Source organism: Pinus tabuliformis, chromosome J, assembly GCF_031772625.1.
Source record: "Pinus tabuliformis cultivar Carrire ecotype Pingquan chromosome J, CPIR1, whole genome shotgun sequence".
Lineage (NCBI taxonomy): Eukaryota > Viridiplantae > Streptophyta > Pinopsida > Pinales > Pinaceae > Pinus > Pinus tabuliformis.
In genome coordinates, this window is record NC_142295.1 from 759,963,525 (window position 1) to 760,107,703 (window position 144,179).

General features: G+C 39.5%; 1 protein-coding gene across 3 annotated transcripts; it reads right to left on the bottom strand.

Moving 5' to 3' along the window:
* Positions 1 to 17,597: 17,597 nt before the first annotated feature.
* On the bottom strand, positions 17,598 to 114,525 carry LOC149228946 (uncharacterized). 3 transcript variants are annotated; one of them, XM_089378426.1, is made up of 7 exons: positions 114,343 to 114,525; positions 113,726 to 113,906; positions 80,146 to 80,381; positions 79,776 to 80,034; positions 18,570 to 18,749; positions 18,255 to 18,410; positions 17,598 to 18,052 (listed from the first exon to the last, which is right to left on the bottom strand). In XM_089378426.1, exons 2-7 carry the CDS (start codon positions 113,849 to 113,851, stop codon positions 17,876 to 17,878), a joined length of 1,134 nt encoding a protein of 377 aa, XP_089234552.1. In that variant the 5' UTR covers positions 113,852 to 113,906; positions 114,343 to 114,525; the 3' UTR covers positions 17,598 to 17,875. The 3 variants fall into 3 exon arrangements, with proteins under 3 accessions (XP_089234552.1, XP_089234551.1, XP_089234553.1); XM_089378425.1 differs by having other exon boundaries at positions 113,989 to 114,525; XM_089378427.1 differs by lacking the exon at positions 114,343 to 114,525 and adding an exon at positions 88,945 to 89,013 and having other exon boundaries at positions 113,726 to 113,861.
* Positions 114,526 to 144,179: the final 29,654 nt, after the last annotated feature.

Consider the following 144,179-nt stretch of genomic DNA (forward strand, 5'->3'; position numbering starts at 1 on the left):
CTTATCTTATCCTACCTTGGAGTTTTCATCCCTTATCCCTTGAGCTCATCCTCCCATCAAGAGTGGATCTCAATCTCTAATAGGTAAAAGGATAATAATTCATGAACTACCTCCTTCACCTATATATTTATTGCCATCCATGGGCAAGGGGTTGGCTTTTGGAGATTGATACTACCCTTATGTTGTTGATGTGAAAAATATCTTTCCATGCATTAGGGTGATTAGGGTGCAATTTGTGACAAAGAAAGGACAAGTCAACTTGGATGAGCTCTTTTACAAGATCAACACCTATTTTTGGTTGTAACTCACTCCATTTTTATTAATGCAAAGAGTTATTTGTGTTCCTATATATGATGCTATGGTTCTATTTATTTCAATACCATGTTGATCTATTGAATAAAGTGATTAGATGATGCTACATAGATTTCGTGGATCGTTGGCTTATGTTATCTGACTGTGCAGGTTCTAATAATAGTGATCAGAGCTAGGATTGGAGCATTCAAGCCAAGGAAGGAGTGAAGCATACGACAAATTCCAAGTAGGCTTCATCCCGTTATCTATTTACTTTAAGGAAAAAATTAGTCCCTTTGTCTTGTTGTTGTTCTAGGTCAGTTCACTGGTCCTAGGAAGATACTTTTGTCCACAGTCATAGATTCCACATAACATCAAGAACAAAAAAATTGTTGCACCCATCACTAAGAGTGCTTCCCAATAGCTTCTATAGAGTTCCAATCCAAACTCCACTCAACAATACCATTTCTCCTCGAACCATCCTCTAGGTATCATTTTCAAACATTGTTCTTACACCTACATCATTCATCTTTCTTACAGAAATCATCTTTTTCCTAATCCTAGGATGTGTATAACACCAGGGGGTGTTATAATCCTTCCACCCATGAGATTCAATTTTACTTTTCGTCATCCTATGATTCTGGTTGTCGAGACATCTCTTAAGAAAACATCAACACCATTTCATACTCACAAAACCACTCCCTATGAGGATTCATATGAAAGGATGAACCTGAGTCAACCAATCAAGCCTCATGATCTACATGTGTATTTAAAGAAGTCAAATACACATCCCCTCCTTCATATGAGGAATTTTTTGCTTATATAGGAGTATCATTAGATCCCTTCCCTTTCTTAGCAATTTTGGATTTACAATCTTTCTTGTAAGGCCTTTCTTTTCTGCATCTCCAACATATCTTTACGCATTTTCTTAGAGATTTAGTCTCCCATTTGAGGAGTTACTTTTATTTCTATTTTGGAAGCATCCTCTTATAGAAAAAACATTTGTGTTCTAACTTTCCATATTTTTTCATATCATCTTCTCTAATAACAAGGATGAGACTATATCATCAAAACATAAATAGTTGCATTACTACCTATGGAAACAACCAAATTATTCCACGGGTCTAGTAAAGAACACAATGAATCGATACACTTATCTTCATCTAAAATATTAATATCAACAAATAATAGATGACTTACCACAGTAGTGAAGGAGTTTAGATGCTCTGTCAACAAGTCTCAATCTTTCATCTTCGGGTTATACAACTTTTCCATAGGAACAATTAGTTCACTAGGGACTTATACTGGTACAAAGTCCCTAACTTGTTCCACAATTTCTTCATTGTAGCTTCTCCTGAAACATTCAATAGTACTGAATATGAGAGACACAATCGCCTTGTGCTCTTTGCCTTTGATCCAACTCAGTCTAGTCTTTTGTCGACATCCATGTTGGTGCAGTACCAAGATCCATAATGATCCATTGTTATTTGTCCACCAACAAATCTTCCATTTTGAGTTTCCACATCTCGAAATTATGTCCATTGAAATTCTCAATCTCTATCTTTGAACTAATTTCCATTTCCTTTCACCACAAGAATCAATTTTGCAGATCTCCCAGTATATCAAGTCCTACCACAAGTGCGAGCAAAACCCCTTAACCACAAAAGCATCCCCTTGAAGCCAAAACTTCTATAATATCAAATGTAGGTTTTAACCCTATACAACTACTTGATGCAAACATATTCTTAATAGAAATAAAAGGATGCAATGACAAACACACATTAAAACAAAGATTTACCCTATACACTCGAGCTGAGAAACTAGAAATATTTGTTATTATATATATTCTTCTTTACAGTATTAAAATACAATATATATATATGGTATCATCCATGAACTGCCAATTCATTTACCCTAGATTACAATACAAGTGTAGCTCCTTAACCTAAAGTACAAAACCATGGGCTAAACCAATATGTGCCACAAAATCACTACAAGCGAGAACTGTGTGCTAAAAAAGGATGCAAAAACATTGCTTCAAAAAAAACTAGGGGGTGTTTTCCACAACCACCACTACGCCCAAAGAAAAGTGCATCATATGGGGATATCCATATAAATACTACAACACATACCCAACAACAAAGACCATAAAATCAACAAGCACAATCATCCAACGAAGGACAAGTGAGATTCCCCCATTTAAAAAACTCCATCAATTGATCCAATTCTATGAAGAGCAAGGGCTATATGAAGATGAACCCCCCCCAAATGAATCCAATTCTCTAAGGTGTCATCTACAAATCTCCACAAATGTGATGAAATTACAAAGTGGAGTCTCAGACAATATGAGGTGTAACAATAGGCTCCAACTTGGAAACATACACTTTTCTTGGAAATGTATGAGAACCTTGGAAATGTCTAATCAAAACTAACAAGAAGAAAAAGAGGCAAGACCATGTGGAAGGTTGGATACACATCAATATCCACAAACATCACATACTTCTTTTCTATTACATCAACAAATTTTCAATTTTTGGCTTCAACAACGTCAAAAAGATACATTAAAAGAAACTAATTCTCATGTGTGTTGAATTTATTCATCCTACACTACTCTAAGCTAGGATGAAACAAGAGGATAAGTGAAATAAAATAGTCATTGCAACCATCCAATTATTTCCTCAAGAAAATGAAACCTACCCATGTATTTAGTAGTAACCCAAAACAAGGTTGCATCAAAAGTCACATGAATATACACTATAATCTCTAGTACAATAGGGCTAAAAAATAACATTACATTAAAAACAACGCAACCAATTCAAAAGTCTAAATGGATAACATGTTCCAACACATGTTAACTTCATCTAATGGAGAAGAGGGTTCAAATATGCACATGAAAACCCATCATCAACCTCCAAATTGACAGATATGGGCCTCCTTAAAGAGATCTCCAGGAAAAACACTAATCACACCCTCAAGAAAAGAGGATATGCTATGCTCTAACAAGAAAATGTCTTCAACCAACAATAATGTGAAGTGGAAAATGAAATTTAAAATCTGGAAATAATGTTATGAACGATATTTGACAGTTGGAAATAATTGTCATAAAATTTGCACTCAATATCTTGCTACCCCAAATAATTTCCAAACTGAAAAATACATATTCTAGCTGAAAATTTACAAGTAAATTCACAAAAGATGAAGAAATTGATGATTGGAAAGTTCCAACACCTTCATTATCAAGTTTATAAGAAAAATTCTAAACTATATATGGCAGAAAATAGATGATAAACTTATGCATAATCATGATCATAAACATGGTGCAAATGCTAAAATAAATTTAAGTATGCATGTGAAAAAAAGGCTACGAAATTTTTAATTTTACCTCCTCATTTTCATCCAATTCAATTGCAACATAAGGCTATCCAAAGGCCCCAAAATCTGCATTATAATCTTCAAATTTTTCACTACAAATATCATAGATGAAACTCTTGGAAAATTGATGAAATTGTAGGTTAATGTTGATTCTCCTTACTTGATAATTACTTGTGATATTTGTTGGATTTTTATTATTTAGTTTTACTTATTAATCAACCAATTACCAAAACATGAAGATCAAAAAGACACAAAAAAAACAAGATATAGGCTCCACCTCAAGGAAAAACCCCACAATTGGGGAAAACCTGAACAATCATCTTCTTATAGAATCAAATCAAAATGAGACCTCCAAGACCCAAATACCAAAGTCAAGATTGCTTCCAAGCACCAAGTCATCCCTTCAATAAGATCTCTTCCAAACAACAAACTCTGTCAAAGTCAACGAAGGCCAAAATCTCCAAAATCTACTTCTTTCAAAAACTTTGGTCCTACAACTTTAGGTCTACAATTCATACTTGCAACTCTCGGCCCTGCAACTCTCACAAAAACCCTCATTCTCTCACACATGTGGGCATAAAAGATCATATTTGTTAGGTTTTCTTCCTTTGCTTGACTTTTACTTTCTTTCTTGACTTTTCACTCTAGATTGCCTTCACTTATTGCTTCAAATTGAACTTAAGGTGTATTTAAATGAGTCAAACTCCCTTCCTATATATACACATCTTAAGAGGTCGAATAGGCCTCTCCTAGGTCGACTTATCCTTGGCATGGATACTTGGTCTTGGAGGACAAAATGACTTTCTAGACTCAAAAATAATGATTTTCTTTTGTTACAACAAGTCCAAATAGGACTATAATACATGAAAAAATCTTCTTTGACTCAACAAGACCTAGAAGCATGAAGAACATGCTTTGACCTAGACTTTGAGCATGAAACTCATGCTTGAATAAATAAAAAAATATTTTTATCTTTTATATAAAATAGACAATGTCATGATTACAAAAGTCATTATGAAGATTGAATCTAGTTATATTTCCAACGCTTCCCCTTAACTAGGGAGGTATTCATAATGAATCAATAGGTTTATCTCAAGTTGAAATATTCTCATAAGAAGGGATCCAGATTGATCAGCATAAATGATAATAATATCATTATAGTCAACATTGTCATGTTACCAAGGTCGTGACAGGTACACTCTATCTCTCACAATATTAGAGCACAGTGTTGGGAGGCATTCCATAGGACACCACACCGTCTCATTGAGGTACATACTCCACCTAGGATACCTAGAGTATGTCCTTCACTAGACCTTTTCACTCAAGGAAATTTTTGTCCATCGGACCTTTCTTTATCCAAGTCCATATACTTGACTTAGGATCTCCATCCTAATCCATCACAGTACATGACTCGAGAATGTTTGTCCAAGATGCTTATCCAATCCACCATTCTCCTTATCCATGTCCATGTACTTGACTTAGGATATCAATCCTAATCTGTCACAATAACTAACACAAGGAGAATTGTGCTTATTCAATCCATCATTTTCCCTATATGTGATGTGTGCACTAGACTTGCGGCAGTTAGTCCTGGCCTAGTACATGACACAGGGAAAACTAGTGTCCAACCTTACTCCCTCTTAACCTAAGAGGAGAAATCCATGCTCACTCCCTCTCAAACAGGGAGATTTCATCAACAAGCCTTAGCTTGTGTCAGAAGTAGTCATACTTCCCTTATATCAACAACTTGCAATGTAGTAGATTCCTCAACCAGCCCTCTTATCACTAATTTTGCTCATCTTGCAACTTCTTGAACTAGGGCTCCAAATATACCTCCAAATATATCACTATCATGTACTTGAGGTCTTCACCTATTGCATCATGTATTGTGTCTAACACTACTTCCTGCACTACACTACTTTCTGCACTGCTTCCTGCCTTGAAGATAGTCCATCACATAGTTCCTTCAACTAATTGATTATCACAGTACAAGGTTAGCCAATCTACTATTCATTTATCCTTGAACACAACTTGGCCGATCTTTCCAATTAGTGTCTATCAGTCAACGGAGTTTCATAGACTCAAATAATTATTTCCTCTAGTTGTTATTCTCATCTTTCCAAAATAGCCAACTCGCAAGGTCTTCAAATAAACCTTCTTGTTAGTCCTCTATCTACCTCTTAAATGACTTACCTTAGCGCTCTAACTGTCCTATTGTTGCTTCAAATTGGCAGTCCTTAGGGAACCAATCAAACTGCCTTTGAATAGTAGCTTAGTTGCTCTAAGATTACTATCATAAGGTCTTCCAAGCACAACCCACTTGATAGTGAATGTCCACTGCTTCATTGTCCTTATGGTTTTCACAAGTTTGTCCTCACAATGGTGAACCAGCTCTTGCGCTTACTATAAAAAGAGCTTCTTCAAGTATTCCCTCTAAAAATCACAGATCTGAGCTTGCACCATTTGGCCTTGTCTAGGAATTTATTGTACCTACAAAACACAACAGAAAAACCTCACCAAAGAACCTTCTTCCAGCGTAGCTACCACAAAGAGATGTCACCTTGTTTTGGAAGGCATACTAGGAAACTCGGACTTCAAAACAGGTCCTTCTTTCAACTTGCAATTACACAGAAGTTTTGTTCCTTCTTGACTGTGAGAATCCTCCTCCTTTTTCTCAAAAACATCCCTCTAGACTTTATCCAAATGTCCTTCTCAGATATATACTTAGAGAACACAAGGAACAACTAGTCGCTTCCCTCCAACAACCACAAGATGCTCCAACAATCTGTCCAATATTGGACCTTCTATTCACTAGCTAACCGTCGCCAGAAGAAAACTAACATACCTTGATATTTACTCCTCTTGCAACTTAGTTTTGTGTCCTTATCTCAAATTTCAGACCTCTAGTTAGGGAATGTTATAACCACTGCTACACCCTTTCCAACTCAGTCTATGTTGCTACAAAGGACTGAGGCTTTCCTTATTCTAACAAGTCCCTTCCTCCATTGGCCCTTAAGACACCTTTCAGCCCACTATTTCACCTTTTTGTCCCTCAAAAATACACCTACAAGAGCTCAGACTCTTACTGAAGTTTTCGACCTATTCACAAAGATAATCTACCACGGAAAATAACACAGAACTTCTCCTCTTTGTTAGGTGGTTCTGCTTCTAATGCAGCCCAAACAGACTTGAGAAATTGATCAAAACAGACTACCTCCTTAACTTGTATCATTGGATACCTGGGAGATGTACTTCTGATCATGTCATCATATCACTGTTGTGAATTTTTAACATATTATACTTGTATATTGTAGCAATTCAGATGGATGTCTCATAGAGAGTAATTCAAATTGCCAATGCAACATAGTTAGAGTAGCATCGTATCATAATTATAACTTGGACATGTCATGTCCCCATTTCTATTCTTCTTCATAGTACAGCCAGGGTGGATTTTCAGGGCAGGGGATGGCCAGGTCAGTGGAGCAGGTTTATGTCATCAGGGGTCCCGATGGAGTTTTGAGGAGTTTTTATGGGCTTTGATGGAATTCGCTTCGCATACTCCATCATCCGCATAGTTTTCCTTTCGTTCTATCACATTCCGACAACTTTCAAAAATCAGCATTATTATTGGGCATAACTTAATTAATTATGCTTGAGGTGGCATTCCATGGAGTTTAACTGATGGAACACCTCAGTGTAATAGCTCGTTGAAACCGGAACAAGCAAAACTATAGGATGGGACGTTGAGAAGAGACTTCCAATGGTCGAAGAGAGTATGGTGGGAAATTTGTCATTTTCCTTAGTCAAAAAATGACTTTAATTAGTCATTTAATTAAGGAAAAATAATTAATTGGATAAAAAGGGCCAACAGTGACTTAAGTGAAATAAAATAAAATTAAAAGGTCACCTGATAAAGTCAATGGAGGAGCTTCTAGAATAATAATAAAATTATAAAATAAGATGCTTCTAGAGGCTTGGATATCTATCCATGAGATCTATAAAAGAGGAGGACAAGGTCATTTGGAGACATCTTGGTTTTGATATTGTTTCTTGTATGAGAGGTTGAGAACCCGGTTCTCTAATCCAGCAGTAGCTCCAGGATGAAAACCCTCGGGTGATTCAGTGAGAGTTGATGAGCACCCATCTCTTTCCTTGGTGAATCCATTTAGGGTTCACAAGTTGCAGTATTGACTTTTTAGTTTGTTTTGGAGGCCGATTTGCGGCAATATTATAGATTTATTTGAGGCCAGCTTTTCATCTCAACTACATGGGTTGTATGTGCATGTAAAACCCCAGCTTATCTAATATAATAAAGCTGAAAATTTTCTTGTTCAGTGTGTTATGGATTGTAGTGCTCTGTTGGTCTTTAATTTTACATGCCAATCTTTTATTAAATGCATGATTAGTTTTATGTGAAGTGCTTGTTCCAAATTTTCTTCATTTGGGACATTACAGATCATGCCTTTGGAATTAGTTCGCTTCACTAACCCTTGGAGAAACTTGGATCAAAAACTCGCATGCCAAGAACAAGAACCCGCGTCATTGTTTGCCAACTATACTTCAGATATTTTTTCAAATAGGAGATAACCATGATGACTTCGGATCACTATCAATCTTTCAAATATATCAATGTCCAAGAGTATATAGCATTATCATGGTCTTAACCCGGATCATGGATAGAGAAGGGAAATCAGATCATATTGTCATGCCTTCGTGTCATCATGAAAGAGTGTATTACAAAAGTTGTATCTCGTCCTATAGTCAACAACTTGGATCATTGTTTTTACTTACACAAAACTTTGTATTAAGACTAGAGAGCCTCCATAATAACTTGAATTAATAGGTTACTTGCATCCACTTAGAAGCTTGCATCATTTATATTGTAACATAACTATAGTAAGTTCGCAGACCTTACATATCTTATAACAGTTCTTCATGCTTCAGGATTTTTACCTTACTCGAAATGCTTGTATCACCAAAATTTGGATCTTGTTTTGTGCCCAATATCATAGATACCATTCCACAGAAAAAGTTGCCTCCTTACCATAGAATTTTGTGTTAAATTGGAATTCAAAACAAAGAGCCTTTGATGAAGGAACTTCTTGTAAAGGTATCAACTATGCCAACAAGAGTGATCTTCTATCCGCCTTTCTACCAACCTTTGTTTTGATTCCATGTTAGAAAATCGATGAAATTGTAGATTAATGTTGATTCTCCTTACTTGATAATTACTTGTGATATTTGTTGGTTTTTTATTATTTAGTTTTAATTATTCATCAAGCAATTACCAAAACATGAAGATCACAAAGACACAAAGAACACAAGATATAGGCTCCATACCAGGGAAAAACCCCACAATTGGGAAAACCTAAACGATCCTCTTCTTATAGAATCAAATCAAAATGAGACCTCCAAGACTCAAACACCAAAGTAAATATTCCTTCCAAGCACCAAGTCAGCGCTTCAATAAGATCTCTTCCAAACAAGTCAAAGTCTATCAAAGTCAATGAAGGTCAAACTCTACAAAATTTGCTTCTATCAAAAACTTTTTTCTTGCAATTTTAGGTCTGCAATTAGTACCCGCAACTCTTGGCCCTGCAACTCTCACAGAACCCTAATTCTCTCGCATCTGTGGGAAGGAAATATCAGATTTGTTAGGTTTTCCTCCTTCGCTCGACTTTTCTTTTCTTTCTTGACTTTTCACTATAGATTGCCTTCACTTCTTACTTCAAATTGAACTTAAGGTGTATCCAAATGAGTCGAATTCCCTTCCAATATATATGCATCTCAATAGGTTGAATAGGCATCTCCTAGGCCAACTTATCTTTGGCAGGGCCGACATGGTCTTGGAAGACAAAATGACTTTCTAGGCTAAAAAATAATGATTTTATTTTGTTACTAGTCCAAATAGGACTATAATACATGACAAAAAATATTCTTTGACTCAACAAGCCCTAGAAGCATGAAGAACATGCTTTGACCTAGACTTTATGCATAAAACCCATGCTTGAATAAATAAATAAATATTTTTCTCTTTTATATAAAATATACAATGTCATGAGTACAAAAGTCATTATGAAGGTTGACTCTAGTTACATTCCCAACAAAAATTGCCATAAACAAACTCCAAAAATCCACATCCCCAAAATGATTAATAATAGAAACAAAATCCATATCACTTCCCTCAAACATACCTAAATAACATTCTTCTTCCAAGAGTTTGTCCTCTAATTTAATTTGCTCAAAATCATAAGAAAATACTCCATCAAAATCATAATTTTGAGAAGTATCGAAACTTACCAAACCCTCAACTTCTTGAGTAGATAAAATGAATGCCCCATCACTAACAATTCCCTCTTGTATATGGTCAATAGAAGCATGAGGTTCTTCTTCGTGTACTTGATCTTCTCCTTCACTTGTGACTATTTGAAGATCCTAAAAAACCTTCTCATATTAGTTTTCATCATAATAAGGATTCCATTGCTTGAGAAATACTTAAACAAAATATACGAGTGGAGATATTTCTTTCCTACCATTATAATGCCTCATCATCAAAGGTACATAAAAAAATTCATTGTAATTCTCCCCCCCACCCCCTTAAGTGCTTTGGGCTATGGGAGGTGTTACTTATTGCTCTGACCTAACCTCCAAGGTCTATTATGAAGATGGGATTACAAAAGCCCTATTTTGTTTATCTTCATCAAAACTCAAAACAAATACTACCATCGTGTTTAACTCTTCGACAGTGTTCCAGGGATATAAATTCTATCTCAATCTGACTCTCCATGTGGCTCTTCCATGTGGCTGTGGCTCTTCCATGTCATCTCGAGTGGTTCCACATCACTCATGGACCATACATGACATCCACATGGCCATTACCAAGTCTCCATGGTGCTTGACACATCAACCCAAACACGTGGGTCCCCCCAGGGTTTTCCTTGTCATGTTACGCACTCATTTCACATTATATCTAGTTCTAGCGCAATTTGAGGTTTCATGCAATCGCCCATTGTTGACACACCTTGGACTCCCAGACCTCCAGAGTACCTAAATTACCTCAAGTGAGATTCGACTTCGCGGATATTTGAGGATTCACAAGGGTGTGCACTACTTGCCAACCCCAAATCCCAGATCCCTCAGATCCTCAATGGCAAGTTTGTCACTTCCGTCAACAGGTTTACATCAATGGCCTTCGACCGAAAGATTTTGCGTGGTGTTCGACGCCAAGTCCTTTATTCACACCACGTGAATTGTGCTGCAGTACCTTGAGGGTCATTATCATTATCGGTGATTCCTCTCGCGCTTGTTAACAGCTTACATCATTGGCTGGTAATCAGGCGATGTCTTTCCATGTTCGATTCCAGAACATCTCTCACATGGATCGACTTGTACTTTGAGTGAAGATCGAACGAGATTGAAGACCCTGGATCTAGTTTCATCCATCCGGGCTGCGATATATATTCAGGGAAATAAAGACATCAAATGTACATCATTGCTGCATAGATAATCATCCAATCAAAGGGATGATGGCTCTACCAGAATCATCAGTCTACACTCAGACGATTGTCTGTCCTATGTACATGAAAACGAATTTATAAAGCTGAGCATGGGAATGCCCGCCTCAGCTAGATCATGAAAATATTATGAAGATAATGTATTGTATTGTATCTTATTACAGGTCTCCTCTCAGCTTGAAAGAACTTCGGATCCTCATGATAAAGCATTTCACCCGACATCAAAAAAGATTAACGACCTCATGCTTTAGGGGGCAACTGTTATAGACATTTTTTGGCACTGCAACCCCAAGCATAAAATGTCCATAAACCAAGGGCTCCTAAGTCCCTAAAAGTGTTGTTCTAACCCCTAAAGGAACAAGGTCAACTGATTACAGCGTCTCCCAGAAGTTCTCCATGAAAAACTGCTCAGAACTGGTCAAAACAGGATCATTTCACCTGCTCCATAGGCAAAGTGTGTTGCATCTCACCTAAGTACACTCTGTAGGTGCGTTGCATTTCAAAAAGCCCTTCTATGGGGTGCGATGGGTGAGAAGTGACAAATGGCAGTGTCAAATCTACGAGGTGGAGAGGCATGGAATCTTCCAAAAACTTCTCCTGTGACACTTGCCTCTCTGAATTCGACCAAGGATGAGTAAGAGATCATCAATCTCCAAGTGGAAGCAAGAACTATCAGAGGGAAAACACTAATCAAATCACAAGCTGACTCATCTCCCTTACAGATATCTATATATGGATCCCTCATCCCAGAGATCTAGAGGCTGAAATTTTGCATATTGTAAGGAATTGTTGTTGGTTTCTTGAGGCAACATCATAGTGTTGGGTGATCTAAGCTTTGCATGAGGTGAAGAAGGGCTTACTTGCTGAGAGGATGATGCTGGGTCAGAACAACTGGTTGTAACTCTCTTGGCTCTTTCTTGATTATCAATAAAGCTATTCAAGTTTTCCTCTATACTCGTGTCATTTATGTTTCATGCATTTGTATGGTCAATTTACATCTGATCCTAGATTGTTTATGATAATAGATCCATGTTCTTGTATAGTGTTATGCTGCTTTGATTCTACAGGTACTCTGTGAAGCTGTGTGTACAAGGAAGCAAGTAGCAAAGGACTATCAGAAGAGAGAGGAATCGAGCAAGGAACCAAGCGCAAGACAGAGGTTGGTCTCCTTTATTCTTCTCTCATCTATCTTTCATAAAGGAAAACGAAAGTAGTTTTACTTTATTTGTTTCTAAGGTAGCTACCACACCTTAGTGGGATTAGCAGTTCTGCATAGACACTTTTCCCTGTAACAATACCCCTACCCATTGTGTTCCAATCTTCATTTAATGACAAGGATGTTGAGAAATCTAGGGTCACCTTAATTAGGTGATTTCTCTTACTTTGATAACTGCTTGTGTTGTTCTTTTCCTTAACTTGATTTACTTGTAATGAACCTCTTCTTATCTTGATTATTATAGTGTTCTTTAATCATCAAACAACTATTAAACAATGAAGATCAATGAGATAAGAGGACACAAAATGTAGGCTCCTAGCCAGGGCCAAAACCTCTCCTCTCGAGAGGAAAGCCCACAAGAATTATTCTCTTTTTATAGAATTTTCAAATGAGGAATTCCAAGACCAAGACCCCTCCAAGACCATGTCAAACCTCTTCTTGATGAACTTGCTTCTCACAAAGTCAACCCAAGTCAAACTTGCTTCCCAACAGCTGCAATCTCTACTTTGACCACAATTTCAAACCTGCAATTTCTGACTGTGATTCTCATCCTTCCTGCAAAAGCCCTAGCTCGCACGTGTGGTAGGAATATGGTGGAATAGGTCTCTTTTCTCCTTCGCTTGGTGAGCTTCCTCTCCCTGGACAATTCAGCCTATAAACTTTATCTTTTCACACCTAATTTCAACCTCGAAGATGACTACAATTTTCAATCTTGTTGTTGCAATAGTTTCCCTAGTTATCTCGCATGTGTGGAGGATTTATAGCCCAAAAACCCATATTTCGATGTCTCCTTGATTCTCCTTTTTCGCTCCTAGGTCTCTTTTTCTTCCTTGATCGAAGTTGTTGCTACTTGAATCGAATGCCTTGGATGCTACTTGGTGAGGCCGAGTTGTTCTCTATATATAGGCTTCTCATGTAGGTTGAATAACATTTATGAGACCGACTTGTTATCCCATGAAGGGCGACTTGTTTGACTACTAGGTCGACTTGTCTTGGAGGGGTTTTACGACACTTTTTGACTTACAATAATTTTCTTGACATTACACAATATGCCTAGTGGGGTCTTACATATATGATAATGACTCAATTGACTTCTTGACTCAATGACAAAACCTAGAATCACTCAATGGGTGCTTGTTAAAATTGAATACTAGGGCTAAATTCCACTTTGGACAGGTCATTTGATTGAGATAATCATTGCATTAAATTCCTACTCAAAAGGATCAAAATCGACCTAAAGACCACCAAATTTGGTTAAGGAAAAATGTATTTTTGAATTAAAACTCTCTCATGTGCAAAAGTTCAAGGTCAACCTCACCCTAATGTAGGCTCATGAGAGCCCAAATGACATGACCCTTGACCTCAACGATTTGTATATAAAGGAGTGGTCTCCAATCTAATTTACACATTCTTGCGCAATCATTCTTACGATAATATATCTCTGAGCTAGCGAAGTTGAATGAGGACTAGGCATGGAAGAATCTGGACATATCCCTCTTATTGCAGGTCTTGAGTTTTTCCCTAAGGTTGACCGCAAGAAAAAGTGATGGACTAGTGTGTTTGGGTATGTACTATGATGTGTAAAATCTCCTCCAAGAAGGTCGTAGCTACAAACCTTACCTTGTTGGACAGTGGGCCAAGTTTCTTCAGCAAATAAGGCCGTATATGTTAAGGGCTAATCTGGGCTAATTGAAGAATTGTTTTGCCATCATCCTCTACAAGTCGAGATCCCTCAGGAAAGTAGTAGGCCTCAAGATTGTTTGGGAGATGTTTCAAGCCTGTTGAATATAGGGTTTCACTCATTCAAGTAGGTTGTAGCAATGTAAGAACAATTTAGGCAGGTCACAGACTTTAGGTATTTAATCAAGGGTCAAATAGGAGTATAAGATTGCTTAGGGTTGGTCACAGTCATTACATTGACAACTGGAAAGCCTTGTGGAAATATTGAGGGTTGAATCTAACCCAAATCAACCTGAGAATATGATCAACATTACTAGTAGAAGAGTCGCAACCTTGAAAGGAGGTCTAGAGGCATGTAAACTAGTTATAGCAATCATCGAAAAAACCTTTATCAGGATTCAGTTTTTTTCTGAAGAAGTTCTAGCGCAGTAAAGATCACTTTGTTGATGCCATAACCATCATTGACCATTGGACAAGGCTGAACTTTGTTGTTAACTGAGTACTTGATTTGCAGTATTGGTTGGGTCATCTTCTTGTCTAAAGGCTGTGATATTGGATCTTCAAATATGGATGTTGAATTATTGTACTTTCTCTCTCTCTCTGAATATTTGATATTGATAATAATAAGAATTGATCAAGGGTTTTCCCCTTCTTGGGGTTTTTCCCTGGCTGGTGCCATATCCTTGTGTTCTTGTCTTGTCTTCTGCATTTAGCATTTATGTTCTTTCTTCAGTGATTGTCAGTGTGATTAATGTGATTGCTAATTGGAATAAGATTAATTAATAAATGGGCTAATATGGAACTCTAAAGTAACTGTCCTAAGCAAAGAACATGTTAATCAAACTTGACCTACAAATAAAATGACCTTAAGCATGAAACCCATGCTACAAAAATGATAATAATATTTTTTTCTCTTTACAATATATAAGAATCAAGAGTACATTTCATATTTATGAAAACCGAACCTAGTTACACATTTCAATAGAGGAAGTTGAAAGGTTTGCCCATTATTCAGATCCAAGTAGTCATCTTCTTCATTCTTACTCTTCATAGGACTAGTCTTTTTCTTTCTGTGAATTACCAATTTAGTGACATCATCCCTAGCTATTCAATGCCCAATTTGAAGTTTGCATCATTGTTTAGTAGAATATCATCTACTCTTCAATTAAGTATTGGCTCTAGTTTTTTATCTTATCTAATGTCCTTGTTTCCACCGCCATATTAAAATCTCTATTTCAGCAACCTAGGTAAATTAATTCCTTACGATTTCCTCACTGAAAATTAATTTATAATGAATTATTTAACTCATAGAATAGAATAGGCTTGCTAAAAATTGAATTGGAAATAAAAAATTAGTGAAAACTAAAGGAAACCAATCTCCAAAATACACAAAGAAAGTTATGTCCTTTGAATATCAACTTTTGTTTAAAATTATTCCAAGAATACAAGGGCTCCCAAACAGGGAAAATAGCCCACAGAAAAAGCATGAAAAAATTACAACAAAATCTAGTTGTTTCTAGTTGTTTCGGTGAACCATACAACCTATATGGCCCTACCAAAACCTGCTCTAAAAACCCTCCTACTACTGCTGAAATCTATCTTAGATATTTGTACGGCCACACTTATCTTTTTTTGGGTTGTACAACCTCTTTAAGTTGCCTCTAAATCTACTATGTATAGCCCCTTCAATTTCTAAGTGTTGGGTTAATCTCCTTTTGTTGCTCACACTCGTTCCTCTTTTTCTCCTTCCCTTCAATTTCTAAGTATTGGGTTAATCTCCTTTTGTTGCTCACACTCATTCCTCTTTTTCTCCTTTCGACTTACACAGTGGGTGAAAATCCTTTATTACTTTCTCACTTATGTCTTTCTAACGCTGTCTATGTGTCAAGCTCTCTATAGCATTTCCTTCCTGAGTTGATGACCAAGTGTCCATAACCCTAATCTCAATAAATTGACAATTGAGATTAAATCACAATCGACAGTGGAGATCACTAATGTAAACTTTACATTTTCTTAGACATTAATCAATTCACTAATAAAAGACCTTTCACTTTATTAATTAATTTATAATTAAAATGAATTACAAAATAGAAAGGACCTTTTTGGACAACTTCCACACATCCAACAGTAGCAGAAGTTCCTATCAAATGCTACAAAAATCAGCACGCCCCTTATCCAAATTGTTTTACTTTGTTTGATATGAAACAATGTTTTTTGTTTGACCCAAATCTCATTCCATGACAAGTTCAATCTTTTGTTAGTAATCTATCCAAACTTTTCTCCCACTCAACTCTCTAGCCTAACGTGTGTTTGTACATCCTCTTGTACTCAACAATTCTCATCCTTATTGTACTCATAGAGTCCAACCCCAAAACAATGCTCTAACGTGGGACTCAATCACTAGCCACCGAGTTTGTATATAGATTCTTAACTAAAGAACAATTGCAGTGCATTGTCTATCATTATAACTATTCAAGCATTATCTAAATTTTGATTAATGCCCTAGTAAAAAAAAAAACAAAATCCATCACAATATCAGCATACCTAAGTGTTGCATCAACATAAAGCTAATAGTGGGAAACCCAGAATGAGGAAGAAACCCACTCGGAAAATGGGCCTCTATTAGCATAAACAGTGAATTACATTATCAGGGCTTGTCTCTCAATCGCACTCAAAACAAACATCCATGTTCAGACCACTCATTCACTGTCTATATTTAGTCCCAATGGAAGAGCTACATTTCCAAACTCAATTGCATCTTTTAAATACTACTCAAAACCATAGCCTTGAGACTAATGGAGGTCAGCTGCAATAAACGTCCACGATGCCTAAATCACTCCCCGAGAAAATTGTTTATACACCTTTGACAAGTGCTCAACGCTCACAACCAAGAGTTAAATGTAATGAATTAGGACCTGATATTTGCACTTAGGACAAAAAGGCCCTACAACAAAAACAATGTATTATGTAATAGCAAGCTATATGAAAATACAATGGCAAAAAACTGTAGTATATAGTTGCAAACTATCTGCTATCAGTTTTTAGATTATCATCTTTTACTGTACTGGTTTATAAACTGCTTACTTTTTCATTTGCCTATGTAGATGAGCTTATTTCTATTTTCTTGCCTAAAGAAAGTGTTTGTCATGGCATGGAATTCTCCCTTTCTCCATGTTTTATATGTTTTTAGTCTGCGGAGCTTTTTCAAGCGGCAAGTTGACTCTTAGATTTGGCTTGTCAAGTTTGAGATGTGTAACTTTGAAAATAAGAGTACGTACAAGCACACATTGCCCACATAAACATGACCTTATAGAGAAGCCAAAATATACACAGCATTTGCTGAACGTTTCAGTTCTGCCGTTATTTTCTGAATCTTTCCATAGACTAAAAACCTTGCCAAACCGCATGTGTCAAAAATAAAAAAAATAACCAAACTGTAACAGGCAATCGACACCACCTATTCTGAAAATGGATGACTTATCTTTCTCTGGAGGTTTCTCTAGAGAACTCAGAAGTTAGAACAATGAATGAAATGAAATTTTATTCCACTGATTCTCAAAGAAAAATCCACTGGAACACCTTACAATTTCAAATGAGAGACCACACACGTAGGCTCCTATAAATGATTGGCCTAGAATATCTGCAGAAAATAAGCTGGAACAGACATCCCAGCTTGCCTGTTATAAATGGAACGACTTCAGATAGCCTTGACTAGAAAAAATGAATGAATATAATTGCTTTACACAAGAAGCTAATTACAATCAGTTTTAACATACAATCCACCTTCTTGCGGATTCACATATCATGATTCATAATCAGTCTCCTTCAAAAAGATCTCATACTCTGTACCCTTTAGCTTTTTGTGTACCTCATCCTTGTTCAGAATCTGCTCCGAAAGTGGCCGTGTGTGAATTTTCACTTGCCTGCTCTCTAGTTTACGTGGAGGCACTTTGAGAAATTCCTGAACATCTATCATTTTCTGATGCATAACAACAAATGAAGTGAGATTTCTTTCATTTTACTCTTTCAGCTAAATAAAGACAATAAACAAAACTATCCTTGTAACTAGGGTTCATTCAAATAGCACGAGAATTGAAATAGCAGTTATCTGGAAATATAGAGAGAATATAAACTGATATTAACTCAAATATAAATTATTCAAAGCAATGCTGTCAAAATACCCTTTGATCCTTGATCAAGTCCTCGTAGTATAGTAATATATGATGAGTACTTCTAAATAACTTCACAGCATCATGTGTCAATTCCTCTACACGATGCAGGTTATTTTGTAAGAAGGTCACATTGATTAGTGGCTTATATGCAGCCAACAACTCTGCCTACAAAACATGACAATTGAAACTTTTTTTATCACTACTATGTCAAAGAAAATCCTGAATATATACGTAGCTTCAAAGATGTAATGCCTTTATTGTGCCCAAAACATGTAGAATATTCTACGAAAACAAATGTTGGTTTCTTAATCCTTTCCCACAAACCTCTTGCTTTGAGTGGACATGGGACTTGTGTGTGCCATTCAGTTGCTTTGCACTGCGATCATAGGCATTCGCTAAGACAGAGATCAACCGTCGTAAAAGATTACGCCTAAACAACAAAATCACAGAAATGCCCCTTTTCTTAAAATAGTCTACTATTTCTCTGTTGTACTCCAGTGCACCCTGCCATATCAAATGATAAAGAACTTTGAGACTTTGTAAAAATAGGAGCAAGCAGACTTGTTTGATATTACTTAACATTAAGAATACAAAAGCTTCTCATGAAAGATACAAAATATAAGCATACTTGTTTGATATTACTTAACATTAAGAATACAAAAGCTTCTCATGAAAGATACAAAATATAAACATAATGCTAACATTTCAGCAAACAAACACTCAATAACCAGAAGGATATGATATATTATGCAAACAAAGAGGCATTCAAGACTGAACAGTTCTCATTTAAATTAGTCATCTTACAAACAGACACTAAGAAAACAGTTTTAAAGAGTGAAGAAATACAGTCTAAAGTCTGTAGTGTAAGTTGTAATGAAAGAAGCAGAAAATATTAACCGAGAAGGGTCTGGAACTTTTGGAAAACAACCAGAAACAATCACTTATGCCTATTTGTCAAATTTTAGTAATCTGATAAAACAGACACAATAATTTCTAAAACATCTGCCAAATGGGTTTTGCCAGGTCAGATAAATTGGGGCACTATTATTGCCACCACCAGGGCTCAAGTCTCACCAATGGCATGTTCACCACTTATGGTCCACATGTGTGTTTAGGTTCAAGTCTCACCAATGGTGTGTTCACCACTTCTTGTCCACGTGTGTTTGTCTACATGCAGTTGCAGTGGGGGGTGTTGCCCCTTCAGGGTAACTACCTTAGAGACACACTCTATCGAATGTAATGTTGGTGTATGTATGAGGTACCTGTTCTAGCTACATACACCTCTGTTTTTAGATTAATCCTGCAATGATATCAGCTCTTGTCCCCTATACTCTTCACCTCATATGTGTTAGCAGATATGACTCCATCATATCTTCTTCAATTGGTAATGATTCTATGTGAAATTTCCTAGGTTCAAAAAAGTGCAGATGGTTTCTTACTTGTGAAAATACTAAGTGTTAGATTTGAACTTTTACCACTCTTAACTCAGTAAAGATGTTACCATTTTACCATACCTTGTCTACCATGGGGAGCCATGATTATCCTTGGACAGTGTGTCTTGAATTAGGCCAAAAGGTACTGCTAAGAATCAAAGTGAATGGCATATCCATATCAGGGTCACACATAACATTTTTTTTATCTTCATACCATCATCTCTTCCACATACAAAATACAGTTCCCACTTATGAACAACCTATCAAGTGTCATCCAGCAAGGTCTCGTGAAGAAATAAAAGATAAAATAAAGGAAAGCCTAACTCAAATGAAACATAAAAAAAGGTTGAGACACGTAAATAAATTATTAAAAATATATATATAAATATACTACTACAACAGAAGGCCCACCCCTTAAAGGTCTTGTTACAGCTCAAACTATCAGGAATCCTAGGAGGGGATCTTATAGAGCAACTACTAGGTCAAGGGGCAACAATGGAGCAATATCCCATTGTCACCTCAGCTAAGGCTCCCTTCTCTTTACAGAATTTCACCGATGGGAGTAGTCCCAATATGAGAGGAATCACAGGAATAAATGGGTCAATGATAAGATACGGGGTGATTCCTAAAGCCTATTCACAAGAGAGACTGAATTAAAAAGTTTACTTGCTTGAGAAGCGAGATAATAGGCTCTCTAGGAAGGGCTAAGAGTACACTTGAGCCTAGGTTTTGAGGATATGCCTTGACAAGGGACTTCCTAGACCTAACAATCCTTGAGGAGAAATGGATTCTATGTAATCCTTGTGGAATTTGAGTTGTAGAGTTGCGGGACCACAAAGAACCCAAGTAGACCCACGCTAGGTCAAGGGTATGGAGTTGATCAACCAAGGAGGGGCTTGACCTAGTTAGGGGAGAGAATAGGATCAAAGGGCTAATCTTCTTTTGAAATTTGAATGCAATGATCCAAATGAGGACACTAACCCAAATCAGCCTAGTGAGAGAAATGGTTATCAAGCTAAGGCTTGTGATATCTCGGGATTCCACTGTCGGATTGTGCTCAAATTTGTAGAACCCCTTGAGAAGAACCCAACACAGTTGTGGACCATTTTTCAAGGTGTTTGGATGGCTACAAAAACTTTCGCTTGATGCCCTAGGTGACCCTCTAGGGTTAGGCGTAGAATTTGGAAAAGTGAAGAAAAGAGAGGAAAATTTGACCACCAAAGGGATACAAGGATCAGTGCCTTATTTCTTGGTCTTAATGGAGTCAAGATACAAGTAGGTCAAGATTTCGCGTGAGCTAAGGAGCCCTAATTGATCTTTTCTAGCCTCTCCAAGGGCAGCAGCTGGGTCAATAGGGATTTATACTTCAAATTTTCCAAAGAGATGAAGTTCTGAAGCTTAAAACCTATTAGGTACCTCTAGGAACATTCACCCACTCTTTTCACGTACCACACATGCATTAAATCACTTATTCAAGGTTCCTAGAAGATTTTCGCATTTACTTTAACCCATAAATGAATAATGATAACAATAACATGCAGTAAACCAATAAAATAATAAAAATAGCATGAAAATTCGACTTACATGAGAGAGAGAGAGTATATACATTCATCAACTTTGCATTAGAAAGAAGCTCCAAAGACAATAGTGAAATTCCAAACATCATAGTGCATCAAGAAAGCTCCAAAATGTTCACCCAGCAAAAAGTGTGAATATCTCTCAGGAGATACTAATCCAATCCAAGTGATGATGATGAAAATGAATCATCTCACTTCTATTTATACAATCCTCTAAGGGATTCGAATGGCCTAATTTGGACTAATAATGCCCCTAAAATAAAATAGTGTGCATAATAACAATACTTTCAAGAGCGCAGAGGGAAATATAGTGAGTTGTTGAGCCTTTGAGGATGCCTAATGAAGTCCAAGGGGTACCATGATGTAACGCTGGACTCCAAACATAATGGACAAGTGGTTAGCCCCTTGTTTTCCAAGCAAGAACCCGTGGTGCTCCCAAGTGAGTGTGAGGGCACAAGGACATCTTCATGGGTCACCAAGTGGATCGAAAATCCCTGTAGACCATCTGTAAGGGTTAAGATGATGACATAAGCCCTCTCTCTACAGCGGGAGACATCATTTGTACCCTGGAAGTTTGGAACATCTGCCAAGTGTATGGTGCATGTGTGGAGCCAACTTGGCATGGTGAACCAGGTGCATCATCCTCATCCAAAAGGTAGAACACAAGCAATCAACAAGTAGTGTTGGGGATCCATGAAGTACTCTCTGTTATGGTGGAGGCCCATGGCTCTCAATGCTCACCCTACAAGTGCCAATGTGGCCCTCTAGAGAGCTAGGACCTCGTATAGGGTGACCAAGTCCAAAATGGAGACCCACCTGCAATCCTGCATAAGATCCAATGTGTCCCCTTGCCCTCCAATACAACAAATCATTAGAATAATCAAGTAAAAGAGCTTACAAGTCATGGAATCAATGGGGCACTTCATGGTGGCATGCCCTTCCATAGTAGGCTTTGGCATGTACAAGTGTCTCCAAGCTCAATAAGGGGTTAATCAAGGACCCTATTAGGTGGTTTCAACCTTTAAAGGGGGTGACATGTCCATGGTACATTCCTCAAGTGGTAGGTGGCAAATGATATACTAATGGAATGGAGTGGGGATTAAGGGGTTCATCCAGACCACATGGTACAAGGGTAGCTATAATAAGAGAACCCACATTTGGGTATATGAGTGTAGGAGGGAGCAAATCGTGGTACATGAGTTACCTCGGCCTTTGTTTTTCCACCCTTTTTCTTATACCTTTTGCCTTTGATTGTTTTTTCTTCATATCTACTCAGGTTTCTAGGGAATGAGAGCATGTTGTGTGATATATAATAGTGGATACCCCCTTCAGGTGGGGCAATTCATCACCCACCGGGGGTTGGGACAATCATGGGTTCTTTAATGATGGAGGGGGCTCATCTAGGGCCCATAGGAACCACGGTGATGGCCATGGATAAGGGGTAGAGCTCATGTTTGGTTTTTTCCCAAGTGTTAAATTTGTATGTCCCAGCCAACTTTTGCATTTTGTGGTACATTTCTTGTTGAGAGTAGCCAAATTATGCATTTTCTTTTCTTTTTAGTTGCATCAACCTTCAGGCATCGTTCCAGGCCCGACCCAAGGTGTGGACAAGGGGAGGGGGAAGCCAACCCTATGTAGACCCAGTGGACACATGTGGACCCGAATGGGAAAAGAGATGAGCGGGCTAAAATGAGTCGAAGGGGGTTGATATATATGGTGTCGGGAAGCGGCACCACACAACCAAAATCAAGATTTCCACGTAGTGTCAACCCTAAAGCTAATAGCCAATAAAGCAAATCCCACAAGACTAGGATACAAGGCTAACCACGAAATCAGGCAGTGGAGACAAAAGTACATACCTAGTCCACTCTTTCTGTCGAATCCCCCAACCAATCCATGCCCAAAACTGCCATGACAAGTAAGGAAAATTACTCATCTATACCAATGAAAAGCCATACCTTTAGGGTTGGGAGGCCAACCTTCAAACATACATTCATAACAAGTGGGCGAGGGACCACGTGGCTAGCTCAGGTAGCAGAAATAATGGCACATCGACATATCTAGTGGCTACAAAGGGTTGGTGGCTGTCGATTGAGGACCATATAAGAGAAAAAAAAATCTCCCATATACACTACACACAGGTGGTGGGTAACATTTGGCTCCAACTGGGACATGAGCTCTTGGAACAGTGTGAACGACTACTCGAACGGGAGGTCATGAGAAAACCAACAATCTCTTGGTACCGTAGACCTGTTACCTGCACAATATCAAAGACCAACCACATAGGGCAACATGTTTTTGTGGTGTCTTACGATCCCACAGGACTAGGATACAAGGCTAACCATGAAATCAGGCAGTGGAAACAAGAGTACATACCTAGTCCACTCTTTCCGCCGAATTCCCCAACCAATCCATGCCCAAAAGTGCCCATGACAAGTAAGGAAAATTACTCATCTATACCAATGAAAAGCCATACCTTTAGGGTCGGGAGGCGCACCTTCAAACATACATTCATAACAAGTGGGCGAGTGACCACGTGGTTGGCTCAGGCGGCTGAGATAATGGCACATCGACCTATCTAGTGGCTGCAAAGGGTTGTTGGTTGTCGGTTGTCGGTTGAGGACCATCTAAGAGAAAATAATTTTCCTATATACACTACACACAGGTGGTGGGTAACATTTGGCTCCAACTGGGACATGAGCTCTTGGAACAGTGTGAAAAACTACTCGAACGAGAGGTCATGAGAACACCAACAATCTCTTGGTACCGCAAACTTGTTACCTGCACAATATCAAAGACAAACCACACGGGGCAACATGTTCTTGTGGTGTCTTATGATCACCCATGCTTAATATTAGACCATAAAATCAACAAGAAAATAAAATTATTTTTATGCAACTTAAATCTAAACGCAGCTAATCTATCATGATAATGTCATATGATGTTAGTTCTAATGAGAAAATCATCATGAAATGCATCCTACCCTAACATGCATGTTACATCACTAAAATGCTAAGTATAATCATAGATCAATGCAACCAACATATCATCCAGTGAATACGAAAACAACCCTTTTGCTTACTCATGCAACAGATCCATAGGCAAGGGAAGGAAAGAAAAAATGGAAGGTCACAAGGGCAAGAGGCAGGAAAATGAACTAACCACACATGGAGTATCATGGGGGAAGAGAGAGGATAGGGATGTAATCTATTATAAAGGATCCTTTCTTCCAACCAAAAGAGAGAGAGATCAACAATCAAGCTCATAAAACTTTGATGGATGGAAACCTCAGGTATATCATCCCCATCATGGTCCCTTATCACTAATATCATGCTTTATGGCCGCCATAAGGTCATGATTGGGAGGAAAGGGAGACTGATGACATGGGATGACACAAGTGGTAAGTTGCTCATGACGATCATATTCACAATCCTGAAAACATGAGGGGGAAGGAAAGGTGCATCTAATGGATAGCTCCTCCTCGGCATCTTGCCTAGGAGAGGGAAAGGGATCATCAATAGTTGTGCCAATGTGAGAATGGCCAAGGTGAGAGTTCGTTGATAATGTAGCTATGTAGTCAGGATCTTGGAGAAGGTATGGGAAAACAAGGCCTTTGCCAGTGTCATCATCGGTGTCATGAATGGGGCCTCCCCATTTCTAGTAGACCATCTTCACGTGAAGGAAAACCACAATCCTCCCTTTCGATGGTGTGAGTAGGGATATCATAATGAGTAATGTCCTAGAGAAAAGGAGAATGAATTTCAACCTCATTTTTTTGTGTCAATGTCACAAATAGGGTCACTAAAGCATAAAAATCGATAGCTTGTAGGCTAGAATGTAAAAATACACGAGGTATTTTGTAATAATAATTTATTATATATAAAATTGTACAAGTGATGAATGTTACAATGAGAACCCACATATATATACCTAAGCAAGTGTCCTTTCGTCACTGGGCATGTCTTTTAAACATGCTTTTTCACTTAACTTAATGACTACTTAACCTAATCAATATTTGATTATTTAATATTTACATTTATTTTATTTCTATACTTGTTATGAATGATATTCATAACATGGCCCCTTCCTTCAGAAGCTTTGTCCTCAAAGCTTATTGTCGGCAGTTTCCTTCAGTTAGCATTTGTCATCTCAACATATGTAACTCGACGCCATTGGCACCTCTACCTGTATAATTCGCTTGATAACACTGTCTTGAATCCAGGGTTATCGATTTTTATTTTTTTTTATAGCTCTGATTTTATTTTCGTTTAATAGTTGTCTTAAAGCTAGGGTTTTCTCTATCTCCACTTTAATTTTATTTTTTCACTGATTTTTTTAAATACTGTTTTTTTTAATACTGAATTTTTTTAACATATATATATATATATATATATATATATATATATATATATAGTTAATAAATTAGATTAATCAGATTACATAAATTAATTAATTTAATTAATCAATTTATATAAATTTAATTATGTATATAGTTTAAATGTGTGTGTGTGTATATATATATATATCAATGTTTAATTAGTGATCCGTCTTTTTGGAGGGTGTGACGTATCACAACACCCGACCGACAATGTTTTCTTTCCCGCAAGAGAATGGTCAATGGGTCGAACGGTAGACTTGGTTGGGAGTCACGTACGGAGATGGTGGCCCAAAGGACCGAATTCCCTGTTAGGCCATGGTCAGTCTTTGGTTCAATGCCCATGCGGTCACGATGATTTGGGAGTCAAGGCGGACAGGGGTAGTGGTGAACGAAGGGGTCGTAACAGTGGGGGCAACTCGATGGCAATGGCAGTGGAAGCGATGGGCTGACAGGGATGCAGTTGTCAGACGGAGGTCGTGACAGTGGGGATGGATTTTCATGATGATTCGGGAGTCAAGGCGGACAGGGGTAGTGGCGAACGAAGGGGTCGTAACAGTGGGGGAAACTCCATGGCAACGGCAGTGGAAGCGATGGGCTGACAGGGATGCAGTTGTTAGATGGAGGTCGTGACAGTGGGGACGGATTTTCATGTTGGTGCGATAACAATGTGGCCACACAACGAACGCCGCCTCCATCGTCCAACATGCACGGGTTGGTGTCGAGCATGTCCTGGACTCACGGAAGAGGTCCTCATTGAGTTGTTGTGCCATAAAGATCGATTCCGCCACGAGGTCCTGTTGGTTGGAGATAAATTGGAAGGGAGGATTGAGATCATAATGAGAGATCCATTCTTCAATAATAGTTCTCATTCTCAGATCGGGAACCACATCTTGTGGCTTGTGCAGATGTTTTACCGACTTCCGATCGTAGGTGAAGTTAGAGTTGGGGATTCTAACATGATCCAAGATGAATTTATTTGAAATTGAGCAGAAAAACTCTTCTAGTATTTCTTCATACTTCTCAGTGTGATCTACATCCGTTGGGCTTAGGCTTCTCTCCCGCTTTCTGTAACTCTTGGACATATTTTTTACAAGTTGTATCGATCCTGTAGTAATAAAGTAGCAACTATGGTTTCCAGAAGCGATCAAGATACAGATATTATCCCTTAACCAACAAATATCAAAGATGGCATTGTTATGAGCCCTCCATAGCTCAGTTCTAGCATCCTCTGTGTCAATTTGACAGGAAAAATAAGAAGGCACCCGACATTGTGTATTAAAAAGGTTAAAAACCCCTTCTTCATCTGAAACCACAAGCACGTGACTGCCACCATGTGTCGGGGAAAATGATACTGCAAGTGCAGATTTAACACCAAATGGAGGATTCAACCCCATAATCAATTTGGTACCGGTTGGTAATTCATCAGTCAGCCAATCCCGCTTTTCAAACTCGAAATCATTCTTTGGCTGAATTATGTCAAAATTTCTAAAAAATTATCGCTTCTTAGACCGTTCAAGCTTTGCTTTCATCAACCTTGAAAAATCATTTGCTCCACATTTAATATTCTTATTGTATGAGTTTTTGCTACTTAATGGTAGACTGGAAACAACAACAGCTGAGGGTCCAACTGGCCCAACTAAATATGACAGTTGACACAAAGACTCGATGAATGGCATTGATTTAATATCCCCAACTGTTCCATCCAATTCAATGACACAGACATCTGTTGGACCTTCTTTCCCATCAATAGGAATTCCTACATTTTCTTCTTTCTCTTCCCCATAATCCACTTTTTCTTTTTCAAATATGTCGTCTTCATAATTATCTTCAAAAATATCTTCTTTTGCTTCTTCCATGTCTTCCTGTTTATCATAATCAATGTCTTCTTCCTCATTGTTATGATATTGTTCTTCCTGTCTCTCAAGATAGTCCTCATCCACATCATCTTCATTTGGATCATCATCTTGATCTTTTTTCGTTTCTTCATTGTCGCTATTATCTTCCTTATCATCAATTTCTTTTCGACATCCTTTAGCTTCTGCAAATGATTTTTCTAAACCTTGAAATGCTTCTTTAATTTTACTAAACTGCTCAACACATTCAAGACGTGAACGTAATGGCACATTGTGTCGCGAACAACGTTCAAAGACCCGCATGATTATATTGTGCACCATGGCTCTGATACTACTGAAGCATAAAAACTGATAGCTTATAGGCTAAAATGTAAAAATACACGAGGTATTTTGTAATAATAATTTATTATATATAAAATTGTACAAGTGATGAATGTTACAATGAGGACCCGCATATATATACCTAAGCAAGTGCCATTTCATGATTGGGCATGTCTTTTGAACATGCATTTTCACTTAACTTAATGACTATTTAACCTAATCAAAATTTGATTATTTAATATTTACATTTATTTTATTTATTTACTTGTTATGAATTATATTCATAACAGTCACTATCAAAGTAATGGATGCCCACATCCCATTTTCCCTCATTAATGCACAAGAAATGAGAAATGTCATCTTCTACACTACTCATATCTTCAAACCCCTTTTCTTGAATGTAAGCCTCCATTTCATCGTGTTCATCCTTATGATCTTCAATGGGGCTCTCACTCATGTCATGCACATTCTCAATCCTTAGGTGTGCATCTTGAAGGTCCTTTGTGGCATTATGGCTATCATGATCTTCTTTAGGTGGATCCCATTCTTCCGTATATTCCTTACTTTCATGATGGTCCTTCACACTTGAACCTTCTTCAATATCACCTTGATCATCTAATAGATTACATCGTGTGGGGATTTGCGACTGATTATAATATTTTTCATTAATTAGGTCAGTCAGAATATTAAAAGCACAAGTTAGGCATGCAAAGTCAAAGAGACGGCTAGGATCCTTCTCATAGGCACACATCATTACGTAGAGTTGTTTTTGTGTTGACCCATGAAACCTAAGCATGAATTCCTTATCCATGCTCTCCAATAAATCTTCATAAAACTCATCATATTTCTCCACATTCTTTTGTAGTTCTTGAAGGTCTTGATCACTGAGTTTTGCAAATGTAGGACCAAGATTAATCTCTTTTTTACAATAGTCCATTTCTCATGATTTTGCATATTAGGATTAGAATGGAGTCGTCGGGGTGAATTAAAATGCCTCGATAGATGCTTGCTTCACCCTACAAGCATTAACTTTGAAGTTCAATGAAGAACTAAGGCTTCGTTCTTCCATTGGAGTCGCCAATAATGATATGTCAATATGTCGTATGGGAAACAAAACACACGTGTCGTGTCCCCGGCAACGACGCCAAAAATATTACCGCTCAAACTAGCAAGGGTCCTAAGAGGAGATCCTATAGAGCAACTACTAGGTCAAGAGGCAACAATGGAGCGATATCCCAATGTCACCTCAGCTAAGGCTCCCTGCTCTTTACAGATTTTTACCGATGGGAGGAATCCCAATATGAGAGGAATCACAGGAATAGATGAGTCAATGATAAGATATAGAGTCATTCCTAAAGCCTATTCACAGGAGAGATTGAATTAAATAGCTTGCTTGCTTGAGAAGCAAGGCGATAGGCTCTCTAGGAAGGGCTAAGAGTACACTTGAGCCTAGGTTTGGAGAATACGCCTTGACAAGGGGCTTCTTAGACATAAGGATCCTTGAAGAGGTATGGATTCTATGTAATCCTTGTGGAATTTGAGTTGTAGAGTTACGGGACCACAAAGAACCCAAGTGGACCCAAACTAGGTCAAGCGTATGGAGTTGATCAACCAAGGAGAGGCTTGACCTAGTTAGGGGAGAGAATAGGATCAAAGGGCTAATCTTCCTTTGAAATTTGAATGCAATGATCCAAATGAGGACACTAACCCAAATCAGCGTAGGGAGAGAAACGGTCCTTGAGCTAGGGCTTGCGATATCTCGGGATTCCACCGTCGAAATGTGCTCAAATTTGGAGGATGACTTGAGAAGACCCCAACACAATTGTGGACCAATTTTCAAGGTGTTTGGATGGATACAAAAAATTTTGCTTGATGACCTAGGTGACCATCTAGGGTTAGGCCTAGAATTTGAAAAGTGTAGAAAAGAGAGGAAAATTTGACCACCAAGGGGATACTAATGAACGCTAGTATTACAACAAGAATGTTGCAACTCCTGGGGCTACAAACTTTACTTTATCAACCTGGGATTCGTACAAACTTGGAGGTGACAGTGTTGTATACACAAGTAGATGTGATGGGTCCACTCTTTGTCAATGTTGAGTTGGCAATAGACCACTATGGTTTTCTCAAACCAACGTCCTATTGATTCAGAAGGAATTTGATTACCAATGAGGAAAAGGGAATTTTGCACTAATTGGGAGAATTGAAATATTGTCTACTGCAGTAAGGAAAGACTAAAATCAATGCTTTAAACACACCACTCATCTAACTAATTGCTAAGAGATCTTGCTTCAGAAGAATTCTAAGCTAACATGTGTGTAATCCTAATTGTCCTAGGCATGCAATCTGAAATAACCAAACATTCTATTGTTGTGCATATGAATGAACACAATAACTCTTTTTTCCCTTTTTGTCCTTTTTTGTGAAAATGTGAATGCTAAATCTTCTTGGTGATGTGGTAGGTGGGTTAGAGATGGTGATGGAAGGTCAGATGGCTTGGGAGGCAAGTAGGGGTCTTCTCCTATCTTCTTGGATGCTTTTTCCACAAATCGGCCTCAAAACAAGCCACTACAAGTCGTCCTATAGGATGTCCTAATGCTTCCTACAGGATGTCCTAATGCTCCTATAGAATCCAGCCAAAAGCAATAGGAGTGACTTGGAAGGTGGTATAGGGCTTAGGGAAGGTGAATGATAGAAGAAACAAGGTAAGGGGGTGGCTAGGACTTCCTCAGAGCTCAAACCAAAGTTTGTAAGATGGCTGGATTTGCTCAACAAACCTAGAAAGTTGTTCTTATGGAATGATGAATTGGTTGAGGGACTTGGTGGCTTTTGGTGATCATGGATGGATGAGGTTAGGCTGGGGTTGCTAGCATGAGATCTTCTTGCACTATTGAAACTCCTGCAATACATGCATTACTGGCATTTATCCATGAATCATATTAAACAAAGAAGATTTCTAATCAACTTAAGGAAACAGAATTTCATTATTTAATTGCCTAATTCATGCATTGAAATACTTGCAGAATATTGTGAAGCACCATGAGATCTACTACAAAGCTGAAGATATCAGAAATGACAATTGAAACCTATTCTTGAAAACTGAAAAGATGTTGGCCTAAGTAGCAAAAAACCCTAAATTCCATAAGAAATTGGAATTCGGTCTTTTTGGTGCTTGAATAGGAGATTTTCCTCAAACCATGGTCCCTGAAGGGAGGAGAGAAGCCAAATCCACCTGCTATCAGCCTTTTTGGTATTCCTTTATCTCTCTAAAGCTACTGCTAAAACAATGCACAAATGGAAGCAAGCTGATCAAATTCACCACTACTTGCAATGAAATAATGCTAAAACCAATTCAACACTTACTCTATGAAATAACCTACACATACAAGTATAAGAAGAGGAGCCTTTGCTCCTAGGGTTGGGTCATAACCCAAGAGCTTCAACCCTCTGAGTCAACTCAGTGTTGGATCAAGGAAATGCTCATTTTCATTATCATATCAAAAAAATTACATAACAATGTTTTGCCACAAAGCTTGAACTAGAAAATACTTAGTGCTCTTACATCAAAAATCTGAATCCTAATGAGGCTCTAGGCCTCCTTATTTATACAACTAAAGTCTCCAACAACTTCCTTAAATTTAGGGAGGCTTGGCTCCCAAACTCAAGATGAATTGGCTCTTAACTGTCACTGGCTCGACTGCCCATGATCTCCATGACTCGGCTGCTTGCAACTCCGAGCTAGTGTGATTTGATTGAGGAATATTCAAATGAGTGAGGATTTTACGAGGATCTATCTCATATAATCTCTCCTCCTTGTATCATTCGAGTTTCTTCCCTTAATTAGCCAAAATTGTCATGATTTTCTCTCAAAAACCTGCAATTAATGCACATTAGACCACTAGACATACATCATACTTTTACTCATCTCATTAAGCAAATTTAATTAAAACATGTAAGGAATTATGAAAAGAGTTGATTTTAATAAGCTTGGAGGTGTATTAAGGTCAATATAGTTACCCAATGATGAGGCTCGTCATCACCCCCTACTGAAAGTGTTGCTCATCCTCTGGTGACCTCCCTGACATCCCATGCTTCTACTATAGTTTCTTCTTCTTGTGAATAAAATCCTGCCTTGCTCTCTATCTCTTCCCATTGCTTTCTTTCTTCTTCTTCTTTCCTTCCTTCCAACATTCCTAAAAGCAGTGGTGGACTGAGTCTCAAGCCAATCCAATTGACTTTGAGTCTTTGTAGAGCTTGCTTGTACATGGGTGTTTTGTTTAGTGCCTCTCATTCTCTGAGGAGAATGGTATTCTTTGATTTTCAGGCTGTAAGGCAAGGTGTTCCATCTCCTTTGGCAAGCTTGCATGTTGTCATCTCCTAGCAACCTGAACATGTCTTCAAAGTGTGTGACTGCTTGCTCTTGTGCAGCAAGGTACCTAGGTGCAAGCTTAGGATCATTTGCAATCAAGTTGTGGGTGTTGATGACAGCCATTGGATTGGATTGTTCAGCTCTGATCATAAGTGGTTTTGTCTCTTCTCTTGCCATTACCTTTTTCATCTCTGTAGCTCTCGCCTCCTCATGATTCATCCATGATGCTAAGGCCATCAATTGCAAGTCTCCTAGCTTTGAATTTGGGTCCCACACATTCAAATCTGTCAAGGCCAAGTTGTGTAGGTAAAACTCATACATCTTTGCTCTATCTTCCAAGGTGCTTTGATCACAGAGATCAATGAATTGTCTATAGTCTTGGAAGGGCATAGTGCCTCTCTGTGCTAAAGTCTTAATTTGGAATTGTAGCCATTATTCCTTGAGATACAAGGCATAAGACTTGGTTGGCATCCTGCACTGGATTGCCTCTAAGGATAAATTGGCCATAGCTTCCAACTGGCTTTCCCTTTCTTGTAACTGTCCCCTTAGCCATGCATTCTCTACTTATAACTGAGCTTTCATCATTGCCTCTCTATCCCTTGTGTTGCTCAGTTCTATGCCCATCTCTTTCAATTTTTCCTCCCTGTGGCCTACATCCTCCACTCCTTTTGATTTGGCAATTTGCATCCACCTATGTGTCCTTGCCCTTTCTTTCTCAAGTTCAAAGAATAAGGGGATGGCAAACTTCTGTGGGATAACCCTACCCCCTTCAATGAACCCATAGCAAGAATTGAGGTTGGGTTGTGGACTAGGCTCTCTAAGTTTTGGGTTTTCCTTCTTTGTTGCTTGCTGAGTGATACCTTCTTGGTCCATTTTCTGACTTTCCTGTATGTTTAACATAATTTCCTATAGGATGGCCTCTGCTCCCTATAGGTCTTTTTGTGTCTCCTGTAGGAGACCTTTTCCCTTTGATGAGGAAGACCTTGTGACAAGCCTCCTAACATATGTGATGGGAGATTTGGGAGAGGCTTGTCCTGATGATCCTTCTCCTTGATTTTTCTCAAGATGAGTTATCTGTTGTCGCTGCTTTGGTGAGTCTTCAATAACAATAGGAGTTTTGGTGGGTGTTTGAGGTCTTCCTTGCCTAATCCTTGTGCTCTTTCTTGTCCTAAAGTACAGTGGGGTTTGTCTTTGTCTTTTTCCTTTTGACTTTATAGGTGTGCTTAGGGCAGTAAGAGCAGTTGGTGCCTCCTTCTATGTGGGTTTTGGAGATACCCTTGATGATTCTTCCCCTTCTTTGTCTTAAATTGTAAACCTTTGTTCTTCTTTTTGTTCTGTCTCCTCTTTTCAATTCTCCTCCTCATCCTTGTCTCTCTTTCTCTTCTTCCTCTAGTTCCTCACTCTGCTCATTTGTCTCTTCTTTTGTTTATTCTTTTTGTCTCTTCTTCATTTTCCTCTTTCTTTTCTTCATCTTTTTCCTCCTCTGTTTCCTTTTCATTTTCTCCCTTTGCTTCTTCATCCATCTCACTAGCAGTGGGGCTTTTGTCATATTCAAGAGCTTAAATCGCTCCCTCTGCTTGCATGTCTCTAAAAGTTGTCCATGTAATAGGGAGTCTTAGGTTTTGTAGAGCATCTTATAGGATAAGTTTGATCAACCCATGATGGGCTAGTTGTTGTTGTTTTCCCTTCTGCATTTTGATGCTCATATCGATCAGTGATTGAAGAAGAAAGTAGGGTATACTTAACCTATTTTGAGGAGGTGTGTTTGCTCCAAATCTCAGTTCTTGCAGGAGTCTGAAATGGTATCCATACACCACATTGTATCTCCCTTCACCTGATATATATTTAATGAGGTGTTAACTAACTTCATTCCACGGTTATGGAAGGCTTTCTCTTCTGACCCCATTTTTGTCCTCCATTGCCTCCTCCCCTTCCAAAAAGAATTTCTTCTTTACAAGGGTGTTGTTACCCTTATCTTCTTTTCTCTAAGGCAACCCTAAAGGGAGTGTGGTGATTTTGCTTATAACCTAAGGGGTGATTTCTACTAATAAGCCTTTCACCACAACAGTGGCATGGGTCCTACTGAGGGATATGAGTGATAGATCAAAGTCTCTGGCCACCTCGTCATCGTATCCTCTTATTCTTTCAAAGAAACCCATCCAATTGTGTTTTGTGCAATTTCTACTACAGGAGGGTGTTGATAAATTCTTACTTTGTTTGTGGGTTCCCTCTTGTTAAAACCCCTGTCATATTTCGCTGGTAATTGTGGAGGCTTGTATGGATATAATTCAAGAATTCTAGTGGGTGAGAGATTTAAATGATAACTCTGCAATATAATTCTCCTAGACTGCAACTTCCTTAACCAAATGGAGGATTTTTCTTCTTTTTTTAACTGGAAAATATGGGAAGGTATAGCTCCTACCTCACTGGTTACTGTCTGATGAGGACAACCTTTGATCTCTCCTCCCTTAATGCCCATTGATAATCCTGTAGATGACTGCTCTGTATCTTGTAGGTCTTCCTATAGGATCTTGTAGGTTTTCCGTAGGATCCTGTAGGTGCCTCTGCGCTGCAAAATGCTCACTGTCTCCTGTAGGTGCTACTTCAAGAAGGTTGAGGCAATCCTCTTTTCGATGAATTCTCGAGATTGTTAATGCTCTTTTAGTGTGGGAATCAGTGTTTTATTTCCTTATATGGATGATCATGTGGGATGGTGTGCTGACTATCTAAGTACAAGCACCTCTTTTTGGACCGTTGGTCCCACTATCAGTCTATCATTTCACTCACCTCATAATCATCTCCCACTTCGTTCCTCCATAACTTGACCATTTTTGGCATTATCTCCTTTTCTTCTTATTTCACTGCTGCCACATGTAGAGTGGTCTAATTGTTTTCTCCTCGTCGACTAGCCGAAGGTGGCAAGTTAACTGGCCACCTTTTCTTATAAAACCAACTCTTACATAATCCTACATTTTTTATCATATCGTGCTAACAAGAGAGCATGAGTAAGATGACATATTTGTGGGTAAGATGCCTTGATGATGATGCTCGTTGGAGAATGATGTCCCTGTGTTGTGTATTTGCTGCATATTTTTACTAGAGAGTGATGTTGATAATCTTGCTGCTACTGCTAAGCTCTGGAGGAGCTTCCTTAACCTTGGAATCTTTATGCTGAAGATGGTTGCAACCCTGTGAAATTTCCTTTGTGGGATAGGCTGCTACAGGATTTCCTACAAGAAACCTACAGGATGTCCTGTAGCTGCCTCTCCCCTAAACTTTCATACCTTTTTTCAGTTCTGGAGCATGAGGATTGTTGACAAGAGTAGAGAAGGGTTCCTGTGAATGGTAGGTGAGAGGTATAGCCCTCAAGTATTGTCCCTCTATCCTCTGTTCTCACCCTCTTCTATTTGTTTTTTTCTTCTTTGAAAACTGTATATTTATTTTTTTTGAATTGACTTATTGGATGGATGCAGGGTAACAAGGTGATGAAAGGCATGGTGATGATGTGGTGGAGTGATTATTTTATTTATTTTTTTGACACAAGCTGGTCATCCCCTTGCTCTAGGGTCACTTTTCTTGGGATTCCAAAGCCATTGTAATTCCTACAGGAAACTCCTATAGGTTTTTAGGGAATCTTGTAGGATTACAGGGAATCCTGTAGAAAACACAGAACCTGTGTAAACTGAGCTGGACGAGTTCATAAATGGAAGGATTGATGAAATAATGAAGAATATGAGATGGAGGAATGAAAATATGGATTGTGTAGGTCCGTTTGTTCCTCTCAAGTTGTGTTGATCCTCCTCCTACGGACCTGCAAACAACATTTTCAAACTTTTTCTTTTCTCTCCTTTTTTATTTTTTCTCTCATTTGAAAACAACTAGTTTGCCTCCAAGAGGTTTTCATCCTAGCTGCTTGCGCTAGGTGCCTCAAAAGAAGTTTTCACCCAGAGATCTTTTTATTTTATCTTTTCTTTTCAACACCAATGGGCCGCCTCAAGAGGTTTTCAACCCAACAGTGGGACTCAGGGGCCTCATGGAAGTTTTCATCCGAGTCTCTTTATTTTTTCTTTTTTATTTCTTTTCCTTTTTCAAGGACTTGATGGGGTAGAAGTTGAGACTTTCTCCTCTACCATCACTATCTTGCTGATGCCATAGATGAATTCTTGCTTTGACAAGGGCTTCTTATAGATCTTCAATCTATACCCATTGACAAGTAAAGGGATGGTCTTTGCATCAATGGTTCTTATCTGTATTGAACCATTATCATGACATTTTTCTATGACATAAGGCCCTAACCATCTAGTCCTTAATTTGCCTTTAAAATCCTTGTATCTGGAATCATAAAACAAAGCCCAATCACTTTCTCGAAACTGTTTGTCCTTTATGTTCTTGTCATGCCAAATCTTCCTTTGAACTTAAGTCACCTCTGTGTGCAAGAGGGCTTGCATCCTAAATTCATCTAACCAATTCAGCTAGAGCAATCTTTCTTGTTGTGCCCTCGTAAGATCTAATCAATGGGCAGCAGAGCCTTCTTCCCATAGACAAGCTCATAAGGAGTGAATCCAGTGGTGGTCTTCCAGGTGGTATTGTAGGCCAAAGTGGCCTCAACTAATCTATCTGCCCAATCCTTTATGCTACTACTAATCACTTTGGTCAAAATGCCTTCCAGCGCTCTGTTGGTTACCTCCACTTGCCCATTAGCTTGTGGGTGGTAAGGAGTGGATGTTCTATGCTTGATCTTGTGCTAGCTCAACAAATTTTCAATCATGTGAGATGTAAATTGACTGCCTTGATCAGTGACCAGTTCTCTAGGGTACCCAAACTTATAAAATACATTTTCCCTTAAGAACTCAACCACTTTCTCTTTTGTTGCTGCTTTGATGGCCTTGGCTTCAGCCCACTTGGTTAAATAGTCAGTGCACACAATGATGTACTGCTTTTGCCTAGATGGAGGGTCAATGGGCCCAATGAAATCCATGCCCCACTTGTCAAATGGCTCGAAATTCACTTGAGGTTGCAGAGGCATTTCATTGCTTGGGGTAGGTTTCCCCATCCTTTGGCACCGATCACACTGACTAGTATATGTCCTCACATCCTGGTGAAGAGTGGGCCAGTAATAACCAGCTTGTAGCACCTTGAATGTTGTCCTTTTGGCTACAAAGTGACCCCCACAAGGCCCATCATGACAGGTTAGAAGGATGTCAAATACTTCCTCCTTCCTGACACATCTTCTCAAAATTTGATCCAGGCCTAGTTTGAAGAGGTTGCAATCCAAGTGAATGGGGCGCTCTTCCTCACAATCTTGCTCTTTTCCTTGGAGGACAAATTTGATGGAAACTGTGCAGACACCAAGTAATTTGCTATGTCAACAAACCATGGAGAAAGAACTGAAATGGCGAATAAGTGTTTATTCGGTAACTGGCCATCAACCATTCCTTCCTCCCCTGCAGGGAAAATCAATCTAAATAAAAAATCTGCAACAACATTCTCTTTGCCAGGCTTATCAATAAAGTTAAATCAAATTTGTTGCACTAAAAGTAACCATCTAATAATCCGGGCATTTACATCAGGTTTATTCATCAAGTATTTAATTGCAGCATGGTTAGTATGTACAAATGTTTGGTAACCTATAATGTAATGCCTAAATTTGTTCAATGAATGCACAACAGCGAGGAGCTCCTTTTCAATCACTGTGTAGTTTAGTTCGGCGTTTGACAGATTCTTACTGATGAAGTAAATGGCATAAGGTAGATTGTCATATATCTGGCCTAGAGCTGCTCTTATGGCTTTGTGAGAGGCATCAACATGTGTGTGGAAAGCAAGAGCCCAATTTGGGCCTCGGAGAATAGGTGCAGTAGTCAACTTGTCCTTTAGGGTGTCCAAGGCCTCTTGACAGCTTTCTGACCATAAAAATTCAAAGTCTTTGGCCAATAACCCAAATAAAGGAGAAGCTAACTTGCTGAAGTCTTTTATAAATCTCCTATAGTATCTAGCTAAGCCTAGAAAACTTCTGACATCCCTTTGTTTTTGCAAAGGTGGGACCCTTTGGATGATGGCTATCTTATTCGGGTCCACCTACAGTCCTTTCTGGGATATTGAATGACCTAGAACAGTCCCTGCAGTCATCAAAAACTCACATTTTTCAGGGCTAAGGGACAAGTTCATTTCAATGCATTTGTTCAGCACCTTACCCAAGTTAGAGAGAGCCTTCTGGAAATCACACCCATAGGGTGTAAAATCATCCATATAAATTTCCACTGCATCATGGACTAGCTCGGCAAAGATGCTCAGTACTGCCCTCTAGAAAGTGGCAGGGACATTGCATAGGCCAAAAGGAAGGACCCTATAAGCGAAAGTACCCCCAGGACAAGTGAAGGTGGTTTTATCCTGGTCCTCTGGGCTAATCTAGATTTGATTGTACCCAATGAACCCATCTAAGAAAGAAAAACTTTTTCCCTACCAGGCCATCTAACACTTGGTCAATGAAGAGTAGAGGGAAATGGTCCTTCTTTGTTGCTTTGTTTAACTCTGTAATCGACACAAATCCTCCACTCCCCATTTTTCTTTGGAACCAACACCAAAGGAGAAACCCACTCACTGTCTGAGATAAGGTAAATGAATCCTGCATCCAGCAGCTTTTGCAGTTCTTCTTTGACTATATCCTTGAGAGTTGGATTCACTCTCCTTCGGGGTTGTCAGACTGGTTTGCAACCTTCTTTGATATAAATTTGTTGGGTGCACTCCCTTCATTTCAAGGCCGAATTCTATTGTCTTGACATGAGTAGGGTTTGAATCAACTAAGCATAGATCAATCTGATGGTTTCTCTTGGTTCCCTTTACTACTTCCTCTAAGGACAAGGTGCTAGGAATTGGATTTTGGAGTATCTATTCAATCAAATCATCTTCATTCGGATGTCCTCGTCCCATGGCAACTTCTAGCATATAGAGTTGGGTTAACTAAACTTCATCCTCCTCCTCCTCTTCTAGCCATAAAGGTAAATCATGCTCTAGAGATGGCTGAGCAAGAGGGGTACAAGACCAACTGCTTGGACATATGCCCATTTTTTATAGTCATATTTCCATCCCTACAGCTGATGTAGACATCGACAGTGACTAACCAAGGCCTCCCAAGTATGAGAGAATAACCATTAAGCTTGGCCTTAGGCTGGAGAGCTAGGAAGTCTACAGGGTACTCCCAGTAGTCAAACGAGACCATGACATCCTCAACAATCCCCTCTTGGGCTACTGTGGAATGGTCTGCAAGTTGCAAGACTGTTGTGGTGTTTCTTAATGAACCCTGAAAATTTAGCTTGAGCATGGTGTCCTTATTCATCACATTAATGGCTGCCCCAAGATCAATCAAGGTGTGTGAGACAATGGTACCATTGATGTGCACATCTAGTACAAGGCTTCCAAGGTCTAAATACTTTGGGCAAATTACCTGCCCCAGCGTTAAGTTAGACAGTTGTCCAATGACATTAATGGTAGGGGTGTCTCTTTTCCGCCTCCCTGGATGTTTAAAACACTTCTCTTTAATCAGTATGTTGTAAATAGGTACATCCTTAATGGCTTGGAGAAGTGGAATTTTGACACAGATTTTTCAATTCACCCAGAAGTTCATTCTCTTCTAGGGTATGCTGGACTGGAAGAGTTAATCTTTCAGGAAATGGTGGTGCATTCACTCTAGGCACACTCTCCTCTCTTTCCTCCTCACTCTCCCTAGGTGGAGATGGAGGTTGGTTGTCGGGGAATACTCTCCCAGACCTTAGGTTGATTTCCTGAATTTCCACAGCATAAGCAAGGTAGGATGTCTCTCCACTATATACCTGTTGTGCCTGTCTGTTGTTCGGGTTCGGATTTGGCTAGGCAAGCATCTGAGGTTGTTTAGGTGGAGCAGGGTGTAAAAGCTATGGTTGAGTAGGAGGTGAAGGCAATAAAGCTAGAGCATTTGTATGGGGGCCTCCACCCCTAGGGTGGTGCATTCCACTGAGGTTACGGAGGAGTGTATGGCTGAAATGACTGGTTGGTCGACTAGGAATGGTACTGAGGTGCAAAAGACCAAGGAGAAGGTGTAGACTAGGAGGGATGAGCAGGGGGCCCCCAAGAGGGAATGGATGTGTTTTGGTTAGGGTTGTAATATGCATAGGATGACCCTTGCATGCCCTGTTGGTATGGTCGAGGCCCATGAGGCCTCCTTTGATTTATGTAGCAGAGTTGTTCAATCACCCCTTCAATTCCCTGATACACAACTTTTAGTCCAGGTAGAGAAGGGCACTTGTCTATGGAGTGGTTTTCTTCACAGACCGAGCAAATTTCTATAAGGTTTAATGGACATTCATTCCTAGGGTGCCTCCTTGTGCATCTAGGGCAGAAGATGGCTAATGCTCTCTCTGCTTCCTCCTGCTTTCTCTTGATGTGCATAGTGTCCATCTGTAGGGAAAGAGTTTGCAGCATTTCACTCTTGAAATCTTCCAACATATTTCCAATTTCACCTTTTATGGATGTGTTGGAAGAGAATGAGCTGGCCATTGGTTGACTACCCCTACCCTTTTTCCTAGTTGCCCTAGAATGGTTCTTAAAGACAATCTTGATATCATCATAGGGTAGCTGGTAGATGTCCCTCCTACTAGCAGGTTTAAGGTATCTAGAAGATCTTCCCTTACCCCCTAAGCAGGACTAGCTTCAATGACTCAGGATTAAGTGTGCACCTTGCCCTTTTGTAGCTAAGCTAGAATCTTTCCTCATAATCCTCCAAGGATTCATTATGCCCCAAGGTCATTCTAAAACTTTCCTCTTTAATGTCTTTGGACCTGCAGTAGTCCTGATACTTATTGTTGAAGGCTTGCTAATCTGAGCCCAGGTTGTGATGTTATCCCCAAGTAAACCCATGAACCAGCGCAACACTGCATCCTTGGGAGTGGATGGGAATAATTTCAACTTCTGATCATTAGTGGTGTAATCATCAGTTTTGCATATGACAGCGAACTCAAATAAGAAAGTATCTGGATCTTCTAAGGTCAGGCCATGGAAGTGAGGAAGAGTAGAGGGGCTTATGTTTTTCATCTTGGCATCCCCATTGGTTTCTCTGATGGGAAAAACACCCTCAATTCTTTCTCTCTCCTCTGTCATTTCTATTTTCAGCGATTAAGTCAGTTGGAATGGGTTCTCCTTCTTCTGCTCCCCCTGTAGGTTCTTCAAAAATCTCTGGTTGTTCGCCCTCTGGTTGTTCGCCTAAGGGGTCCTCCAATTCACAGCCACCGAAGAAGAGGGAAGGTTGGCTGTTTGAAGTGGTGGGGGTAATTGGCATAAATTTTCCTAAGTTATCCCTATTCCTATGAGGCATGAAAGAAGTGTTTTTGTTTTGTTTTGTGTTTTTTTCAAGCTTTGAAAATAATGGCAGAATTGAAATAACAAACTAAATGGATACTAACTGTTGAATGAAATCTCACTTGCAGAATGGAAAAGAAAGCAAACCAACTTAAAATTACTCTTGCGGAAATGAAGCTAATAGCAGAATGAACGAGATAAGAAATGGAAGAAAGAAAGCAAAAATCACCTCTTACTCAGACACCTCCCCGACAACGACGCCAAAAAGTGATGAGCACTAGTATTGCAGCAATAATGTTGCAACTCCTAAGGCTACCAACATTGCTTTATCAACTAGGGGTTCGTACAAATTTGGATGTGACAGTGTTGTATACACAAGTAGATGTGATGGGTCCACTCTTTGTCAATGTTACGCTGGCGATAGACCACTACGGTTTTCTCAAACCAACCTCCTATTGATTCAAAAGGAATTTGATCACCAATGAAGAAAAGGGAATTTTGCACTAATTGGGAGAATTGAAATATTGTCTACTACAGTAAGGAAAGACTGAAATTAATGCTTTAAACACACCACTCATCTAACTAATTGCTAAGAGAGCTTGCTTCAGAAGAATTCTAAGCTAACATGTGTGTAATCCTAACTGTCCTAGGCATGCAATCTAAAATAACCAAACATTCTACTGTTGTGCATATGAATGAACACAATAACTCTTTTTCCCTTTTTGTCCTTTTTTGTGAAAATGTGAATGCTAAATCTTCTTGGTGATGTGGCAGGTGGGTTAGAGATGGTGATAGAAGGTCAGATGGCTTGGGAGGCAAGTAGGGGTCTTCTCCTATCTTCCTGGATGCTTTTTCCACAAATCAGCCTCAAAACAGGCCACTATAGGTCGTCCTACAAGATGTCCTAATGCTTCCTACAAGATGTCCTAATGCTCCTACAGGATCCCCTGTATTCCTACAGGATCCAGCCGAGAGCAATAGGGGTGACTTGGAAGGTGGTATAGGGCTTAGGGAAGGTGAATGATGGAAGAAACAAGGTAAGGGGGTGGCTAGGACTTCCTTAGAGATCAAACCAAAGTTTGTAAGATGGCTGGATTTGCTCAACAAACCTGGAAAGTTGTCCTTATGGAATGATGAATTGGCTGAGGGACTTAGTGGCTTTTGGTGATCATGGATGGATGGCATTAGGCTGGGGTTGCTGGCATGAGATCTTCCTGCACTATTGAAACTTCTACAATACATACATTATTGTTATTTATCAATGAATCATTTCAAACAAGGAAGATTTCTAATCAACTTAAGAAAAACAGAATTTCATTATTTAGTTACCTAATTCATGCATGGAAATACTTGCAAAATATTGTGAAGCACCACGAGATCTAATACAAAGCTGAAGATATCAGAAATGACAATTGAAACCTATTCTTGAAAACTAAAAAGATGCTGGCCCAAGTAGCAGAAAACCCTAAATTCCATAAGAAATCATAATTCTGTCTTTTTGGGGCTGAATAGGAGTTTTTCCTCAAACCATGGTCCTTGAAGGGAGGAGTGAGGCCAAATCCACCTGCAATCAACCTTTTTGGTATTCATTTATCTCTCTAAAGCAACTGCTAAAGCAATGCACAAATGGAAGCAAACTAATCAAATTCACCACTACTTGTAATGAAACAATGCTAAAACCAATTCAACACTTAATCTATGAAATAACCTACACATACAAGTAGAAGAAGAGGAGCCTTTGCTCCTAGGGTTGGGCCATAACCCAAGAGCTTTAGCCCTCTAAGTCAACTTAGTGCTGGATCAAAGAAATGTTCATTCTCATTATGATATCAGAAAAATTACATAACAATGTTTTGCCACAAAGCTTGAACTCGAAAATGCTTAGTGCTCTTATATAAAAAATCTGAATCCTAATGAGACTCTAGGCCTCTTTATTTATACGACTGAAGTCTCCAACAACTTCCTTAAATTTAGGGAGGCTTGGCTCCCAAACTCGAGATGAACTGGCTCTTAACTATCACTGGCTCGGCTGCTTATGATCTCCATGACTCAGCTGCTTGCAACTCCGAGCTAGTGTGATTTGATTGAAGAATATTCGAATGAGGGAGGATTTAATGAGGATTTATCTCCTATAATCTCTCCTCCTTGTCTCATTCGAGTTTCTGCCCTTAATTAGCCAAAATTGCTATGATTTTCTCTCAAAAACCTGCAACCAATGCACATTAGACCACTAGACATACATCTTACTTTTACTCATCTCATTAAGCAAAATATAATTAAAACATGTAAGGAATTATGAGAAGAGTTGATTTTCATAAGCTTGGAGGCGTATTAAGGTCCATATAGTTACCCAATGATGACGCTCATCAAATACGAGGATCAATTCCTTATTGCTTGGGCTTAATGGAGTTAAGAACACATAAATCGAAATTTTTCGTGAGCTAAGGAGCCCTAATTAATCTTTGCTAGCCTCTCCAAGGGCAGTGACTAGGTCAATAGGCATTTATACTTCAAATTTGCCAAAGCGATGAAGTTTTGAGGCTTAAAAGCTATTAGTTGCCTCTAGGAATATTCACCCACTCTCTTCAAGTACTGCGCATGCATTAAATCACTTATTCAATGTCCCTAGAGGAATTTCGCATTTACTTTAACCCATACATGAATAATGATAACAATGTTACATTGTTATGTAATTAATTAATATGTAATTGGGGCACGAACAAAGATCATGCCCCTTCTCGAAAAGGTGCCCAAGAGCTTATTTAAGCCAGGGTCTTGCTTGTAAAAAAACCATCATTCAATCATTAATATATATAGTTATAATTGTTACATAGTTTTAATGCTTCAGGTGGTATCAGAGCCAGCCATTGTTGTAGCGCCTATGCATTGTTCAACCATCATTCATTGCTCATACAATTTTGCATCATTCGGTCTTCGCCATCTTCCCCGACACCCTTAGCCACACGATCGTTCCGCTACTACGCTCTATGTTCATTCATCTGTCCCTTCATCTCCGTTGTCGACCCCTCCCAATCATTCGCGTGTTTTTCCCTATGTTATCCATCGTGTTATGCATTTAAGCCGCATCCGATCAAACAGTTATCCCGACCACTCGTTCTGTCCGACCGCTGACTGATTCCATCCACATGCTCCCCTGTCCTTTCGTCCATCGACCCTTCCGCTTGCCTTTGTAATTTTCATCGACATCTCCTTCATATAAATTATTGAGACATATATATATATATATATATATAAACATTATCGACTATATAATAAGGTTAATTAATTAAATAATTTTTATTGTATAATTAATTAATATTTAAATTAATTGTATAGTAAATAATACAATTTAATTATATATCCATATATAATATTATATATATATATATATAGAAAAAGAAAAATTAGGGTCAAGTTAAGAAAACAGGTTAAGCTGGATAAATATACACCACCACATACCCAATCAATGTCTGCGTCAATGTCGATGGTCGATTTTAGTAAAAAAATGATTGATCTTGAGAATAAGGTTACTGGGCATTCCAATGAAATCAAGGAGCTCCAAGATACAACAAAGAGAATAGAAAGTCAGCTCGAGCAGAACCATAATAAATTTAAAAATGATCATGCAATCCTTTCAAATACGGTGAATCTAAATCATAGTCAAGCAATGGTGATGTTGACCTGTATTTTTGACAAGTTGAAGATTACACCTGATTAAATACCCCAGAATAATGAAACTACTCAACATCTCAATTCTTCGGATTCGTCAAACTCATTGGAATCACATGAGAAACCCGAATCACCAAAAGGATCATCCATACCCCATCAACAAAATAGTAACACGAATTTTCAAAATATGCAACACTAGAATCAATTCTCAAATATGCAGCTTGTGAATCAATATCCTCTCTTTACTCCAACAGTTGTGACATATCAACGAAGAGAAAAACTTGAGCTCTCCAAATTTGACGACAATGAGAAGTGCAATGTTGCATGGTTCAATAAAGCAGAAGAATATTTCAAGATTTACGGTATTGATAATGATGATGAAAAGGTTGGGCATGCGTCCATGCACATGGAAGGCGAAGCATATAATTGGTATATGTGGTGGAAAAAAACGACACTTGCTATAAGTTGGAGGAAATTCAAAAATGCATTCTTTAAAAGGTTCCAAGGTGTCAAGGAAGAAGAATTATTCTCGACACTCACCAAACTGCAACAAAATGGAGATGTGGACGAATACACCTGAGAATGGGAAACTTTAGCTGCACGACTACCTGGATTATTAGAAACTCGTCTCATTCAGTCATACATTACGGGGCTCAAACCCCATATCCAGGTTGAGCTTGAGTTTCGTGACATCACTTTTACAGAAGTAGCAAGACAAAAGGCAAAAGCTGCTGAAAAGAAGCACGAAAAGATGCAGTGGCCGAAAGTTGAAAGAGTATATTCAACATATGGGACACTCTCTTCATATAGCACTGACTTTGGGTCAGTAGAGAATGGTATGAGACGTTCTCGATCAATTCTTCTTCTTCATGGTTCAGCAGAGCAATGCAGGGCACTGATGGCAGAGATAGTACAGTCTGGCAAATGGGTTAGTAGATGGAGTTCTCCCTAGTTGAGAGAGAGTGTTAAAATTGGCAACTAGGGCCAAACTCCATGTGGGTCATCTTATTTATGGCAGTTGATATTTTTCTTGGATTCCTCTCATCAAGAGGTGTAGCATTGATCTAAAGATCCTCCGATTCTGACAAGTATTCATGGAGATATGAATTTATTTGTGTTATGTGACAATTCATCAAGGTCGGCCAGTAACCAAATAACCCCCACTTGTGCTGAACGTTTTAGTATAAAAGGAGGTGGCTTGATAGTCATTTAGACACACACTGCACTCTTGATCTCTCTCCACTTTTTTTGGGTTTTGGTGGCAAGAGAGATCTAGATGATGAAGCCCTAGATGCAGGAGGAAAGGAGATAGTTTGGCCGCAGACAAGAAGGGGTACATATGTTGTCCTAAAAGGAGATATGATGCCCTAACCGCAGTCCAGACTAGGAGTTGAAGCCGCTGTCTAAGTTATGCACTAATCCGCAATCAAGGAAGTGCTAACGATGCCCTTAATGCAGTCTTAAAGGAAGGGTTATAGCTGCAGCTTTGGAGGAGCCATAGCTACTGTAAAACGTGCCCTAGCCGAAGGTCTTATCACAGTAAAAAGAGACTCTTTCTCTGTCCCAAAAAAATCTCTTCAACGCAACAAGGAGGCTCGCATATGTTGTCAAAGGAAGCCTCAAAAGAGCCCTAGGCGCATTCTTCTATACACAGTTGAAAGCTGACAAGATGGAGACCTAAACGCAGTCACCTTAACGTTGTTATAGGCCGCGGTTTGAGGAGGGTTTCATGTGCCCTAAACTGTTGTGAGAAGGGATATGAATGATTCCTAATATGTAGTCTCATGTATGCCCTAGCTGCAGGCAAAGAGAAGGTTACAGGTGCCCTTGACGCAGTCCATTAGGAGGACTGTTTAGAAGGACTATTTAGGAGGTCTATTATATTATGGAGGACTGTTATGATGCAATGTGGAAGGGTTGATAAGCAGTACTATAAAAGGGACCCTAACGCAGTTTGGAAGGACTTATATTTGTTGTCCCTAGCCGTAACAAAGTAGCCTAAGTTAAGGGTTTGTTCCTTCCTAAGAGGCCGAGCATTGGATCAACTTACTAGGGTATCATTGTGCTTCAAGAAAACTGTGTTTTAGGTCGCAGGCCATAACACCACAGTTATATACCTCTAATGGGCATTTGAGGGCTCAGATGATCATGATCTAAGGATTTGTCAATAGACAGACAAAAATGATAGATGCAGCATGCTGAATATAGCACAAAAATGGCAGCAGCAACATGAGTGCATCTAGTAGGATGATAAATTTTGGAGCATGATGGATGCAACATGATGGGCATTGTGATTAAGTGTAGCATAAGCATGATGGGCACAGTGAGGTACAGCATGATGATGCAGTACAGTGAGGTGCAGCATGATGATAAGGTGCAGCATGATGATGTGTGCAGCATAGTAATGAGGTCCAGCATGATGATTGGGTGCAGCACAGTGAGGTGCAACATGGTGATGGAATCACCTTGGATCAGTGGAAGTTGTATGCCTTCACCTGAGCTCAGATTAGCTACGTCATATGCCATCCTCTTAGAGAAGATCTATGCTCTTATTTCGATAAGTCAAAAGGTTGACTTTTGATGTATATGTATTATCTTTCTCTCTGTTGAACTATTGAAGAACATATAAGAAGAATTGATCAATGGTTTCCCCACATTAAGGTTTGTCCCTAGTTGGCACCACATCTTGTGTCCTCTTCTCTTGGCTTGTCTTCTGTGATTTATGTTTATGTTCTATCTGCAATTTACTATCATGCTAAATGTGATTGCTAATCTGGAATTGATATTGAGCTAATATGAAAAATTGAAGTAAATTTGCTATCAACATAGAAGATACCTAAATTAACATGGTATCAGCGTTGAGGTGAAGACAAAGCCCAAGCAAGAGTGAAAAAGCAATCACCAAAGACAGTTGGACAAGGTCAAAAGCTCAATGGGTTCCTCATCCCTCTTCCTGATTGAAGACAAGCTCCGGTCATGAATGGAAGATGTCTCTGAACCTGACATTGGAAGAGCAAGAAGTGTTGGATTACGTGAAGGGTAAAATCCTGGAGCCTTCATAAAATGCACCAGCTACAAAGAACAACTTACTGACAGGTGCAGACCCTCTCATTTGCAAAAGTACCATGTTGCTTGGGAGCGGGAGCGGGAGCGGGGAGCGGGAGCGAAAACGGGAGTGGGAGCGACCATTTTCAGAAGCTCCCGGTTTGGGAGCGAATCCGGGAGCGATTTTTTAAAAATATATATATTTTTTATATTTTTTAATTTTTGATACATATATGTCAACAAAAACATGTAGAATGATGAATTAGACATATGAATTAGACATTAAGAACATAAAAGAACATAGATTGATCATTGAACCATATCACATCAATCATCTAGAAATTATAATCGTCATCAACCATGTCCACAAGTTAGTAAAATACATATTACAACTGCAACATATTGAGTCTCATGAATCATGATTCATCAAGTTCAATCTTAAAGTTTCAACTTCAAGCTTTTAAAATTGAAAGTTCAATAACATTTATCATCATTGATCACCAAAGTTGTACTTGTAAGCTAAGTTTAACCATTACAAGAAGTAATATCTAAGATATTTCTAAATCCTAACTTCTAACTGTTAACATGATATGAAATGTTATAAATTTATAAAATGAAACATGAATAATGAAATGAAATGAAACAACTTTAGTCTTTCACGAAGCATCATATTCATACTTCACATCATTACCAATGAGTTATAATTGCCAAGGCCCGACTTCAAACTTCAAATTTTCATTGTCACAGTGATATATTGTTTACAAAAAATATCATTATGATATGAAAGAGTCAAGAGTCAAGGACTCAAAACTCAATAGTTATGAAAACTAAAGTCTAATAGAAACTAAAAAAGACAAGTAAACTGTAAATCAGAATCTACATGTGGCCCTTGCCACGAGAGTCTCGAGGAGTATAAGCAGGTCGTGGTGGTCTTCTAGGAGTCTCCCGCACAGACCGACGACTAGAACTAGAACCTCCACGTGAGGGTGTAGATGGAGGTGGCGACAGCAAAGGAACAAGACTCGGACCTTGAGCACTGCTACTGGATGGTGGAGGTGGAGGTGGAGGTGGCATGGCTGCTGCAGCTGCTTCATCTTCATCCCTTACAAGTTCCTTTTCCAGTTCTTCAATATGTACAATGCCATCCTCCAAATTGTCATCCTCTGGGTGATTGTCCCAAATTTTATATGTGGGATCCTCATAAGCCCGATCACAGTAATGACTCAACAACCTCAAGTTGTAGTGCACATAAACCAGGGTTTCTGCTCGGTTTTCATTGAGTCTGTTTCTTTTCACATTATGTATGTAGTTGTAGGTGCTCCAACACCTCTCTGCAGAAGAAGTATTTACAACCTGTGAAAGAACTTTTTTTGCCAATTTTGGCAAAAGTCCATGCCCGCCATATGTTTCCCACCATGTGAGAGTATCAAATCTATCTTTGTCGTCCATTGCATGGAAGTTACCATACAAACCAGTGCCACTGAAGTATCTGCCTATTTCAAGGCGCACAGCTGCACATTCCTCCCTGTCAGGTACCAACTTTTCTAATGCTTCCAAATATCCTTTAGTTACCTCTGGATCTAAATGGGGTTTGGTCCTAACCCCACCCCCTGCTGCAGGTTGGCCCAACCAAGATGTAGAGTAGTATTTTGGCGTAGTAGTGGAAGATTAAGCCTATTCCACCGTTCACACACACAATCATGAATCAGTTTGTACAAGTTGGGATCTCTATTATGAACAATGTCTTTTATTTCCCCCAACATGGTATACATTTGCTCATACACCTCGCCAATCACTGGTTTGTCTGTATCTGCAAACCGAATCATGTGATAAATTGGCTTGGTGAAATCCAATACCTACCTCACAGTTGTCCAAAACTGCCCATCAAGAGCGGCCTCCTCCACCATTTCAAAACCTGCCATGTCAGCTACATTTGTAGCCCTTTCCTTTAATACCTGCCAATGTGGACTTGATACCATGCTAGCTAATGCCTCTCTTACCTTCAAAAGGCGCCTGAAGGTGAGGTAATAGCTACCAAATCTGGTCTTCGCAATCTTCAACAACTCCAATCTCGAGTGATTGCGGAAAAGGCCATGGGTATTGCTATGATTTGTAATAAATTTTATCATTTGTTTGCCTTTCTTGTACAAATCACCAATCCATTGGTATTGTTCATTTTTGTTCTTGACAATATCATGCAACAGAAGGTTCAATGTGTGAACCAAACATCCAGACCAAAATATGTTGGGGTATTTATCCTCAATAATTGCTCCCGTTGCCTTACAATTAGGAGCATTATCAGTGATGACTTGGATGACATTGTATGGGCCAATACGCTCAATTGTTTCAAGTAATGCTTCTGCAATGTTGATGGCGGTCTTGAACTTGTCTGAGTAATCATGTGCAGCTAGAAAGATGGGACCACTAATAGACACAGCAAGAACACTTATCAATGGCTTGCCTTTTACATTTTTCCATCCATCAGATACAATGGACACCCCATGGTCAGTCCAAGAACTTGTCATTCTATTCAAAGAATGTGATATTTTTGCTTTTTCGTGATCAAGGCCAACGGTTCTTGCCTTGTCATACCCAGGGCTCTTGTATCCTTTAGGGGCATCATTTATGGCAGAAACCATTTCGTGCCAATAAGGTGAGCCAAAACATTGAATGGTATCCCACATGCATAGAGAAACCTGTAAACCTTTGAATCCACATCATTCCTACACCCCTCATCAAGGAAATCTGATATGGTTCTACGCCTTAAAGATGATGACCCTATGCCTCCATATCCACTGCCTTGGGAGGATGCTGAAGGAGTTCTTTGTGATTGTGAGCTTGGTTCAAAGAAACCCCTTGATTTTTTTGATCTGTGTTGGGCTTCCTCCTCTTCCCTTATGTATTTGGCTCTATCCGCTGCTGACACCGCTGTACAAGTTTTGATTCCTATTTGTTTGTCTCCATCCCATGGCCTTTTCCCGCAGAGGTATCTTCTAGCACGGGTGTATGAACCTGTGTAATCAGTGTTGCAATGGGGGCAATGAAATTTAGTGGTTCCACCCCCTCTCCCTGTTTCAGCCCTGTTAACATATTTCCACAATGGAGTTTGGTCTTGTTTAGTTTTTTGAGGGTCATGTTCACCCTCCTCCAGCTCCTCCTCACCGGGGTTTTCACCAATTTGACTTTCTCCAGCTTCTTCATCCCCCTCTTCAGTTTGGCCCCTCCGTTTCCTACTCTCCAGCACCATAATAACCATAAAAGGGACCAAGAAGAGGAAAATGCCAAGAAATATAACCAGGTCCATGGTGTTTGATGTTTGTAGGGTTTTGATTCTTGAATCTGCAAATTAATTTAATTTATTGGGATTAATTAATTTAATTTATTAATTTAATTTAAATTTATGATTTTTAAACTCAATAAACTAAATTAAATTAACTAAATCACTACCTAACTAACTAAAGTAACTAAATTACTAAGTTACTTACCTCTGCAGGCTTGCTCCTCGCTCCTTGGCACTTGCTCCTCGCTCCTCAGCACTTGCTCCTCGCTCCTTTGCTCTTGCTCTTGCTCCAAACTCTTGCTCAATGAAGTCACAATGAAATTTTTTTAGGCCCATTGGGCTTTTAAAACCAAAAAAAAAAAATTAAAATTTGATTTTTTTTGGCGTCCGCGGAAATTTTTTCCGCCGGATCGCTCCCGGCGCCCGTCGAAACGCTCCCGGAGCGATTTTTTACGCCCGGGAGCGACGGAGCGATCGCTCCCCGAAACGCTCCCGAACAGGGCAGGGAGCGTAAATTTTTCTTAGGGAGCGCGCTCCAGAGCCGCTCCAGCCCGGAGCGCGATTTGGGAGCGGGTTCGAGGGGGGGGGGGCGCTCCCCCGCAACTATGCAAAAGTAAGAGGGAGTTGGATTCCGGATTTGGAAAGGTGAACTAGAAGCCCGTGACTACCTCGATGAAGCCTAACTTTAAGAAGTTATGTGGTAGTGATGTCGGCCCTGATTTGAGAAATGCCTCTGAGTTTCATAAACTCATTCTAGCATTGATGTTCTTGGTGAACTCTCATCCGGATATATGTTTTGCGGTTAGCATGTTGAGCTCATATATGGTTGAGCCTCATTGGATTAGTGCCAAGAATCTTTTGAGATATCTTCAGGGCACAATCTCTCATGGATTGAGATAGACTGCCGAAAATGTGAAGCTGCATGATTATTCTGATGCTGACTAGGCAAGCAATATGGAGGATCGCAAGAGCACTTACGAGTGTTCGTTCTCTTTGGGTTCTGCTTTGATATCCTGGAGGAGCAGGAAGCAGAAGACGGTCGTTTTGAGCACCACTGAGGCCAAATACATAACTGAGAGTATGGCCTACTATGAAGTTGTATTGTTGTGGAAGCTCTTCAGTGAGTTGTTTGGACAAGTGATGGATACCATCGTGATCTTTTGTGACAAACAGAGGGGGATTCGATTGTTGAGGAATCCCATGTTCTATGATCACTCCCAGCATATGGACATCAAGTACCATTTTATCTGAGATATGGTACAACAAGGAGCATGGAGGTTCCTTCGTATTGGAATTAATGTGTAGGTCGTCGATATTCAGATGAAGCCCCTAGGAAAGGTCAAATTTGTCACTTTCCGAGAACGACTAGGAGTCGTGGAGAGACTCTTTCCTGAAGGTCCTGTATGAGATGGATATTGAGCTCTAGGAACTCCTGGGGGCTCGGGGGTACATCGTGGAGTGATGAGCAACCATAGGGTGAGTGGTCCAGCCTTCCCCTAGTGGTCTGCTATGTAGGCAAGATGAGTGGTTCATCCTTCTCCTGCTGAGTCACAGTCATAGGGTGAGCCTTCCCCTAGTGATTTGTTGTGTACAAGGTGAGTGGTTCAGCCTTCCCCTGGGATACCCCTGGCGACATGTAGGCAAGATGAGTGGTTCAGCCTTCCCCTGGGATACCCCTGGCGACATGTAGGCAAGATGAGTGGTTCGTCCTTCTCCTGCTGAGACATCCTACCCATGCAGTCTGGGACTCATGGGAAGTAACTCTCATCTGGCCAATGAGTAGGGAAATGACGATAGGGACCATAGTAGTACCGATGGACGCATCATGTATCTACCGTACTCCCTATGCTAGGATGATATTGACCTGGGATAAATGAAACTGACTTCGGGTCAGTAAGAGTGATATAACTCACTCTCTTTAGGAACTGATTTCGAATCAGTGAGAGTGGTATGATACACTCTTTATTTGGAACTGATTTTGATCAGTAAGAGTGGTATGAGACACTCTTCATATGGGACTGACTTCGGGTTAGTAGAGAATGGTATGAGACATTCTCGATCAATTCTTCTTCTTCATGGTTCAGCAAAGCAGTGCAGGGCACTGATGGCAGAGATAGTACAGTCTGGCAGATGGGTTAGCAGATGGAGTTCTCCCTAGTTGAGGGGGAGTGTTAAAATTGGCAACTAGGGCCAAAATCCCTGTGGGTCAGCTTATTTATGGCAGCTGATATTTTTCTTGGATTCCTCTCGTAAAGAGGTGTAGGATTGATCTAAAGATCATCCGATCCTGACAAGCATTCATGGAGATATGAATTTATTTGTGTTATGTGACAATTCGTCAAGGTCGGCCAGTAACCAAATAACCCCCACTTGTGCTCAGCGTTTTAGTATAAAAGGAGGTGGCTTGATAGTCATTTAAACACACACTTCACTCTTGATCTCTCTCCACTTGTCTTGGGTTTCGGTGGCAAGAGAGATCTAGATGATGAAACCCTAGAGGCAGGAGGAAAGGAGATAGTTTGGTCGTAGACAACGCTGTCCTAAATGGAGATATTGTGCCCTAACCGCAGTCCAAACTAGGAGTTGAAGTCGATGTCTAAGTTATGCACTAATCCGCAATTAAGGAAGGGCTAACGCTGCCCTAAACGCACTCTTAAAGGAAGGGTTATAGCCGCAGCTTTGGAGGAGCCATAGTTGTTGTAAAACGTGCCCTAGCCTCAGGTCTTATCATAGTAAAAAGAGACTCTTTCTCTGTCCCAAAAGAAGGTTCTTCAACGCAGCAAGGAGGCTTCCATACGTTGTCAAAGGAAGCCTCAAAAGAGCCCTAGCCACAATCTTCTATACACAGTTGAACGCTGACAAGATAGAGACCTAAACACAGTCACCTTAACGTTGTTATAGGCCGCAGTTTGAGGAGGGTTTCATGTGCCCTAAACTGCTATGAGAAGGGATCTTAATAGTTCCTAATATGTAGTCACAAGTCTACCCTAGCCGCAAGCAAAGAGAAGGTTACAGGTGCCCTTGACGTAGTCCATTAGGAGGACCTTTTAGGAGGTCTATTATATTTAGGAGGATTGTTATGATGCAGTGTGGAAGGGTTGATAAGCAGTACTATAAAAGGGACCCTAACGCAGTTTGAAAGGCCTTATATTTGTTGTCCCTAGCCACAGCAAAGTAGCCTAAGTTAAGGGTTTGCTCCTTCTTAGGAGGCCGAGCATTGGATCAACCTGCTAGGGTATCATTGTGCTTCAAGAAAACTGTGTTAGGCCACAAGCCATAACACCACAGTTATATATCTCTTATGGGCAATTGAGGGCTCAAATGATCATGATCTAAGGAGTTGTCAATACACGGACAGAAATGACAGATGTAGCATGTTGAATATAGCACAGAAATAGTAGCAGCATTATATTGCAACAACGTGAGTGCAACTAGTAGGATGCAGTAGTATGATGATAAATGTTGATGGGCATTGTGATGAAGTGTAGCATAAGCATGATGGGCACAGTGAGGTACAGCATGATGATGCAGTACAGGGAGGTGCAGCATGATGATAAGGTGTAGCAGTATGATGTGTAACATAGTAATGAGGTCCAGCATGATGATTGGGTGCAGCACAGTGAGGTGCAACATGATGATGGAGTCACCTTGGATCAGTGGAAGTTGTATGCATTCACGTGAGCTCAGATAAGCGACCTCATATGCCATCCCCTTAGAGAAGATCTCTGCTCGTATTTAGATAAGTCAAAAGGTTGACTTCTGATGTATATGTACTATCACTCTCTCTGCTGAACTATTGAAGAACATTTAAGTAGAATTGATCAAGGGTTTCCCCACATTGGGGTTTGTCCCTGGCTAGCACCACATCTTGTGTCCTCTTGTCTTGGCTTGTCGTGGCTTGTCTTCTGCAATTTATGTTTATGTTCTATCTGCATTTTACTATCATGCTAAATGTGATTGCTAATCTGGAATTGATATTGAACTAATATGAAAAATTGAAGTAAATTAGCTATCAGCATAGAACATACCTAAAATTAACATAAAGTCATTGTATTAGCAACTCTAGACTTCTCAAAACCATTTGTAATTGAGTATGATGCTTCAAGTTTTGGCATAGGAGCAATATTAATGCAAGATGGCCACCCAATCGCGTTTGAAAGCAGGAATTTCAATAAGCAAGAACGTCTCAAGTCTACATACAAGGGAATGCTTACTATTATGCATGCATTAGCCAAATGGAGACAATATCTCTTGGAAAGTAAGTTCTTAATATGAATAGATCATAATAGTCTTCAGCATCTCCTCCAACAGAAAACGCTATCTACAGAACAACAAAAATGGATCGAAAAAAAGTGTTGCCTTCGACATGGATATATTACATAAGAAAGGGAAAGATAACCTAGTCGTTGATGCTCTATCTAGGAAAGACGAAGAACCATCATTACTAGCAGTTTTAGTTGTTGTGCCCAAATGGCTTAATGAGATTCGAAATGAATATGCAAAAAAATCCAAAAAAAAGTGTTATAATCAATAACCTTCCTCAGAATTCAAAATTTGAATGGAAAAATGATATTCTATGGTACAAGGGAAGAAATTCCAAATTTGAAGCCAAGATTCTCAAAGAGTCGCATGATTCACTATCAGCCAAACACATAAGATTCTTTAAAACCTACTATAATGCACGTCAATCATTCTTCTAGAAGGGTATGAATAATGATATTCAAAAATATGTAGCAAAATGTGATCAATGTCAGCAAAATAAAAGTGAGAACATTATGACCCCAAGGTTGCTCCACCCCTTAAATATCCCAAACCAAAAATGGGAAGAAATATCAATGGATTTTATTGAAGAATTACCCATGTCAGACGAGAAAGATAAAATTCTTGTAGTAGTAGACAAACTCACAAAGTATGCACACTTCATAGGAATGAAGAAATCAGATTCAGCAAAAGAGATCACCGAGATATTTTGCAAGAATGTCTACAAATTACATGGATTTCCTAAAGTCATTGTTAGTGATAGAGATCCTAAGTTTAAAGGGAATTTTTGGAATGAGCTTTTCAAACATTATTGGAACATACCTCAACGAGAGTTCAGCATATCATCCTCAAACAGACGGTCAAACAGAAACTATCAATACATACTTAGAAGCTTACCTTCGTTGTTATGCAGCAGACAAACAAAATAAGTGGGCTCAGTGGTTACATCTCGCTGAATGGTGGTACAATTCAACTTATCACACTTCTGCAAAGATGACCCCATTTCAAGCTCTGTACGGATATGAACCTCCCAAATGGAAGGATTTGGCCATTTCCAAGACAAAAGTTTCGGCAATAAAGGAAAAATTAGAAGAAACACGAAAAGTTTTCAAACATCAAAAGAAAATCTAAGTATTGCAAGAAATTGCATGAAGCAGCAAGCCGACCGACACAGATCAAAGAGAGAATTTGAAGTTGGAGAATGGGTATTTGTTAAACTTCAACCTTACAAGCAATTATCCCTAAAACAAAAATGGAAAAACAAATTGGCACCAAAGTTTTATGGACCATATCAGATTAACAAAAAGATCAACCAAGTAGCGTACAGCGTAAGCCTTCTAGACAAAAGTCAAGTTCACAACGTTTTCCATCTATCTTGTCTTAAAAAGGCATTGGCCAGACACCAATCAGCACAGACAACGCTTCTAATATTAGATGATGAAGGCAAGTTCATCTTAGAACCAAAAGGAATTATTACCATTGGGGAAAGGAAGTTGTGATCTCGAGTAATTAAAGAATACCTCATCAAGTGGAACAATCCGCCACAAGAAGAGGCTTCCTGCGAGACGAGCTTTTTGCCAAAAACACTCATCGTTACATATCCTTTGAGGACAAAGAATCTTTTCAAGAGGGAGGCAATGTTATGTAATTAATTAATATGTAATTGGGGCAAGATGAAAGATCATGCCCCTTCTCAAAAAGGTGCCCAAGGGCTTATTTAAGCCAGGGTCCTGCTTGTAAAAAATCATCATTCAATCATTAAAAATATATACTTATAATTGTTTCAAAGTTTTAATGCTCCAAACAATAACATGCAATAAACAAGTAAAATAATAAGAATAGCATCAAAATTTGACTTACATGAGAGAGAGAGTATATCCATTCATCAACTTTGCATTAGAAAGAAGCTCCAAAGACAATAGCGGAAGTCCAAACATCATAGTGCATTAAGAAAGCTCCAAAAAGTTCACCCAGCAAAACGTGCAAAAATTTCTCAAGAGATACTAATCCAATCCAAGTGATGATGATGAAAATGAATCATCTCACTTCTATTTATACAATCCTCTAAGGGATTCGAATGGCCTAATTTGGACTAATAATGCCACTGAAATAAAATAGTGTGCATAATAACAATACTTTTTGACGACAAGCCCACCAAAATAGCTCAATAAAACAAGAATAAGCCTCTCAAGAGAGCGGAATGATCAATATAGTGAGTCGTTGGGCCTTTGAGGCCTAATGAAGCCCAAGAGGTGCCATGATGTAAAACTGGACTCCAAACATGGTGGACAAGGGGTTGGCTCCTTGTTTTCCAAGCAAGAACCTATGGTGCTCCCAAGTGGGTGTGCGGGTATAAGGACATTCTCATAGGTCACCAAGTGGACAGAAAATACTTGTAGACCATCTATAAGGGCTAAGATGATGACATAAGCCCTCCCTCTGTAGCGGGAGACATCCTCTGGACCCTAGAAACTCTGTCAAGTGTATGGTGCATGTGTTGAGTCGATTGGGCATGGTGAACCAAGTGCATCATCCTTATCCAAACGGCGGAACACGAGCAATCAATGAGTGGTGTTGGGGATCCATGAAGTACTCTTTGCTAGGTGGAGGGAAATGGCTCTCAACACTCACCCTACAAGTGCCAATGTGGCCCTATGGAGGGCTAGGACCTCATATAGGATGACCAAGCCCAAAATGGAGGCCCACCTACAATCTCGCATAAAATCCAATGCGTCCCCTTGCCCTCGAATACAACAAATCATTAGAATAATCAAGTAAAAGAGCTTACAAGTCATGGAATCAATGGGGCACTTCATGGTGGCATGCTTCCTTAGTGGGCTTTGGCATGTACAAGTGTCTCCAAGCTCAATAAGGGGTTAATCAAGGACCCTATTAGGTGGTTTCAACCTTTAAAGGTCGTGACATGTCCATGGTACGTCCCTCAAGTGGTAGTAGGCAGATGATATAGTAATGGAACAAAGTGGGGATCAGGGGGTTCATCCAGACCACATGTCATGGTAGAAGGGTAGTTATAATAAGGGAAGCCCACACCTGGGTATATGAGTGTAGGAGGGAGAAAATTGTGGTACATGAGTTACCCCGACCTTTGTTTTTCTACCCCCTCTTCAAATGTCTTTTTGCCTTTGATTTTTCTTCATAGTTGCTCGGGGCTCCAGGGAATGAGAGCATGTTGTGTGATATATAACAATGGATACCCCTTCAGGTGGGGCAATTCATCGCCCACCAGGGGTTGGGACAATCATGGGTTCCTTAATGCTAGAGGGTGCTCATCTAGGGCCCATAGGAACTAGGGTGATAGCCATGGATAAGGGGTAGAGCTCATGTTAGGTGTTTGCCCACGTGCTAAATTTGTATGTCTCAGCCATGTTTTGCATTTTGTGGTACATTTCCTATTGAGAGTGGCCAAATTATACTTTTTCTTTTCCTTTTAGTTGCATCAACATCCGGGCATCATTCCAAACCTGACCCAAAGTGTGGACAAGGGGAGGAGGAGGCCAACCCTATATGGACCCAGTGGACACATGTGGGCCCGAATGGGAAAAGAGATGAGCGGGGCTAAAATGAGTGGAAGTGGGTGATGTATATGGTGTCGGGAAGCGGGACCACACAACCAAAATCAGGATTTCCTATGTAGTGTCAACCCTAAAGCTAATGGCCAGTAAAGGAGATCCCACGGGACTAGAATACAAGGCTAACCATGAAATCAAGCAGTGGAGACAAGAATATGGACCTAGTCCACTCTTTCCGCCAAATCCCCCACCAATCCATGCCCAAAAGTGCCCATGACAAGTAAAGAAAATTACTAAATTATACCAATGAAAAGCCATACCTTTGGGGTCAGGAGGCCCACCTTCACACATACATTCATAACAAGTGGGAGAGGGACAACATGGCTAGCTCAGGTGGTGGATATAATGGAACATCGAGCTATCTGGTGGCTGTAAGGGATTGTTGGCCATCGGCTGAGGATCATCTAGGAGAAAAAAGTTCTCCTATATACGCTACCCACAAGTGGTGGGTAACAAGTCCTATGCAGAATGTCTATCTAAATAAAAAATGACTAGTAAATAATAGAAAATAATATAAAGGGGCAAGAAATAAGGTGCCAAAGAAAAAAAGCACCTTCTCAAAGGTTTGCATATAATTAATCAAAGATTCCTAACCAAAAAAGGGCTAGTTGGACTAATTATAGATCTTAAACTTCATTATTCTGACTTTGAAGGTCATTTCATATGTTTTCCCTAGTCCCCTTCCACAAATTACATCACCCTTACCTATTCCTGACCAAGAAATTTAGGAATTACGTTATGTTCTATTCTGGAGATATGTAATAGGGATAAGTTGTACCAATATGGTTTACTTAGGTAATTTCATAAGATTAGCTTATGCTCTCTTTGTCAAACCTGATTATCTATGTTTTGGTGTTTAATAACCTATTAGAGCTTTGATTTGTCATGACAGGTTGGAGTGCTACACATTGGAATTTGTGCATTGTACCTCGAGATTTGTACACACTGCCTTGGGATATGTGACAGCATGGGCACCACATCATCAAGGTCTCCACAACAATTTATGACACTACATGCAGTATTTGACATTTGTTACACTGTACCATTGTTATCTAGCATATGTGAGGGGTGTCCAATTTTCCTTGAGCCCATTTCACACGTGAGGGATTTGATCAATGTATTAGTGAGCTAGTGTATCACATACACATTTGTGAGCACAACTAAACTCCACCTACCTATTTTGTCACATGTTTCTAGAGGCTTTGAGATGGATTTTTATGACTTCTTTGACTAAGTCAATACCATTTGATCTAGACCCTTATAGAAGGGGGTGAACTTATCTCTCTCATTTCCCACACATGTGCACAAATTTGATGTATTTGCCAGGGTCTTGATGGTTTGACGTCCTTTTGATCCTCATCTATGTGATTCATTGACTAGTAAGTGGAGCACTCCATTTGTTTAACCAAATCAAACTACCTATAGAACTCACATGTATGGATGACAAGGAAGTTAGGAGTTGGTTGGATAACTACTTGCTTTAGTACTTGGTTTTGTAAAAGAACATGGTATTATATGGTTGTATTTGGACACCTTCTCTCGTATAAAAGGAGGTTGTCTAGCTCATTTTTAACTATTGGAGAATAATGAGAAGCTTGTCTATTGTTCACGTTGGGTTTTTTCTATCTCTATTATGCAAATTTTTCATGCTTTATAAAGCAGATCAAATGGCTTTGGCATCTTGAAGCCAAAAAGGGTTGAGGTTGAGGTAAAAAAATGCCCAAAGGGCATGACCTTTCTATCTAGATATATTTGACAAAGTATTTGAGAGAAATATCATTTTAGGATTTTGTCGTATTACTTTATAAAGTCTAGAGAACACCTTTCTTGACTCAGCTTATTTTCTTAAATTAGATCTAACACTCTTTAGGAGCTGTTAGTTGTTCTTAATCTCAAGTTGATGCTTCTCTATGAACTCTAAGTGGAAGAGAACTTCTTCACATCAGCAAGGAATCCTTTGCAGTGGAGCAAAGAGACTCCATGGCCCAATGGTAGGCCAGTCCCAATTCTCTTCAACCAGCTTTGTTCTTTTATTTTCATTTAATTTTCTAGGCAGGTTTGAATTTGCAGATTTAATTTCTTAAAGAACTTGCTCCACCTGAAGTTTAGATCTTAATAAATCTTTGATTTAACTTTAGTTTTAAAAGGGAATCAATCTAGCGTTTTAGTTCCAGTTTTGAAGACGATTGGATCTTAAATAAGTGCTTTAGGCTGGCTTTTTATGTTTTAATTCTACCTACCTATTGGCACTTAATTTTCTTTTAATATTGAATTCATAGTAAAGGAATCTGAATAAACTACAAGTCTGCTAAATACACTCTTCTGAGGCATGTTTTAGTATGACAAGATTATGGTTGTTACAGAGTTTCATTTCACTTATATTCCTCAGTTTAGTTTAAATGAATTAAATCTGTTTAATCGTGGAACGATTCGGCCTTTTACTTGAGCAAGATGTCATGGTTATTGGGCATGGCACTGGTCTGATTTTTACAATCTAAAGGCACATATTTCCTCCGCCTAAAACTAACTCTGAATGCATTGTTTTAAATTCCCTTGTGAGAATTTGTGTTGGTACTTAGCTTCAAAGGCAACAAGTAAACTTTTTAGCACATATTCACAACTCGATGAACGGTTTCAATGGTTGAATGGCTCTGTTAAGTCTCTGGAATCAATTTCAAAACATCATTATTATATACAGAGTCCCAAGATTATTTTACATTTTTTTTGTCTAGTTATTTTGTATGGATGGCTTTTCTCTGAATTTCACAATGGATATGCATACCTAACAGTTTCACAACAATAAGTGAACGTCTTCTTGAGTAATATGGACAACAGTCATCATGTCATGGTTTAAAATGCTTACATACAGCAAATTCAAATTGTGGATACACCACATTGGGTTTCCTACATTTAATTTGGCTTTACTTTCAAATATTCATGATTAATATTGCTGTCGTTTAAGACACAGTGCTTTGATAATTTCACCTTTATGTTCCATCCTTGTAAGCATAACATGGTGTAATATATCCAATCTTTGATGGTTATGTACTGCACATTTTGGTGGTTAAATTCAGATTTGATAGCAATCTTTAAATAGGCATCGATTTTTATCATATCAGCAATCTTTTTATATTTTGTTGTTAACAAAGCATACCAGTCAATAAGGCATATGTCCATTTAACTTAACATTTGGCATAAGTATATACTATTTCATTGTTGGCACACAGTTTTATGGCATATGATGAGTATTTCTCCATGTGGTAAAGCTTATAAACTGATCTATAATGAACCATTTTTATTCGACTAAAGAATGTGTGCATAAATTTACTTTCCTAAACTTAAGTTTAATACCAACAATTGCACTCACAATAAACATTTAGATTCTAAACATTTCTTATAAGCACCATTTGGGGCTTGAGACTTTCAGCCTTGGAAGATTCCTTACATCGAGTGTTAGATCCTTGAGTGAGTTAGTTGAGTTAGATATGCTAGTCCTAGGTAACTTTTCCCCTGTATCAAACAATCACACTTATGATTAGTAACATGGATCCCCACTTGATTTGGAATTCTCCAAGCCTAAAGAGTGGAGTGACTCATTAAGTGACCGATAGTGACCCACTTGGTAGTGTCCTTAGGCTTATCCCTGTGAGTGAGGCTAGGAGTTTTCCTCTAGGGAGTATCTGAGCGATAACATGGGGCGGGTGCAAGGCCAGGGCATATTTGGTGGAATAGTTAAACCCCCTGCACAACCTCTCAGCTGAAGGATTCCAATTCAAATTCTGTAAGTTGGCTACATGTGATATTCCCACTTGGCATTACTGCTAAGTGAAATATCAATTTTGGTAAATTTTGTCTCCGTTCATGTTTGCACTTAGAAAATGCGGGTTTAGAGGCCCCACATCAACTTTTGATTGAAAGTAAGCCCAAACATTAGAGGAGGAAGAGAATATCGAGCCCCTAGTGGAGCGTGGGGGCCACACATGGAGAATTGCAGCCCACATGGAGAATACGCATGCCTTGGAGGGAAATTCGGTGGGAGGAAATCGAGGTGGGCCCACATGAGTACGTTGGAGGCATTTTGACAAAAAGGAAGGGAAGGCACTCTTTTGGTCATTCATTCATCTATTCAGAAATCTTGTCTTTGACATAGCACGCTTGAGCTGAAGCCAAGTCTGCAAGTGTTGTTTAGCACACGAGTGTCTCCAAGCGGAGATCTCAACCCTTGCTTCGGTGGACTTCAAGTGCCAGCCCAAGGAGGGAGTTCCATCCTTTTCTGGTTGTTCCAGCAGTGGAAATGTGAGTTTGTGGGGAGGAGGCACTAGTAGCAGCGCACGGACTGCGCAGTGCTTGGAGGAAGCACACTTCAGAGTTGAGAAGTGAAGGGAGTTTGGACCTGAGATTTGAGGAGGAGTTCGGGAGAGACTTTGCTTGGAGTTTGGAGCTATTTTTGGGGCCATTTGCAGCAGGATTGATAGGTGGGTCAAATTTCCCAACAGTAGAGCCATAGAGGGAAAAAAGGGCCGAAATTCCAAGGTCAACCATAGCCCAATTCCTTCGTGGGTTATTCTGGGTATTTGGTGGAGAGGTCGGGGTTAATTTCCCGGAATTTTTTGAGTACTAGAGGGGGCCCTAGCAGCAGAGATCTTCTCACCTAGCAGTGTATCTCTGGGCAGTTCAATGTAGAGCCAAGAGATAGCACAACAGCATACCTGAGGGGGAATTCTTATTGTTCATTTGAATTTTGGGCTTACCTAGCTTGCCTTGAGCAGGCCCAAGTGCGCTCTTTCCAGCACCTAATTGTACCCTCTTCATATTATAATAAAATGGCTCAGCAGCACAGTTTTTGGTGCATATTCGTGGTCTGATTCATGTGTTTAATTTTTGTGGTTTTTTGTCTATGTATGCTTTGTTATTTACTGTAAAAAATCCCTAGGAATATTACAATGGTATTAGAGCTCAAAGACTTGGCTTAGCCTATGGGAGCAACGCAATCTATGACACCAAAAGACAAGCAAAACATCACGTACCGAAGGAGAAGGTACATGAGTAGGGAAAGGGAGTTGGAGATTACTCCTAATTTGGAGGCACATGGGAAGACAGTCATGGTAGCAGAGATGGGGGAACCAAGGAGTAAGGAAGAAGCAGCATTCGATAGCCTCTTGAAGGCTTTGAATGACTTGGCTAGGGGACAGAAAGAGATGTTGGAGGAGATCAAGCAACAAAACAAGGACAAGGGCCTCCACCGTGAGTTCCTTTTTGGGGAGACATCAGGAGCCTCACAGTAGTACGACCATCCTTCACCGGCCACTCACCCACCAACCTATAGTGGGCCATCTAGAACCACGTTGCCTGCTTTCTTACCATCAGCACCCAGTGAGCATGGGGGACCGGATGATCAAATGCCCATGGGGGATTTCTTCAGGGAATGGCAAGCCATGGGGGAAGATTTCAAAGCGGCCTGTCATTCAGAGATTATTGTCAGCTCAAACAAAATGAGAAGGGCAGGTACAATGGGGGGAATTCGCAGAACTCAGAGCTACAACGCACTATTGGGAGGATGTATGTCCCCATATGATGGTTCTTCCAAGAGCATAGCTCGAGCTTGGGTGGAGAAGTTGGATACTTATTTCCAACTTAATCGGATGACAAAGATGGAGGCCATCAAAATGGCTACCCTGCACTTGGAAGGGGAGGTGCATGAGTGGTGGTTTCATGGCCTATCCACATTGGGGCATGCCAGTGTGACTTCATATGAGGACTTCACACAGAGAGTGGTGGAGCGTTTTGATAGGAGGGATCCGGAGGCTCACTTCAGAGAATTGACCCAACTTAGACAGACAGGCCAGCCAGAGCACTACATATCATAATTTTTTAGGGTTAAGTTAGGGTTAGGCTAGGAGGGTGTACACTGCGTGGACTAGTGAAGTCATGCAAACCCTCAATTTTACAGGAGGCAGTCACTTGCGCTAGAGACTTGCAGGGGGCCATCCCCAAGACTAGGGCACCTTTTCCCTCACACACTCCCTACCCACAGAAGGGAGGTGACACCAGAGCCCCACCACTAAGAGCCAACCAAGGGCGTGGACAGTTGGATGAGGAGACCCAGAGAGACCTCTGAAGGAGGAAGTTGTGTTTTACCTGTCAGGAACCATGGGCTCCAAGCCATAGATGCGTAGCGGGCAAGGCCCACTACATTGAGGTCTTCTCTGACAGTGATGGGGAGGATGATGCATATTTGGAGATGGGTGGAGATGACAACACAGGGCAGGCAGAGAGGGGGCCACCACCACCACCCCCGCCAGGGGGAGCTACTTTCACTCCATCAAGAGGGGTCCTTGCATCTCTACGTGGGGTACCCAAGTTTTTGACTATGAGGATCAGGGGCACCATGCAGGGGCAGCGTGTCTCAGTTTTAGTAGATAGTGGGGCTACCCACAACTTCATTGATGCACAGATGGTCCAGAGGAGGGGTATCACAACCAAGGAGTTTGAGGGTTTTTCAGTTCTGGTGCCAGGTGATAGAACCATGCAGTGCACACGCTATGTTCCAACTTTGACAGTGACAATGGGGAATGTAGAGCATTGTTTCATTAAATTTACAAATTTGACAAATCGAAGGTAATTATTCAGACTGTGATATTTTAAAACACACTTTACCAATTAAATACACAGTACATACCTGGATTTCGCTTTTGAATGTCATGTCCCTTCTCAAATACATTTGTAAAAGGGGTTGCTACACAATTTTGCACAATTTTGGCTAAGGAAAAGAACCCAACATTTTCGACTTAGGCACTCAGGAGGAAATTCGACTTTATTTGGCTGCTAGTGGAATGTGGGGGCCACCCACATGTGAATTCGAACTGGGCCATTCGATTGGCTTGGAGGGAAGTCGAATAGCTAGATGGAGGGGCCCACATGAGGAAAGGAAGGCCCAAGGAGTTAAAGGAGGAGGAAGCTCTCATTTGGATTCATTCTTACATCTTGCAAATCGAAATTACTTGACTGTTCACTCTGCTATATAGCTTAGTCAACCCGTTGTTAGCCACGAATCTCTTAAGCGGGAGATTCAACCTTCTCTTCAAGGGACCTTTCGTGCTTGCCATCGGGAGGCAGTTCCATAATCATTTCAGGACATCCGGGAGTGCGTTACAGCACTGCCATTCAGCCACAAACAGGAAGTGTGTATTTCTGGCTAGCTAGAGAACACGCAGGAGGAGTTGGAGCCATCATTGATCAGACATTTGCCGGGAGAGTTAGAGGATTGGGAGAGCAGCAGTAGGCCAGCCTTTCTTGTGAGTTTTGTAGCCAGCAGAGCCAGCATCCTAGCAGTTGGAATTATTAGGCTTGGGGACAACGCAGAGGGCCAATCCAACATTTTCGTGGAGCTTAGGAGCAGGTGCCATAAGCCAAAAGCCCATCCGGGAAGTCAAGCAATTGATAGTAGGGGTCAGCCCAGCACTTTGGGACCATTTCTGTGAGGATTTACAAGCAGATTACAGCGGGCCGAGTTTTGCAGTTGCAATTGAAGTTAGGGCTCCTAGGGGGGTTGAATTTCAGTAGTCTAAACCAGCTAAATTCCTTTGTGGGTTTTTCTGACTTTAAGCCAAGTAATCTAGGGTTAAAAGCTTATAATTTTCTGAGCACAGGTAGAATACTTTTCAACCATTCGAACCTAGCAGAAAGGCAGTTTTCTGGGTAGCCCAATGCAAATTGGTGAAGCATTTGGAGCATCCATCGGATCAGCGATTTTCTCACCTGGGTTTGGTCATGCTTGTCCAGTGAGACAAGCCCAGGTGCACCATTCTATTATCCATTGTATTTGGCCCTCAAAGAAGTAACAAAATGGCTTAGCAATTCCTTATTTGCAGCATTTCCATGGGTGTTTAATGTGTATTTCGTTTTTATATTTTGTTGCACAAACTATTTGCTTTATATCACTTGTATTCCTATTTAGGAACATTACAGTGGTATCAGAGCCTAGTTCTTAACTCAATTGTGGGGATTTTCTCCTATGAGAGAAGGGGATCAGCAGAACATCACATACCGAAGGCAAAGGTACCGAAGCAGAGAAAGAGAGCTGGAGATTACTCCAGACACAGAGAACAGAGGGAAAGAAGTGGTAGAAGAGGAGGACATGGGGGAACCCAAGAGCGGGGAAGACATGGCTTTCAACAACGTCTTGAGAACCCTAAATGACTTAGCCAAGGGCCAAAAATATATGCTAGAAGAAATAAAGCTGCAGAATAGAGAGGGGACTACCCCTAGAGGGTTTATGTTTGGGGAATCTTCTGAAGCCTCTCAGCCATTCGATCATCCCTCACCAACAGCGCAACACCCATCAACTAGTGGGCCAACTCGTGCCACACTGCCTTCTTTCGTCCCAGTGGCAGAAATCGAACCTGCAAGGGGGGAAGACCCCATTCAAATGGGAGACTATTTCAGAGAGTGGCAATCTATGGATGTAGACTTCAAGGAAGCCCTCTCTTTCAGAGATTTCTGCAAGCTCAAGCAAAAGGAGAAGAACAAGAGTTATGGAGGACAGGCAACCGAGAACTATGAGTTGCAAAGGACCATAGGGAGAATGTACTTCCCTACTTTGGATGGCACTGCCAAGTGCACGGCTAGGGCTTGGGTTGACAAGATGGACACCTACTTCCAACTCAATCGAATGACTGAACACGAAGCCATCAAGATGGCCACGCTGCACATGGAGGGGGAAGCCCATGACTGGTGGTTTCATGGTTTGGCCACCCTAGGGCATGCCAATGTGGCTTCTTATGAGGACTTCACCAGGAGGGTAGTGGAGTGTTTTGACCAGAGAAATTTTCAGAGAGCTGACCCAACTGCACCAAACAAGCAACCCGAAGTAGTACATCTTAGACTTTTTGCGAGTATCAGTGATGGTTCTGGATCTATCAAAGGCTAGGAGGATGTACACCTTCATTAAGGGCTTACTTGAGCCCCTACATGGACTGGTGAAGTCAGGCAGACCCTCCATGCTACAGGAGGCAGTTTTGTGCACCAGAGATCTACAGGGGGCCATCCCCAAGACTAGAGCGCCTTTTCCTGCATGGACCCCTTTTCCACAAAAGGGGCATGAGACTAGACCTCAACCTCAGAGTACTACACAGGGGCGGGGCCAGCTAGATGATGAGACACGAAAGGACCTCAGGAGGAGGAAGTTGTGCTTCACATGCAAGGCGCCCTGGCACCAGGCCATCGATGCACTGCCAGTAGAGCACACTATATTGAGGCTTTTTCAGACAGTGACTAGGAGGACGAGGTGAAGCAAGAGTGTTGTGTGGGAGATGGTGAGAGTTCAACAAATAGAGGGCCACCACCACCACCTCCACAGGGAGTGGCATCCCTTGCCCCATCCGGAGGGGTCCTTGCTTCCTTATGTGGGATTCCCAAATTTTTGACATTAAGGATCAGAGGCGCCGTAAAGGGGCAGAGGGTGTCAGTCCTAGTTGAAAATGGAGCTACCCACAATTTAATAGATTCCCAATTGGTTCAGAGGAGGGACCTCACCACATCTGGGTTTGAGGGCCTTTTAATCCTAATACCATGTGGCCATACCATACAGTGCACTCGATATGTGCCTACCTTGATAGTAGTTATGAGGAACTACTCAATGACGGACCATTTCTTTATGGTCGATGTGCTAGACACCAACGTGGTCCTGGAAGAAAAGAGAAGGTCGTAGTCTTTTGTAGGTCAGCGCCTACGTACTAGTAAATATATCGACTAGTACAAGAGCTAAGGGGTTGTAGCTCCCTTCCAATAGAAGCTGGAAAACAAGAGAAGGTTGTAGCCTTCTGCAAGTGGGTGTCTGCGTACTGGTATGAGTCTGCGCCAGTACAAGATTGTAAACAGGTTTTTCTTATATTAAAGAAAACAACAGCAGGTGGTTTTTGTCCCGCATTGGGTTTCCACCTTATATCTTGGTGTTCATGTGTGTTTCTTATGTGTGATGATCTGTTTTGTTTTACTGCACTTGGTTACTGTTTATATGGTTAATGAAGTTTTGATGCACTGATAAAAGATCAACATATGATGAATTAACTGAATCATAAGTTTGTTGGATATACACTAGTTGCATTAACCACAGTTGCATGTACACGCAAGTTCCCTTAACTGAAGTTGCGTATATGAATTTTATTATGAAAATGAAAAAGTTATTGATTTGCTAACACCGATTCACCTCCCCCCTCTTAGTATCATTTCCAACAGCAATGACAAAAAAAATCAACTTGGAAAATCAGCTATTAGTTCCAGAGCTAAGCATTGGCGTAAGGAAAAATATTTTTGACCAAAAAGAGTATAAAATTAGTGATCTACAAGTGACAATAGGTCATTATGAATACATATCTCAATTTCATGCTTAAGGATGGATAAAAACACTGACATAACGCTCGGTCAACCCTGGTTTAAGGATTTGTGTACATTCATGTTAAACATGCAGAAACAAGTTTTGATGTTTCCTTATAAAGGGAAGATGGTAATGTTTCGAGACATAACAAGTAAATCAAAATCGATAAAATCTTCATTAGAAGACCTTAAGGATATCTCAAACTTGATGTTTCAAGATAATGAAAAAACTGTATCAAAGAAGCAAAAAGAGCTTGAAGAAGTCATCTGCAACAAAGACAAAGAAATTTCGCGCCTCAAAGATCACCAAGAAAAACTACCCGAACAAGTCAAGAAAGCTAAAGCATCACAGAAGGAACTTAAGGAACATTTATTAGAACAAGAAGAAGAAAATTTACGCTTAAAGAGCCTTAACCAAACATTAGTAGAACAAATCAAGTGTTTAAAAGACGAGAAGCGTGAAGGCCAAAATAAAGTTAACTTAGAGAATGAGGAAGGCTTATGTCTGAAAAATCATAATCAAAATTTGCTCAAATAGATTTAAAAACTTAAGGACAAAAAGAAATCATTGACGAATAGGTTCAAAGAACTTGTCGCAAAGGAAGCATCAAAATCTCCAGATGTAGCAGTCCAAACTAAAGAAACAAACATCAAGACCACTAATCTCGCAGTTCAGGCAAATCCAAACCCTATTGAAGTAAAAATGTACTCAGAAGTTGTCGTTCAAACAGAGGACACCCCAAATAAAGATTTAGTAGTTAAGTCAACAATAACAATGCCTGATGGAAATCAGGACACTGTCACAAAAACATTTAAGGAGGTTCAAACAAGAAAAATTCCTTATCTACATCCGAATCACAAGAGTAGATGCCTTAATAAATCTACAAATGTATATCACGCCGAACATAAACAACAAACTTATGTTCCGAAGAATACTGAAGTGAGCTCAATCCAGTCATACGATAACTATTCACCACACAACTCCAACGGTCAGAAGATTTCCCAGAAGATTAATCTAGGATGGTCTGACCCGTTTTCAGTATGACAATTCTGTCTATCGCTCAAAACATCATATCATCTTGTATCAACAAAGACGAAAGCTCATAAATAAGAAGATATGTTGATCAACAGAAGAGAATTGATCCTTCATCAGTAAGCTTTGAAGACAAAGCTTTTTGAAGGGGAAGGCAATGTAACAAACTAAATTTATATAAAAATAAACACAAATAATGTGAAAGACAACAAATAAGATTAATGATTATTTAGTTAGCAATTAATGAAAAGGTATGTCCCTAAGGGCATAACCATTAGTGAAAGGGTACTTACCTGCCTATATATACAGGACCCTCATTCTCATTTGTATCATCCTACATCAGTATTTTATATAATATACAATTTACACTTACTGTCCTACAATGGATGTGTTTGTCTACTAAGTATTTTAATATTTCCACTACGTATACGAATAGTGGTCATTGGCCAACAACAGCGCAAATTTCCCAATGAATGGTGCAGAGGCTAGTAACAGTAAGAAACTCAGGAGATACTAGCACCACAAAGACACAGTTGATTCAATATTTTGGATGCTTCTCAGTTGCAGTAGTTGTGGTAGTAGCAACAACAATGAGAGGGATGTTAGTTGGGTTGCAGTGCAGATGCAGAGTTGGCAACAGTACAGGTTGTACAGTGTAGTGTCAGCGGCAGCACAGATGCAGCATGGCTCAACTACAGTCAGTAGCAAATAAATCAGAGTTAGCATAGTGGTTGGTGGACAATGGCAAGCAGCTACAGTTGTCAGACATCAATAGCGTGTATGGAGGTTGTTAAGGAGACAGAGTTGGAGAACACCTTCCTTGGTAAGCGGGAGTGTTAGTATTTGTAGCATTGAATGGTGTTTTAGTCCAAAACCTAGAAATCATTTCTGGAAATTCCACCTAGAGATAGCTCAATTAAATTAATTGACCATCATTTAAATTTTTCCTAAGTCTAACTTAGGAAAACTAGTTAATTAATAGCAATTAATTGAGAAAGGTGACAATTCTCTAGAAACTCACACAAATCAACTTGAAGATGATCTCAATCATCGATTAAGTTTTAATCTTGGTCGTTGGAGTCCCAATTGGAGATTATAAGAGGAGGTCGATGGGTAGATGGAAGACACACCAGTTGCAGATACTCAGTGATCAAGGCAGTTCGATTTCCCAGTTGCAGTTGATTCAATAGTGAGATCGAGCCAATGATCGAGTAGCAAGTGGCAAAGGGGCAATATAGCAATATTTCGAAAGAGTTTCTAGTCCTAGAGAGGTAATGAGAGGAGGTCGTATTATTTCTCCAGGAGGTTGCGCAGAGCCTCAATATCACTTCTAGAGGCAACAACATGTAGGACATCTTCGGAGGTAGTTTCCAGCTAGTGCATGTAGGTCTGCGTAGAGGCAATGCAAAGGGGCCTGCGCAAGGGTTTGGAGACCCAATTTCTGAGGCTTAGTTCGTTGCAGGATTGCTTGGAGAGGAAGGTAAATTCCTTCAGATATTTTTTGCCAATATTTCTCTCAAATAGAAATGTTAGTTTGGCGTCATTTTATTGTACTCAGAATTTTTGTTGCTACAAAATAAAACCCTAAACTGTTGCACTGGTTTTTCCGCATTGAGCTTTTGCTCCAAAAATCACTGTGTCATTTTTATGCGTGTGTGCTAGCAATTTTCAGTTCCTATTTTTGCTTTCGCAGTATTTTTTATGGTGAAGAAATTGCAGTGTGAATAATTCGTTATTTTGTCATAAACAAAATAAATTGCATAATTAATTTATCAGTTAGAAGAATTATCTCCAGTGGCTTCATTTTAAAGAATTTTCACAGCCAACCTAAAAAAAAATTCACTCCTTGCCAATTGGGAAGCAATGGAAGGAGCAACCCTAGGAGCGCACTCCCTAAGAAAATTTGCACTCCCTACCAATTCAGGAGCGATTGCAGGAGCTACTGAAGATTGGAAATAAGAAATTTTGAGTGGGGCAACCTAATATTCAAGCCTATGGCCCTAGTATTGATATGCAATTCATAGTAATGTTAAACTCTTAAAGTAAAACTAGCATTCTCCTTTATCTTTCATTTTCATTCGTTTACTTAAATTTTTAACATTACCATGAAATGACTAAAGGATGTTTGAGAGTGGTTCCAACCTCGTTGGATTTCATATGGATATAGTAGAATTTTAGATCTCACTCAAAATCCAACAAACTTATCAGTTTTTCAAGATTGGAGGGATTGCAATGTTTCCAATGGATTTTGTCATGTACAAGTGTATGGAACTTGTATTTAATCAAGAGCACCAAACCCTCTATGTACCTTGATGTTAGTGACATTGGTTGTCGAACTCCTCTATCATGCAAAATCTAGACTTGACATGCTATGTTTTTTCTATCTTATGTTAATGCTTAAAAGGTGATATTAATGACAAAGATCCCAAGATAGCAATGATTTTGATGATATGTAGGTATCTGTTGTAGCATGATTTTTTTGGATGTTATGGGCCATCTAGAGCCAATTTGTTGATGTATTTTCGGTTCAGAGATGGATTGCACTCAATGCATTTTGGCTATGTGCACCCTTACAAGCTATATAAATGAGAACTTGTAATTTGTGGCCCTGTGGTTGATGAAGATTATAACTACTAGATGAATAAGGTTATATGGTTTAATCCATGCTTTAATGTTTTTTATCACTAATTCATCATTCTACATGCTTTTGTTGACATATATATATCATTGTCGACCGAGGAGCTTTTGAAAATGTCACTCCCAGCTCCCGCTTCCGCTCCCAAGTAGCCTAGGTCCAAGTTCTAGGATGATATGTAATCTTTGCAAATATTCCCTTGAATTTCAATAGAAATCTGTTATTGTTAAAAATTGAAGGTTTGACATTTGGAAGATCACAGCTACAGGAACACCATTGGCAATTGAGAAGGAATGGTGAGGACAATGCGTCACAGGCACTCAAACACGGCAGTTCACAGGACTTCATGATCAGATGGCACATAGCCATTATGGCCAAAGTAGACACACAAAAGTCGCGTGGAACAAAACATCACAAGAATTATGGCCAAAAAGGGCACAAAGGACTTGAAAGATCACAGCCACAAAAAAGGGACTGGCAATCAAGAAAGAATGGTGAGGAATACAGCATCACAAGCACTCAAGTCTCAAACATGGCAGGTCGTGGGGTTACATGATCATGATGGCACACAGGAATTATGGCCAAAGTAGGCATATGGAAGTCACATGGAACAAAATATCAAAGGAACTATGACCAAAGTGGGTGCATGGAAATCTCATGAAATTAAGCAGCACACAAATTGTGGCTAGAGCAAGAAAACATTGGTTGCAATGAATATAACATTGGGGCATAAAAGTATTGTTGGGTTAAGTTGGTGTTGCTAAGATTTACCAAGTGGGAGAAAAGAGTTAAATTTTGAGGTTTTAGTGCACATGAATTAAAAATGGTTGAAAACTTGAAAACACTACACATGTGTTGATTTTGATCACAAGGATTATTCCGCATTTGTTGTGGTATTGGTATGATGATGGCTCAAGCTTTTGTGTGTTCAGATTGGAGATATCAACATAGGCAATGATATTGAAAATGAAATTAACTCAGAGAAATATATAAATCACAAATAAAAACCAGACACACAATATTGGCGGAAAAAGGCTGAAGCCTCATGCTTCTCTCTCATTACACATTAAAATAATTGAATATAGTGTTACAAATAAATAGATGAGAGACAGTGTTCTCAAGATAGTGCGTGCTATCTTAGACACTTTTGGTTGAGATAATTTCTCACCAAACACACACCAATATAGGAGTTACCTAAACTAACTCCTATCTTAGAGGAACAACCCAAGAGTTAGGCACAAATTCCTAACTTGGAATATTTAATTTAATTTATTTATTTTTGGATTTATTATTGTTTTATGAGAGAAGCTAACATTCCCCCCTTCAATGATAAATCCAAAATAAGAACGAGGAACCATCTTCCAAGTTCTCGTGTTGATCCTCCAAAACATTGCCTGAAAAAACCGCCAAATCTGGATGCTGAAGAAATTGCAATATGAAGAGAGTGAGTCAGCTGCATGACTGATTCATCTCAAAAGGACACTTGACAACTCCATCATGTGCCAAGCCGCAAAAGGATCCAACTGTCCTTTGCTTGAAAACAGCATCTGGTGTCCACTGACACAATTTGATGAACGCCCACTGGCGTATTTGCTGATGATGATCGCCCACTGGCTGATGATGTTGAAAAACAACTCAATGTTGCTTTTGCTATGATGAAAGCTGCTCACTGCTGCTTTGGCTATCGATCGCCCACTAGCGAATTTGCTGATGCTCACTGCTGATGACAAATGCCCACTCGTTGATGAAGATGCCCACTGGCTGCTTCGCTGATGTTGACGAGACTTTCAGTCTGACAACCACTTGTCAATTTCATTGACATTTCCCCCCCTTTGTCAGCTGAAAGGAGAGACAATCTTCTCCAAAATATATTTGAACTCCCCCCCTTCAGGTGTAGGAGAGTTTCACTGTTGTACTCCCTCATTCAACTGCATAAGAGTACCATCATCTGTTCACTGCTGGCTGCACTATGTGTGATTGTAGTCAGTTGTAGAACTGAGACAAGCGTTTGACTGTGGATGACCATTCCCAAGGATCAATCCATTCATAATGTATCTTCAATCTGGCTGATTTTTGTTGGTTGCGACATTTTTCTGAGGAATGATTGGGCTTGCCACAATGGCTACACGGATGGAGATCAAAACATTGATCTTCCATATGACCGACTCTTTTACAATGAGAGCATTTCGGTTGCACATGAACTTCAGGTTGCATGCAATTCTGTTTGTCTGCAACTTTCTCAGAACCTTCTGAGATGAGTTGTTCAAGAAATCCTGCACTCACAAACTTAATTGGCTTGGAATAATCTGGGATATGTAAGTTGGTGTCATCAGTGGCATATCCTAAGCCTCGTCGATTCTTGTTATATTGAATCTCTTCCCAGGGTTTGATGATGGATTTGGAAGAAATTTGAATTTGATCATGAACAACTTCGACACTTGAAGTTGTTTGGATGAGTGATTTGGAATCAACATCTTTATCTTCATCTGTATGGTTGAATGACTTGGAAGAAGCACTCTTTTGTTGTATCTCATCTTTTTGTAGTTGCGACTCTAGTTGAAGAAACTCAATGGTTTCATGTGTTTGTTGTAGATGCCGTGAAAGATCAGCAAGAGTTTCTTTGCTGATGTGCACCATGTCTTCATCACTGGAGATGATCAAACTATGAAGAATGTTTAACCACTGAATATGTTGCGCCATCTGAACTTGCTCACTTGAAATCAGGCTCTCTTGTCGTAGATGTCGTGCTTTGAATTGTATCACTTGATTTTGTTACTTGAATGACAGGCTCGCTTGCTATGGAACTTGAATGGTATGCTCGCTTGATTTGTTGCTTATTGCACTTGCTAGGAACACTTGCTAGAGTTGTAGAACTTTCTCGATTGATGATGATCGTATTTGCATAAATGACTTCACGCTCACTTGAATGAATAGCTACGCTCGCTTGATGTCGATCTCAACTTGCTTGATTGGTGTTAGAGTAGAACTTGCTTGGTTGCTTTGATGGTTGCTGTAATGAACTTCACTCTGGCTCGCTTGAAAGTTTGAACTTTGTACTGTTTTGACACAAATTGCTTGAATGAATACGCACGCTCGCCTGCAGGAGATGTGAACTTGTTGTTTGTTTCATTTGGAGTTAAAACTCATGGACTCACTTGATTGTGCTTTAAAAGAAGGGTGTCGAACACTGTCGAAAATGCACCCAAAAAAGCTTACAATGATTTCAATGACTCACTACAATGAATTCAATTTGACTCAATTCAACGCTTGGGTGTCGGTTTCAACCGAGAATGCACCCTTACAATTCAATGTAATTTGAGTTTGATTACAAGTTTAATAATGTTGATGTAGAATGTGCGCTGAAACGTTGAAGTTTACAGATTCATTAACTTGTTTGTAGTGATGTAGACATTGCTTTGAAATGCTAGAGTCTGCAGATTCATGAACTTGATTGTATTGAGTGAATTTGATTGTTGAGGTAGAATACCGATGTTGAAAACTTTGATTATTTGTTGTAGTGTTGATCTTGCAGCTATGTGTTGTGCTTGCTTTATGTATGCGATGAAATTATTGATGTGTCACAACTAGACACAGATCAAAAAGCAAAAACATAAATCCATAAAACACATGCCATCACAAATACACATGGTGTACCTAAGATCCCCTTATTCAATTTCGGGCGGATCTAGGACACAATCACCACAAATAATATGTCTTTATTGAGTATTGAGATCATCAACCTTTCATCTTTTACAACATTGTAATTGAAGCTTTCTCAAACAATGGGATTCTGACACTCGCAAATTTTGGAAGCAAATGCTTTCAAAAACCTAACTCAACCTCCTACATCAATGAACTTTCCTTTGAAAAATCTATCACTTCAAAGATTTCAAAAATTTCAAAAATTAAAGCAGCATTTCTCATCTCTCATCATATTCACCATTAATTCTCTCTTCGTCCCAAATATTATTCTCCACTAACTCTAACCCATTAAAGTTCATGAAAACATTAAGTGTTAAACTTCATTCTCACCCCACTCATTCTCTCACATAATGTGAAAATTAATTCACTTACATGTAATTTCTTCCCCACATTCAAAATTAAATGATATTTATGTTGTTTCCAATCACGCAATCTCCACGTACAGCATGTAGAAATACAGTGACTTCCTCCAAAAGAGAATATCACTGATCGACAGAGGGCATGATCTCTTGAATTTTGATTTTTCTCCAACACGAGCTCCTCTTTGCAACTATCAAATGTGTCAGAGTTTCTAATATTCTCCGAATATGTGCCAAGATATCAACGAAACATGAAATTATCAAACAAAATAACCTCTGAAGAATTGAAACATCACTTCCGCATAAATACCAGATATTTTACTCACCCTTATTCATAGCCATGAAAGAAGATATACCGCTGTATAATTGAACTCAAAATCTGACTGCAATTCTATACGACTCCGGTCAACAGAATTTGTTTGTGAGGGCTAGAGTTTGTATAATGACGACATCCTCAATCTCTTCGGATTTCTATTCGATTCCCAGCACAAGTCTTCACACACGTTGGCAACGATGACAACCTTCACGTTTGAAGTTTGTACAGCAGGTATTGTTCTGAGCAATCGCTTTTAACGCAGGCCTCTACAATTCTGCTGACTCCTTTGTCCAATAGCGTTTTAGCGTACTCAGCCTATCAAAAGTAATTTTAGGCTGGACGATCTTCCACCAAATCCTTCAACTCAAAGTCCAAAATGGTGATGGCGACGGTGATGAATTTGGAGACTTCAAATCCGTTCCTGCGCAACTGCCCAATACTAGCGCCCATGTAGAAGTGGATGTTCACAGTGGCGCCACCCGACTGTCTGATTTGCAGTCCGCCCCACTCTCTCGTGCTTCTGCTGCTTGCAGCACGTCGTCCCCTATCGAACAAGTAAGAGGGTTTCCCTTTACTTATGTTGGATCCCGAGACTTCCAAATGAATTTTAAAGCCTCCTCTGGCTTGTTAGGTATTCAGGATGTTACGGATTTTCCTTTCTCTTCGACCCGTCAAACACAAACCCTAGATCGTCATGGTGACGAGCGGCCTGATCAAACCACGGATCGGAACACCTCTGCACGGCCCGTAGAAACGCCGGATCAAAGTAATTCTGTGCCGTTGGATCGATCCCCAGCGAACATTGGGGCTTCCGTTAAGTCTAACGGAGCAGATGCGGGAACGGAAATTGGTATCGATGACGAATGGGGAGACTTTGTCCAAACTCCAGTTAAGGAATTCAGGCAGGAAAATAATGTCCAAGTACATGGATTCCGTGCCTTTGAAGAAAGCTCTGATACCACATATTGAAAATGAAATTAACTCAGAGAAATATATAAATCACACATAAAAACCAGACACACAATATTGGCGGAAAAAGGCTGAAGCCTCATGCTTCTCTCTCATTACACATTAAAATAATTGAATATAGTGTTACAAATAAATAGATGAGAGACAGTGTTCTCAAGATAGTGCGTGCTATCTTAGACACTTTTGGTTGAGATAATTTCTCAGATAATTTCTCACCAAACACACACAAATATAGGAGTTACCTAAACTAACTCCTATCTTAGAGGAACAACCCAAGAGTTAGGCACAAATTCCTAACTTGGAATATTTAATTTATTTATTTATTTTTGGATTTATTATTGTTTTATGAGAGAGGCTAACAAATGAATGTGCTCCCTAAAAAAATATGTTTGGTCACCCATTTCTGACTTGTAAGTAGGCCAACTCAGGTTGCACATCAAGTTATGGGAAACCTCTGAAGAAGGGGAAGAAATCTCCCGGGAAACACATCAATTAGAGGATCAAGGTAATCTCATTCAAAACCCATGTCTTCATATTCAAGGTGATTGATAATTTAAGAGCTTTATTGGAGTTCTTGTTTGAATTTTTAAGGGGGTTATTGGAGAAACAAACTAGAAGCCCCAATATTAATATCTTATGTATTTAATATTAAGTGACCATGTTTACAAGAATATGTTAGACTTTAGTAATATTAGTTAGGGTAGAGGGTGTAAAAGTATTGTGTGTGCTCAATACCCTACCTCAGGTTAACTCTGCTGGATTGATAGTGCAGCAACATTAATAAGCTTTGGCATTTATTATTCTCTACAACTTATCTTGTGTTTATTGTCATGTGCATATGCAGTTATAAAATCTTATAGGAAGTAATCTTGTTTACACAATTGTTATTAGAGAAGCATGTATAAATCCAATTAGCCTTTGAATCAAACAACCAATGGGCAGAAAACATAATTAAACTTGAAGGTAAATGATATCACATAACAGAAAAGCTTCTTACAAACTACTAAATATTCAAGACTTGAAAAGAGATCACAAATTACCTGGTTAAGCATCCATTTAAGACCTACTGCAGCTGTGCATTCATTCTTGACAGAACTGCTGATCCAATCCAGATTGTAAACTGTATCTAATGTGTGAGAAATGATGGAGAAGTTTCGTCGTCTTTCTTTCACTGAAAAGATCTCTCCATGTGAACTAATATTAGGATGGCTATTCAGTAATGTTTCAAACCACCCACTGCCGGACCTCTGCATGGATAATATAGCAAAAAAATGCACAGGTGTGCAGGCACATTCATCCCTGACAAAGCAATAGCAAGTCAAAATACTCGTGAAGCCCAATGAAATGCATATAAGAATCGAAGATATGGGTAAAAGCTTTGTGTGGCAAACAGCAAATATAGATTCCTACCTGGTATGTGTCCTGGGAAGAGGAAAGTGTAAAGAAACACTATCTTCCAATCTGATAACTGGCTTTTGACAAGGGCTTTTATGCAGAACGTGTTTGAGTATATATCTTGATTTGACATGCATATTTCTTTGTCTAACACAGATAAATAACATGTATAGACCACATATTGTCATAATAAGAAATAACATCCTACATATTAGGAGTGGTTTTTTGGATGACTTTCCAGCCAGCAAATCCTGCACAGGAAACAAATAATTTATGAGAAGGTTAATTGGCTTTACATGCATGGGGCATATTTCTCAACTGGACCTTAAGTCTGATATATCAAGAGAAGCCCAAAACAATACTGTAAGCTAACAAGGAATAACTAAATTACAGGAAAGAAAAAGAAAACATTGAAAGAAAATATAAGTAGCAGAAAATTGAAATTTATATTTATTTTGATGTCCACTAAAGACCAAACTAAGTCTAAGAGACTAGACATTACATCCTTCAAGAGAAGCCCCTACAAGAACAAGGTACAGTACAAGAGGCCCCCTAAAAGAGAAATAAAATAAAGAAGTACAACAACAGCAAATGAAACAATATAACCTGGAGGTAAAAAAACCCTGAAAATGGAATAGGCCCAGTGATAGATAAAACCGGGGATGAAATATAACTGATACCAAGGGAGGAGGCCAATGGCTCTATTCCTCTCTCTGAATCAGAGAAGCATGGTCAGATGGACTAGAGATTATATCCTTCAAGAGAAGCCCATACTGGGGTACAAGCAACCTCATAAAAGGGAGTAGTACAACAGGAAATGAAACAGCATCCACTTTGATGGTGCTCAGGCTAGATATCAATCAGGTGTCGATGTGATTTTTACCTCTCCTTTAGGACAGTCAGTGCCTTTTCCATTCAGCTTGGAATTTAATTACATTAATCATATACCGGAATATGAAGCTTAGTAGTAGGCCTTAATCTTGCTAAGAATTTAAATTAAAGTTTTGAAAGTTTATGCTTACTCTGACTTGATTGTACAGCATGTTAAGGAACAATACCTAGCTAAGAACCCAAGGTTTAAATTATATAGAAATGCTGTATGGGATTGTATAGAATTATCTGATGTCTTTTCAATTGAATCAATTCCCAGAGAACAAAATTGACAGGGAGATGCTGCGGCATCATCAGTGGCTTATTTCCAGTTGTGTCCTTCTATACAATTGACCAAATAACATTTGAAAGTGATTTACCAACCCTCAGAACCAGATAACATTGATAATTCGCAGATGCTTAATAATAAGGAGCATATTTTGCAATTTATTATGGGTGGGTATGATACTCTGTATAGTGTGAGGGACGAGGTGATGAACCAGGACCTATTGCAACTTAGAACCATCAAAATCTGAAGGGGCTTGATTCCTTTGGAAAAGAACTTTGACAGAGATGATCAAACTAAGGTACAGACAAAGCTTACAACTACTGGTTCTGATTATGGCGAAGTTAATGTTGGTGCAGGTGAAAACCTTCCGTGCTGTGCATAATTATGTGCAAATTATTTAATTATTTGTGTGTTACCCCTCATATTTAGATGCGTGGTAAATTGTGGTTTTCATCAAATGACAGGTTTTGCAGAGGTAACTTACAAAGATACTGATGGACTTGAGATGCACACCTTCTATGTTTACTTGGAAATAGTACATCTTGGTAATTGATGATTGTGAATCCTCTTACTTCACCATGATGTTGATGCACATTGGTTCAGTTGGATATGTGGTGGATTATCTTGGTACCTGGTTCTCTTTCCATTGTTGCACTTGAGGTTTAGATGACTAGTTGTGGCATGCTCTTTAATACTATGACATGTTATTGGTGGGTGGATCATGATTATGTGTCCATTGTTAGCCTAGCCTAATACTCACACATCAAAAGGGCATCATGGTGTGACCCTGTTTCATGATGACATGTTGACTTTCACTTATGAAGATCATGGTGCAAAATCGTTATACTTCTCATTGGCACATGTAATTGGGCAAATTTGTTTTCAAAAGAAAAAGGGGCCACCCCTTTAAACGATAATGAGACAAACATTATTGTTTTAAATGTTGAGGTCACCCCCTTCATTATAACTCACTAGCCTAAGTCATGTGCTGGCTCAAAAAGGGGAAATGACAAGCATAATATGGTTGTTAGTTTTTGTGGCATCGGAGCTGTTCTAGTCGCAAAAGTATGTGGAGAGGCTAAAACACAGGAGTTCTCCATAACCCAAAAATCATTTCTGGAAATTCCACCTAAAAGTGTCTCAACTAGATTATTAGCCTATTTTTAAGGAAAAGGAGTTAATTAATCAATATTAATTGATAAATTTGTGAATCATCTAAAAACTCACATGGATCGACTAGGAAATAATCTCAGCCATTGATTAAGTTTTAATCTTAGTCGTTGGAGTTCCACAGTGAGATTATAAAAAGAAGTCGATGGGTAGATGGAGGAACACACTTAGTGTGCGAGTTCCTTGGCAGATCAAGCTACCCAGTTGCAGAGCTCTAGCAAGGGAGAAGTTTGAGCCAAAAGGACGCATGAGTGAGATTGAGGGTACACCAGTTGCAAATACTCAATGATCAAGGCAGAGCGATTTTCCAGTAGCAGGTGATTCAGCAGTGAGATCGAGCCAATGATCTAGTAGCAAATGTCAGAGGGGCAGAGTAGGAAATAATCTCAGCCATTGATTAAGTTTTAATCTTAGTCGTTGGAGTCCCACAGTGAGCTTATAAAAAGAACTCGATGGGTAGATGGAGGAACACACTTAGTGTGCGAGTTTCTTGGCAGATCGAGCTACCCAGTTGCAAAGATCTAGCAAGGGAGAAGTTTGAGCCAGAAGGATGCACGAGTGAGATTGAGGGCACACTAGTTGCAAATACTCAATGATCAAGGCAGATCGATTTTCCAGTAGCAGGTGATTCAGCAGGGAGATTGAGCCAATGATCGAGTAGCAAAAGTCCAAGGGGCAGAGTATCAGATTTCTGGAGGAATTTTCAGTTCCAAAAGAGTCAGGAGAGAGGAGGCTGAATATTTCTGTAGAAAAGGGCAACACTATAAGAATTCACGCGTGATTGCAAGAATTCGTGCGTGACTACAAGAATTCGCGCATGATCATAGGAATTCACGTATAATTGCAAGAATTCGTGATTACAAGAATTCGCACGTAATTATAGGAATTCGCACATAATTGCAAGAATTCGCGCATAATTGCAGGAATTCACGCGTAATTACAGGAATTCGCAGTGGAATTGTAGAAGGAAGAAAAAATCTCTAGAATATTTTGCCAATATTTCTCTCAGGTTGGATTGCCAGTTGGGCATCCATAGATTGTACTCATAATTTTTGTTGTTGCATAATAATAATAATAAAACCCTCAGTTGCTACACCGGTTTTCCCAAGTTGCTTTTTTCAAGGACTTTTGTCCAAAAATCACTGTCATATTTTGTGTGTGAGCTATTATTTTCTCAGATTCCAATTTCTCTTCTGCAATATTTTTTTTATTTGTGAAGGTTGCAATGTCATTAATCCATTGTTGTCGTAGCAATAAACTGATAAATTAATTAACATTTAGAAGAATTAATTCCAGTTGCTGCAATAGGATTTCAGCAGTTGAAATTTTCACATGGTATCAGAGCATTATTGATCATATTAGAGGCTCAAAGACAAAGTGGGAGAAAATTTCGCAGTTAAGAGGGAGATCTAAGCAATTTCTTTCCAGATCTATGTAGAGTGCGAATTGCAGAGGCAGAGGTTCGACTTTCAGTTTGCGGCTAGTAGAAAAGTCGATCAGCCTCAATAGCTAGAGGGTTGCACTGCAAGAATTTGTGCGTAGTTGCAGGAATTCGCAATTACAAGAATTCACGCGTAATTACAAGACTTTGCAGTGTGATTGTGGGAACTCGCAAGAATTTGCAGTAGATTTGCTAGATAGAGGGTTTCAGTGAGCAGATCAGAAATTTCGTTGAGCAGATCTCGACGCAGTAGGTTTGCAGCTAGACCAGCGGTAGCAGATCAGCGTTGTGGAAGAGAAAGTGCACACACGGGAGTTTCTCTCAGAGGGTTTCTAGTTCAAAAATTCAAAATTTTCAGTTGCAGATGGTAGTAGCAACAGGCATATTTTCTCACTCCATAAGGGAGTGCAAATAGCAATGCTAGAAGTCAAGCAAGGAAGAGAGGGAGCTTCCAAGTTTATTTTCTCCAGTTTTGAGTTTCTAGATTTTGCAGCTTTGCAGAGATGACCGTACAAGATTTCCAAAGGAGGTCGTGCGAGTTACCTAGAATGCAGATTTGTGTAGCAATTCAACTTCCAATTGTTGGAAACAAGTGTCAGAGAAAGTGCGAGTTGAAAAGAAAGGAAGGGTCCCAGCCATGGACTATGCTCAAAAGGAGATAGTGGGGCACCAGATCCAGTAGGAGTATAAGACTCCAGCGTGCCATATTGGGCAAGGTCCAATGCATTTGCAACGAGGAGAACAATCAGATCAGTTCCAGATTGTTACAGCGGAACCATCACCTTTGCTAAAAGAGCCCACAATATCATAGTAGTAGGTTCAGTGTCAGTAGATGCAATCTGTCATTAGACATTTTCAAATCCAATTGTAGCCTTGGAGACAGTTGCAGAGAGAGATGCAGTGACACAAGTAGTGCGAATTGCCCAACTGCAATATGCAGGTACAGTTCTGGCTAAGAGATTCCCAACACAGAGCTACGTAATCCAGTTTCCAGTGTAGGAGGATAGTGCGAGTTTCGAGGACTCAGGAGGGAGTAGTGAGATTTCCCATTGGGAGATCGAGACTCAGAGGGAGTCTAGCTTCAAAGGGAGCAGCCCTATGGAAGCTAGTGCTTTAGGATCTAGGGAGATCATAGTCATTATTGCAATAGTTGCAGCAACATTGCAGAAATAGCAACAGAGCAGTAGCAAGAGCAGTATGAGTAGATCAAAGTTTAAAGTTGCAGAGGTTTGGGGAAGGTCCATTGAGGTATCATCCTCATGGATCATCACCTTGCTACAAGGACCCACAACATTCAGTAGCAAGATGGATCAATGTTAGTGATGTAGTCAGATTCATGAGTGATAGTTGCAGAGTAGTTGCTAAGGAGCGCAGATGCAGTGTTGACAGTAGAGTAGGAGGCTCAGTAGCAAAGTCAGCAATAGTGCAGATTCTTCAATGGACAATCCAGAGGTTAGTAGCAGTCAAATGCTCAGGAGACAGATGCAGCACAAAGACACAAATGATTCAGTATTTCGAATGCTTCTCAGTTGCAGCGACAACAGTTGAGAAGGAGTTGCAATGCAGATGCAAAGTTAGCAGCAGTGTAGCAGTGTCAGCAACAACATAGTTGCGCAATAGTTGGTGGGCAATGGTAGGAATACAAACTTCCTTTTACTTTTATTAAGAAAATTGTTTAGAGTATTGTTATATTATTATTCCTTGGAAAAAAAAGTGGATGTAGGGAAAAAAATAATATTTTATTGTAAGAAGGAAATGGAGATTAAACCTATATAAGGGATTGCTCCCTCCATTTGTAAGGGAGATTTTTGGTGCCAATGAAAGATACTCCTAGTGTTAGGGTCCTACCCTGACCACTTTAGATACATTATTAATAAGCGAGACCCATTAAATAGTTAGTTAATAGTCACTCATTATAAAAAGGGTCCTCTTTTTTAATAAGGCCCAAATTAGTTAGGAGGATCTCATTATAAAAAGGGCCCTCTTCGTTAATAAGGTCCAAATTAGTTAGGAGGATCTCATTATAAGTGAGCCATGTTACCACATCATTGTTATCAGGACTGGACCCAACCGGTTTGAACTGGTTGGTTCAATCGTTTTGAGACAAAAATCAGTTGGGACCAATGACTTGAACTGTTACCGAACCAGCCATTTTCATCGAACCGATCAGTTCTGTAAAGCCGTGTAGAACGCAACAAGTGGGACCTGTTTTGTGTTTTTTCTTTTAATTTTTGTCTTGACTAGGCACTAGCCCACAATAGGTGCCTAATATTCAAGCCTATGGCCCTACTATTGCTATGCAATTCATGGTAATGTTAAATTTACATAAATTTTTAACATTACCATGAAATGACTAAGATGTTTGAGTGGTTCCGACCTTATTGGATTTCATACAAAGAAAGTAAAATTTTAGATCTCACTCAAAATCCAACAAACTTAATAGTTTTGCAAAATTTCAAGATTGCGGGGGGGTTGCAATGTTTCCATTGGATTTTGTCATGTATGAGGGTGTCAAACTAGCATTTAATCAAGATCACCAATCCCTCTCTGTACCTTGATGTTAGTGGCATTGATTATTGAACTCCTCTATCATGATCCCCCTAAACTTGTACCCATCACTCAAACAAAATCTTGAATCGACATGCTAAGCATTTTTTATCTTATTTAATGCTCAGAGGATGATATCAATGACAAAGATCCCAATATAGGCAAAGATTTTGATGATATGTAGGTATTTGTTGAAGCATGATTTTTTTTTGATGTTAGAGGCCATCTAGATCTTGTTTTTTTTTATGTATTTTCAGTTCAAAGATGGGTTGCACTGAGTGTTATTTTGGTTATGTGCACCCTCAATTATAAGATCAACCTCCAAAAGAGATCTAAATGCCACGTGTGTGTCATGTGGGCTAATGAGTGCTCCATACTCCAAGATGTATCTCCTAGATCAAGGTCATGCCTCCATACTAAGACGTCATCTCCTTAGTGCCCAACATCACCCTCTAAAGCGCAAGAGGGATGACATGGCACTCTCCTACTCAAGCATTAGGGCTAATAAGTGATGTGCAAGCCCTCCCCTGTCATCTCAAGGATAATCATCATCATTCAAGATCTGAAATAAGTAATGTCCACCAAACAGTGTCAAGGCCAACTTGGGGTGTCCTGGGTCCACTAGGCACATCATCAATATATACAATACCAAGCTTCATGGGCTCAGTGTTTCATCGCAAGCATCATGTGGGGTCATCAAGTGGCCCAATGCTCTGGTCTAGATAGGCAACACTACACCATCAAGGTCACACCCTCTCTCTAGACTGGGTAAATGACCTTAACAATGCCACTAAGAAATGAGGGAAATCATCTCTCCAGAAGACTATGTTGCAGTGATGAAACCACCTAACAATATAATCCTTTTAAGATCAAGCGAAAATTAACAATCATTATTTACAATAACCATCGATGCATTGTAGTGGGCCATAACCAATGTTGGGGGCATAGTAATACTTCACACAAACCTCCCCTTCAAATGTTTAACAAGATCAATTCCCATAAACAAGTTACCTCATGTTAGGGATGGTTAGATGGATGACCTTATTAGATGTTTCTAGCCCCCAAGGGGAAGTGACATGTGCCACCACAGAGTGGGAATGACTTCAAGACAGGGTGCCACAGCTAAGAGACCAACTAATAGAGGCCCAACATCCTAAGTGTATAGATGCAAGGAGGAATTGTGGAGGTATGAGTTACCCCTTTCCTCGGCTTGCTTTTTCCACCCGAAATTGTGGAGGTATGAGTTACCCCTTTCCTCGACTTGGTTTTTCCACCCCTCTACTACACCTTTTACTTATTTATGATTTGTTTTGATTTGGGTACATCTCTGTATTTACGTCAAATTCAATAGTATGTCATGAAACATTAACATATGCAATCAACACAAGAATATAAATTTACTTTGATAAATTCCATGAGAGATTTTTCTCTCACCTCATTTCATAAATCCAACTACATATGTTTCAATTTAACAAATGGTGCAACGAGAAAGCTAAACGAACATTTAGAAATTGAACACGCAGTCCCGAAAATTTTTTGTGCAATCGCTACAAAATGATTTTGTAGCACCCATTAAAACATTGTAGGTGCTACGAAATGATATCATAGCACCCGTTAAAATTTCCATTGCGGTTTTCCGGGAAAGATGAAACAACTTGACCTTGTTCCCAATCGACTCTCCACGAACTTGAATGGATCCTTGATGCAATAAATGATTCCATGCGCCTTTCTTCACCAAGATTGCAACACCGTAACAAATTTGCCAATCGAAAATCAGTCAAAGAGGCATTTTGACTGTATGCCAAAACAAGGTGCTCTGTTCTATTGTCATAGCACTCGAGTTGTTGTGACAACCATGCATTTGCTACGCCAGAACACAGTCACATATTCCTCCACAGGTTTTGAGACCATTTCAACAAGAATACGCAAGATACATGAACAATCACAACGATTGGGCTATAAGATTCAGATTCTTAATATAAATTGACTCAACAACTCACAGATTTTCATAAAATGACTAATATCAACGTGCAAGGATAAAATTATGAATTACTAACAGTTCACAACAGGGAATGATTTAGGGTAAGTACAGAACTTCAATTCATTTAATAGTTTCACAACATACAGCCCAACATTGTTGTTTATTATGCCATTCACACAAAAATACCTTCTGTTCACACAGATTGAAGGTACAAGCGTCTGCCAAAACTCATAATTGTAGTTACACAGAAGAACAATGAGATCCTCTCTTTTCTCCCTCTCTCCTCTCCTCATCTCCTCCTCTTCTACTCTTCAAACACTGTTTTCTTATGTTTCCAAAAAGAAACCAATTATGACAACCAAGAGTCACAAAGGATGAATCGTTTCCCCTTCTCCACAAAATAAGGGAAACTAAAAATAACTTCTACATCTTATTTCTAAAAAATCAAAACTCAATTCTTAATGTAAATATTTACAATTTCATAAAAAAACATTTAAAAATTCCTTCCAACATTACCATGTGACCATCCCATCACATTGGGAAGCTCTTGTCCAGACTCTCACATCTTTTGCTCGGTCCATGCACCTGCATCAAGCATGAAAGGGTGTCAATCCCCATGACCAATCACCACTAGTCCAAAGAATGGAAATGGGTATAGCAAAAAAGATGGAAAGTGGTAAATATAGAATATGTTGGGCATGCTACTTTAATCAAAGCCTCCCTAGTAGTGTCCTTCCTAAACCCTAATGCCATAGAGGAGGCCCCACTCGACTAAAGTCAAACACTAACCTCCCAAGCGAAGTGAAGGTACAAGAATATAGTCAAGATCAATCAATCATCACCCCTTAATATTATGCCCAAAACATTAAGTGAAAGCACATGATTACAAAATGGTTAAATTACCTGCCAATGGATGTTTCCTTCAAGAAGGAATCCCAAAGGGAGAGGGAAATCTAACCGAAGCAAGAAGTGGAGCATCCCAGCATCATGTCATGTGCTGATAATATAGGGTCACTGGCTAGCTGACTATCCAAGGAGGAGAAAAAAATTCTCCTATGGGTTACCCACTTTTTGGCGGGTAGCATTGTCAAATTTCAACAATTGCAATGATTGGGTATTATTCTCCTAACTTATGCAGTTTATTTGTCTTTTGTAAATTAATTAATAAAACAAAGAACAAACAATCCACTACCTCAATCTTAACAAATAAAAACGTTGTTGAAAATAAAAACACTGGAACTGAGACAATAATGCACACACAATAATTTTGACACTGTTGTTTTTGGACAAATGTCCCTGGAAAAACCTCAAAGGGAAAACCAATGCAGCAAATGAGGGTTTTATTATTATTCAACAATTTGAGAAATATTACAATTGTTTGCCTTTCACTGGTAAAGCTCAGGCTGATACTAATCTCCACTGGCAAAATATACTGGAGACTCACTATCTCCCTCTGCAACTCGACCTGGCCTCGTCTGTTGATTTTTGTGTAGCTTGGGAGGTACTCCAAGCCCTAGTGTTCGAGGGTTGGAGGTCAAAGTGCCACAAGTAGGCTTGTGGGCTTAGAACCCAAGGCTGGGGTTTTACACCCATAGATGTTTGGGCCAAAACCGTGATGAGATTACGACATGTGATGGATGAGGATGATAGTAGATGATGAGACAAATCCAACGCATCGAGAATCATCCAATTCCGAATTGTCGTTGTTGAGTGGGCATGAACAATAAGTGTCAAGGTCGGCTTGATGTTAATAAGCCTTGTGATTTGATGGATCCCTTGTATTATGTATAAATATAAGGTGGAGGAGAGTCATTTAACACATCCAAGAAGCATCTTTCATAGTCTACACATCAAGAAATCCAGCTCGGGTGTGGGCAGCGCGAGTGCAGGAATGCACAAACGCACTAGTGCACGAACGCGCGAGTGCAAGAACGCACAAGTGCAGGAACGTGCGAGTGCCGAAATGCGCGAGCGCCGAAACGCAAGTGCCGAAACGTGAGTGCCGGAACGAGTAAAGTGTAGGAACGCGTGAGTGCAAGAATGTGAGTGTAGGAACGCACGAGTGCAGGAACGCGAGTGTAGGAACGCACGAGTGCAGGACCGCACGAGTGCAGGAACGAGAGTACAAGAACACACAACTGTAAGAATGAGCTAGGTATGTATTGTATTGATGTGTTAAGGTTGAATTGATGCTAATGGATGATGTCCTAGGAGAGGACAGTTTGGAAGTCTGTTAGCAAGCCATGCGAAAGGGTTTCCTAAGTGTTGGATGCCCTAACTAGGAGCAGATGCTACAGCGAGGATTGGTCACTCGTGGACTATTTGAGGGCAGCATGAGAGTGAACCAAGTGTGGACGTGATTGGGCATTTATGGTCTGTTGGAGGATAGTGATATAGTGTCAAAGTTGGAGCTCGGTGAGCAACACCTTGATGGATAAAGGTAGTTGCAAGAGAGGTGGTAGTTGAGCTCAAGGGTCTGATCAACCAGGAGTAGTTTGTGGAGCCTGAGACGTGTGTGTGGAGAAGGACATCTATAACAGAATATGGGTAGTCCTCCTAGCAAGTGCTCATTGTGGTTGATGGACATCTTGTAGTGATAGGTGGCAGCCCTCTATGCCCTATGTTGGTCTTCATCGGTGCAGCACAGGAAGACAATAGTGGGTTGAAGTCCCTCAGTGGCAGTAATGGGCAGATCGAGAGTTGTTCACAAGTGGAGTTGTGAACAACTCGACAGGAGTCTCGATGTGTTGTGGCCTTGATGGAAAAAGGCACAACTAGAGAGCAGATGGGATAGCCGAGATTCAATGGCCAGATGGACTTGAAGCACTGATAGAGGTAGGAGTTGCAGATCGAGAGTCGAAGGACCAACCAAGTACAGGGTACGACCGAGGGGAGATGATAGAGTCGATTACATCATCCAGATGGTCAGAGTATCTTGTTGAGGGTAGATTGGTTGTCGATGTACTGACACCAAGCCCCAGTTTTGTATTGTGTACTAGTGGATGTATGAGGGCCATTATCTTTGGTACAGCAGCCCTAGACTGTTGTATTATATGTTGATTAATATGACGAAGTTGGGTTGAAAATTGTAAAAAGTTGTCTATATTATGTGCATCTGTGATTTACTGTTGTTTATATTCCGTTGTGCAAAGTAGTATCGTTGAGGTTCTTGGTTTGGTAGCGTCAGAGATTTTAAGATTCTATCTTATACCCAAGATCATGGAAATTCAACATTGTATCGGAGCGTATCTGAGCTACTTTGAGGGGGCAGTGAATCAGTGTGCACAACGAAGCAACTCAGAGGGAGTTGTGGATGTCTAGATCATGAATCAGAGAGTTTCGCTAAAGACTTGGAGATGTGGTCTCGATAGACGACATGATGAGATGGGCTGGGAGTTCTGGTGGATCGGTGGTGAACTTGGTGCACTTCAGTATGTTGTGTGGCAGTTTGTAGATCATGGACTTCTTATGTCTTGTCATGGATGGTTGGGACAACTCGAAGGTTTCTTTGGCATGGATGAGATCAGGTCGATCGAGATGGCTTCATGTGATGGACTTCAGATTGATAGGCTAAAGTCTTCATCGGATCATGATGTTGCATATTCGAGATTGGCAAGATTTGCACGAGTGTTATTTGATCCAGGAGGATGAGTGCTTGCAGGACTAAGCCAATAGAGATCGTGTAGGCTCAAAGGGAGTCTAGCCTCAGTGGGAGCAGCTCTGTGGAGGTTTGGGATCTTCAGGTTCGGATATGATGAGGTAGAGGCACTACCGAGATTGTCGGATTCATTCTACAGGGTATGCTGCAGTGGTGGATGCCAAATGGGCTAGTGTCGTCACCCGATAATGATGGTTACTTCCTAGTCTTGGCAGTACCTCCCTCGCTAAGAGGGAGTGTTGATTTTTGTGTAGCTTGGGAGGTACTCCAAGCCCTAGTTTTCGAGGGTTGGAGGTCAAAGTGCCACAAGTAGGCTTGTGGGCTTAGAACCCAAGGCTAGGGTTTTGCACCCATAGATGTTTGGACCAAAACCATGACGCAATTACAACATGTGATGGATGAGGATGATAGTAGATGACGAGACAAATCCAACGCATCGAGAATCATCCAATTCCAAGTTGTCGTTGTTGAGTTATGAATTTTTTAAGTTAAAGAGTGAGCATGAACCAAAACAACAAGTGTCAAGGTCGGCTTCATGTTAATAAGCCTTGTGACAGGTTGTCAAGCCCACACATGCGAATTGATGGAGCCCTTGTATTGTGTATAAATATAAGGTGGAGGAGAGTCATTTAACACATCCAAGAAGCATCTTTCATAGTCTACACATCAAGAAAGATGGCTCAGGTGTGGGCAACATGAGTACAGGAACGCGAGTGCAAGAACGCACAAGTGCAGGAATGCAAGTGCAGGAACGCACGTGTAGGAACACGACTGCAGGAACACGCAAAGTGTAGGAATGCGAGTGCAAGAACGTACGAGTGCAGGAACGCATGAGTGCAGGAAAGCGTAAGTGTAGGAACACGTGAGTGCAGGAACGCGAGTACAGGAACACGCGAGTGTAGGGACGAGCTAGGTAAGTATTGTATTGATGTGTTAAGGTTGAATTGATGCTAATGGAGGACAGTTTGGAACTCTGTTAGCAGCCATGTGGAAGGGTTTCCTAGGTGTTGGATGCCCTAACTAGGAGCAGATGCTACAGTGAGGATTGGTCACTCGTGGACTGTTGGAGGGCAGCGTGAGAGTGGACCAAGTGTGGACGTGATTGGGCACTTATGGTCTGCTAGAGGACAGCAAGATAGTGTCCAAGTTGGAGCCTGGTGAGCAACACCTTGATGGACAAAGGTAGTTGCGAGAGAGGCAGTTGTTGAGCTCAAGGGTCTGATCAACCAAGAGTAGTTTGTGGAGCTCGAGATGTGTGTGTGGAGAAGGGAATCTACAACAGAAGATGGGTAGTCCTCCTAGCCCGTGTTCATTGTGGGAGGAAATCTCAGCTAAAAAAGGTATGGAGCATATATCCATTTGGTCTTGTAAAGGCTGAGAGATGGGTCCAGCTTCTAGTAGAAGCTAGATGCCCCCAAACTCTCCCCCTAAGAACCTACCCTTTGGAGCTCCATTTGGGTATTTAAACAGCCCCCTCATTCATGTAAAGGGTGGTTGAAAGACTGAATACAATAATTCTGCTTTGGTTTTTCCAAAAGAAAACTCTTGGTTGGTCTGGTTGTGTACTGTAAAGGTTGGAGTTGCTCGCGCTGAAAATGCTTATCAAGTCTAGAATTGTCACAGTAATGGTTGAACAGCGAATTTGTTATGGTATCATAGTTCCATTTGTTGAGTTGCTTGTCATTTGAAATGTTTCTCTGCTACTTATTTTTCTCAACTATTGGTTAAATTCAAATGGAAACATTTTACGATAAGTCTTATCTTAGTTGATTTAGCTTTATTTCTTGTCTGCATCAACAAATATAAATAATGAGTTTCTTGGATTTATTCATGAATTAGGGCAGGGCTTGTGCTTCACTTGTATGTTGTAGGTGGTACACCCTTTCACCTTAACAGTGGAGCACCCCCATTTTCTTCATCCTTACTCACATGACCCCATTTGCCCAACAGAGTGGACACTGGTACCAACCTCTTTCAACCACCAAAAGTTTCACCTTCTTAACTTTTTCTCTTGGACAGCAAATCTAAAACTCACTTTGGTTGCTAAACTCAGTAGAAATCTGTAGTCCATACTTCTGCCAGAGTCATTTTTTTATGCTTTACGTGAAAGCACTAGCACTCTTAACCCTCACCAACATGTCATGTCCCTTCTCAAACACATTTGTAACAGGGTGTTTCCACACATTTTTGCAAAATTTTGGCCAAGGAAAAGAACCCAGCATTTTCGACTTAGGGACTTAGGAGGAAATTTGACTTAATCTGATTGTTAATGGAAGGTGGGGGCCACCCATGTGGGAATTCGAAATAGGCCATTCGAATGGCTTGGAGGGAATTCGAAGTGTTGGATGGAAGGGCCCACATGAGGCAAGGAAGGCCCACAAAACACATCAATACAAAATACCATTTGATTCGACATCATGTTGAGGCCAAGACAATCCACCTACGCCATTATTCCACAAATATGCAAATTGTAGACATCTTCACCAAAGCGCCTAAAGAGAACTTTCAAAGATTCAGAATGATGCTTGGACTAACCAACATCCCTTCAGATTAAGGGGGGGAATGTTGACACCTCATCTTTGATATTAGGTAAATCCATGTAAATACTGTAAATAGCAAATAAGGAGAATTAGAAGATGAAGAGACACTGGGAGATGAACCCCAAAAGTCTCTCCCTCCATGTATATATCTATGATCAATCTTAATGCAAACACAAAATTCGATTTGAGGAGTTACTCCCTGGCATGACATATCTATTTTGTTGTGAATAATTTGAACCAATTCATGGTGGAGCCAAGGCAGGTACATTAGGTAGTAGAATAGCACGTGTTGAGATACTTTAGAGGTACAATGGAGTATGGTCTAAGGTATCTTGGAGGAGATGGAATGAAGTTGCAGGAATATACAGACTCAGATTGAATAGGGAGTGTAGTAGATAGGAAGAGCACCTCAAGGTGTTGCTTCAATCTTGGATCAGTGATGATTTCCTAGTTCAACAGGAAGCAAACTTTCATGGCACTCTGTTTAATAGAGGCAGAGTATATGACAGCAAGTACAGTGAGTTGTGAGGCCATTAGGATTCGCAAGTTGGTTGCAAGATTATTTGGTCAAGAGTTGGAGCCTATGGTGATACACTGTGATAATCAGAGTTATATCAAACTCTTTGAGAATTCAGTGTTCCATGACAAGTCCAAGCATATTGAGATTAGGTATCACTTCATCAGAGACAAGATTCAAAAACGGGCAATGAAGCTTCTTTGTATCTCCACAAATGAGCAAATTGCAGACATTCTCACCAAACCCTTAATGAAAGGAAAGTTTGTGTTTTACAAGGACAAGCTAGGAATGGTGCAAAATACCTTCCTCGCTAAGAGGGAGTGTTGATGTTTGTAGCTCAGATAGGTACTTCTGCACAAGCCTAAGTGTCAAGGTGTGTGGAAGTCGCCTAATTACCTCTTAACCTTAGTAATTACTTTATTTATTAAAGTAATTTCTTTTTATGAGAAAAGTGAGTTTAATCTAATGAAATGCAAAGGTTATTTGCATTAGTGAATTAGATAAATCACAACCATTGATCTCAAGTGAAATTGAGATTTAATCTCAACTGTCAATCACTTTGGAGATTAGGGTTGTTGATTTAGTCATAACTCAAACTTATAAATAAAATATTGGGATAAGGGAGAAGACACATTATTCAGCACAAGACAGTGAGATAGTGAGGGTCTCAGTGATTAGGTGCAAAAGGAAATTCACTCAAGTGTGCAAAGTGGCCAAAAACAAATAGCAAGAGAGTTTCTACAACAAGGAATTAATCCCAGTCGTACAACAAATTAGCAAGGTTGAGTCGCACGTGGGAGAGAAAAAGCATTTAGGAAAGACCAAGCAGCTCCACACGTGGCGTAGATCACTTGTGCAAGTCGCACGTGTGAGTATAGAAAATAGTACAAAATGCAAGTGCACACGTGTGATGCCATGCAGCCACGTGTGTGGATCTATAGTTGTTGTAGCAACTCAGCTGTGCAGGGGGGTCGATCCAAAAGTTTTGAAGGGTCATACAAGTGCCCAGAAGTTCTTCAGAAATTTTCTAAATATTGTTGTAGCTTGTATTTTTAGAGTGGGCAGATTTTCCCACGTTGGTAAAGCCCTCGTAAGCTTGGACAAATTTCTGAATGAAAAGCTGAAATTCGAAGGGCAAATTATGTGTTTCGTGCAAATGAAATTGGTGGTTTGAATATTTGCTTTGATTTAAAATTATTTTTTTATTAGCAAGGTTGAGTCACACGTAAGAGAGCAAGAGCATTCAGGAAAGACCAAGCAGCTCCACACATGGTGTAGATCACTTGTGCAAGTCACACGTGTGAGTATAGCAAATAGTACAGCATGCAAGTGCACACCTGTGAGGCCATGCAACCACATGTGTGTGGATCTACAGTTTTTGTAGCAACTCAGCTGTGCAGGGGGGTCGATCCAAAAGTTTTGAAGGTTCATACAAGTGCCCAGAATTTCTTCAAAAAATTTATAAATATTGTTGTAGCTTGTATTTTTAGAGTGGGCAAATTTTCCCATGTTGGGAAAGCCCTTGTAAGCTTGGACAAATTTCTGAATGAAAAGCTAAAATTTGAAGGGCAAATTTTATGTGGTTTGAATTTTTGCTTCAACTGAAAATTATTTTTTTATTTACCTGTTAAAATCCTAGTATGAACGATTTTTGGGGTACCTAGGCAAAAAAAACCCAAAATTGGGGTTGGGGTAAAATTTACTCAATCAATTAAGAAGAAGAGACCCCTCTAGGAAATCTATAAATACAAGAGCGTTGAATTCATTTTGGAGCATCAATTGTGGATCATTTCATTTGTTTCTTGAGCATTAGCTCTAAGGGTTTAAGACACTTTTATCTTGTCAATTTCAATGGTGAAAGATACCACCCTAGTTGACACTTTCTATCTTTCTTCATTTTGTTCTGGCACATGAACACCAATTGGAAAGCAGCGAAATTCTTGTTAATTTAAATTCTGGTTTTGGCACAGGAACACCTTTGAAAGACAACGAAATTCCTTATTTTGTCTTGTTCTAGCCATAGGAACCCTCCATTTCAGGCAATGAAGCCTTTTCTTCGTCTGGTCTTTGTTTTGGCTACAGGAAATCATTCAATGAAGACAGCGAAATTCGTAAGGGCTTTGTGACAGTTCGATTTACACTTTAGAGGCTGGAACAAGATCTCGATGGGTGTTTTCTTCTAGTTTGAAACAAAGCTTGTGCATAGAGACACCCTTGCAAGGCATCCTACAGCTAAAGGTTGCATTTTTCATGAAAGACCCTCGCATGGGCAATCTATAGCAAGGAATCGACATGTTGGAGCATCGAATCACCTTGAGGATTTCGAAGGTCTCTGTCTTAGGGTTTCTAAGAGGGTCAAGGCCAAATCTTAAGCTCTGATTATGAACAGTGGTAAGGACAAAGGCCAAAAACCTTGGTTGTGGATCAAAAATAGGATTTTAACGATGGAAGAAAGGAACAAGAGTCCTCGTTGTGACCTCAAAACAAAGCTAAATCAACAGCAAAATCCTCATGATAGATTAAACAGGATTTGGAAGTTCATGCTTGGTAAATAGAAGAGAGTCGAGGGATGTAGCATCTAGCATAGTAAGTAGGTTTATGTCCAAGTTGGTCTGAATTGAATCTTAAGTGAAGTTCTTCATTATGGTATTTAGTTAGGGCCTCCAATCCTGTTGACCAGGAGTTTGAATTATTACATCTGAAGTCGAGGTTTGTTCTAGACTAAACTACGTGTTGTATGGAATTGTTTTGGCATTGCTCAATTTAGTATACTGTTGAATAATATATTGTTTTTGCCAAGGTTTTACACTATTGTTAGCAAAGGGATTGAAGTATTGGATGGACACAATGTTTATTGCATCATCAAAATAAAATTTGATGACTTTATTAAATTAAGTCATTGTATTAGGAAGAAAGGAGCAAAATTCTAGGGCAAAATTACCCTAGATCACTACAGTGCTATCGGAGCGTTGGAATCCTGCTAACCTGTGAGTATATAAATTTTGCATGCTTCCGAGAGATACAAGTAATGCTACAGTCAGGAAGAATAAGGTTAAACGTAGGGCAGCCATGGAGGATAAGGAAGAACGAGGAGATCCAGATGCCAAGGAGCTCTTACATGTGTTGATGCATGGATAGACAAAAAATAACAAATTTTATACTACAAGGGCAGCAGCAACGACAACAGTTGATGCAAACATTGGCCCAAGGATAGCAACAACTTGCTCAGTTGGTGACTCATCTCATAGGAAATCAAAATGTTGCTTGCAACAACAGAACTAACAAAGGAAGTAGTGGGAATCATAACCTGTGAAAATTTGGAAGCCCGAAATTTCTACTACAGCAACTGATTACGTTTCTCCTATTTGTTAATTACCGAACAAAATTATTTATTGTTTCCTACAATAAACACTGAAATGGATACATTGTAGCCTTCACTCATTAAATTAAATGTGGAAACAAGAAACTGAGCAAGAAAGAAATACACAACGCATCTACACAGTTATTTTTGGACAAATGTCCCTAAAAAAACCCAATGTGGGAAAACCAGTGCATCAGCTGAGCGTTTTATTATTGTGCAGTAGTTTTCTTAATACAATCTCTAGATGCCTTGCTAGCTATCCAGTACAAAGAATATCACTAACAAAGAGATAAGTGAGATTGCCTCACACTATGACTGGAGATCATGTCTGATCCAACCAATGAATGAACAGCCCCTCGTTGCCTCTGCGTCAGCCCAGCGTCATAGCGTCTAGGGACATTGTCACCCCTTCTACTGATCAATTCGTTGCCCAGGAACTTCGATTTTCACCTCCTGGTCTCACACCCCGGCTTCTGGCTTTTGATATCGATCCCTCGAGCAAATTTTCAAACCTCCTCAAGGCTTCTGCGCTGCCTCTACGTCAGCCTACGCTGACCAGCTTAGCCACTACGTTGCCTCTCCCGGATCTCTCTCTGACTTCTTTGCTGAGTATTCTCGGATCAGGAGTAATCTCCAACTGGAACTATCCCTGCCCCTCAATGCAAAAGATCACTTCGAAATTCTTTCCAACAGCTGCTCTACTTTAGAAAATAGATCTTCCGATCTTCACTCGATGTGTTCTCCAAGTGCCCATCGATGTCCTTCTTATAATCCTTCAGTTGAGAACTAACAGCCCAAATTAGATTCTAATCAATGGCTTAAATCATTTGGACTCGATCTTTGTCTTCTTCTAGAAGTTTCACCCACAGTTAGATTAATACCCTTTAATTATTTTACTTTCCTAAGTTTAGACTTAGGCACCCATTAAAATAAATAATTATTTTAATAAAACTGTCTCTAGTTGGAATTTTCCAAAGCAATTTCTGGGTATTGGAGAACGCATGTGTCTAAGCCTCCCTGCAAATTTTGGGACTTAGAGCACATCCGATGCAACCAGAAATCAATACTCCCTCTTAGCGAAATGTGCTCTAGTAATGCAACCTGCTGAAGCATAACTATGACTCTGAAACATCTCCCTCTACGTTGTTGATGTTTGACATCACTGCCCACCAACTACTGCGCAAATGTTGCATTTGTACTGTTGTTGGCCCTGCCACTGCCAATACTACAACTCCCTATCAAATTTTGCATCTGTGTTGTTGCTGGCACTGCCACTGCCAACACTGCATCTGCACTACAACCTTCTCCCACTGTTGCTGCTATTGCATCAGCAATGGAAAAGCATCCCAAATTACTGAACAAGTGTTTAGTATGATGCATCTCATTGTTGGAGTTTGATTGTTGCTAGTCTCTATGCTGACCCTTTGAAGCCTCTACGATGTTGATGACCTCTACTCTTTGCCAACTACACTATTGTCAACTCTGCTCTACGCTCCTCAGTCTCTAGCACTCCTGTCCACAGCAATTTTCACTTCGACACTCCTCTACACCAACTGACACTGATCCATCCTGCTACTTCTGATCTGGGCTCCCATAGCAAGAAATTGATCTGAGAGGTGGGCTCCTCAAGGATCCTACCCATCTGCAGTCCTTTCAAACTACAACTCTAGATCACCCCGCCTCCCTCCTGGCGGTATTTAGGTTGTCATGGCAAACTCCTCCTCCTCGATCTTCACAGGTGCAGCCTTCAAATCATGCTTCTCATCTTTGTCCTTCTTTCTGAGAGGACACAATGTTGCATAGTGACCGAATTCACCACACCTGAAGCATTTAATCTTCGAGACGTCCTTCTTACGCCTCTGCTACTCATGTTGTCCCTTGGATGCGAGGGTTGCATTCTCTTCCTCCTCCTTGGGATTTGACCCATTGTTGTTGCTTCCATCAAGTTTACACTTGACCAAGTCTCTCCTCAGTTCCTCTTGCTTAAGAGCTGCCCACATTCCTTCCCAGTCCGGCAAGTTCTCCCTTCCTAGGATGCTCTGGAAAAATACTTACCACTCCTCTGAAATTGAGTTGAGGGCCAGTCTTACCATCTCGGAAGACTGAGGTGTAGACCCCACAGCTGCTAGCTCATCTCGGGTCTCCTGAAGCTTTGCAAGGAACGGATCAATGCGTTCCCCCTTCTGCATCTGCGTGGACCTCATCTTCTGCTCTAAGTACATCTTTCACTGCTCGGAAGATCCTTGATACAATGTCGACAATGCATCCCACATCTCCTTGGCAATCCCTCTGCCAGCAATGTGACAGACCACATGATCCTTCACTCTATCAAGGATCATTCTCTTTGTCTTTGCCATCTCTCCCTTGTACTTTTTGAGCGGATCTGGATCTGTGTGCACAGCTACCACACTGTCAACATAGGTCTTGAGAAAATGTTCATCCAGAAGGCACGACATCCTTGTTGTCCAGATCGCATAGTTGGAAGCACCATCCAACCGATCCTGATCTCTCAACCCACTGGCTGCCATTTCTGCCACTCGAAAAAGTCAAATGACCTCCTCTCTCCTGTTGTTGCTTAGCAAATGAGAATTCAAATTCCCTGGCTAGGAATTCTATAAGGAAGAAACTCCCTCAAGTGGCTCTTCTTTCTTTTGACGTCTTTCAACCCAACAACTACCTGCAGAAAACTGCGTCACACCAAGAACCCCTCTTCGATGAAGCTTTTTCTGCGTTGCTCCCTCTGCCGCTGACAAATCTCGATCTCGAAATCCTACCTCTGTCAACTCACTTAGAGAGAGAGTTACCACGAAAATCTTGCCCTCTTGGCCTGAACTGTGCACTTCCTCTAGGGATTCGATTTGCTACCTATGCAGCACTTCGACTTCCCTTCTTCCTTCAGCGTTTGGCTCTTCCAGCACTGCTCTCTTGTTTCTCTTGTTTCACCTCCACCTCTAATACCATGTGAAAATTTGGAAGCCCCAAATTTCTACTGCAACAACTGATTACGTTTCTCCTATTTGTTAATTACTGAACAAAATTATTTACTATTTCCTATAATAAACACTGAAATGAATACACTGCAGCCTTCACTCATTAAATTAAATGTGGAAACAAGAAACTGAGCAAGAAAGAAATACACAACACATCTACATAGTTATTTTTGGACAAATGTCCCTGGAAAAACTCAGTGTGGGAAAACCAGTGCAGCGGCTGAGGGTTTTATTATTATGCAGTGGTTTTTCGAATACAATCTTTGGATGCCTTGCTAGCTATCCAGTACAAAGAATATCACTAACAAAGAGATAAGTGAGATTACCTCACACTATCACTGGAGATCTTGTCTAATCCAGCCACTAAATGAACAGCCCCTCACTGCCTCTACGCAGTCACTGCGTCAGCCAAGCGTCACAGCCTTTAGGGACAGTGTCACCCCTTCTACTGATCAATTTGTCACCCAGGAACTTCGATTTTCACCTCCCGATTTCACACCCCGGTTTCTGGCTTCTAATATTGATTCCTCCAACAAATTTTCAGACCTCCCCAAGGCTTCTGCGTCAGCCTATGCTAACCTGTTTAGCCACTGCGCTGCCTCTCCCGAATCTCTCTCTGACTTCTTTGTTGAGTATTCCCGAATTAGGAGTAATCCCCAACCAGAACTATCCCTGCCCCTCACTTTAAAAGATCACTTCGAAATTCTTTCCGACAGCTGCTCTGCTTCAGAAAATCGATCTTTTGATCTTCACTCGATGTGTTCTCCAAGTGCCCATCGATGTCCTTCTTATAATCCTCCAATTGAGAACCAACAACCCAAATTAGATTCTAATCAATGGCTCAGATCATTTGGACTCGATCTTTGTCTTCTTCTAGAAGTTTCACCCACAATTAGATTAATACCCTTTAATTATTTTAATTTCCTAAGTTTAGACTTAGGCACCCATTAAAAATAATTAATTATTTTAATAAAATTGTCTCTGGGTGGAATTTCCCAAAACGATTTATGGGTATTGGAGAATGCATGTGTCTAAGCCTCCCTACAAATTTTGAGACTTAGAGCACATCCGATGCTACCACAAATCAACATAACCCTAGTCCCCCTAATACTAGGGAAACCAACTGAAGGAGTCATCCACCGTTATTTCCTCAATTCACAAATAATCAAGCCACAACAAACCAAGAAGTTATTGAACCAAATAGACTGTTGGACGATTACTTTCGGGAATATGCAACGCTAGAAGAAAACACACAAGCAGCCATGACCTTCAATGAATACAGTAATTTCAGATTCAGAAACAGACCCTGGGGACAACCTAATTCTGATCTAATACACAAAGTAAGTAAACTTTCCCTTCCCTCATTTGATAGATCATCTAAATGTATAGCAAGAGCTTAGGTGCTAAAATTGGACACCTACTTCAAGCTCAATCCTATGGCGGAAGCAGACGCGATCCAATTTGCCACATTACATCTAGAGGGTGAAGCGGATGAATGGTGGTGTCATGGTCTAGTAACATTGGGGCATGCCAACATCACTTCTTATGAAGGTTTTATGCAAAGGATGATAGAAACATTTGATAGGAAGAACCTACACATCCACTTTAGAGAATTGGTACTACTCAAAACAAATGGGATCAAACGAAGAGTTCATTGCAGAATTTGAACAAATCATTGTCATGATACAGATATATCCGAAGAAAGATTAGTCATGCTTTTTACAGAGGCCTTATCTAGACCTCTACAGGGCTAGGTTAAAGCATTCAGTCCCACAACCCTTCAAGAGGCTATCAAGAAGACTCATGCTATGGGAAATGCAGCAGCCAAATCTAAAGCCCCTCCAAAGCCTTTCATTCCCCCAAAAGATAAGGAGAAGAATCCCCTACAACGTGATTGGCCCAAAAACAACAGGTAAGATCAGGAAACACGAAGTGAACTTGGGCGAAAAAAGTCATGCTTGACTTGCAAGGAGCCATGGGAACCAAGACATCGTTGTTTAGGTAAGAGGAAAATTCACTACATGGAAATAGTCTCTGATGATGAGGAGGAAGGAGAGGAACCCACTTCAAATATTGAAGAAAAATTGCCACATAAGGAAGCAAAAGAAGAAGAAAAACCTAGCAGCCCCGAGGAGGAACAACCACAAGAGGAAGCGAAAGGAGAAGAAAGGCCCAACAAAGAAAAGAAGACACGACCGCAGGTTAGGATTGCAACCCTTTCAGGCATGCCCAAGTATTGCACCTTCAAGGTTAGGGGAGTCATCAAAGGACAACGCATCACAGCACTAATTGATGGAGGAGCCACACAATTTCATTGATGCAGCACTAGTGGCCAAGAGGGGACTTCCCACTGAAGAGTTTGAGGGCTTGGATGTGATAGTTGCGGATGGGTACAACTTGGATTGCACATGAATGATCCCAGGTTTGAGCGTAACTCTCGATAACTATACTTTTACTAGTGATTTCCATGTAATAGATCTAGCAGACCTCAATATGGTATTAGGGGTTCAATGGTTGTATTCGTTGGGCAAGCACGTGATGGACTCCCAAGCATTGGAGATGGAATTTAAAGCACCAAATGGCAGTAGGGTAGTCTTGAAAGGCATGGCTAATGGCAACCCACAGGTCATTTCAGCCAGAAGGATGGAAGCCCTATTCAAGCATGGAGATGTAGCATATGCAGCAGAATGCAGGATTATGAGCCAAAAGACCCCTAGCAATGACAAACCGCAATATAGGACAGATATTCAACAAGTGCTAGACAAGCATGCTCAGGTGTTTGGTGACATTCCTCCAGGATTACCCCCTAAGAGAGGGTTTGAGCATACTATAGAACTGGAAGAAGGGGCCAAGCATATCGACATCCAAAGAAATTCAAGGACAAGATAGAGAAGACCATTCAGGAATTATTAGCAATGGGCCATATCAGACCTAGCTCGAGTCTGTTCGCCTCATTCGTGGTTTTGGTGAAAAAGAAGGATGGCACGTGGAGGATGTGTATTGATTACCGAGCTCTCAACAAGAAAACCATCAAAAACAAGTATCCTATTCCCAGGATCGATGAATTACTGGATGAGCTTCATGGAGCAATATATTTTTCAAAGATTGACTTATGATCAAGGTATCATTAAATACAAGTTCATGAGCAAGAAATGTCGAAAACAGCGTTCTAGTGGCACTACAGAGACTTTGAGTTTTTGGTCATGCCATTTGGACTAACCAACGCTCCCACCACTTTCCAATCTTGCATGAACAACATCTTCAACAAGCAGCTAAGGAAGTTTTTATTAGTATTTTTTGACGACCTTCTCATTTACAGTGATACATGGGATGATCATTTGGATAAAATCTTGAGCATCATGCAGGAACAGTCACTTTATGCCAAGGCATCAAAGTGTGAGTTTGGATTGATAGAGATTCTTTACTTGGGACACATAATCAGTGCAAAGGGAGTACAAGTTCATCAAGAGAAGATTCAGGCAATATTGGACTGCGTTAATTTTTCTCCAAGGGCTATATTGTTCTTTGCTTTGATAATTGCATTTATATTTACATATTCATTGTTAAAATTGGCATCTAGGGCCAAATTCCACCTTGGGACAGCTCATATGATGGAGATGATTAATGCATTGGATTCTTCTTTTCGAGAGGTCCAAGTTCGATATAAAGATCATCTCATTCGGACAAGCAAAAGTGTGATTTTGAATTTATTCTCTCACATGTACAAATTGTTCAAGTCGGCCTCAGCTTAATATAGGCTCAAGAAGCCCAATAGATGTGTCTCTTCATCGACAACAAAGTGTATAAATTGAAGAGACCTCTCTCCTCATTTGGACATCATCCACTCAACCATTCTTCTCTTTCTTCGACAGATTGGTTCATACAGCTTGGGGATTTTCTCTTTCTCTCACACACGTGCGGCTAGGAGGACTGTTTTTCTGGGCTGAAACAGAACCAAAAATTTCAGAGTGTTGACTAGTGTTGACCAACGTTGACCACTGCTGATTTGAACGAAATTTGATTGTGTTTTGGAGGCAGAATTTTGCTCTCTTGACGCTGCATTGATTGGCATGAAAATCGAGGCATTTGGGGTTGTTTGACCTGCGTTGACCGCAGGCCTGACTGCTGTTTGACTGAGTTTGACCAGTGTTTGTAGGACTGTTTTGGGTTGACTTTGACCCTTGATGGAGACCAAATTGATCTGCCTTTGACCGAGCTTCAAAGGATTTTTGCTGCTGATTTGACCAGCATTGACTTTCTGCCATCTGGTTAGTGCTTAAGATTGACTGCAGTTGATTGCAGATTTTGACAGGGCTGATTTGACTTTGTATTGGGCTAGTCTATTTGACTTTTGTACTCTCTCTCTTTGCTGAACTATTGAATAATAAGAAGAATATTTGATCAAGGGGTTTTCCCCACATTGAGGTTTTTTCCCTAGCATCCACCAAATCTGGTGTCCTCTTGTCTTGGTTTGTTTTCTGCATATGTTTTTATGTTCTATCTGCATTTACTGTCAATATGATTAATGGTTGATGTGATTGCTACTGAAAATTGTTATTGGGCTGCTAAAGAACATTTAAGTAAATTGTGCTGAGCATAGAACATTCCATTGTTATCTAAAATTAACATCCATTCACCTCATAACATCATCAAATCATTAGCAATTATATAGAAAGAACAATATTCGCAGAATAATAAAAGAAATATTGGAAGAAAAACAAACACATAAAGAGACACAAGAATTTGGCCAGAGACCAGGGCAAAACCCCACAAGGAGGAAAACCCAGAATTCTTATTCTTCTATTAGATTTCATCAATTATTCAGCTGAGATCCATAATGAAAAGCATCAGTTACAACAGGACACCTAGGTCTATCTAAAACAGTTCACAACTTCATTTGTAAACTGTTATCATATACTACATTACATCTGACATTTATCAAGTAGTTGTCAGTGCCAATCAAAATAGAATCAATACCAAAGACTACCACAGCCTGTTGTTGGCATCATGAAGAGGGTTAATGCCAAATAGAATCTGCTGTAATGAGGTCATTGACTTACAGCTGAGTAAGGACAACTGTACCAACAAGGATTCTACATATGTAAGTATCAGGCTTTTACTGCGCGTATCTCAGAAATACATCAGAAGGTGCCACAAAACAGTTCATGCATAACAAAGTATCCTTCTGCTGCGATAAAAGGATGCCATACCAATACCGCTCGGCATATACCAATTACTTCCCTAAATATATCAATGTTTCTCTGAATATACATCTGATGTCATATCAAAAATTGTTCTATACTTCCACGATGCCATTTATAACTAAGCAGGACGGAGTTGAAATGTTAGAGAAACCATATATGAAACTGCAGAGAAACTGTACATATAATGTATACCATATAGACTGCTGCTAAACTGTGCATCGATGTCAAGATTCAATGTTGCTTATACATAATATAGTGATGCCAATGAAATCAACCACTCATGAGTGTCAAGACCATATATAAACTAAAGCATTGAGACATACGTATATATTATTGTGTTGAGACACATCATAGAGGCCATATATACTTTGTTACAGAGGAGCCGAGAATGAAGTTGTGCCAACCGTCTATATATATCAGAAAGAACATACCAAATACTGATGACTGTAGATTGAGGAGTAGGACCATGAGCATACATGGTTGAGATCGTACCCATCGTGCGTATACCACAAAGATTGAACTGAGACAAACTGTTGTGAACCGAGACCAAAGCCTTACCACACAGGAGCTAACTTAGGCAGAGTTAACCATAACGCTGAGATAATTAAACTGAACCATCATGAAGAAATGCGAATCCATAGATCATTTTAATACAGTGATACTGTAACAATCTGAGAAACCTGTAGCAATTACAGAGACGCGCAGACAAACTACATGAGGAGAGAAAGTCTTGTTCGTGTGCGAGCCAGGGATTATGAGATATATGGTTATATCATGAGGCCAGAGATCGAAGTCATCAGAGATCACGCATCCATAGTGGAGACCGAAACCATCATGACATATTCACGTCAGAGATCGAAACCATCCATTGCAGAAATCTAACTACAGGATTTTGTTGATCAACGTCGAACTACAAACTTTTGTTCCACGAACCATTCATGTCTCCAAGTATGATTTATGACTTAGGATAAATCTTTATATATAATCTCTTTTGACCAATTTTAATCGAGCCAACTTTGGACTCTTTAGAGGGAAACTGATTTAATTTGAATTTTAAGTTTCGCTCCAAATATATTTGCTTTAATAATGATTTGTTAAATCAATTTAGACCAATTGAGTTTTTCGTATGACCAACATAAACCCTCTTTAGGGTTTCTTACGGGAATTTCTCCCTGGCTGCCAATTTTAACAGACTGGCCTACACCCAAGAGCCTAAGTGAGTTACGAGGATTCGTTGGGATTTGCAGCTATTACCGACGGTTTGTGAAAGGTTTCTCTCAGTTAAGTGCACCCTTGACAGATTTAACCAAAAAGAGAGCATTCATGTGCATAAAAGAATCCAACGAGATGTTTAACAAGCTCAAGGAAGTGATGAGCTCATGTCCAGTTTTAGCCCTCCCCAGCTTTAGTCAACCTTTTATATTAGAATGTGATGCATTAGGAGAGGGAATTGGGGTTGTCTTAATGCAAAAGGGCCACCCCATTGAATTCAAAATCCGGAAACTCCGTGATTTAGAGAAACTTTATATACGACAAGGAGATGTTGGCTATCATGCACACTTTGGCAAAATTTAGACAATATTTGGAGGGTAAGATCCAGGCCTATGATTTTGATAGAGTATGTGAAAGGGAAAAAGAATATTGTGGCCGAAGCGCTTTCCAGGAAGGCTGCGGCATGTACCTTATGGAGCTTACAGAAAACTGGAAGACTCAGCTCTCAACAGAATATGCCAAAAACCAGTTTGCTTGCACACTAACTGACAGGCTCATTCAAGATGACTAGTATAAAATAATTGATGATGTCATTTATTATAAAGACAATATATACCTGGTTGCGGAATCTACCCTCAAAGAGAAGATTTTGAAGATCACGCGTGACATTCCATCAGTTGGACATCAGGGGTTCTTCAAAACATACCAACAGATTAGGGAGTGTTTTTTGTGGAACACTCTTAAGAATGATGTGATGAAATATGTCAAAGAATGCGTGACATGCCAATAGAATAAGGTTGAACACACAAACACCCTGCAAGTCTTCTCCAACCTCTACCAATCCCAGAACAAAAATGGGAGAGCATCTAGATGGACTTCATCACAGGGTTACCCAAAGCGCAAGGAAAGGACTGCATTTACACCGTGGTGGACAGGTTGACCAAATTTGCACACTTCTTTGCAATCCCAACTGACTATTCGGCCAAACAAGTAGCAAAATTGTTTTACAAAGAGGTCTTCAAAATTCATGGACTACCAAAGAATATAGTCAGCAATCGGGACAGTAGGTTTATGGGTGCTTTTTGGCACAAGCTCTTCAGACTAGTGGGAACAGAATTATCCCCTAGTACTAGCTAGTAGCTATCACCCACAAACAGATGGTCAAACAAAAATCATGAATAAGTGGATTGAAGGGTACCTACGCAATTATGTGACGGGTCAGCAAAAAGCATGGATCAAATGGTTGTACCTTGGGGAGCATTGCTACAACACCACCTACCATTTATCCATTGGGATGACGCCCTTCAAAGCACTATATGGGTATGATGCACCATCCTTTATCGACAAGATTTTTGGAGACAGCAAGGCACCTATTGCTAAAGATTGGATATAGGAGAGTCATAACATTCTCAAGGTACTCAAGGAAAACATGCAGGTTGCTCAAAATCAACAGAAGTTGTACGCAGACTAGCATCGAACAAAACGCAACTTTGAGGTAGGAGACCTCATTTTCTTGAGATTGCAACCCTATAGGCAGCCTACACTCAAGAAAAGCAACGCAGAAAAGCTGTAGCCTAGGTTTTATGGGCCTTACAAATTTCTCTAAAAGATTGGCGAAGAGGCATATGAGTTAGAACTACCGAGAGACAGTGAAATCCATGATGTGTTCCATGTGTCGTGCCTCAAGAAGGTTGTGGTACACCAAGTCACAACCTCTATCGAATTGTCGCCATTAGACGAAGAGGGACAACTGGAACTGATTCTGAAGACGATCATGGTTGTTCAAGAAAAGAAGTTAAGAGGGAGAGTAATCCCAGAATACCTTATCAGATGGAAGAATCTACCAGAGGAGGACGCGACATGGGAAGGAGAACGAATTTAGTAGCACCCGAATTTGCAATTGCTTGAGGGCAAGCAATTTCGAGCAGGGGGGTTGTAATGTCCTCTACGAATTAAGGATGAAAGAAGGACGAAATAACCTATCAATCCTCGTACGCTACAATCCTCAAGAAAGGGGAAAACCCCAAAAATACCCAATGTCTGGACAAGTTTTGGAGTAGTTGAGCAAAGAAACCTAAAATTGGGGTTGGAGTAAAATTTAATCAATCAATTTAGAAGAAGAAACCCCTCTAGGAAATCTATAAATACAAGAGGGTTGAATTCATTTTGGAGCATCAATTATGGATCATTTCATTTGTTTCTTGAGCATTAGCTCTAAGGGTTTAAGACCCCTTTACTCTTGTCAATTTTGGGGGTGAAAGATTCCACCCTAGTTGACACTTTCTATCTTTCTTTATTTTGTTCTGGCACAAGAAGACCATCTGGAAAGTAGCAAAATTCTTGTTTTGGCACAAGAAGACCTTTGAAAGACAACAAAGTTCCTTGTTTTGTCTTGTTCTAGCCACAGGAACCCTCGATTTCAGGCAGCGAAATCTTTTCTTTGTATGGTCTTTGTTTTGGCTACAAGAAATCATTCAATGAAGACAGTGGAATTCGTAAGGGCTCCATGACAATTCAGTTTATACCTTGGAGGCTGGAACAGGATCTCGATGGATGTTTTCTTCTGGTTTGAAACAAAGATTGTGCATAGAGACACCCTCGCAAGGCATCCTGTAGCTGAAAGTTGCATTTTTCGTGAAAGACAATCGAATCACCTTGAGGATTTCAAAGGTCTCTATCTTCTGGTTTCTAAGAGGGCTAAGGCCAAATCTTAAGCCCTGATTGTGAACAATGGTAAGGACTAAGGCCATAAACCTTGGTTATAGATTGAAAATAGGATTTTGAGGTTGGAAGAAAGGAACAGGAGTCCCCCTGAAACAGAGTTGAATCAGCAATAAAACTCTCACAATGGATTGAACAGGGTTGGAAGTTTGTGCTTGGTAAACAGAAGAGAGTTGAGGGTTGTAGCATCTAGCATAGTAAGTAGTTTTATGTCCAAGTTGATTTGAATCGAATCTTAAGTGAAGTTCTTCATTGTGGTATCTAGTTAGGACCTCTGGTCCTATTGACCAGGAATTTGAATTATTACATCTAAAGTCGAGGTCTATTCTGGACTTAACTACGTGTTGCATGGAATTGTTTTGGCATTGCTCGGTTTAATATATTGTTGAATAATATATTGTTTTTGCCAAGGTTTTATATTGTTGTTAGCAAAGGGATTGAACTGTTGGATGGACACACTATCTATTACATCATCTGAATAAAATTTCACTATTTTATTAAATTAAGTCATTCTTTTAGGAAGAAAGGAACAAAATTCTAGGGTAGAATCACCCTAAATCATTACATTCTTGGAGTATCTTGGAGCATCTTGGAGGTCTAGGTTGGGGTTTATCCCTTGGAGGTTGGAGATTAGGGTTTTGTGATAAAACGCTAGGGTGGAATTGTGAAGAAGAGGAAGAGAGGACTTCTTGCCTTGCATATGGATCTTCTTGGTTGCTATGGTTTTGTTGATTTGCCCTATTTTGAGAGCTGGGAGGATTTGTACTCGCCTTGAAAGAAAGCTATGGTAGGTACATGTACTTCAATTTGAGGATATTAATGAAGTTTCCAACCATCCAAAACTTGTGCAATTTCCAGATTTTATTTTCAACTGTATATGCTCTTTATGCATTCTTATTTACAGCCATATATGTCTTGCTGATTTGACATATATACAAGGACAATTGTTATGTGATGTGACATCTAAGTGAAGAATATAAGGAGCTGATTTCACTGCTGTTGAACTGCTGTTATTACTGTTGTAAAAGAGTATTTTCAGATCTGGTTATTGGCTAATACGTCACCCTAAAAGGGCTGAAACTTATCCCTTTGCTTTGGTATCTTTTCTCCTTGAATTGCCAAGAAGATTAGTTTGGAAGTGAAACATTGTACTCCTTCAACTATTGTTTGTACCTTGTTTTACAGCAGCCTGAAGGCTGAAAATTCACCACATTAAGATCCAAAAAAACCTTCTAGGTTGAAGGTGAAATTTCCGTTTTGCGTTGAATTTTAAATTCCATGAAATTTCCTTATCCCATTGATTCATTTCTTGGTTATTCATTGAATATTAATAAAATTCTCTACCCTTATCTTATCTATCACAAAAATATTGAAATATTTATCAATCCCGTGTTTATTTATCGTCTTTATACCCACATAGGCACTTGGCCAAAATCCATCAAATTTGTCGATGAGAGCATCATCCTTGTAGCTTAGGGCATTGTTTCCAACCCATTCTAAAGAGATAGAGAACACTATCATGCTTTTGAATTTCTCAATAGTGAAATCTTCACTTCCGCCAAGTGGTTTCCATGAATGGGGCCACTAAGGGGTAGATCTGTTGATCTCACTCCTTAATACTTATTTCCAAATGTCCTCGTAAGAAATCAACTGATCTAGGTTATTGGAAGTTCCCTGCTATTTTCAGCATTCTAGGTTGAGAATGCAATGGCTGTAGATATGCATAACTTTCTCAATCTAGGAAACGGTTACGTAGAACCTTTAGATGAAAGTATTGTTCCCATAACAAGTCATGGTCACTCGTTTTGATGTGGCAGACCCTTTGTCCATACCTGAGATGAAGAAATCATCGGATTAGTATGAAGGGGATATTGTTCAGATGTTAAAGATATTTATTCATTAAACAAAGAAGGATCAAGTTGTTCACTCTCAATATTGTTCACGCTTGCTTCAGTTGGACTGCTAATCCTATAGTTTAGGCTCTTGACTTTATCTCTGAAGAAATCATAATGGTTGGCATGAGAGAGATAACCCACTTCCTCACCACTCTTGCTCTAGTTAATTGGAAGTTGAAACATGTAAGGGATCGTACAACTTCAATTATATTACATGAGAAGCGACTGCCTTTAAATACGAAAGACCCTTTCAACTTGCCCCCTCATGTGCCCATTAGCTAAAAAGAAACTTTTCTAATTCTTGGAGGGAATATAAATCTATTTGGACACCTAAACAGGGAATATTTATATACTAAGAGGACAAATTAATAATAGTAGTTACAATATAAAACCACAAACCCTAACACTTCGTATTTTCAACTTGACAAGAGATGATGAACACTAATTCGTAAATAAGGTGCTCATCATTGTGCTTCTATTACTCCCATTCAAGAAGCGGAGATCACAACCACCTGCCCCATTTTTTCCTAGACTAGTTACTCCTCTCTACTCTTTTCTCTCAGTAACCTCAACCAAGGAAAACATGGCAGCCACTTCCATGGGACCAGTGTTACTGCGACACAAAACACAGACACCTACCTTAATAGGTTTCTAAGGCGAAGAGTTCTAAACTGATACATTGGCACCGTTTTCCAATATAGGTCGGCCGAAAAAAAAAAATTCAACAATGGCGAGCATCTATCAGAAAACCTATAGACCGTTGTTTGCCCAATCTAGACCTCTTTTCGAATCCAACTGAACTCAGAAAATATTGGAATTACAGAAGAGCACGAGGGCATGAAGCAAACTGTTTTAGTGATTATATTCTCACATAAGTAATATGATGCACAGGATATTAACCAAATTTATCTATTCGACTCTGATCTAAGCTTCACAGGAGCATTTATTTCTAAAAACTATGCGAATTATATAGTATTAAGCTCAACTCCGATATAATCTTCACAGAAGCATTTATTTTCAAACAACTGTGCGAATTATATAGGATTAAGCACATGTGTGCCGCAATCTGTCAAAATACTTAGAAGAACAAGCAAATGGAAAATGTATTAAAGTGCCTAAAAGGCTGAAATGACGCTGAGAAACGTAGTACTTCCTGAAATTAATCAAAAAACACAACAAGAAGGTTCAAAAAAACTCGCCTTATGTGAAATCGCAGAAAATTCCGGCATCATCCCCGCGTAAAATGTCCTGCGCTCTGCGATGTCGTCAACAGCAGAGACTTTCTGAATATGGTCGGAGACATCACCAACGCGAATGTCCCTCATTCATTTTCCCGCATCAGCTGAGAATATCCAGATGGGTTACTACGACAAATGAACCCTGCAACAGCCGTGGATTCATTTTAAACGAGGAAGAAACCAACAGAAAATCTCCAAAAGCTGTTTTCTACTATTTTAGGCACCTAAACTCCAGGCACCGTTTTCTTCCTAAACCCCGGCTTGTAATTTCAGACATAGCATTGTGCTTGCAGTGCGTCCTCTCAAGGTCGCGAGTTTGAATTCCAAATAGAACTGAAGCCGGCACTTGGATATGTGGTCTTGTACTTCGAGATTCCCAAAATAAAAACTTCCAAGCTTGAGGAGAAACCAAAGCTGGGACTATAAGTCTCCAGCTCGAATCCTTCAACTGCAAACAGGCCACCACTTCGAAGACTCCGAATTCGAAAATGCAACCTGTTCTGCTTTTACACTCATCAAACCCCTATTATTGGCGGTATGCTGGGATGAAACTGAAGGTTAAAAGCCGAGGGTCAAACCTGCTTGGCTGTCTGTAACCCTTTCCGTGGCATACTGTGACGATGGTGCAGTGACAGAGTAGTATCGCAATATTTGACTTCACTGCCTGTTCAATTAATATCTTGGACTGGCAACTATAATTATCGATCGTCGCACCGGGATTGTGTGCCTTCTAAATTGTTTAAAATGGAATTATACAACTGAGTACTTAGTGCAACACGTGGGATTATTTCTTTTGTCCCATCCCAGACTTGAAGTTTGTACGTAAGAGTACCGTGTTTCCTCCGCCACATGTAGAATCGAGTAATAGGTAATGCCATATGTATTCTCGAGTAATAAGTTATGCCACATGTATTATCGAGCAACCGCTAATCTTCGTTTTATTAATAAAATACATAAATAATAATAAGTTTTGTTTGTTGAATTAATGTTTAAAAAAATTAATGTCACATGTGTTATCGGGTAACAGCTAATATTGCTTTTTACAAATTTAATATTATTATATTAACAGAGAATTGGCGTGGTTGTGATTTGGATAAGTTTATTAGGCATGTGGAAGTAATTATTTTTGAAATTAAAAAACCAAAACAACGAAAGTCCATTTGGTGAGGTGGAAACACTTTTTATATTTTTTACTAATTTATTTCGGAAATTAAAAATAAAATTGGAAACATTTTTAAATTGGTGATTAAATTATTCATAAAATTAAAAAATAAAATAACAACAATCCATATCGGAATATCGGAAGGTGGAAGCATTTTTTAATAAATAAAATAGTAATAAAAATAATATGATATTCAAGTATTTAATTAGTTTAGTTTTATTTTGATATTGAGCGTGAAAGGGTGCAATCTTAAGGCACTTCTTGTTATGGATCACCAATTCAAATTCTTGGAGGATTAGCTTTAAAAAAAAAATTGTTGGATTTACAAAGTGTCTAGAGTATTTAAAAAGTGTAAACATTTTCTCTTCAAATTTTTGTTATTTATAAAAGGGTTGCACTTTTAAGGATGTGATCACGTAAAGATTGATATACATTAGTTGTGTATTAGTATAGATTTATCTCAATCTTAGACTTGTCAAGCACTGACACATGTTTTATGATCTTTCTCAAAATCTATAGAACTAAGATTAAGATGGATGTAGGTTAATTTGTCCATCTTAATGATATTTATTATTTGTTTTATTACACCCATAGAGGATAGGTGAGATATGTCATGTGTATATGTCACGTTAAGAACCATCTTAACCCTGAATCTATCAAGCACCAATAGGGATCAAATCTCTCAAGGTGCAAATCTCTTTTAGAGTGCAAAACTTGAGGAAAGTTTTACACCTCAAGAGATTTGATCCCTCTCAGCACATATAGATCTGAGATTAAAATGGACCTAGCCCTAGAGAGCAACATTGGACATGTATAATTAGGGCCATACATGGTAGAGACATGATATGATAATGTCTCTATGCAAATTAGGACTATTGACAAAGAACAAATCCCTCTCTTATTGAACAATTTCATACTCAAGTTCTATAAGAAACATCTATGAAAAGATGAATTCAAAAAAATAATAAAAAAGATAGGACCTATATGTGATTGAAACCATAAATGCTCTCAATCCATCTAGTCTTTGAGAAAAGGGAGAAAGAAGGGAAAAGGGAATAAAATTCTCATGTGAAAACCTCCTTTGAGGCACCTGGAACAAGCTCTACAACTGAAAACCTATATAAGGTAGTCTTTTGAGTTTGCAAAATAAAATTTCCCTACCAGGAAAATCCTTAGAGGTCTAGTAGGAAAGGGAAATGGTGAAAACCAAAAATGGCACCATTGCCTTGTAGAAAAGGAAAGAAAGAAAATGTTTTTTTTAGTTAATTCTTTTACCTTTCAATTTGTCTTATGATGTGCAAATGGCAAAGGCCTACTTGCAGTAGAATTGACAGTAGAATCATAACATGATGGTACATGAGCAAAATAAAAAATATATATATACAATAGAAACATGGGGTTATATATCACACATTTTAGAAATAAAACCATATCTTACTCATTATAGCTTTCTTTCTGACAGTTTCCCACTTTTAAAATCCATCATTATCCTTGCACAATTCATGCTTATCCATAAATATCACTTTCCATCATTCCAAACTCATCTACAACTTGTTTTTCCCACCATATAGGCTTCTACAGGAAAGCTACAAGCAATCCTATAAATTTACAAGAAAGCTACAGTAGTCTTGTAAATCTGCTAAAAGGCCTAGAATTCATCAAATGATAAAGTTCAATTGAGAATTCATGATCTATGCTTGAAATAAATAAATAAAAATAGCTTTGTCAAGGTAATTACCACACTCATCAAGAAGGAGGAACCAGACAATGTAGCTTCTACACGATACCCTGTTCTCCTATAGGATCATCTGTAGCAACAACCTTCATATCTACAACAGTTCATGCTTCTTGAAATCTCCAATTGATCAAGTAGAATTTCACAATCCTCAAGTATGAATCCTTGAGCCATTCAGTCTCATTTAGTATGCATGTATTACATTATGCATTATACAAGGTCAAGACATCAAAATTGTCCAAAAAAGGTGGTAACACTAGATAACTCCAAAAAAAAGACATTGCATGTGTCAGAAGGTGCAAGTCCCATTGAGCAATGGATGTTAGCAAATCTTCCATGCATACAAATGATCATAGGATAAACTTGGGTAAGGTAGTGGTCACGTCTAGTGATCAGCGGGCCATTACATGCCTAACTTCGGAATTTTCACTTGCAACATGCAATCCCATAGAGTAAGACTTCAAAAGGATAATGTTTGAACTTGCCATTTGCATGCAAATGAAAATTGCTCCAAAGACATCAATCTACTCTTTGTTATATAGTTTGTCTACTACATGGTTTCTGCTATAGGTTTTCTACTACAGGGTCTGCGAGTTCTACATAAATTGTATTTACAAGTTCTACAAGAGAGATAGTACCAATTCTTTGCAAACCAACATGTTATGGAAGCCAGTAAACATCCTCAATACCATGGTCTACAGTGTACAGGTTTTTCATCTTGTTGTCTCATTCTCATTTTTTGTGTCACTTATTTTTGCATTACAGTCATAAGAAGTAGTGCTACTTCCTCCAAGCAATAGGGCACTCTCTAGTCACTTAGAAATTTAGTCCCTAATTAAAAACAATTGGACTCCTCCACTAATGGCATATTTGAGACATAGTTGCATACATAATTTTGTAAACCTCTTATAATTTTCCACAATGGGATTTGGGTTTAATAGAAGAGAACCCATTAACACTACCAAAAACCATAAGAACCCTTAGGTAGTGAACATCTTCCAAAGAAGTTAGTGGTTATAATTCTTTAAGGAATTAAGGAGATATGATGATGACATAGCCTTAGAGTTTGCCTCGAATTTCATGTGTTATAGGGGACAAGAATATGTTACAATAGTAAGAGCACTAGAAATCCATATTAACACGACTATCATCAACACAGTCACTAGCATATCTCCATATGTAAACATAGTCTCCTTCATTCCTTCTCGGTTGAACACAAACATATGACCAACGATATCACAATGTTTCAAGACAGAAGGGGTAATATAGTGCGTGAGATGTAGATTTTCAGAGTATAGTTTTTCATCTCTATTGTTGCTCTGCTGCTAATAGGCCTAGATAGTACCCTGACAGAGTCACTTCAGGAGCATAAACATTGTTATGCTGCCAGCGGACTTGCTTGCTTCACCTCCCTGTGCGGGAAGCCTTTCTCTTCTTTCTCCCTTTATTTATTTGTTTTATATAGGACTGTGCATCGACACTTATTCATTTCAAGGGCAGAAGAGGGATCCTGACTTATTGATAACAGAAGAGGTTGTCCCTTCAAAGAAGCATATGTAAGAACTCTGATATTGGTTTTCTCATTTAGAATTTCCCCTTGTCCTTCTCTACTAGATTGGATCAAAGTGGAAAACATTGAAACATGAAGAACCAAGCAAAGGCATGAGGCTTCTAGAATAGACATGGATATCATGGTTTGAAACAAAGCTTTCCTTATGCAAGGATCATATTTTCCGTCAAAACATCATCAGCCAAAAGGTGTAAACATGACATAGAAGAGGGACTCAGCGTTAGGCAAATGTTGTAGTGCCACAAAGCCGTTTTCTATTTTTCCACAATGTATTTCAAGACCAAATGGGACACCCTTCATGCAAGGTCTCATTAACATAATAAAAAAAGAAAAGACACGACACAACAAGAAAGTAGAACCAAAGATCAAACAAAAGGAGGCTAAACCAAAACATGATGCGAGACAAAAGTAAGAAAAGACAAGAAAGACTAAGGAGAACAAGTCCATGATGCATGTGCAAGGGAAACTAAGATGCATTTAGACCTACTCTTAACCTAACCAACTAGAAGGTCAGAGTCACATATAATGAAATTTCCAATCTAGCCACCGTAACTTCTCCCGACTTGCATACACAAAGATATGATCAATTAAAACTGGATATAAAGAAATGTGTAATGGAAAAGATAATTGCTTGAATAATTTGCACAAGAAATAGAAGGTATTTTTTGTCAGTAGAAAGATGTGTCGTAGCCATTACTTCTACCCAACTTGTTATCTTGCCTTTTCAGTGAAAATTATAAGTAAACAAACCTCGAAAGCTTCTTGTGAATGCACCTTCATCTATGCCATCATTGTTAGCAAGCATGATAAAATACCGAAATGTGTTGTTAGAAAAATGGATTTCTATGTAAGATGCTTCCAGATAATCATAGATTGGATCGTGGAATTCAAAACAATCCTCTTGATAACCCCATAATCCTTGAAAATATGAATTTTCAAATAGAAGCACAAGGTCAGGAAGAGAATCTTGTGAGGGAAAATGGATCTGATCAAATTCAACCTACATGTCAAGACTGTGAGGACCTAACATAACCGTAAGCGAAATCTGAAGTGCCTCAACTACTTGGCTAGTATCTAGATATTGAGATGATAAATTGTAAAGATTAAAGGATGTAAAACAACTATCATTGGATGTACTGATGGGAAAATGGTAAGTTGAATGACAATCATCAGAGACAGAATCATGATCAGATGGGATGATTAAAGCATCAAATTCCCAGTTTGCAATTAACAAGGATAAATCAATTTGAACAATTTCATGAATGCTCTGAATAATAGAACCAACTTCCTCGCATGTCGAATGTGAGAAATCATCTTCCCGTAACTGGTGACAAATTATACAAGCATCATAATCATCAAAATAATTGAAGAGGAATGCTAGTATATCAAATATACGAAACTAGTCAGGACATAATGGATGAAAAATTAGAACTTTATTCAACAAATATCTCAAGCACTTGCTAACACTCAAGAGTAATTTTGGTGTTATTAGGGCATCCACAAGAGAGACTAAGAGATGATTATCCACCATAGCGCTCATCAGATATGAATTCTTCGACCAAAGATAATCTTCAAATCTACCAGCTTCGCAATTCCACATATTCACAAAAGATTTACACTCAAAACCCAGATTCGATACAAGATATTTGCATGGGGATGAATTCACCACGGTAGTATGATCGAAACTCGATCTCAAGAAATAGGAAAGTTATAACGAGAAATCCCAAAATCCATCAAGAATGAGTTTTCAGCCAGTGAAACAAGACGAATGAAAGAATTTTGCAAGAAAATCCAGATCTGACAAGGTTCGGGAATTTTACTAGGATCACAAGAACCTAACATAACCATCAACAAGAGTTGAAGTGCCTCGTCTTCCTGACAAGTTTCAGAACTTTGAAAAGATAGATAAGAAAATTTTGTAAACTGATTCAGATCACAAATCGCATGTGGACAACTGTGTCTAGTCAATTTAACGTCTTAAATTGCTCTACATAAATTATCAATCCGGGTATCGTAAACTGATGAAGTGTGGTGCACCATATGTGCTTAGTTAACCTTTTTCTTACTTCGTTGTTTTATAGATTTTATTTTGTTTTGGGGTTTTGTTTTTGTTGGTTTCCTAAAATGTCTAATGCAAATGGAAATCCTATTCTAAGGTCTTAAGAATACTTTTAAAGGTCAAGTATGGATGTAGATTTCAAGACAAGGTTTATGTCCCTAATGGTAACTTCCAAAACTTAGCACTTCAAAAGATCTCAAAACATGTTATTGATGGAATTAGTACTTAAACAAAAGTGTAAATATGCAGCTACTTCAATCAAACAAAAGATGAAATACTGATCATGAAATCACTGTCTCTGCTGCTTGTCTAAATACAAAAGAAATGAACTAAGCTACTGCACTCAAAGAAATCCAAAAATTGCAAGTAAAGTAAAGCTAAAATCAAATTACATCAACTCATATTCTGACCCCTCGCCATTAGTCTCGCTATGGCTTTCGGAGGTAATCATAAACAACTTGAGCAATTTGATACCTAATTTGCAGAAAGGTAAACTAATATCAAATTACACACTCATACTTCAATCCCTCGCCATTAGTCTCGTTATGGCTTTCGGAGGTAACTGAAAATGACATGAGCAATTTAATATCTAATTTGCAGAAAGGTAAACTAATATCAAATTACACACTCATACTTCAATCCCTCGCCATTAGTCTCGCTATGGCTTTCGGAGGTAACTGAAAATGACATGAGTAATTTAATATCTAATTTGCAGAAAGGTAAACTAATATCAAATTACACACTCATACTTCAATCCCTCGCCATTAGTCTCGCTATGGCTTTCGAAGGTAACTGAAAATGACATGAGCAATTTAATATCTAAACTAACTAACAAAGCAAATGAATAAGACTGAAATCAAAACATAACTGAAATTGAAAAGCTAAAAAAACAAAGTCAATAGATAGGCAAATCTCATGTCACTATTTGATGCAAAAAAAACATGTAAAGGAAAACTAATCTACAATCAACCGGTTGAACACATTTACATGAATTAAAATTGCATGAATGGAAAATCTAATCTATCAAACTTAAAAGCAATCAAATGACATAATGAAATCAAAGCAAAATTACAAAATGAAATCTACTCTACCTTACATTCTAATATGCTCCATGACATCTACTTCACATCTCCTTCCATGTTGAGAACATCAAAGCTTTATTCAAATTCTTCAAAATTACAAAGTACAACAAAGCTCTCCAAAGCTTTCAAAAGCCATCAAGGAAGAACTACAAACTCCAAGCTAAAGAACTAACAAATGAAGGAGAGAGGTCTCCTATTTATACAAAAAGATGAGAAGCCATCTCATTAATGAGAGTCCATGAATCTCTCCCTCTACCTCTAGAGTCCTAATCAAAATAGGAACTGATAAGACACATGTCTTCTTAGAGTTACAATATAGTTAGGAGATGTGACACATATCCTCATGATCCCATGATTCTTTCCACTCAAATTCGAATTTGGCCTTAGAGTGCCACATAAGGGTCTTCTAGAAGCCTCCTTTCAACCTACACATGTCAACAATCTCAACCCATTTGTTAGGTATAAGCATATGCACATTATTTTCTAATTTTTAACCACAAATTCACTTAAAAGGCTTAGAATTAATAAAGTTTGGAAAAACATAAATGTGGCCCAATGATAATGAAATTGGGATGAATATGGTGACATAGTAGTGAAATGGAGGTGATATAGTGGACATAATAGTGAAAGTGGAATGGAAATGAATGACATTTTCAAGACTCAACAAACTGCTATCAATTATGTTAACAGGATCACATTATTTGGATGGCAGTTATCTACATCACTAGTTTGACAATATTTTTCAACTTCAACAAATAGATTACCCAAGTCATAATATTCCTTTGATCGCAAGTCTGAGGATGTATGAATCAAAAAATCTCGTTATTACATTGATTCGAAGAGTTTTCCCCATACAAAATAGGAGATGATAAGGGGTGTTGGATCCACTAACATTCAAGGGGTTTCCCCAATATGTGGTCCCAACTAGACCTCACATTGTTTGGGATAGGAGCCCCATCCAGAATATGGCCCAGTTACCAGTTTCTTAAATATTTTCGTTGGCTCTAACTATCCGCAAGAGAAAGGAATGCAAATGTGCCTTTGAAAAAAAGTAAGTGTGCCTGGTGAGTGTTTGGTTGTAAGTGTGTCAAGGTTATTATATTATGGAGGGAAAAAAGAAAGTGAGCCTCTAAGAGAGAGGTAATAGTACCACCTTAGTAGAGACACATGCAACCAAGAAGGATCCATCTAACATCCAGCAAAATAGTCCACAAAGATGCGACGGTCATTACAACCAATCAACAAGAAAGATTTGTCTAATATCGAGCAGAATAGTCCACAAGGATGTGACAACAATAGCAACCATTACAACACATTCTCAATATGATAAGTACTAAAATAATTGAAATAGTTCAACTAATTTAGCATAAATGAAAGCAAACATGAATTACAAACATCCACAGAATAGTCTTACAAATATTCATAATCCATGCATGAAGAATGCATTGTCTATGATGCTTCTGATATTAAGTAAAAGTTCCAAGACACATGTATACAATGAACACCACTAGCTCCAATAGTGGAGCATTGGAGCCACCACTTTCTCCTCAAAAGAACTAGCTTGTCTCTCTAATGCCTTGCGGGAGGAGCCAAGGTGAAAATTCCTTTGCTCATACAATGAGGGTGTATATATAACTAATGGGGTGATGCTTCACCTTCCTTGTGACTTTTTGACTACCCTCATGATTGTTTGCCTTTACATGACTCTTCATCTTCTGTACATGTCCTTTGGACTTCCACTTTACAATACATTTTCGAATAAGAAGTTAGATGATCCACAATAATGATGTGGCATATGACAACTCATGACATGACACTAATGACATGGACTGCTTGATGACATAGGAAAGTCAAGCCACTTCTATTGTTTCTTACTACATGTCTTCTTGAAGATACTCTTCTATCCACCTCCTTATGGCTTAGAGGTAAGGAATTTTCAATGATATCAAGTCTTGAGATGTGGTCACAAAATGGTGTCCCTTTGTCTTTTCTTGATTGATCAACTTGCATAATCAGCTACAAAGATGTCTTTCAACATGTTTCCCTTCTCCATCTCCTTCTTCATCATCTTGTCATGGTGTGATAGAGTACCTACATATACAATTCACTCATGACGAGATAACATCATTCCGATAAACCCCTAGTCTAAGATTGTGCATGTTGATCCATTGATTGAGTCGAAACTGAGTGGAAGACTAAGGGAGAGCCTTAGTGATTGCGCAACTCAGGGTTGAAGCTTGAGCCTTGAGACTGCGCAATGCACAGTTCAGGCTGGAATGTGCAAATAGATTGCGCAGTTTTGGAACAAAGTGAGTCGGGCTGAGGGGTTTTGCACAGTTTCTACCAGCTGCGCAATTTTGGGAGGCAAAGAAGATATGATGATTGTGCAATTGCATAGCTCATGATCTCAGAGGATGAGCTTGATCTCAGAGACTGCACAATGCGCAGTTGAGGCTAGGTTGGAGGGCCAGATTGCACAATTACAGGGGCCAAGGACCATACTTGAGCCCTGGAACTGCGCAATGCATAGTCCTGGGAAGTAGGGACTACACATTTTGCAGCGGCAAGGGGTAGGGTTGCATCTTAAGGGTTGGAATTATGCAATGCGTAGTTGAGAAAGGCCAGATGAGGCTAAGTTGTTGGGAAATTTCCAAAATTTGGCTAAGTGTGGAATCAATGAGTTGATGTGAACAATGATATGACTTGACTATGATCACATACTTAGAACACTTCATGACACAACTACATAGATCATCCAGGACATAACAATATGTTTCCCTCAGCGTGAAAACTTTATGATGACTTACGACAAGTGTGACACCAAAGTTACACTTTGCGATGATCGTGACGACACCCTTAAAACTTTGGGAATGAGTGCGATGGATGTTTACATGGTTAGATCAACTCATTTTCACAAAGATAACCCTTGAAACCACCAAAAAAATCTCATACGCATTGTGCGATAGCTAACATGTGAAAAGATGGAATTTTTCCTTTCTTGCAAAAGGGACCAAAACACTCAGAGAAAACACATGGAATAGATCTCAATGTTTGTGAAGCCAATATACAAGACCAAGGTAGGCTTTGAAATTCGATGCAGACCAAAATTTTGGAGGGTGTTGTAGCACCGACAACACTTGGCGACACACTGGTAGAATTTAAGCTTCTCTCTCTTGGTTAACTCTTTCATATAGGGTCTCAGTTCTTTAGGGAGTATTGATTCATCATGTAGATCACTTTGGCTTCCCGACTTACCCTATGAATAAACATGGTCTGTTTTGTGCCTCTCTCATTTGAACACAAGCATAATATTAAATAATATCACAATTTTCGAATCGGAAAGGGTAGTGAAGTTTGCGAGTTTTAGATTTTCAGAGTATAGTTTTTCATCTCTGGTGTTGCTCCATTACCAGCAGGCCTTGACATTACCTTGATAGATTTTCTTGCTTTACCTCTCTGTGCAGGAAGCCTTTCTCTTCTTTCATCCTTATTTATATATTTAAGAGGATTGTGCATTGACACTTATTCATTTTGTGGGTAGAAGAGGGATCCCAACTTATTGAGAGCAAGAGAGGTTGTCCCTTCAGAGAAGCATATAAATGCCTTTGATTCAGGTTTATTCATTTATATTTTTCCCTTTTTCCTCATAAAACAATTGGATAAGTGTGCAAACACTGGAACACAGAACCAAGTGTGGCATAATATTTCCATAATAGACACAAGTATCATGGTTTGACCAAAACTCTCCTTACGGACATATTGTATTTTCCGTCGCAACTTCATCAACCAAAAGATGTAACCAACACAAGGAAGGAGGCCGAAAGTTAGCCAACTGTTGTGGTGTCACAAGAATCTTTTCAATTCATCCATACGTAAAGAAGCCAAAGAGCATGTTCACACACTACACTAATTTACACAAATGAAAACAAAACAAGACCAACAAACAAACAAGCAATAAAATAAACTATGTACATAGGGCAGAGCACAACCCCAGATCATTATTGAAAATAATGTTTTAAGTCTTGGTGATTAATGGGAAGAGAGTCAATCCTCCCATCTAGTGATTACAAACAAAATGTGTGTTGGAGAATCTTTTCATGTATGGTGAACGGTCTCATCCACAGGAATTGGAACTTAGTGTGTTTTCCTTTGTCCTCGTGGGCTCTGTCCCATTTCAAGACTAAATCATCCACACTGAATTCATTTTTTCCCGCAGGCTTCTTGTCAAACCACCTATTGATACAACCATGGTGAAGTGAGAACTTTTCTTTTGCTTTTTTCCTTTCTTCCTGTAGCTTGCAAAGGGTGTCTATCCTACGCTGAACCAATAATCATGGCTTGCCTCGTGATTGTTGTGAAAGTTGAAGGGCATGCAGTTAGATGTTTGGGGGTATGATGGCTTCTTTTCCATACACTAGGAAGTAAGGATATGTATTTAGAGAGGGTTTTGGCGTGACTCGGTCAACCCATAAGGCATTCACCAAAGCGGAGTGTCAGTTCCTTTGTTCAGAGAAAATGGTATTTTTTATAATGCGGATGAGGTTCTTATTTGTAGGCTCGGCAAGACCATTTCCCCGTGGATAATAATTAGTTGAAGGTTTCAATACAATTCCATTTGACAATGAAAAATCATATAATTTTAATGATGAGAAACACGTTGCATTCTCAAAAACAAGTGAAGTCGGAATGTCGAACCTGGAAATGATATTTTTCTTAAGGAAGCTAATGACTTCCTGATCATTCACCTGTTTGAGGGGAACTGCTTCTGCCCACTGCGTAAAGTAGTATGCGGCAGTGAGAATGTAGCGGTGTTCCTTTGATGAGTGCGAAAATATTTCACCAATCACATCTAAGCCCCATTGTTGAAATGGTTCTTGCAATACAATAGGCTACAATGGGGCGCTAACTTCTTTCCTTTGTCGGCACACCTTTGACATACTGGACACTTGCAGGCATATATATGAGCATCTTTGAATAATGTGGGCCAATAGAAACTTACCCGCATAACCTTGTGTGCAGTGGTGTCACCCGCAAAGTGTCCCCCAGCAGATCCATCGTGGAGATCACACAATACTCTCTTTGAATCGTGTGTTTCCAAGCACCTGAGAAAAACTTCGTTATGGTGCTTTCTAAAAAGCACCCCATGCACCAACTGCTAAGATAATGCTTTGAGCCTGAGTTCCCTCTTTTTCCATGTGCATAAGTGAGAGAGAAAGGTGCCATGCTCAATATATTGACACACATCCGCATACTAAGAGTTTGTGATGGTAGTGGGGGAATCTCGCTAAACATTATACATTTCAATTTCATGCTCCCATCTAGATGGATCTTCTTCTTTTTCATCTACTACTTTTGCTGCTAGTTGACAAATACCAAGGCCCTTAATTGTGTGAGCTAGCTTGAATTATAAGTCATACTCCTACAAACCACTCATCCAATTCGCTCTTCATTCACCCAACTCTTGTTGAACAAACAATGATCTGACTATTGGGTGTGGCAGAAAGATAATACAATGATTTTTCAAGAGACGAGGTTGAAAGTGCTTCACTGCCTTATAGACTCCATAACCTTGTTTTTCAATGGTGGGGTAATTGAGTTTGTGTCCTTATAGGCTGGCACTCATGAAATATATTAGTCGCTCATTATTATAATCATCCTTTTGTGTAAGCACAATGACGAGAGAAGTATCAGAAGCGAAAGTGTAGAGCAGAAAAATCTTTGTTGAAATCTGGGTTGTACAAAGCAGGTGTGTCTTCGATAGCTTGCTTGATACTGTTAGTGTCAGTCTTTCCAGCCTTCCTCCAGTGATCAAATGTGCTCTTACAAAGTGATTTTGAAGTGTCAAGGTCAAATTTTGTCATTTCAGTGAGTCTTCAAGCAAAAATTGGTCACTAGGCATTAGGTCTAGGGTTTGCCCAAATGTCAGTCCATGTCATCATTCAGCTGAGCCTATCATCATTCAGAGGGTTTTCATTATCATGTCAGTGTCAAATGAGTCATTTTACACCTTATTCATGCTTCAGTTGTGCCTAAGTAAGGTCATTTCCCTCTCCTAGGGTTTTGAAGGCAATTTCTCTTGGACGGTCAAATCATCGGCAAAACTTGTTTCCAGATGTTCATACACCTTCCCCTATCCTTATTGTACCTTATCAAATGCTTCCCATCACTTAGATCCCCCAAATTCCTCATTTTTGCACAAACCCTAGTTTCTAGCTACAACTTGGCAATTTTCTAGGTTGGGCCTGTGTTTTGCCCTTTTGGACCCCTTCCCCTCACTCGATCTCCACGATTCCACTTTCCCCTACTTCCTAACATCCCTCCCTACTTCCAAAAATTTCCCCAAGAATTTAGAAGCCCCCTATCCCCTTCATTTCGCTCCATTTCGACAAAATTCCTTGTTTCACACATCGGGATAAGTTTCACTCAAAAACTGTTTATGAGCAATAAAAGATGAATTTTGGAAAACTGAGAGAGGTTATTGTCCACAAAATTCCAAGGAATAAAAACCTCCTTAACTTTTTACACAGGTTTCAAGGTTTGAGAGAAATGTCAAGAATTCCGTTGCCTCACCAGAATCAAAGACACCTCTGAAGTGACCTTGGGAAAATCAAGTTTTCTCCTAGCTTGGTTGGCAAATGATTTTCTTGATGGGTAAAATGATAACTAGACACAAAGATATTTCCAATGAGCTATCATGAGCTCAATTTGGGGTTGAGGAAGACATTCAAAAGTTGACTGCAACAATACTCTTCTTTCAGGCAGCCTCATTTGGCACTTTTTGACCAGTCTTGGGAGATTTGATTTTTTACAGGTAAAATCAACTCCAAATTGAAAAATTCCACTTGGGTTGGAAATTATACTCAAATACCTTTCCAACGAGCCATCTTGCGCCCAATTCCAACATCGGGAAGGCCTCCAAAAGCCTCCTGCAAGGTGCACGACCCGTTGAGCCAAAGGTGCGCGACCCGTTGAGCTGTCTTGCTGCAAACTTCAAAAAATTGCCCAATCTTCCTCCAAATCATCAAATTTGTTCAAGATAGGCTCTTTACACATTGTTTTGGAGGTTGGTGATGGATGTAAGCCCTCATGCTATGATTTTAACCTCAAATCATGCAAATGAAAAAACTTATATGGCTGCAATATTAATGAGCAAACTGTGCTAGGGTTTGTGTTGTTTCAAGCTATTTTTCCCTTTGGTTTGTTTCCCTCCTTTCCCTTTCACTCACACTTATATGTTCATCTCTTTTCCCATATTATTTTATAAATCAAATGCAAACCCTACCCCTCTCCCAAAGCATTCAAAACCCTAATCTCCCTCCACCATATGCATGTGTAAACACTAAAAATTGTTGGTGAACATGTAAAAGGTTTTGTGCATATGTTTCCCTATCTTCCCCTGTAATGCATGTTTTCATATTCCCATATGTTCACTTTCATACATGTTTTCCCATATGCAGTGATATTTGCAAATGATTTCCCAATATCCCTGATTATAAATATGTATTCCTATATGCATAATTGTTTGCAAATTTTCCTTAAATTTCATGTTATATTCATATATTCCCAATTCCTTGTACAAAGGTCCCTCCCCTAACATTTCCCTCATGTCCTTGTCCCCTTGAAACAGCATAGAGTTCAGCGCTTTGTGCAGTCAGAGACAGCAGTCAGAGACAGCAGTTCAATTTGTCCACTTTGCTCCTAAACCATGTCAGAAACCGAAACTTATGAGCAAAGTGATGACCATTCATCATCTACAGAGGTTGAGGTACAGAGGAGGCCTCATAAGGGTGGAAAGGGCGGTCATCATAGGTTATTGGGCAAGGATGCATGTCTGCAAGGCTAAAATGAAAGTTTTTCAAAGGAGGTTGACCGAAGGCACTAAAACGGAGAAGGAGGCCAAATCCCCTCCGTATCTTGGCTGAGGCTTCACTCAAAGATCATGGCACTCACTAGCATCATCTACAGCACAAATCCCAAAAAAGTTGGAGAATTTTGGGTAATTTTGGTATTTTTGGGAAATTTACAGGTTTTGGCTTCTCAACGGGTCTCACCCCCGGTGAGACCCTTTGTCATCGTAGCTCCGTTTTGCAAAAACTCAACATTTTTGGATTTTTCATGCAAAGTTACACATGCCTATGGATGGACTTGAGTTTTTATGGAGTTTTGGGCCTCCAAAAGGTCAAAATACAGCCAAATTTTGACTTTCTGCCCCTTTTTTGAGCTGCAGAAGTAGTCTTGGGAGAATTGACTTTTGACTGGGCAAATTACCTCCAAATCCAAAAATTCTAGTTGGTTTGGAAAGTAGACTCAGAGACCTTTCCAACGAGCTATCCTGCACCTCATTCTGACACCGGGAAGGCCTCCAAACAGGGCTCCAAAGTGCGCGACCCGTTGAGGGAACTTTGCCAGTTTTGACCAGTTCAGCCCAGAAATTGCAGTTTAGCTCCAGTTTGACTTTCTGAGGTCGATGGTGGTCCTCTTGACTATACTTGTGGCACTTTTTGGATACTTTTACTCTTATTTAACTCTTCTAGAAGTTTCTTGAATGCAAATGGTAAATATTTAATGTATGGATAGGTTTCCTAGCTTATAGAGGAAAGTTGTTTTGACTGCCTATTATCTAGTGCTCAGTTTAGAAGTAGTTGAAACAGCTCCTAGAAAGGGGAGCTCGACCCCTAGAGGTGGGGAAAGAGGTTAGATCATCTATATTATGCATTCTTTTGCTCATTTTCATGGTTGGACTCTTGAGGGAGGAGCTATCATTGTATATTTCACTTGTATCTCTGCAATTTTTGGCTAAGGAAGACCAGGGTTTTGCAGTCATCTATGGGATTCTTGTGGACTCATGTGTTGATGGTGTGTTTCTACATGTTATTGTAAGCTTTGTTATGTGATTCATTTCCTTTCTATACTGCTGCATATTAAACAAGTGAAGTGATAAAGTCAGAATTCATGCTTGCCATGCTCTACTTTTAAATTTGTTTAATTTCTATGTTTTCTGCTGTCTAAAGAGAATTCAAATCCATTGTTTGCTCTCTTTAGCCTTCTTTTCTTTCTTCCTAATCATCCCTTTCAGCTAAAGACATCAATACAGCTTCCTACCTTGCCCCAAAGACCCCCCTGCAGAAACTGTGTCCAATCCCCGCACCCTAAATTACAGTTCCTCAATTTGCCACCAAAAACCCCAAAAACCCCCAAATCAACCTTCAAATCAGTTTACTAGCCTAATATCAGTGTTACCATGTTGGTCATCTCATCCCATTGAAGATCCACCGAGATTGACCGGAGAGAGCCTTCTCCTGCCCCGTAGGGCTAGCTACGAGGCTGAATGGTTTGATGTAGCTTTGAGGTTTGCCTTTTCAGCCTGAGGTGAAATTTCAAGTGCTAACATACTGGCGACCATACTGGGGAGAACAACTGATCGTTTGCTCATTGACGTGTTATTTCATAAGTCTTAGACGGAGCCTGAAGTTACGCCAGGTAGCCTTCGAAAACGCTCTTGTTTTACATCAGCGTTAGTAGATAAACGCTGCTTCAGTCAATCTCCGTGAGCTTGTGAACGTAGCGCTTCATTGACACTTTACCCCAGTACATGTATCAAGTTCAGATCTGATTGTTGATGGTGAACAACGATCAGACACTTGACAGGCTGAAATCATTCACTTGGCGACTCTAAATCAGTTTTGAGATCAGATCCAAAGACTCCACTGGAGGATGATCCCGACCAGCAAAAACATGAAAGGACAACATGGACAGATCAGGTACTCAAGTTGGAATTTCATCCAAGACATTTTGTTCTTTGTCATAAATTATTTCTTCTCTTTTCCCAAGAATGTCAAGAAGGCTTTGCAAAGTATATTGTATTTGAAAAGAGATCCTTGGCCTGCAATTGATTCTTTCCCTTTGAAGATTGTGAATACCAATGATTTGCATGCCTTTGAGCTTGATCAAGATCCTTTTTCCGAATTTTGTGATGATCATATTCAAATTGATGAATCTCAAAAGACCAAGTCTGATTTTATACCTGCTGTACATACCCCTATACCTTGTAAAATTCCAGATCGGTATAAACCTCTTGTTTTACCTTCTGTTCTTCATGCTTTTCCCAAAAACTATGATCTATACTTGCCGATGTTTGATGGTGAATGTAAGAATGTCAACGCTGAGCAACATGTCCAGAATTTTGAGAATTTTCTAGATCTTTTTGAAGTTGATGAAGAAGATGTTAGTATAAGGCTTTTTGCTCTTTCTTTGCAAGCCAAAGTGAAGAGTTGGTTCAAAACCCTGCCTGATGCAAGCATCTCAGATTTCCAGCAGTTCGTCAAAGTTTTTCTCGATAGGTGGATGATCGGGCAAAACCTTTTCTTGATTGTAGAAGAGTATAACCAGCTGAAAAGATTGCCAGGTGAGACAGTACAACAGTTTTCGGCCAGATTTAATCAAGTTTATTATTCGATCCCAATTGATATAAGGCCTACTCCTAGATCTGCTCTCTTACACTATCCGGGTGCCTTTGATCCGGAGATGGAGTTTCAGCTGAGAGAAAGGGATATTGCAACACTTCACGAGATGCAAAACAGTGCAGTAAATGTAGAGGCTCATCTGCTAATCCGAAGGGCAAGGTTGAAGGAAGAAGAAATGAAAAACATAGATCTGGAAAAATCGGCATCTTTAGAGGTGAAGCTTGACATTTTGGTAAGTGCCATGGAAAAGATGATGGACAAGATCAACACAAGAAATGCTTATGATGTTCAAGATCATGGCTCGCTGATTGAAGAAGAACAAGTTGCTGATTCAAATCATTTTCTTTTTGATGCCAATTGTTATGGATATGATAATGATTGTCTTATTAATCATCTTGGAGAAGAGAGATCTGTTGATATGACCTGCATGCTTGATGATATGTTTTATACCGATGGTTTGCCTCGGTTTGATCAGTATGATGATGATTATGTTCTTCAAACAGAAGCTAATCTTGCAGACGAACCAGCAGCTAGTTTGTGGGAGGAAGTTCATTTACAGCAGCTTGAATACAATGTTCAGCCATCACATATCAGTTATGACATCGATGAGGAAAGTGCAGAAAATTGGGAAGTAAGTGAAGGATCTTTGCCTCTTTGTTTTGATTCATTTCAGTTCATCAGAGACAACTTCCATGAAATTAGGAATCGGCTGTCAACAAGTCTTGATCTAGACCATCTTGAAGGCAATAAAAACCTTGTTCAAGACTTCTCATATTCAGATTTGCAGCCCCAAATGCCATTGGTTTTCAAATTGCAGATGAAGGCATGGAAGTTGACATATTTGATCAAATGATACAAGAAGGTTCCCTACCTTTTTGTTTCGAATCATTTCAGTTTTTGAAGGGTAGGTTGTATAGTAAATCTTTAAATGGACAGCCTATAACAAATCAGCAATCTCTCAGTGTTAATGTTGAGGACGAGACAAATAACAAAATGCTTGAGCAGCCTGTAGCATCAGATTTGCAGCCACCAAATGAACTTGAAGGGCAGATTACAGATGAAGGTATGGCAGCCGAAATACATGATTTGATGATACAGGAAGATTCTATACCCTTTTGTTTTGAAGCATTTCAGTTTATAAGGCAGAAATCTCATAAAATCTCTCAAGAAAAAGATGAACAGCTAGAAGGATGTCATACATTTTCAATGGATACATTGCAGCGGTCTTTTCAAGTTTTTCATGATCCAATAGCTGATGTTTTGGATGAGGTTTGCAGTCAAAGTCTTTCTCCATTGACTACATGTGAGCTTGAAACATGTGCTGATATGAATTTGATCCGGCAGCCAGTTTCTTTGTCATTTTCAGCAGAGGTCTCGTCACAAGACTCAGATCAAAGTTTGCATTCATGGTATGAGGAAAAGAGAAGTAATCCATTGGGTGAGCTAAGTTCCAGTGTGCTTGAATTTCAAGATCCTTATGCAGTGTTTTTGGAGGTGGATAGAGAATTCATATCATTCCACGGATCTGTTTCTAAGTTGTCATGGGAGTTGCCTTTCAGTAGTTCTCTCTTGTTGTTCATAAGCAAGCACTTGTGGAGAATTCGAACAGCAGATGGGACACTTACTTGGTTACATTGGTTGTTTCATTTCACTTGATCAGGTGATGTATGAAACTGTTAGAGTAGGTTGTGATGAATAAGCTCCCCTTTGAGCATCATTTTCAGTTTGTCGGTTGTGTTCAAGTATCGAGTCAGTTTTTAGTTGAGTGAGAGTCAATTTATGTTGTCAAGTCCTCTGTTTTCAGTCATGCATTTCAGCTTGAGTTTTTGACTCCATTGCCCAATGATTGTAAGGCACTGGTCTGCTCTCCCAGAGGTCTAAGGTTCTTGGCACCTCCAAGGAGCTACCATCCCCATTGGAGCCAATGTTAGTGTCAGTCTTTCCAGCCTTCCTCCAGTGATCAAATGTGCTCTTACAGAGTGATTTTGAAGTGTCAAGGTCAAATTTTGTCATTTCAGTGAGTCTTCAAGCAAAATTTGGTCACTAGGCATTAGGTCTAGGGCTTGCCCAAATTTCAGTCCATGTCATCATTCAGAGGGTTGTCATTATCATGTCAGTGTCAAATGAGTCATTTTACACCTTATTCATGCTTCAGTTGTGCCTAAGTAAGGTCATTTCCCTCTCCTAGGGTTTTGAAGGCAATTTCTCTTGGACGGTCAAATCATCGACAAAACTTGTTTCCAGATGTTCATACACCTTCCCCTATCCTTCTTGTACCTTATCAAATGCTTCCCATCACTGAGATCCCCCAAATTCCTCATTTTTGCACAAACCCTAGTTTCTAGCTACAACCTGGCAATTTTCTAGGTTGGGCCTGTGTTTTGCCCTTTTGGACCCCTTCCCCTCACTCGATCTCCACGATTCCACTTTCCCCTACTTCCTAACATCCCTCCCTACTTCCAAAAATTTCCCCAAGAATTTAGAAGCCCCCTATCCCCTTCATTTCGCTCCATTTCGACAAAATTCCTTGTTTCACACATTGGGATAAGTTTCACTCAAAAGCTGTTTCTGAGCAATCAAAGATGAATTTTGGAAACCTGAGAGAGTTTATTGTCCAAAACATGCCAAGGAAGAAAAACCTCCTTCACTTTTTACACAGGTTTCAAGGTTTGAGAGAAATGTCAAGAATTTCGTTGCCTCGGGAGAATCAAAGACACCTCTGAAGTGACCTTGGGAAAATCAAGTTTTCTCCTCGCTTGGTTGGCCAAATGATTTGCTTGATGGGTAAAATGATAACTAGACACAAATATATTTCCAATGAGCTATCATGAGCTCAATTTGGGGTTGAGGAAGACATTCAAAAGTTGACTGCAACAGTACTCTTCTTTCAGGCAGCCTCATTTGGCACTTTTTGACCAGTCTTGGGAGATTTGATTTTTGACAGGTCAAATCAACTCCAAATTGAAAAATTCTACTTAGATTGGAAAGTAGACTCAAATACCTTTCCAACAAGCCATCTTGCGCCCAATTCTGACACCGGGAAGGCCTCCAAAAGCCTCCTGCAAGGTGCACGACCCGTTGAGCCAAAGGTGCGCGACCCGTTGGGCAAGGTGCGCGACCTGTTGAGCTGTCTTGCTGCAAACTTCAAAAAATTGCCCAATCTTCCTCCAAATCATCAAATTTGTTCACGGTAGGCTCTTTACACATTGTTTTGGAGGTTGGTGATGGATGTAAGCCCTCATGCTATGATTTTAACCTCAAATCATGTAAATGAAAAAACTTATATGGCTGCAATATTAATGAGCAAACTGTGCTAGGGTTTGTGTTGTTTCAAGCTATTTTTCCCTTTGGTTTGTTTCCCTCCTTTCCCTTTCACTCACACTTATATGTTCATCTCTTTTCCCATATTATTTTATAAATCAAATGCAAACCCTACCCCTCTCCCAAAGCATTCAAAACCCTAATCTCCCTCCACCATATGCATGTGTAAACACTAAAAATTGTTGGTGAACATGTAAAAGGTTTTGTGCATATGTTTCCCTATCTTCCCCTGTAATGCATGTTTTCATATTCCCATATGTTCACTTTCATACATGTTTTCCCATATGCAGTGATCTTTGCAAATGATTTCCCAATATCCCTGATTATAAATATGTATTCCTATATGCATAATTGTTTGCAAATTTTCCTTAAATTCCCTGTTATATTCATATATTCCCAATTCCTTGTACAAAGGTCCCTCCCCTAACATTTCCCTCATGTCCTTGTGCCCTTGAAACATCATAGAGTTCAGCGCTTTGTGCAGTCATAGACAGCAGTTCAATTTGTCCACTTTGCTCCTAAACCATGTCAGAAACCGAAACTTATGAGCAAAGTGATGACCATTCATCATCTACAGAGGTTGAGGTACAGAGGAGGCCTCATAAGGGTGGAAAGGGTGGTCATCATAGGTTATTGGGCAAGGATGCATGTCTGCAAGTCTAAAATGAAAGTTTTTCAAAGGAGGTTGACCGAAGGCACTAAAATGGAGAAGGAGGCCAAATCCCCTCCGTATCTTGGCTGAGGCTTCACTCAAAGATCATGGCACTCACTAGCATCATCTACAGCACAAATCCCAAAAATTTTGGAGAATTTTGGGTAATTTTGGTATTTTTGGGAAATTTACAGGTTTTGGTTTCTCAACGGGTCTCACCCCCGGTGAGACCCTTTGCCATCGTAGCTCCGTTTTGCAAAAACTCAACATTTTTGGATTTGTCATGCAAAGTTACACATGCCTATGGATGGACTTGAGTTTTTATGGAGTTTTGGGCCTCCAAAAGGTCAAAATACAGCCAAATTTTGACTTTCTGCCCCTTTTTTGAGCTGCAGAAGTAGTCTTGGGAGAATTGACTTTTGACTGGGCAAATGACCTCCAAATCCAAAAATTCTGGTTGGGTTGGAAAGTAGACTCAGAGACCTTTCCAACGAGCTATCCTGCACCTCATTCTGACACCAGGAAGGCCTCCAAACAGGGCTCCAAAGTGCGCGACCCGTTGAGGAGGATGTGCGCGACCCGTTGAGGGAACTTTGCCAGTTTTGACCAGTTCAGCCCAGAAATTGCAGTTTAGCTCCAGTTTGACTTTCTGAGGTCGATGGTGGTCCTCTTGACTGTACTTGTGGCACTTTTTGGATACTTTTACTCTTCTTTAACTCTTCTAGAAGTTTCTTGAATGTAAATGGTAAATATTTAATGTATGGATAGGTTTCCTAGCTTATAGAGGAAAGTTGTTTTGACTGCCTATTATCTAGTGCTCAGTTTAGAAGTAGTTGAAACAGCTCCTAGAAAAGGGAGCTCGACCCCTAGAGGTGGGGAAAGAGGTTAGATCATCTATATTATGCATTCTTTTGCTCATTTTCATGGTTGGACTCTTGAGGGAGGAGCTATCATTGTATATTTCACTTGTATCTCTGCAATTTTTGGCTAAGGAAGACCAGGGTTTTGCAGTCATCTATGGGATTCTTATGGACTCATGTGTTGATGGTGTGTTTCTACATGTTATTGTAAGTTTTGTTATGTGATTCATTTCCTTTCTATACTGTTGCATATTAAACAAGTGAAGTGATAAAGTCAGAATTCATGCTTGCCATGCTCTACTTTTAAATTTGTTTAAATTCTATGTTTTCTGCTGTCTAAAGAGAATTCAAATCCATTGTTTGCTCTCTTTAGCCTTCTTTTCTTTCTTCCTAATCATCCCTTTCAGCTAAAGACATCAATACAGCTTCCTACCTTGCCCCAAAGACCCCCTGCAGAAACTGTGTCCAATCCCCGCACCCTAAATTGCAGTTCCTCAATTTGCCACCAAAAACCCCAAAAACCCCCAAATCAACCTTCAAATCAGTTTACTAGCCTAATATCAGTGTTACCATGTTGGTCATCTCATCCCATTGAAGATCCACCGAGATTGACCGGAGAGAGCCTTCTCCTGCCCCGTAGGGCTAGCTACGAGGCTGAATGGTTTGATGTAGCTTTGAGGTTTGCCTTTTCAGCCTGAGGTGAAATTTCAAGTGCTAACAGATACGACAAAACGCATCCTCTTCCATCTTATCCCACTTATATATCACATCCTTCCTTACCATCTCCTGCATGGGTATCACAATCTGAGTGTAATCGAAGATGAATTTGTGGAGACAATTTATCTTTCCCATGAAGGACTGGATAACTTTTTTGTTCACTGGGAAGGGAATCTGCATTATAGCTTTGACTCTTTTTGGGTCTACCTTAATCTCACTCTTTGCGATAATATGGCCAAAGATATTACCCTCGAACACCACAAAAATACTCTTCTTTGGATTAAGGGATATCTCGTATTTCTGACATCGCTCAAAAAATTTCTTCAGATGACATAGGTGGTCAGATCTTTTCTTGGAAAACACTGTAACATCTTCTAGATAGACCGTTACGCTCTACCCAATCAGTTCATGAAATGTGATGTCCATTGTGCGTTGGAATTTTGCATCGGCATTTACTAGCCCAAATGGCATTCTTCTGAAAGTAAACATACCCCACTTAGTGTTAAATGTTGTCTTAAGTCTGTTAGGCTCCGAGACCAGAACCTAGTTGTAACCAGAATACCCATCTAGAAAAGAAAACATCTTCGACCCTGATACTGTCTGTAGTATCTCCTCCATAGACGACACAGGGTAGTTATTTTTTTTCGAGGCATGGTTTAAGTTATGGAAATCAACACACAAGTGGATTTTCCTGGACTTCTTTCTTACTAGGACAAGATTTGACACCTAGTTTGAATGTCGCACTTTATATATGATCTGAGCATCCAACAATTTCCTTAACTCCTTTTGAATTAGAGGCTCAAGCGTCAAATGTACCTTTCACAACTTTTGTTGGAAAGGCTTGGCCCCTTCTTTAATCAGAATCACATGTTGGATTATTCGTGTGTCATAAGTTTTGAGCTCGTCATACGTCCACATGAAAACATCTCGGTACTGATTGAATAAGTGGATGAAATCTTACCGCTCTTGTGGTGTGAAAGAAGTACCAAGATTAACAAACTTCATATATTTTTCTATTCCAAGATTTATTTTCTCATGCGACAACGTTGAGCTATGGGTTTTTGCGTTAACTGGCCCTCTAAAGTAGTTTTTCAAGTCATACAACTTTTCCAATGATACCATGCCTTTCGACATGGGGTTCTCTTTGTTTGCGTGAGCTGCATCTTGCAACACTCTCTCGTGCTTGTCTTCATCTATAGATGCATCCTTGAATACATAAGTGTGTTCCATAAAGTGCAGTATCTGTTGGTCATCGTTAAAAACGCGTAAATTAGTAATATTTTCAGGGACGAAAGGCTTATAAATAATTTCTATAGAAAATTTGTCCGTAAGTGGAGATAACTTAGCAGCAACATTTTCCAATGCATCTGCATTTGTGTTATGTATCCTAGGAACAAAAATGACATTGAAAGCTTGGACATGAGAAATCAAACGCCATACCTCTTGTTGATAACCTTTTAGATGAGGTGACACAGTGTATAGTATCATGTACCTATCGTACAACAATTTCCGAGTCACCTACTGCTTTGAGAATCCCAACATTGAGGTTGATGGCCCTTTATAAGCCCAAAATGAGTGCCTCATATTTTGTGGTGTTATTCATGCTCTCAAATTCCAAGTCGCTTGAGATCAAATGTTTTCTTTGTCGCGGGTCTTCTGAAATGCAACCAGCGCCAGAGCCCTCCTATGTCTTCAAACCATCAAAATACAGTGCCCAAACATCATATGTACAAGGACTGTGTACTACACTAGTAGTACTACTACTATTACTACTTATTATACATATGTAATTTTTGCCAGTTAGAATAGGAAGGAGTTCCAACTGTGTGTCAGGTGGGACTGGGGATGGCTGAGAAAGATAACACCCCATATCAGTTCCTAAAATGCAATTTCCAAAGATAAGATCTGCGAAAGCCACAGGTTTATTTTTACCTTCGAAGGGAGTGACAGTATGTTTCATGTAAATCTCTAAATTAACCTGGATTTGATTATTTCTACCCTTGTATGGAAGCTATAAATGTGACCAGTCTATAGCAAAATACCCTTGTAATTTGCTGGACCAATCTTTGCTCAGCAATACACCATATGCTTCTAAAATGTCCACAATTACTATATTTATACATTGGTGAACTCGTTGGTCAGATGATAAGTGTATAAGCACATTTCTGATTTCACCAATAGCATGGACAATAGTCCTATCAAGCTGAATGCTCTATGTATTTGTTTTATCCCATTTTGAATTGATTTTCTTTGCTACTGATAAAGGCATTACATTTACAAATGCACCAGAATCGACTAAGCATTTAAGCACATTATAATTGAAAATTTCAAATGTTAACAAAAATGGAGGGCAAAGTGTGTTAGCATCTAACGTTAAAGCGTTAAGTACAAATTCCAGGGAACTAGAGGACTTACCAGATCCCTTTTACAAAGAAGCATCATTAGCTAAGGTGGATTGTTCAAGTGCGCGGAAAATCAGTTCTCGTTGTCTCATGATCTTTGTCAATTCAAAGAGTGAAATATTCGCGCGAGCTTTTTTCATGTCATCCACTATGTTATAATCCAGTTTGAGAGACATTTCTGAAGTGTTTAGTGGAGTTTCTTTATCTACTACTTCTGGAATGATGGGCTTACTTTTGTTGTTCACTGAAGTAGTTTGTGTTGTAGCCGCTTTTCCAGACTTTCTCTAAGTTATCTGGGATGAGTTGACGGGCGGTGTGATCTTCTTCAGCAAATGCTCTTTCAATTTCTACTTTGTCAACTCTTGTGCGAAGACCGACCCTTGGCTTCTCAAGTTGTATCAAGTGTTATATTGTTGGATGAGGGCCTCACTCAGTGGATGTTCTTCGACACTCTTCTTCTTCACTGTGAAAACACAACTGAGTGTATTCATTGCATGTTTGACATTCGCAGTTTCTTTAGCTACAACATTCTCTTTCGTCGGCTCAGCCCAGTAGTCTAAAAGTACTGTATCAATGAAATGTGCAGCAAGAGTGTTCATGTTGTGCTTCCATTGCAGGCATGTTTTTTTTCTGAATTATACTCTTGATGAAATGAACAATATTGTTCCATGCCCATACTTTCCACCTTCAGCACAATCTTCGAGCTATGTGCAGACTTGGCCGGCTGGTTGATGCTACTCTCGGAGTTAGCGTCCCTTCTCAACAAATTGAACCCAAGAGGCTTACTGCTCATTGTGGTCTTGCTTGACCGTTGTTTCAATTCTGCAAGCTCTTTTGACAAAGACTTGATGGTGTGGGTCAAGCTCTCAAGATCGGTTGCTTCCTTCTCCTTGGCCTTACTTATGGAGGCCTGAGACCTTTTACCCGTGTCTTTAGAGTCCTTTTTTGGTTCATCATCTACGATGATTCCAATTGCACACAAATCCTTTTCAACTATGATCGCTTCTTCGTAATTTTCAGCTAATTTTGGCTTTGTAGTTCTTTTAATGAATTGTGTAATGCTTGTTAGTAAGGCAGATGTGTAATAATCAATAGTGATGGAGTTGTGAGGTTTTGTGTTTGTGGAAAATTTATTCAATATACAATTAGACCTCCGATTGAAATCCTTCACTTTCTCTTTTTGCTCCATTTAAATATTTCCTACCTCTCTTAACAACATGGCGGGTGTTTTATCATCAACAAACTTCTCAAGAAATAGTTTCTTAAAACCCCTCCAATTTTGGATTGAGTTCAAAGAAAGGTTATGATACCATACAACTACTTTGGCATTTCAGGTACAAGACAAAAGTCTACATGCAACATCATCGTAACGTACCTCAAGCATTTGTAGATGCAGGTAAAAGTTGTCTAAGTGGTCCTCCACCTTCATCGCTTTGTCAAGGTCATACTTTGTTAACAGCTTCTCCGGGTGCCTCAACATCTTGTGTAACACACCTGACAACGCAAGTGGGTCTTGGTCATCCAGTCCAGATCTTGGTCCATCATAACTTCATCACTATTTTCCTCCACTTTGTCAAAATCTGACCAGTCTTCTTCTTCTTCTTCACCGCTTAACCTGCATAAAGTGTCATTGGAGAGTACAATGTTGTCGTCGTCACTACCATAGCTAGCCATCTCCAACGATAGGTGGGCCATGACCCCTAAGTTGGTTTCCACTTTGGCCAGATAATCATTGCTAATTGTTCTTGTTGAGTCAACATATTTTAGTCATTGCTATAATTGCTTGTTCTTGTTGGCATTATGACACAGGTTTGGCAGGTTTGGCACTATGGCACAGGTGTTGTCCTTGATGGCAACTCACTCAGATGGCAGATCAATGTTCAGGCTCTCAGAATGAAATAAAAAGAGGTATACGCAGGTTTCCTTTGACGAAGTCACATATACACACGAGATTGTCAATCAAAAGTCGCGTATGCGTATGCACGCACTTTCATGCACGGAAAAGCGCATACATGTGGGAAAGCTTATTTTTAGGACCATGGTATTTGGACCTTAGTATTGCATCCGAAGTTTTGAACCCAGGTTTTGGGTCCCTAGTATTGGTTCTCTATTGTTTTGGACCATGGTTTGAGTAAGGCCTAAGACTATAAAAAGGAGGAGATCATTTGGCAAAGGTATTGATTGAAGTATTGAATATCTGATGAAGAGCAAGATCAGGAATACTGGTGATTGGTTTATGGTGCATAGCTGAATTTGAATCAAGAAGGAACCTGAGCGCAATAAGATGGACAAGTTCTATTGATGGGTCAAAACTCAAGACTTGAATAGTAGTATCTTTGTGTGTTTTTGATCTATTATATTTGGCGCATGACTTGATCTATAAATCTGATAATGTGGGTATAACTGATGTCTGAATATTTGAAAGAGTGAACTATCTTTTATAGATCTGTACGCAGGTTCGGCACATCAGAGGCGCGTATACACGCTGGTTCAATAAGTAAAAACAGTGTATACGCTGGTTGGCCTTAATTCAGAAGCATATGCACGCAGGTTGTACACATTGAAGTAGTGTACGTCTCTTGAAATATGTTTTAGCTACTTCTGTTTATTGCTGCAGGGTTCTGGGTTCAAAATTGGTGTTTGGTTACTGTTACTGTTTTCTGGGTACAACATTCAGAGAAGTGATTATTTGATTCAGTTTGTTTGGTGCAAAAGGGATTGGTTGATGCAGATATACTTGATGTCTGATTGATGTTATTCATGGATCCAGTCTGAAAATTTATGAAACATGGTCCCTAGAAGAAAAGAGAAGGTTGTAGCCTTCTGTAGGTCAGCACCTACATACTAGTACCTCAGCTAGTACAAGAGCTAAGGGGGTTGTAGCTCCCTTCCAGGAGAAGCTGGAGAATGAGAGAAGGTTGTAGCCTTCTGCAGGTAGCAGCCTGCGTACTGGTATAAGACTGCACCAGTACAGAATCATTGTAAAAAGAAGTTTCTAATTAAAAGAAGATAGAGACGAATTGCAGCAGGTGGTTTTCACCCACATTGGGTTTCCACCTTACATCCTGGTGTTCATGTGTGTTGTGATTTGTTTTGCTTTACTGCTCCTGTTTACTGTTCATATGGTTAATAATGTTCTGATGCACTCATTAAGAAGCAACTAACTGAATTATAAGTTTACTAGATATACGCTTGTTGCATTACACACAGTTGCGTATACACGCGGTTTTCCTTAACTGAAGTAGCATATATGAAACTGAATTTGGAAATGAAAAAGTTATATTGATTCAACACCCCCCCCCCCCCAACCCTCTCAGTATTATTTCCAACAATTCTCCTTCTCTAGACATTCTCTTCTATTGCCCCCTTAAAGTCTAAGGATCATCATTTCCTCTCTAAATTTATAAACTTAATTTTCTATCCTAGCTACATCCTTAACTCCCTTCTCTACAACTATTATTTCCCACCAATGTGCTTCAATCTTAGATTGCTCTATCTCCATAGTTGCATGAGGTAGAAGATGACCAAGTAATAATTCCCCCTTGTGAGGTAGTTGATCAATGAATCTTAAAGATTCTGACTACATCCATCTTCCTGTAGAAGGCTTAACTATCCTTGCATATTCAGGTTATGTACCTTGTTTTTCCATGGAAAATGTTGCTTCTTTAGCTTTTTTAGGTTGTGTATGAAAAGTTAGTTTTTGTGGTTGCTCCTACTATGTATGAGATACTTTTACCTCTTCCTATAGTGCTATCTATGGTGTCCTTTTCTGTAATTTTGCCTATTTTGTTTCTTCCTATAGCACAACCTGTGATGTATATTCATATAGTGTTGTCTATAATGTTTATTCTTGTAACTCTGCTTGTGGTTTCCTTGCCTCTTCTTCCTCCCCCTATAGCTCTTCGTCAAATGATTCCTCCTCTTCCTATAGCTTTATCTGCTCTACAACAAGTGTCCCATGTGACTCTTTAGGGACAAGTATCTTTTCTACTTGGGTTATTGTGTCATGTACCTCCTTTGAATGGGGGTCTTTATCCTTGTCCTATGCCTCCTAAAGGTTTGATGTTCCCACCTAATTACCCTCTCATTTTGCTTAGGTAATAACTTTGATTCGGACGGTGTTGTTTTTAAGAGGGGTCTCCATTTTCACCAAAGTAGTTGTAATCTCTATCTTTATAATTTCAAATTAGGTTTCTTCTTCTTAAAAGGTCGAAGGATGGCAATGACCTTTTCTTTCCCTTTAACAACTATGGGTGAAATTTGTTCTATAAAATCCCTTTAGGTATCTAGTAAGGATTGCCTATCCATATCAACAAACTGTTCCCATGGGATAGAGTGCACTAGTGCATTAGAGAGTACTAGCTTGATCAACTCATGGTAGGACAAAGCTTT

What these genes read in the sequence shown, in the direction of transcription:
- LOC149228946 (XM_089378426.1), bottom strand. Translation starts at nt 113,851, where the DNA reads ATGAGGGACATTCGCGTTGGTGATGTCTCCGACCATATTCAGAAAGTC. An exon ending in CTTCCCAGGACACATACCAG is followed by an intron (nt 80,035 to 80,145) that starts GTAGGAATCTAT and finishes TTGCTTTGTCAG; the next exon opens with GGATGAATGTGCCTGCACAC. An exon ending in TTAAATGGATGCTTAACCAG is followed by an intron (nt 18,750 to 79,775) that starts GTAATTTGTGAT and finishes TTGATATGGCAG; the next exon opens with GGTGCACTGGAGTACAACAG.